Source organism: Ischnura elegans, chromosome X, assembly GCF_921293095.1.
Source record: "Ischnura elegans chromosome X, ioIscEleg1.1, whole genome shotgun sequence".
Classification (NCBI taxonomy): Eukaryota; Metazoa; Arthropoda; class Insecta; order Odonata; family Coenagrionidae; genus Ischnura; species Ischnura elegans.
Window position 1 is genome coordinate 66502152 of NC_060259.1, and position 113784 is coordinate 66615935.

The 113784-nt window shown below is 39.1% G+C and overlaps 2 protein-coding genes across 2 annotated transcripts; both read right to left on the minus strand.

The window, feature by feature from the left end:
• Positions 1-13782: 13782 nt before the first annotated feature.
• Positions 13783-54501, minus strand: LOC124170828 (ring canal kelch homolog). Its single transcript, XM_046549811.1, has 13 exons — positions 54128-54501; positions 53879-54025; positions 53551-53776; positions 46476-46651; positions 43266-43362; positions 41047-41203; positions 40823-40938; positions 39675-39787; positions 26386-26563; positions 24679-24819; positions 23779-23893; positions 18417-18557; positions 13783-14426 (listed from the first exon to the last, which is right to left on the minus strand). Exons 1-13 carry the CDS (start codon positions 54181-54183, stop codon positions 14254-14256), a joined length of 1836 nt encoding a protein of 611 aa, XP_046405767.1. The 5' UTR covers positions 54184-54501; the 3' UTR covers positions 13783-14253.
• Positions 54502-60944: 6443 nt separating this feature from the next.
• On the minus strand, positions 60945-82064 carry LOC124170955. The gene is made up of 2 exons (XM_046550041.1): positions 81918-82064; positions 60945-63832 (listed from the first exon to the last, which is right to left on the minus strand). The coding sequence occupies exons 1-2, from the start codon at positions 81933-81935 to the stop codon at positions 61868-61870; spliced, it is 1983 nt and encodes a 660-aa protein (XP_046405997.1). The 5' UTR covers positions 81936-82064; the 3' UTR covers positions 60945-61867.
• Positions 82065-113784: the final 31720 nt, after the last annotated feature.

A 113784-nucleotide genomic window follows, 5' to 3' on the forward strand; every position in this document is an offset into this window, starting at 1 on the left:
GATGGAGGATACATAATTTATCCAGGAGGCCTTCTTTGACTCCTTTATAATTAGTCGAGCCTTTGCTCTGAGTCGTCGAAATGAGGCAAGATTAGAGACAGTTGGAAACTTATTAAAAATACGGAGGGCACGTTTCCGTTTCTTAATAGCTTCGGCGCATTCCTCATTCCACCATGGTACCGCTGGTCGACGGATTGCGCCCTTAGATAAGGGGACACTACGTTTCGCTGCGTCCACTATGCTAGCGGTTAGCACCTCAACGTTCTTTGTTCCGCCCCGAAGAGCATCGTACGTGAAATTAAAAGAATTTTTAAAAATAGACCAGTCGGCTTTGTGGACAATCCAGTTGCCCTCGCGGATAAAATTCGTTCTGTTAATCTCGTCAGATTTGATTAAAATCGGGAAGTGGTCACTACCACAGAGATCCGTATGGACAGACAGTTTCAGTCTTGTAAAAATGCTGCTCGTGCATAAGCACAAATCAATGGAGGAATATTCTCCGTTAAAGGAGTTAAAGCGTGTCCTCTCGCCATTGTTCAATAAAAAGAGGTTAAAATCTCGGAAAAAGCTGCTTAAAATCCGTCCCCTTCTGTTGCGTTGGGCAGAATGGCCGCCCCACAGAGGATCATGAGCGTTAAAGTCGCCCAATAAAATATAGGGTCGCGGCAATTGACGTATGAGGGCTTGAAGGTTATTGTCATTTACCGGAGCATCTTCCGGGAGGTACACGTTGCACAGCGTTACCTCCATGGGTGCATGGACTGTGGTTAAAAAGGTCTAAGAGCAGTGGGTGAGAAATAATGTTAAAACAGGGGTGGTTCGGCGCGGATAAAATTTTTGTGGCATAATTGCACATCAACGTCTCTCTGCGATTGACTAGGGGAGGCTCTCCTGTATCGGCGTAAATGCTCAAGACAGGGGAGGTCCTGAAGGCACCGGTTGCTAAACGCAGTCCCGTATTATGAACCGTCGAGAGCGGTTTCATGTAGGTCTCACGGGCGGATGAGTACACAATCGATCCGTAGTCTAGCCTTGAACGTACTAATGCTCGATACAGCATAAGCATTGAGGTACGATCCGCGCCCCATGTCGAATGTGACAGAAACCGTAAAATGTTCAGAACTTTGAAGCATTTGTCTCTTAGAGTTCGGAAATTTTCGCGCCAATTCAGGCGCCGGTCCAATGTCATACCCAGAAATCGGGCGTTCTCAACGTAAGGAAGCTCATTACCATTGAGATATAGGGACGGTGGGGCTTGTACACCCCGTCCTCGGTAAAAGTGAACGCATTTCGTTTTCTCAGTAGAGAAACGGAATCCATTCCTCTGAGACCAAACGGAGAGCTTATTCAGAGTCAGCTGGATCAGCCTAGAGGCATTCGTTAATTTTGATGACCTGCAGAAAATAGCGAGGTCATCAACAAACAAGGAGCCCATAACTGGGGAGCGGATACACTCGGTCACATCGTTTATCGCAATGGCAAATAGGGTCACGCTCAGTACGGACCCCTGGGGTACTCCATTTTCTTGTGGATATAAGGTAGATAGATATTCACCTATTCTAACTTTAAAAACTCGGGCATACAGAAAAGTTTTAATGAAAATAGGTAATTTCCTTTAAACCCCCATTTATCAAGTGTCTTCAGAATTTTGTACCGCCAAACACGGTCATATGCTTTCTCTAAGTCGAAGAACACGCCAAATACGTTTTGCCGCAAGAGAAATGCTTCCTGAATGAAACTGTCAGTCCTGACGAGATGGTCGGAGGTTGACCTACCCCGTCGAAAGCCGCACTGGATATCCGAAAGAAGGTTCCGCCGCTCCAACCACCAAACGAGACGACGGTTGACCATTCTTTCCATCACCTTGCATACGCAGCTGGTGAGAGATATCGGTCTATAGTTGTTTGGGTCCGATCCATCTTTTCCTTGTTTAAGGATGGGTACGACTATGGACTCCCTCCAAGGGTCTGGAAAACTACCCTCTGACCAAATTTGGTTAAGGGATCGCAGCATATGGGGGAGTGCTTCTTTGGGAACATTTCTTAGAAAAGCGTTATGCACCTTATCTATTCCTGGTGAGCCGTCACGGGATTCGAGGATGGCGGAGGTCAATTCCCACAGAGAAAAGGGGTCGTTGTAAACCTCGCCAGAGTCTCTCGGGTTAAAGGTAAGAGGTATCGTCTCATTCTGCTCTTTCAGTGTTCTAAATGGTTCGTCGTAGCTGCCGTTACGACTCGTCTCCGCAAGTCGACGTCCAAAGCACTCGCTTATTTCGGGAGGTGTCGTCAGAACTCGGTCAGTCTCCTTCAGGGATGAAATTGCAGGGTTGTGGTTAGAGCCAGAGATGCTTTTAATCTTCCTCCAGATGTTGGATATGGGAGTCCTGTGGTTTATAGAACACACAAACTCCTCCCATGATGCTTTCTTGGCCTCCTTAACTACTTGCCGAGCTTTCGCTCTGAGGCGCCGGAAGGCGGTGAGATTTGTCGCCGTAGGATATTTGCTAAATATTCGGAGTGCCCTCTTTCGCACCTGTGTAGCTTTTGCGCACTCCTCGTTCCACCACGGAACTGTGAGCCTGTGAAATTTGCATTTAGAACGGGGTACGGTGGAATTTGCGGCTTCTAGAATGTTATCTGTGAATACTTTTATGTTCCCCACACCATTCACATTGTCGTCGTGTTTAAAATGAAATTTTCTTTTAAAAAGAGACCAATTGGCCTTGCGGACAACCCATTTGCTTGGTTGAGTCGGACGGTGGATAAAATCGCCACCTTTAGTAATTAAAATAGGGTAGTGGTCGCTACCGCATAAATCTTTATGTACGGACCACTCAAGCCTACGCATTAGGCCACCTGTCGAAATACTTAAGTCAATACACGAGAAGGTACTGTTGAAGCTGTTGAATCAAGTTTTTTCACCGGTGTTAATAAAAACAAGTTAAGGTCATTGATAAAATTTGTAACTATGTGTCCCCTTTGATTGCACTGAGTTCTTGTGCTACCCCATAGGGTGTCGTGTGCGTTGAAGTCACCCATTAAAACATAGGGCCGAGGTAACTGACGAACGAGGGATTCTAAGTTAACTCGACTCACAGGTGCACCTTACGGCAGATTTACGTTGCAGAGAGTAATTGCCTCGGGTGCGTGTACTGTCACTGCAATTGCTTGTAGCGGAGTGTTCAATTGCACTCGTGAGGTGTATAGTGCCTCCCGAAAAGCAATTGCCACTCCACCCTGGGCACGCTGACCACTGGTGTCGTCAAGTCTAAAAAATTTAAAACCTTTTAAAACGGCCTTGTCTGTCAGCTTAAAATGCGTCTCTTGAAGGCAGATGCGGACGGGATTATAGTCTCTAATTAAAACAACCAGCTCCTCCTTGTGCCTATAAAAACCATTCATATTCCATTGTAGTATAAAATACATGGTTTAAATAGTTAAAATAAATAAATAGGTTAAAATCTGGAAATGTACGTATGTACACAGTGTATGGAGGATCAACGTTTTAACCGCTGTTTCCTTTGCTTGATTCTGGCCTGGAACACTTCTGTGTCTGAGACACAGAGGTCTTCTTCCATGGCATCCGATTGTGCATCGTTGGAGGATGTGGGTGGGGGTGTTTTATCCCGCTTTTTGCCAACATCCTCGGAAGTAGATTTTGGGGTTTTCTTAGGGGAAACAGCCTTAGTATGACTTTTCTTGTCTGTGACTTTATTAATTTGCTTTTCCGTTTTTTTTTGTTCTGTTATGGGCATCTTCGTGCTCTCAATATGAAGATTATTATCAGTCTGCGTAGAGATGGTACATGTGGTTTTTTTTTAGCGGTTGCAACTATTTGCGAAAACGATTTTGAGAATGCTGGGGCCATCTGTGACCGGTATTTCATTCGTGCCTCGGAATAGGGGATTCTTTCCAGGATCTTGATTTCCATTATCTTCCTTTCATCTTTCATGACGGGGCAATCTCGGGAGTACGATGGATGCGTGCCCTCGCAGTTGACGCAGAAAGGATCCGATGAACATTTCTCACCGTCATGCTTGTCCTTGCCACAGCGCGGGCAGGTGTTCTTGCCCTCACATCGCGGTGCGATGTGGCCGAATTTTTGGCATTGAAAGCAACGCATCGGGTTGGGAAAGAAAGGTCTCACAGGTACCGATTCATAGCCTAGGTAGACTTTGCTTGGAATTTTATCCAAAGCGAACGTGAGGATAACCGAGGTGGTGTTAATCACTTCACCGTTACGCTTTGTTGTAAGTCTTCGACAATCTATGACACCCTGGGAAGCCATTTCTTTCTTCATTTCATCTGGTTCTACATATAAAAGGTCGTAGTGGCTGATCACACCCCTAGAAGTATTTAAAGTACGGTGGATCTCGACAGTGATAGGTATATCGTGCAACTTTTCTGTTTTTTTCAATTTTTCGGCTTGGACATTATTAGCTGTTTCAATTAATAAGGAACCATCTCTGAGTTTTTTAACTGGGTTTGGCCCTCCTGGAATAATGGCTTGTAGTGCTTTTTTAATAAAAAGGGAGATACCTTTTTCAAATTTTCACCGTCTTTGGCGCATTTCAATGACAGAAACCGTTTGGCTCTTTCAAATAGCTTTTCTCCCCCGCCCGTGTCCGGGCGGGATCTCTCTTTGGTGGAGGAAGAATTTCAGACTCCATACATTGATTTATTTCATCCCCTGGGCTCCCCACCCACCACGGAGCCACACATTCGGGACGCCACACCGAGAACCGGTGTGGTCGCCAGGGCTACCCAAGGGATATAGGAACCTTCGAAAGGGGGTCTCTTTCGGATTAGAACCTCCAGCATGGGGGCCCTCCGAACCCACACGCCTTCGGCCGCCCTACGGAGACCCCCATATCTCCAGCACTAACCCGTCCTGGCGTACGCTCGGAAGGAGCCACCAGGAGCCGATTGACCGAGCTGGGCTCTTCTCGGCCGCCCGTTTTTCGGGGAATCCATTGAAAACACCGCATGGGGCTAGAAATGAAAGGCCTTATGGAAACAGATTCGTATCCCACATAGACCTTGTCAGGAAGTTTGTCACGACAGAAAGTGAGGATGACGGACGTGCAGTTGATCAGCTCACCGTTCCTCTTTGTCTTAAGACGGCGGCAGCCTATTACACCCTGAGACGCCATCTCACTCTTTATCTCATCTTCAGAGACGTAGAGCAGGTTGTAATGCGTAATGACTCCCCGGCATGTATTGAGTGTTTGGTGCACCTTGAGTAGTAGTAGTAGTATTTGGATTTAGGGTGCGTCGACGGCAAGGTCATTTTGCACCACTACTGTGCTATTTAATTACAAAAGTTATGTATAAAGTTATCTACTGCATCTGATGTCTTCGTTGAAAGTGTACATAATTAGACTTTATTAAAAATGTTTATTTCTCTGAGAAACCGAAATGTACAGATTAAGTTGGTAGGGTGGTCTCCTAAAAGGGTTTTTAGGTCTCCCCCTAGATTATTTCGTCTTCGCGCTTCGCGGTACTTAACACAATCTAGCATGATGTGTCTAATACTTAATGGACATTTACAATCCCCACATTGGGGAGGTTCCTTCTCTTCAGTAAAGAGCTTCGAAGCTGTCGGTCGCCTCCTTCAAATACCATACCATACCCTTAAAATTTTCCCTCCCTCAGCATCCACTGGATCTCCCAAATTGTCGACCATTCCATCAGCACCATTCCTTTCCTGAAGGGCTTCTGCATCCCTATCAGGATGATCCTCAGCTAGGGGTTCCGCTAATCCATCTAAATCTGCTAAGTTATGTAAGACACAGCAGGCATGGATTGTCTTAACAATGTCTTCCATGTTCCTCGTTTTTAGGTGGTATAATTGACGGTACCTATGTTTCAACCAGCCAAAGGCATGTTCCACAGTAATGCGGCAACTACTGTGAACAAAGTTGAAATTCCTTTGGGCTCTAGTTAGATGTCCATTGTCCCTGAATGGAGTAAGTATAAACTGGGAGCAAGGATACGCGCTATCCCCCAATAAATATCCCTGACCTGGAAGTATGAGGAAGATCTCATTGGAGTTTGATTTGGAATTCTTGCAAAGAAATATGTATTATACAATGAAATATACCACGTAGTAAAACCCATGCTGAAGGCAAAATTAAGTGTTGAAGGAAAAATTAACAAGGAAACAAACCTTGGCATAAATTAGGAAGTTCTGCATAAATGGGGCTGTTCCTAAACACCCTTGCAGACCATGCACAGACCCAGGAAACCCAACGAATACATCAATAAATTTTCCCTTTTCATTTACAATTCCCTGGGCTTGTACAGAGAAGTATTTCTTACCGTTGATGTATGATTCCGGATCTTCTACTGGCTTATCGATGCGGACATGTGTCCCATCTATCAAACCTGGGAATTGAGTGGATGTGTAAATATTGTTTTAAACAATGAAAGGCAAATGAGTATTTTCAAATTAAAATCAAGTACCAATAACGTCTGGAAATCTTTTTCTCACTAAGAAGTGAGTTTTTGTGGCATTTTTATCATCATTATTTGGGTCCTTAATGATGGATGGAGCCATCCCCAAAATAAAATTTTTCATCCGTGTCACTATAGAATGGAGTGAACTCAGGCTGACAGTAAATCTGTCCGCAACATCTCCATAACTAGCAGCCTCGTGACCCAGAAACCACAAATAAGCCATAACATGTTTTTCGGGACTTATTGCTTCAAATCCTCCATGACCAGTTATGAAAACTCGGAACAATTTTACACTAATAACACACAGGTGGAATAAATGGAACAGGTAAGTTGTTTAAGTACCTTGCAAACGAATGAATTCCGGAGATTCTTGAAATTTTGCGATTAAATCGCGGACTGTGCCTCTTTTCAGGCGAAAATGCATTACAAATTCTCTTTCATTATAGAGAGGAATAATTTCCTCAACATACCCCGGTATGGCATTCCTCTCCAGACGCTCAACCGCATTTATCACGCCGTTTATTACCTGTAGATTGCCTAGGGTACAAACCATAGGATAATTATGATTTTCAGTCATGTACACCTTATGCTGCATTCAGAGTGGCAACAAAAGCAATGCGGCTTTCCCAATCATGTAGACTACAAAATAGATAATTAGGAACGTGAGGAATGCCAGACTCAAAAATATTGGTACAATGCCTTCCTAATGTCAAAACAGCCGTCAATCATCACCATCTTAAGAATTTTAGTGTTGCCAGAAAATGCCGAAGATATTAGCTAAATAGTTAGTGCCAATTGGTCAAAAATACTTTTAATAAACTTACTGAAAGTAAACTCGTAAAACTCTTGGCCTTACAAGTGGACGTTATCAAGTAGATAAATAAATGAATGCGTAAAAAAGAAAATAGCCTTTTAAAGGAACAACAAGCATAACTTAACAGCATAAACATGAAGTGAGAAGGAACGGAAGGGCTAAAGGCAATGTTTACATCGAAATGGAGAGAAAAAGCACGCTGACACAAATCTCACGCCAAATAATAAACTTAGGTCTAGGATATCGATATTCTTCTCATTAATTCGCCATAATTACAAAAGTTGTAAACTTTGTTTTTAATAAGGAAACTCAAAACAAAGATGTCAAGGCATTCGCAAAGTGATACACCCAAATACGGGTTCAGCACTACTTCAAACAGCATCTTTAACAACCCGAGTAAATCGCAACAATTACTGGAATAACGAATTATCTCATCACCTCTTTCCCGTGGCTGTATCACAGCCGGGAAAATATCATTATCATCATCGGAAGAGTCCTCTTCGAGAAGGTTTCCCAAAATTATATTCCGCGCCATATTCCTCGCACAGGCGTTCGCGTCGCACGACTTGAACCTTTCTGCCCCCGCCTGATTCTCCTTGCTCCTTCCGGTGCAGGAAAGTGCAGAAGTGGCAGCGACGCGAACAAAGCTTATGGAGTGTAAGCTTATATGGAGTGGGATATTCTTTTTTCAAAAACTGAGTTGCGTATATAATTTTTTTTTTGAAACCAAAAGCTTCGTAGCTGTAATAAATTTGCACAACATAGCCCGGTTCGATGCTCCTCGCATTTTATTATGTCTGTAGAAGTAGGACCTCCACAGCGATCTTTTGAAAAGTGTGTATGGGGTTACTGACTCATTGAAGCTCATTAGTCAGGGTAGTGGCAGAAAAATTGAAGAGCTTGCATCGGTATACCCTCAAGGAGAGAAATGGCAACGAATAAAGAGTGGAACCCATAATGCAATGTTTGATTGCCAATTACTTGGACTTATAACACATTTTGAGATAAGTAATGAAGCACTCCTTACTATTCTTTATCTTTACAAGAGCTGAATAACAGGAAATTGCAAGCTGTAATGAAGGCGCAGACGGTGGCAATATTACAAGCCCTAAAGAGTGTTATTTCAAGCTCAATGATTTCCAAAATGGCCACAGCTGATATTGATTTGTAAAAGCTGGAGGAAATTTTAACTCTTACGAGAGAGTATCATTGGAAAGCCACGAGTTACGACCCGAAGGAGAATGATTGAGGCTGTTTGTGAATACTTATAAAGCTCGAATAAAAAGAGTAAGACTGAAATTATCTTATGCCTAATGTGTAACATAGTTTAAATGTATATAGTAGAAATGGTTGTAATAATAAGTCTAATAGAGATTTAAAAAAACTTTTTTCCAAAAAGTCCGTGATGCCATCTAGTGGAACGTACCTACGCATATGTACTTGGCACCGGTAAAATATTGGATAATAGTCTAAAATGTGCCAACTGCCACAAAAAAGTTGTAAACGGCGTTAATTGCAAGTCATCATTCCACAATAATTTTGCCGAGGTTCCAAGTGTTAACGTCACAAGTTTTGAAAACACGTGGTCGTGCTTAGCATATTCGCTACGCTCCGTTCAAGACGAAAACTTCTCACTTCATCATAACCTTGCCTCTAAGGAAGCCCTGATCTCACAACTCCTGTAAGATATGAGTGTACTACGGGAGAAAAAATTAGAGATTTAGCTGCATATCTTGAATAAGAATCACCATGCAAGCAGGCCCGTCGTCATCGCCATGACCTTCCTGCTACCTCATGTATCAATTTAGAGACTAAAAAGGTAAATGAGGACCTAATGAAACTAAGTACCAACTTTGATCATATAAAAGTGCTCGATACAAATAGCTTGGACTGTACATTCTACACTCGTCATGGTCTTCATTAACGTAATAAAGGTAAATGACAATGTCCTATGTCGCATGTATGACCTACAGAACAATAAAGATATTATATTATTATTATATTATATTATTAAAAATCATTTGTGCTCAGAAATAATATCTATTGTTAGTAGCGATATAAGCAATTTAACTACAAGGAATTTTGATTCTTCTACCTATATTGCTGGCCAAAATTCAAGTGATGCGTCCTTACGACACAATGTATCTCATCATGTGCCCTGTACCAGTCCCAAAGTACCCCATATAAACATACAATGCTTAAGAAATAAGATTCCTCAGCTGGAGATTTCCCTCAGTGGCCAAGAGCCCACCTTCGGATAAGGGGATTCATATTTTCCAGTTCCATTTCTGTAGTAAAATGAGCCAACACAAATTTTCTGCAGAAAATACACTTTCACATCTAAATAGGTTAACAGTGGTCTCACAGAAAGTAGGATCCGATGAACCATACAATCCTAGCTTTATGAATAATGGCAGTTTCTAAAGCTCTTTACCACCCTTTTAGTCGCCTCATACGACAAGCAGGGATACTGCGGGAGTATTCTCATTCCCCCACCCGCAGGGGATGTAATTGCTGCATGCCTACGCCTCATCGTGAAATTTTCATGAAAAATAAATTCATGAGGTAAGAATTCCTTTTAGAGGTTAATAACATTTTTTTGACAACAGAAAAGGCAACCTCAGAACCTCGGCTATTAACACGACGACACTCATTTCCTCAATAGGCAGTACTGCTTCACCAGTTTTTGACAGACAATGAGACAAGAACTCAAATATGCTATCATAACTTATTTTTAAACCATAATTGATGGGTGCACAATGTTTAATTAAGAGTTTTGCATAAAGTCAGACCTAAGAGAGGAAGAGGAAAGAGACAGAGCAAAATTTACTAATGACCTGTTTCAACTTAAAAATTTACCATAACTCAGGGATATGGCATATCCAATCTGGCATACTAACATGGAAACTATCTGGTTTTTAATTGCAACATAACCACATCAAAATTCAGGTTCCAAGTTTATTTGTAAGAACCAAACCTTTGATACATACATACATATCAAAAATGACAAAATTTTTCTATATTTTCAGGGCACAATTTTTAACCATGAGCTAAATTCCCAGATCACTGACATTCAAGTTGAGCATTTTTAGGAAAGGAAATGGTGTTTCAGTAGAATTGCACTTACCTTCAAACCTCCTATTACAAATTCCAGCATTTAATTCTCTATTACTACTCAGGTTAGCACTTTCACAAGAATTACTTCACATCCCTGTCGATTTCTGTAACAATAAAGTCTGTTCATTGTCTGTCAGTTGGCTGTTCGTTCCCTGTTCCCTGACCAAGAGAGAACAGGCAGGCGACTGTTCGTAGAATGTAAATTGGAACGCCTTGTCTGTTCTTTGTCTGTGAGAAAAGGGTTACTTGTCTGTTCCCTCCCTGTTAAGAAAGCGGCATTCTCTGTTCCTTACCTGTTGGACTACAGACAATGAACAGGCAGGGGACTGTGCGCTGTCAGTTCATTGCCTGTTTTCTTAGGTTGTTTGTTCCCTGTTCCTTGACCAAGAGAGAACAGGCAGGCGACTGTTCGTAGAATGTAAATTGGAACGCCTTGTCTGTTCCTTGTCTGTGACAATGTGGGAAGATGGTTATTTGTCTGTTCTCTCCCTATGCGCATACTTTGTTCCTTAACTGTTCGCTGTTGCTAAGTTGGACATAATAGACAAGAGATAATTTATGTTAAAATAGAATTAAAAGTTGAAATTCATTTGAATGATTGTAAGAAAAACTTTTATTGTGCTTTTCCACATATTCCATTAGTTATAAAAATCTTGAATAGTTGCAGAAAAGCAAGCTTTGTCATCATTAACAGAACAACCACTACATCAACAAATATTTCACATGCCTTCATCAAAGAAATATGTACTTCCTTAAATTAATACAACTGGGATTCTGCACTATGTCAATATAATACGTGTGATTTTAAAAGAGAAACACGCCTTTAAAGAATATTTATGAACACGATGATTTCACTTCTCACAAACAAACCTACAAGAAAGACACTCTGACAATGTTTGTTGGTTCTTATTGGCGACGTAACGCACATACGCATAATACAAATACAATACAAATCTCAGTACTTGCTCAAAAACTTAAGAGACACAATAAATTATTAAATAAACACACTCAAGAACAAATATCACTTCACGACTTTCACTATCACTGAATGGATGCACGAATTACTTAATTCGTCACTGCGGGCATTTAGCACAGGTTAAATAATAATCAAATAAATAACTGTTTTCTCCGCAACCAACAACTTCACCATAACACAGTCGACCATGTGCTCGTAAACTGTCCGGATAACGGTATCGGTTATTGGCGTCATTGTTTGCGTTTGCTATCTTCTATAGGTAGGTAGCAGCACCACGCTATCTTTCCGTCCTTGTTGAGAACCTGTTCACTAGCTGTTCACTGTTTTCTGTTCGTACCCTGTACCGTGAAACGGACTATGAACCGGCCCTTGCCTGTTGACTGTCCGTTCACTGTTGTCTGTTCGTTCACTGTTGTCTGTTCGTTCCCAGTCCGCTGAAACCTGAGAGTACATACCCTTTGGCTGAAACATACGGCCCCTGCCTGTAATTGGCGAAGTAAAGTATTTAACGTGCGTAAGCCGAGCAGATAGCTAATATAATTTGCGTGCTCACTTCAATAACCGTCATCCGTGGTTGATGGTAATCGTGATAATGAATTCAACCGTATATAATTACTGTTTAAGTAGATGATATTTTCTTTGGATTCAATCAAACTTCCTTGTACTCAATTAAATTTGGATTAATCCAAATTGTTGTCCAAATTCCGAAACTTAAAACAATTGTTCGTACGTTGTTCATAATCTGTTCTCAAAATCTCCAAAAGGTTCCAAACTGACAGCGAACAGGCATCATTTTTACGTAAATCGATAGGGTGTTTAGTGTTTGTTCACTGTTGTCTGTTCATTCCCTGTTCGGTGAAACATACTACCAACCGGCCCCTGCCTGTTAAAAGCTTGTTCACTATTGTTCCCGAAATGCTTGTTGCCTGCCTGTTAAGGAACAAGCTGCAAACAGAGTACAAACTGTTGGTAGGCTGTTCGTAAGTTGTTCCTACTTGTGAGTGACCCGAGATTGTTCGTTGGCTGTTTATACTCTGTTCACTAATCTCCAACAGGCTATCAACAGACTTCAAACGGACAACGAACAGGCATTGTTGTTTCAGAAATCGACAGGGATTCCCTCAATTTACCTCATGCACTGCATCATATTCACAGCAAAACCATTATTTTCAATAAAGCATGGAAATTTACAGATGTACATAATCACAGCAATAAATTGTAAAAACATTTGGGCAAGGGAGCAAACAAAGTGGCAAGAATTTATTGAGTATGAGAGAGTATAAGAGTAAGAGAAGTACCTGGGATACACACATATTTAGTGGCTTTTTCTATACAAATCAGTCCCTTCTTGAGCAACAAGAAAGGTTTAAAGAGTTGTGGCAAAATCTTCAAAGCAAAATATCCCATATACCAATACATCACCTCCTTTCCTCAACATGTTTGTACCCATCAATGGCAGGTAGCAATTATTCATCTAAACAACATACATTTTGCAGTAAAACTCTCAAAATGAAAAAAAAAAACTGTTGACATAGTGACAAGAATTCACCAACAGGGGGTAACAACAACCATGTCAGCCACAAGAGGTAAATTTCAAGATGCAAAGGAAAATTCTATTCACACACGAATCCTTATTAACAAGGGGCTTCAAAGGCAATCTCATTATTTAACACTTTTTCTGCAGCATGACCTAGTGAGTCATACCTGACCACCAACATGCAAAAAAAATAATTGACAATTTTTTTAACAGGGCAGTTTTTTGTATTTAAGGAGTAGATAAGAGCCATAAAACTTGGTGTCTATTCTATACATGGTAACTAATGTGATGTGACTAGAAGTTTGGATTGACCCACTAGGGGACCATGCCACCCATCATTACGATAGTTTCACTCAAGGGCATAGTGTAACCCACCAGCGGGGTATATGTGCATGACACATTCCAGGGGCACCATGCTTGGAGGGCCTCTAGCATGCTCGCCCACTGTGGAGGACCTGAACAATGTTCCTACTATTCCTCTCCACTGTCTTTCCAAGGTGGAAGGTGAGAGTACAGTACCACCTCCAAGCAGTGACTAGAATATGAACTTAGACATGACCCACCCAAGGGTCAGACGGCAGTCTGAATCAAGGAAGGGAGATTCAATTTCACAGTGAGTGTGTAAAAATACACGATTTTAAGTCATTTTTGCATATGATTTGACTATAGCAAAATATTACTCACCATTCCTGAAAATGCCTTAAGGATGAAGCAGCCAGATGTAAATTTTCCATTGTACAAGTACAACATAATAGTCACTTGAAAGGAATTACCTCAGCAAAGCACTAGTGTGATCTCACATAAAAATATCACATGCAAAAGAGGGAACTAGGGAGTTCCTCCAATACCCATCACAGAGAATAATTCTTCCACTTACTATATTAGCAAAAATAGTTTTTAATGATCACTCATTTGGATGAGTATCTAATTCCAAGGTAAAAGCGTCACAGATCATCAGAACAAAAACACCTGATCAAGATGACACAAAAAACTGATACAATAAACAGCATACTCAAACAGATATGCTGAAGGAATGCCATCCAATTCGTCAAATTTTGAAGAAAGGCACACACTCACTGGCTATAAAGTAGAGGACTTCCACTGATCAACATGCACACTAAATTTTACAGTATCACGGCACAATCTGATCACATACTCATCAGTCTCTCTCCAAATGCACCACATCTTTCATGTTTTGACTGAATAAAACAATGGTGTTTATGCTTCCATTGTCAGTTCAGCTAATACACAGTACTGTAAAAACATGGCATTGGTATGCCATGCATCCTCAGGCTTCTTAACTGAACAACAACAACTGAATCACGATTTCACACCATAGCCCAGACGCCAATCACAATGGCTTATCAAGAACACATACACCAGCATAACTTCTGCCTATACTCATTTCAAAAGGCAGCAATGTCCATGCATTTGTCTCAGGATCATACACTTCCACTGAAGACAAGTTTGAAGATCCATTATCGCCTCCAACAGCGTACAGCCGCCCATTGAAGGCTACCACTCCTACAAATAAAACACAATAATAATTCAAAGAACAGCTAAGCACACATACATTACCAAGCTTGATTTTAAAGCTGCCCCAAAAAAATGAGCCTTAAAACAGCCTCCTCCTTGCACAGTTTAGCTTCCAAGATCATCGACAAAAGAGAATCTTAATTATAGCATGCAAAAAAAGTTGCTGGTGACTATGAAGAATGGCAACAGTAGAAAGCATTGCCTTATTCAGCAAGCTTATGCCATCTCTCTGTAGAATGGATGTAAATGACAATACAGTGGAACCTCGATCTATCGTTTTTCAGGGGGATGGACGAAAAAAACGATGAATGCTGGAAAACGATCAATGCGGGAGTGTTTGGATAGGTTGCCTATGTCCCTGGAAATGCATGATTTTGGGTCGTAATTATGATATTCATCAGAGGATTAAAACAAGAATTTAGCTAATTACAGGTATACTAGTACTTTATCGAAACACTTGGATCACATTGTTGATTTGACTAATACCACTGCGGCATTTTTAAGTGTACCCCCCAGAAATTCCTCCGAACTTATCTGCAGAACTTCTCCCGCAAAGGACTTTCTGCGCTAAGGTTTTTTGTGCAAAGGATTTTTGCCAAAGGCCCTTCAACTCAAAGGCTCAAGTCTTGGAACTCTCGTCTCCGAACTCTGTCCTTCGATGCTGCCCTTCGACGCCAGCTCGCCCCGCCGACCCAGCCCACCTGGAGATCAAGACTTATATAGCTAGTACGGTGGAGGAATACCTACTCCTGGCAATCTAGGGGAAATGGGTGCTAAGGCACAAGAATGCAGTTTGGAGTGCGACGTACTCCACTTTATCCTATCACAACTCTCTCTCCCTACTACGCCTCATGCTACTATGTCTTTCCCCTTCTTGCATTCCAATGGCTCGCCTCTACCAGCTATCACACCACTTGGCCATGTCTCCAACCCAGGAGATAGAGGAGAGGAAACCCGGCGGTACGCTGTTCTCCCCCAAACCCTGCTTGGGTGACGAGACGTTTTCCAGAGGTCCCAGTCAACACTGGTACCTACCGGGAGTTTTATGCCGATGCAGCTAATTTAGACATCGCTGTATTCCCCACTCCTTTGTAAAATTCCCCCCTCCTCTCTGCCACTGATTGGGGCTCGGCCAGCTCTCTCGCTCATCGGCGGTCTTGGATTGCACTTCGGTCGACTGTGTGAGTGATTTCTAAAAAATCATTTTTGGTGCTGGCAGGCAAACTCAGCTTTGTACTTCGTTTTTCAAAGTATTGGTAATGTTTCGTATGAGATTATTAGTTATCATTGTTGTTTTCTGTAATAATTTAGAATTTGAATTTTTCAACTTGGAATATATTTTGATTGAAAATGACTAGTAATTTTGTGAAAATTGTTTCTTGACTGCTGATTATTCTTGTTTGCGGAGTCTTTCCCTCATCCAGCTGGTGTAAGACGATCGGAGTTCCCTGTGTCTGGGGCTTACGTTATGAAATTGCAAGATATAAAGAAAGACGTACTGCCACACCACCCTGGAAGTACGGAACCACTTGTATGAGGTGAACTTCGGAACTGATGCCATCGTGTACGGTGTACCCAGAGCATACTGCTGAGGATGAAGCATGACCATACCCCACGGCACTGAGCTTCTCCCTATGGTAGTTTCATCTCCAGGGGAAGATTCAAACTATGTGCCTATAGTTATTCATCATAAATGACACATGGTATATATTTCATCTCATTTTTGTCAAACAATGGATGCAGGAAAATTATACTTCAGGACCGTGATCTTCAAAGGATCAATGCGGGAAAACGATACTTTGGGGAATGATAGATGCAGGAAAAAATAACATTGTCTGCATGGAACTTTATTTGGGACCAGGAACGGCGAACGATGAATGCGGGAAAATGATCTATGTGGGAACGATAGAGCAGGGTTCCACTGTAATTTTATTGAAAGCACATATTTGATTCATAAAATATATTTTCCTTCAAGAATGAAAACACATAAATGATGAAAACACTAGCTGTCCTTGGGAGTCCCAAAAAATTTATCTTATGGTTTAACAAATTAATTAAATGTATCAATTAATTGCTGATGCCTAAGGTATGCCAATTGCATACATATTAATAAAATTCTCCACTGTTCAAAACATCAAAAATATTTTCAGGGTGCATAAAGAAGAAAAAAATCAATTCCAGTTTATCAAATTTTGATGCAAATTACAGTCCTCTGGGAACAAACAGCAATTTTTTAAATTTCCCTATCGTGATAAGGTCATTTGCCGTGACATAATGGTAATTAAAAGATTACAATTGAAAATTTATAATTTTCAAAATAAATCAGTAAAATTGGAAATATAATACACTTTATCGAAGGAAGGTTTTTGGATAAAGAAGTGAAAAATAGGAGCTACTTCGTACTCATCAGGCCAAGACTTGAATACCCAAACATTATTTGGGATCCGGCAAAAAAAAGATGCAAGCTCTGAACTTTATGACACACAAAGAAAAGCTACATCATCAGTGAAATACAGTCACCAGGAGAGAGAGAGAGTTCCACAAATTTCCCTTGAATAAGGCTGAGAGCTGGTATGTATCGACAGGCTACATGGCAGGTTTGGATTATTTGAGCTATTATGAACATACATCTTTCAGAGTGACTACGGAAAACAATCTTAACCTTTTCCCTACTATACACGTATGTATATACATGTGTGGACGTTTCCTAAACTGGGAGACGACGGCCATATCTTTACGTGTGAGATTTTCCTAGCAAGGAGAACGAAAGCCGTATATATAAGTTTTATAGCTCTCCCCCTTTTAGGACGGTCGCGGGTTTATGTCGTCTTTGTCTCGGGACCCTACGCCACGGGGTTTAGGATTTACCCTCGGAATCTGGGAGCAGGTACCTGGACCCCTCGTCTTATATAACCCCTCTTAGCAGTAAGGGACAGCAGTCACACAATTGTTTATCCAGTCAGATTTCGAAATAAATATTTGTTCATTTCTCAAGAAAAATAAACTAAGAATTGAATTATTTGTCTTTTGAGCAGCGTTTACAATTTTTAAACGAAATTCTACAATAAATATTAACTTATATCTCGAGTTACATATAAATATCAACGTGGAAATAGTTGCTGCATTAGATGCGTTAATATTGGCCTTAGAACTTCGTCTAAAATTTGACAATGCTCAGAAAAAAATGAGGAATTCAATTCAAAGTCTGCAATTTATGTGCAAGCAACAATTATCCATTTGCTAAATACATATAAGCAATACATAAGTTGACCACGAACCAATGCCGCAGGTATGGTCATAAACCCAGAAATGGGAGCACAACTACTCTCGGAGTCCGAGATAATGCGAAGTCCCAGCGTGGAGGGGTCGAAAAAGGTTCAGCGAGACCCTTTTTAACGAATGCTCTCCAAAAATGCTCCGTACCACGAGAAAGAAGAGTCTCTTGGGGCTCAGTACAGCAGTCATGCTAAGACGAAAACTCCACCGTCTTGAAAGGGTTAAGAGCTTCACTTTGTTCCTACGTCCAACATAAACAATAAAATAAAAGAGGTATTTCTCTGAACAGAGAGGAATTTGTATTCTTCCTGAACATTAAAGGACTTCAATGAATGAATGCAAGGTGGAACTAAGAAGTCTAATTTCTCTTATGTGCATGTTCTTTTCTGCTTCTTTTTTGTAAAATACTGGTGTCCTAATTTTCCCCCCCACATACCCACAGAGGTAGCTAGCGCTGTAATATTTAAATGTATGTACTATTTGGGGGACATACCACGGCATCTAGCAAATCTGAAACCACTCTACACAGAACTAGGCCATCAGAAATCAATGGATCACACAATAAGCATCTGTTATGCGCAAACATTAAAAACTCTTTCTTCCAAAATAAAAGTTTCCAAATCCCACCAATTGGCCAATCCAGAATTTTTCTCTGACCTTAAAATTCAACAAAATGGAGAGCTCTAGATAAAAAAAAATTACCTGCATTTCTCCGACACATAGCCATATCGGCCACTGGAGTCCACAGCTCTGTTTCTGGGTTGTAGGCTTCTACGCTACTTCTCACATTAGGTCCTTCATGACCACCGACAGCATAAAGCAAGCCATTCAACACACCAACACCTGAAACAAATATAAATTGAAAGGTTGATACAGGAGCACATATGCAGGCTAAAACATTGCCAGCCTCGTATGTAACCAAATGTACAGACCAGGACAAAAAAATTAACCAGTCAGGCCTAGACTAATGGCACCTCTCTCAAAAGTTTAGCTAGTGGCCTCGATTTTGAAACACTTGCACCCCCACCCTGTGTCTAAGGAGGCTTTATTCATACAGGCCTCACCTCAAACTGCACACTCATAAGGAGCTTGCTGAAGGGTTTAAAATCAACCATTCTGATGGTAAATATGAGAGAATTTTTTTAGTGAAAAACACTGTGAAGAAAGCACAAGCGACACTTACGCAACACATTTTTAAGTCCTATTCACCTCAAATAACTAGCTACTGTTTTTGCATTAAACATTCTTGCAATGTAGAATCAATCAAATAAGTATATCAGTTACCGTAGAGCCTCAGTTATACGATGACCTAACTTATGCACCGATTTTTTTGGTCCGGTGAATAACCCCATATGAACCAATGTATTTCCAACCTCGGTTATGAAACTTTTCACTTATATGACGACCTCGGTTACGAAATGCATTTTTCTAGTCCAATGAGATTTAATACCTCACTTACACGACTTGTCAGATAACTGCTCTACGAGAAGATAGCAGTACGCGCACCGATTTTAGTCACAGGAGCAGGAGTAGTATGTGCTCATTACATAGATATGTCAATAAAGAAAAATAAGTTTTAATAATGAGCGATGCTGTTTATTAGATATTAATTTTAACTGCAGGAGATGATCGTTAATCCTGAATATCTATCTCTAACGGAAGATTGTCTAGAATTTTCCAAGGTAATTTTTCCGTTGCCCCAGCGAAATAATGCCTAAATGAGCCATTAAAAATCCTCGCATAGCAAAATTTTGGCTTCCAAGGTCATCCAAAAAAGATTATCCTATTAGCAGTATGGACGTAAGTCGATAGTGATTCAACACTATGGTAAAAACAGCATGCGTGGTCTCATTCTGCGGGCTAATCTCACATCCGCAGGACGAATTGAGCCAGGGGAAAGTTGCTTACGTGGCGCGCATATCAAAACTGACCCAACTTGTACCTCAGTAGGTTTAAATGAAACATTGGACCTTGGGTAGCTATTAGCTTGAGACTGCCTGGAGGCAATCGTTTCAAACCCTTACTAATTGTGTTTGAGTTAAGCAGTTCCATGAGAGGAGTGAAAGGCCACCCTGCATTACCCGTGGAGAACGCTAGTATTTTGGGAAAATCTATGTTGCATTCACTTCGCCCTTCAGCCTGGGGGGGCTTTGTGGCGTGGGTTGCCCACCTAACTAACACCGTGTGCGTAATGCAGGGTGGCCTTTCACTCCTCTCATGGAACTGCTTAACTCAAACACAATTAGTAAGGGTTTGAAATGTTTTGAGAAAGTCTACTTGTGAAAAGGGATTAACATTTTTGATATAAAAACAAGCTGCAAGCATGTTCTTGTAGCAATAAGTTCTGCCAGGCTCCTGTGCTCAAAGCAACTGGCTATTTCACTTGTGGATTAAAAAAAAAACCAACTTCCGATCGTAAAAGGAAAAATCTTTCCTTCGGGAAAACGGCATCTGAAGAAACTCAATGTAAACAAAATGTTGATTCTCACAGTAACAAAATGACTGTATGTAGATAAAAGATGTGGGTAGAATTCATCTTCATGATGGTTGGAGCTCATTTAATGAAAAAGTAGGGGATTGTATTTCAAGGAAGAAAAAAACAATCATCATTCATAAGCCACATATTTTTCATAAAACTGCAAATCTCTTTGGATAGATTTTAAGTTATTTTGGGCATGCAGGGTGCACAATGTAAACTTCGACCCATTTCCATTCCTCTCCTAACTAAGCCTAGAAAGTACGAGGAATAATCATCATACATTGTTTCTGTGAATTTTGTCACACAAAATCTCCAAATCTGGGTATCCTAAGTCATGCACTGATATATTTTGCATTATTTTACATCAGTCGACCAACACTCGCAAGATTATCATGAAGACAGCCAGGCTCGGATATGGCAATTAAACCACTTGCATAATCGTATTTTCGGTGATATAACATTAAAAAATAGAAATTTTGAAAAACTCTGTAAAACCTTCCATTATTTCGATTACCAGATTATCAATCTCTTACTCTAATTGTGCATGGTTCTGTTTAGATAATATAAATCATTAAATGCTATTAATAGTAGGGATGAGTCGATTCCCAATGTCGATTCTCGATTCCACCGATTCTCGGGCACGGAATCGGAATCGAGAATCGATCGCCTAAAGTCGATTCCGATTCCAGGAAGATAAATGTTTTGAGCATAGGCGATAAGCTTGGGGCATAAAGGCCGCCACACGCCTAAGCGGCCGCGGTGTCAGTATTGCCTGCGCGGAGGATACGCCCGGCACGCGGGTGCTGCGACGAACATACCTAATAGGCCTCGGAAACATGAAAATGTCCGCAAGAAAGACAAACCAACGAACCCTGAAATGGCGCGTGTTCATGAGCAACTCTCTGAGAAAAAAAATTGGAAACCACTGGATCGGGAGGCAATGCACGCGTTTTCCGTTCTTTTATTAACCGCTGGTCACGGCAAATCAAATTATTGCGATTATGAATCACATTCGGAGAATTCATCTGGACCACCAATTTTAAAGTATAATATATCGAAATATATTTTTTTTTGAATGATGTTTGAAGTCTGATGACAATAAAAACGTGCAGAGAGTGGGTTTTCCTGTGATAAAAAGTTTCTTAAAAATACGCGCGGGTTTTTTATATAACTTTTTTAGACTAACACGCGTCTGCGTCAATAATAAAAAATTTAGACACATTCGCATTTGCATAGCCCAGTTTCATCAATGCAACACTTGAGAAAGTTGATACTTGCTTGGCATAAGCCGCGGCCTCCAGGCGGACTCGACAGGTTGCGTTCGGCCACCACCGCGCACCCGCCAGGCTGCTCTGGTATGTATTGACGCAATGAACGCTACATTATTGTTTAGCCACCGTGGCCAAACGACAATGTAGCCACCGCGGCTGTTGTTATTTTTAGGGATGGTCGGATCGGATACCTCGGATCCAATCATCCGCGGATGTTGCCCTTCATCGGATAAATCGGATCCAAAGTCGCGGAAGACATCGGATCTCTTCAAATGCGCCGTCGCCGTCTTATCCTACTCATGAACTACGTCGCAGATTTCAGAAAACCACCCTCGGCCGTCCATCAGCCTGTCCATTATTGTCCTCTAAGGAAAATATCAAATCACACGAAAACAATTGAAGCATGTTTCATCCCTACCTTGTCTCACCAAATGACCTTTTTTGGCCTACCTGCTTCAATTCTCCATTTCTAGACGACCAATGCTAGGTGAATGACTTTCTGGGACCGAAGATATCTCGATGGCTTCGACAATTAGATGACACTTACAATATTTAAAAAAGAATAACACCAAACGAGACGCATTCCTGACGATATTTCTGTTTATTTTTCAGCTGTAATTGATTGCTACTCAGTTTTCTATCTACAATTAGACTTTACTGATATGCAACATTGTCCAAACAGCACAATTTTCAAAGAAACAAGCGCAGCCTTAACCCCTCAAACAATTAGAGACGGATTGGAAACGCCAACTACATATATCACGTAGCGCGCCCGTCTTCGCTTTGAAGGCCACGACGTCACTGAAGCAAGATCTGACTTGTTCGTCCTTGACTCCCTCATCTGTAGCCTCGTTGTTTGAAATACGGAGGGATCGCGTCCCTTCCCCTCCGCCTCTCCTTTGCGCGCTTCTGCTGCCCACCCCTTTCTCATGCTGAGCGGTCGAGCATCTCGTCGCACGTGTCATTAATGCCGTTTTAAATATTGTTAATTGTGTTGCTAATTGCGCAGTTGCAATTTAATTTAATGACACACCGATAAAAATGTCTTTCATTGTGTATAAACATTTCCATTGAGATAAAGAGAACCAATGTATGCCGTGTGCGTGCACTGTGGCGTAAACTATAGCGAGGAAGTGCTAAATCCACCTCACCATACTAAAGCATTTTCGGGTGACACACAAGTCGGTATGCGATGAGAAAGCATAATTCGGGGGAAACGTGCGTGAGGAAAATTTGAATTCAGTCGATGGCAGGGGGGTAGCCAGGAATTTCGTTAAGGGGGGGTCCAAAACCAAGGGGGAAAATTTTTAAACAACAGGGTACAAAGGAGAGGGTTTCAAACTAATTTTAACACCCTTCATAATAGAAAAAACTTCATTTTTCAAAGATTTTATTTTTATTTATTTATTTCCCACTTCCCCGTAAACAGCACATTGCGGCCTTTATAAAGGGTTTACAACATTAACAAAGCACAACACAAACATCCATGCCCTGGTTAGGGATCACCTACCCAGGCGGGATTCGAACCCACGACCTACGGATTGGCAGGCGAGTACCTTACCCCACCGCCACTGAGGCCGGCATTCATTCATTTTTTTTCATTTTTGTAAATTCATGATTTTTAAATATTTAGTTTCCTTTTATGAAGGAAAGTAATTGTGTTTTTATGGGGGGTCCGGATCCCCCGGATTTCCCCCTCTCGATATGCCACTGGTCAGTGGTTCATCCTAAGATTTTTCCTATTTTCATTTCCAAACCCAAGCGTAACAGTTTAGGTCCTGAGCATGAAAAGATGTTTAAAAAAAAACAACTTGAAAGCCCATGACATGATTTTTAATTTATAATAATATTAAAATGTGTATGAAAATCTAATAAGCATTCCTTTGATTGTATGTACCCAGAATAAACTTGAATAATGACTTTGTTTAATAGCAGGATTTTGAAAATGCATTTGGATTCGAAAATATCCGATCCGAAAGATCGGATCCAAAAATCAAGGATCTGCTCCGCATCCATATCCAAAAAAAATCCTGGATCCGTCCATCCCTAGTTATTTTATTCCATTCAATTCTTAAATTTTAATGACAGCAATGCTACAGATAAATCAATATCCTACCTGTTAGAAGGAATAAGAATCGATGGAATCGGAATCTTGAATCGGGAATCGATTTGAAGGAATCGGAATAGAAAAAAAGTGGAATCGACTCATCCCTAATTAATAGGGTACATAAAATATTGAAAAACTGAGAATGTCTAAAAAAAACTCAGATTTTACTTCGCTTGTCTTCAAAAATTTAACTGAAGGTGTACCTACCAGCACCACTGCGACGGACTGACATTGGTGTAATTGGAGTCCATGTGTCTGAATCTGGGTCGTATGCCTCAACAGAGCTTAAGCATTGGCGGGATGCTCCATCATAACCACCCACCTAAATGGAACATGAAGATATAAACAGTTATAGCCAATTAATGTTCTCAATAAAAAAGAAACTATGAACCAGTAAACATTGACACCCAGTACATTCCCAAAACATGTCATTGACGGAAGTTATTTTTCACAAAGTAAATAGAAAATCAGCAATCCACAGTTAAACCACTAAATATTTCATTCGGCATATTCAAAAATATTGATAACTTTAAGCCAAAAAACTATCCAAATAAACCGTATAAACTAAAAGAAACCATGAGAAGTTAACACACAGGATCCAAAACGCTGACTCCTCATAGATTAGGTAGAGATATAGATGTATCATAGATAGGTCATAGGTTAGACAGATGAGGTACAATATCATCCCTTTAAGCTCACTCCCCAGTGAGGATGATATTGTACCTCAAGCTAAAGAAGCTGACCCTTCTTGACATTTCACGAGCAGTACAAGCAGCAGTTTTCAAGATAGTACAGGGGAAGATAAGAAGTTTGTGTAAGAGGCGCACCCCCATTTTCGGCTGCAATTTCTGGGAAAGAGGGTGCACCTCTTACACGCGCTTATACAGCAACTTAAGTTGGGGTGCCATGCCTTTGCACAGACTTTTTTCTTGTACGTGCCATACTGAAATGAGGGTGCACCTTATATGCCAAAAAATATGGTAATTTGTGGAAAACTGGGTAAGTCAATAAATATCTATGGACCATAGAAAAGGGTAGCAGTGATTATGTTATCCCCCACACATATTCTTCCAATTCAGGGGCAATGAACTGAATGATCATACTTACAGCATACAGAATGTCCTTCATCACACCCACTCCGACACTGCTCCTCATTGTTCCCATTGATGCAATTGCATGCCATTCTTGAGTTCTGGGATCATACATTTCTGCTGAGCTCAAACCATTTGATCCATCAAATCCTCCAACCTATAAAATTTCGAAACAATCTCCATCATTAACACAATATTACCATTAATAATGGTGCTGTTCACTCACAACCAAAACTGCAATTCATTAAAGGAATTTTGGCAGTTGTAAGGATAAGATAAATTATGAATTAAAAGAAATCTTCCCCATTCAGCCATTTTCCCATAATTTTAAAATTAAAAGACACAAAAGTTGTCCACCAATTTTCATGAGTTGGTGACCGCACTGGAGCTTTGGCTGATTGATTACTTCAGAATGAACCACTCATTGAAGGAATGCAATGTTAAGAAGAGCGAGTAAAAAACCTAAGTAAGGCCATTGCACGAAGCCAAGGAATAGCTGAGACATGGATTTTTCCGGACAATTATTTGGGTCATAAATCACGCAACTTAAATGCACATGTCTATCTATGCAAGATCTGAACATCTGGAACTTAACTGGCTCCTTCCAATGCAATGAAGTACACAGTGCTCGGCAATTGCAAGTGACCAACTCCGAATGAGTTTAAGACCTTTTTTGCTGCAAATTAAGGGTGTGTCAGTTCCTAAATTTTATTGGTTCTCCATAATGGTCTGGTTCCCAGATCCTAAAATGGACTTTTATTTTCTGAATGTATGGAAATTTTCCACTAACAACCATAAGAATTGGATGAAAATAATGTCGCTTAAGAGGCAAATAAACCAGAAAGCTCACAAAATAAAATTTAAGATCTTCTTCATAACTTAATTAGTTATTTGTCAAGTTTTTCCTAGTAAAAATTAATATTTATACACTATACAGGTCCATCTATTCCTTTTTTGGGTGACACATATTCACTGCAGTACTAAACAGGAATTCAAAATAGAGATTAATCAATTGAACAAAAAGATATCTAGCCGCCAACTGCCAAAGCCTTTTGAAGGGGCTTGTAGACCAGTAGTAGTCTACATCTTCTGAACAGCTTGGATTTATTGTACCCTCACTAACTTAACTGTCCATCTTTTCCCCACAGCTTATTCCTACAAATTTCTACCAATTTCAATTTGCTATCCCATTTTCAGAAAAATTGGGGCTTTGCAAAGAGAATAAAATGAAATATTCCCTTAAACGGTGCAAGATTCTACAGACTTCCTACCCTATCATTACTACCTATTTCTACTGTAAATCACATCACTGATAAAAAGGACTGAAATACATTTAAGTACTTCATTATTTTGTTCCAAAGAGGTTGAAAATTGACTAAAAGGTTCTAAGACTTTTGATCTTTTTTCTTTTTGATCTTTTGAAATTCTTTTGATCAACAGACTTTTTTGCGAGAGAGCATATATTTCTTACATTCTTAAGGTTTCACCCTTAAGGTCACCTGGCATAGCTAGTGATTTTCTGGGGATTTTAAGAACTCATTAAACCAATCTTTTACTGTAATTAGGAGCCTCAGCACAGCCATGACTTTTAAATGTTATTACAAATACTACATGATAACTACTGCACTAATTTACAACAATGATAAATTCAAAAAATGGGTAAATTCCCCTTACAGGACTACAAAATTGAGATAAGGAATTCCTACGTAAAAATGCTTCTTACCGCATAAATACAGTCTCTTAGTACAGCAACACCAAGTGTTGACCTCCGTGCTTCCATACTTGGACAAGACGTCCATGAATCTGAAACAACGTCATACGCATCTACCGTGCGTACTCTCAATGACCCATTGAACCCGCCAACAGCAAACACCTTACCAGCCACTGCTGCCAGTCCAGCCCTGTTATTAAAAAAATTAAATTATATACAGTCAATTTTTCCACAGCGTAAATATCAATGATACAAGTACCCTTGTGAATAAAATAAAATATAGTAAAAGATCAATTATCAGGAGATCTAAATATAAGAACGACCAAAACAATGGAAGGCTTTTCCGAGGTTTTCAAAATTTCTATTTTTTTAAAGTCATGTAGTTGAAAATGCAGCAATCTAAGTGGTTTAATTGCAGTATCACAGCCCGGCTGTCTTCATACTAATCTCCCGAGAGCTAGTCGACTAATTTGCCATTTTCTTTGGTAAAATATTTCATTACGTAGCTTAGGATAACCAGATGTAATTTTGCACAACAGATTTCACGGCATCAACGTACTAGGTCATTTCCTCAAAATTTCTAGTCTTAATTAAGTGAGGAATGAAAATGAATTTAAGTTTACATAGAACATGCCACACTTGCAAAATCACTTAAAACCTAAATGATGAGATTTGCAGTTTTATGATAAATGTGTGGCACTCTTATCCGATTAGAAGTTTATCTTTGAAAACCCACAAGAGTAATATGTAGTTAGTCGCTTCTGTAGTAGTGTAACGTTACGTCGTAAAATCTGGTTGATTTTTCACGTAAGTCCAGACAAGGGAAATACTCCAACCGTCGGTCACATGCTGGATCAGCGAAAGACTCCACAAACAAGAAAAACAGCTCACAAGAAAAAGGTAGCCAAAAACAATTTACGAGTTATTACCGTACGATATCTATTCAAAAGTAGAGTATTCAAAAAATCAGAAGTATTACAGAAAACAATGATAGTAAATTCATGATCCCAAAGGAAACATTACCAGCTAAATACCAGCAGAAAATTGCTCTAAAAATCTCATGCCTCACAAGACATGTGACTCCCAGCAGGTCACGATCAGAAAGAGCTTGCCTATGCAAGGCGAGACAGCATTTGAGGGGAGGGCTTCTTCCAGGGAGTGGAGGGGTAGCCAGGCGAATTCAACAACCGCCCACTGATGCGTCACTGCCCCTGCAGAAACGGCCGCTCCGCAAAACACCATTCCCTGGTTTTGAGACAACAGCCAGCACCCAGAATTTTCCCCTCAACTTCTGGGTTGGAGACATCAGAGGAATCAGAGGGATAGTTCATTGGAACACATGGAGGGGAAGGAGATACTGGGGTGAGGTGTTGGAGGGAGAGAGAGTTGTGATAGGACAATGGTAAAACTTCTCACTCCAAGTGCAATACTAAGGCCTTAGCACCGATTTCCCCTTGCTTGCCAAGGAGAAGTATTTCTCCGCAGTAGTCCTATATAAGTCTTGCATTGCAGGTAGGCTGGTTCGGGGCTGGTTCGGAGGCTGTTTCGGAGGCTGTTTCAGAGGCTGTTTCCAGAGGCTGAGTTTCCAGAGGCAGGGTTTTCAGAGACAGGATTTTCCAGAGACAGGATTTTGCGAGACAGGATTTTGCGAGACAGGATTTTGCGCGAAAATCCTTTGCGCGAAAAACCTTAGCACGAAAAATCCTTAGCGGGAAAAGTTCTGCGGATAAGTTCGGAGGAAGTTCGAGGAATTTCTGGGGGGGGGGGGGGGGGGGGTACCAGAAATTTTTGGGGGGGGGGGGGGGGGGACACTAAAAAATGCCACATCCTCTGTGGGAAAATGACCACAAAAATTGCTTGAACTTGGGGACCAAGACACGTCCACCAAGAACTGATTAATGCCTAGAAAACTTATCGAGGCATCACAGGTCCACTGGTTTTCACTGGATGAACCCCCACTGTTTAACCCCCATAAATTTCACAAAAACCATTATTCAGTGGTTAGAATTGAACTGAATATAAAAAGTTTATTGATTGAGACAATAGTTTTCAAGAAATATCACTAAAAAATTGTTTTGACAAGAACATACATTTTTATCACTCTGTAAATAATAACCTCAGGAGTGATGTTTGGAATTCAACAGAATTCTTAAGTGAGTAACATGGCATAATTACAAGAGTGAGACAAGAAATATTGCTGAATTGATATAGAGTAGATTATTTAGTATTACATAGCAAGAAAATAAAATTAATAATCAATATGTCATAATGTGATGCTTGTTTCGGTGTACAGTGAATCAAAATTACAAATACCGTATATCTCCGAATATAGTCCCCCCCCGAATATAGTCCCCCCCCCCCCCAATTTTGAGACCTCAGTTTTGGGAAAAATTTTAAAATGTAAAGGAAGGCAATTTTTCTGTGGTTAGCAAGTTAAGATTCTAGATTCGATAAAAACTATTATTTTCTGTGAAGATTAAGAACAAATCTGTTCACATATTTTCCATCACAACAAAATAACTATACCTAAAACATGTTGTGATCCATTGCATGTATCAGTAATTTATAGTTCCTTAACCAGATGTAATGAAGAAATGAGAATTTTTTTTAAGTATCCAAGGCTATTGTATTTTTTAAACCTTCACAAATTATTAATATTTTTGATTTCCAAATGACTACAGACAATGTCAATATATAAGCTTTAACTTAAAGCCCATAAACAGTATTGCATTTGGCCCTGAAACTTCCTTAGATCCAGTGTAACACACCCATCAACTCATCACAAATCCAAGTGACCTGAAGAATTTAGGAAATCTAAATAAAATTGTGTTAAATAAATTATAAATATTATAAAAATATTGCTATCAAATGCCTGCTAAGCAAAACAATTAAACTACAGGACTTACAAATATCAAAGTAATAAAATTAAGAAATAAACTTTTTCCAACAAACATTAAAACTGAAAAAAAAATTATATCAATTTTCAATGCCTCGTCGCGAATCATTGCATAAGTTACACAAAGAGCTTCTGCTCTGCATTTGCGCACAAATTCGACGATATTTTCCTCTAATTCTTTGAATCTGCCGCGTCGAGACCCCCGAAATGACTTCCGCGATGTATTAGCGCTTTGCTAGCGCTGTAAATACTATGATTTACGGCGTATTCTGCAACGGCTATTTTTAAATTGGAATCGAAACTCCGTCTTTGAAGGCCTCTAATCTGCGGCAGGATTGATCCTCATCTTTCTACTTGATCCATCACCTCACTGTTGAACGTAAAATTATTTTTAATAAAGAAAATATCGCGGAAATAATTGCGAAACGTTATGCGACGTAATTTATCGATCCTATTTACCCTGACGAATTGAAGATATTCCTCAATAAATTGATTACACTTTCGATGCTGAGTCGCTGTATTTCGATCAAATGCAGTAATGCCGGCGCTTCTGGTTTAAAGTCGTCGATTATTGCGCCTTTTCAGAAACAAATGCATCACCTATTGCGCATTCTTGTTCTGTGAAGGCGGTAAAAGCAGTGGTTGTAAACACGAACCGCACGGACGTATAGTAGCTACGGACGCAATGAAATGCTAAATCGTCACGAAAGGTTCACTTTATCTGTTTATTTTTCGCAATTATTTAAATCGTGTAGTTATTAAATGAGCGACGGGTACATATACTATTGATTCAATTCTAGTGTTCGATTAATGTAAAGATAGTGTGTGTTTAGTTTTCATTTTAATTATTTACTGTTTTGCGTCATTAAGTGATCAGTGTCGATTGAATTATTCTAACAATACTTTTCCAAGAAAAATTAGCGGCTACCCGATGGATTCCGTGAAAACGCATATTCGATATGCTATTTGAATCGGAATAATCGTATCTGTACAACATTTGTGGTAAAAATTGTCTTAATTTCCGGTAAAACGTGGCAGTATTTACTAATATCTCCGATTATAATCCTCATAAATATACTCAAATAGAAAGACTACGAGAACATTAGCCATTATGCCGTTATTTATTACTTTATGGTCACCTTTAGTATGCTAAATTGGATTACACTCGATTATAGTCCCCCCCCCTTACTTTTCCGCGGCCATTTTTGGAAAAAAAGGGGGGACTATATTCGGAGATATACGGTAATTATCATCAGCGACTAGAAGGAACTGGGAAGATTATTTTTGGTATAACACCAGGATATCTTTACCAAACTCAAATGTTCCTTCTCTCATCAGAGATATTTTGTGGTTTTTAAAACCAAGTTAAGCAATACAATAACCAACCACTTAGTAAATGGGCAAGATTGGGTTGGTAAAGCAGTTGGGTTCATGAGAACCCTGGGTTGTCCCATTAGTTGGGTTCAACCACCTTATCAAAAATCAACGATTGACAAAAATGGGTTTTAACTTCTACCCAAAATTCATATTGCAACCCAAGAGAAAGTTAGGGTCGACCAACAAAATATATATCCCAATTTATATAAACAATAAATACAAGGTTATTCAAATATACGGTTATTCACTAAATAATTATTAGTTATCAAAATACCAGCAAAAATATTCAGCATAATATGTGTCTCACTTAATTGATATACTTTGGCATTATTAATTCTCCATTTAAACCCTCCATGTTTGTAAATATTATCAGTCCATAATTAATTATCAATAAAGAATCCTCCAAAATTCAACAAGATTTACATAAATGACAATAGATTGCACTAAATTCCTCGATTTTCCAATAATTATTAATATTTACAAGGCATATGGTATTCATGTCAGCTATTGAACAAGTACTGACTAAATTTAATCAAGATGTGTATATATATCTCTCAGTATTAATTAAACAAGTCAAAAAGAATCATAGGCGATGCTAACAAAATGAGAACTGCATATTGCATCAACAAAAGAAATCACTCTAAATTTCACTCTTCAATTAACAATAGAAATGAGAGCTACATGCTGGTTGCGACAAGATGAAAGTTCATACTTGTCGGGCGATGAAGGTCGCAACTCAACGCCATAGCCACACTAAAACACAGTAGGCAGTCTTAAGATCAGCTGATCAATTCAATCACTCAGCCATCGATAGAATATCGAACACTGCGAAATCACGACACTTATCACTGTCAAGAATTGTGAGAATGTCCATGAAGTCTTGGTGGAGCAAAGGTGACACAAAACACAATTGAATCTTAATAACTGGGGCCACCTCCACAGCTTATCTGGAAACGAGCCATCTCGGGGATTTCCCCCCAAGTTATTCTCCCGTCCTCTCCCTCCAAGCTACCATAATTCCTCCACCTTACCCCATCTCACAATCACAGTAGACCAACACTAAATTACATGAGTGAATTAAGCAGATGAGAATAAGCAAGTACAATACAATATTTCAGAACAATTTCAATTACAAGCATAGAAATAGACTTATTATTCATTATTCAAAACAATATTATTAGGAATCAAGAGAAATTCAACACCGAAATCAAGCATCAAATAGTAATTGAGAAAGCAAACATTAGCATTCATTGAGAAAAATAAAAAAAATATAAAAAAATCAATGATATTTCTCTCCTTTTAATTACTGGAATTAGCAATGCCACCATGATATGCCTTTAAATGAGAAACATGACAAATTTTCTCTTTCCCAGGAGAAACTTCCAGAATAACTGTTACAGGAGAGAGATACTTTTTAAGGACGAAAGGTCCGTTCCACAGAGGTTCCAGTTTTGCCATTTTCTGTTCACCTTTAGAACTGACAGGATGGTTTTTGCAGAGAACAAGATCTCCCACACAGAAAGTGATTTGGGAGTGAGATTTATTATAGGATTCTTTATGCCTATTTCTGGCCTTTTTTAAATTAGCAATAACATGATTCAGACATGCTTGTCTGTCATTATCGCTGAGATCATTCTCGAATAAAGATTTTGGAATGTCCCACTGATTAATTAAAGGATGCTTAAGTTCTCTGCCGAAAATTATTTTGGCAGGAGAATAACCACTGCTCTCATGAGAGGCAGTGTTCAAGGCAAAATTTAAGTCAGCAAGCATAGAGTCCCACATATGGTGAGCATTATTGCACAAAATAGCAAGTGCAGATTTTAGATTTCTATGCAATCTCTCTACCTGATTAGAACAGGGATAGTATGGAGAAACAAAAATTTGCTTAACCCCCAGTTGCAAACACATCTCCTTAACGGCATGAGATTTAAAAACTTGTGCATTATCAGACACCAAATATTTAGGAAAACCGAATTTTGGGAATACTCTTTGAGTGAGTATTGAAACAACCGAACCAGCAGTAGCCTTGCGAACTGGCTCAAGAAAACAGAATTTAGAAAAACCATCAATAAGAGAAAGTATATATTGGTGTCCACCTTTAGTCAAAGGTAAAGGTCCCACAAAATCAATATAAAGTCTTTCCCAAACTTCAGAAGGATTGTGCGACGATAGCATGCCAGGAGGTGGAGCATTTCTGGGTTTACAAGTTTGACACAGATGGCATTTTCTGACCATGTCATAAACCTCTTTTTTCATATCCTTCCACCAAAAGTGTCTGCTAATCTTATCATAAGTTTTAGCCATGCCCAAGTGAGCAGACATACTAGAGCAGTGAAAATATTGAAAAATCATAGGCCTCAAGACCGTAGGCAAAACAGCTCTTCCTCGCTTAATTTTAGAATTCCCATAACATAATAGCTGTCCCTTTAGAAAATAGTTTTTGTCGTTCAAGGAATTATTATTAATCTGATTGAAAATATCCTTTAGAACGAGATCAGTTTCTTGGTGTTTTCGAATGTCGACAAATGACAAAGGCAATTTATGTAACACACAAGAATAAGGAACAGCTGACTCCTTATGAGTGTTAGATTCCACATCTAAATGACTATTTGTAGATGAGGATGGCTCAATGCGAGAAAGACAATCTGCGACAGAATTAGATGATCCTCGAACATGATGCACAGTGAATTTATAAGAGGATAATTTAAGAACCATCCTGCCTAATTTGCCCAACTGCTTAGGATGAGAGAAAAGCCATGTCAAGGCACCATTATCAGTGTACAAGTGAAATGGTTTTACTTGTAAGTAAACACTGAATTTTTGAATTCCAAAATGAATTGCGTGACACTCCAATTCATAAGAAGAAAATTTACGTTCATGTTCCAAGAGTGCCTTACTAGCGAAAGCCACAGGGACAAAATCACCATTTACTTTGTGATTCAGAACGGCACCAACCGCCAAATTACTGGCATCGACAAATAAATGAAATTCCTCGTCAAATCGAGGGAAAGATAATACTGGTGGATTGGTGAGAGCTTTCTTCAACTGGCAGAAAGCCTCATTTTCAACGGCTGTCCATTGAAAAGGAACATTTTTACGTTTCAAGCGATTCAGTGGCATAGAAATTTCAGAATACCTTGGAATAAACTTGCAGTAAAACCCACAAAGTCCAATGAATCTGGCCACTTCCTTCACATTTCTGGGAACTGGGAATTGTTCAATTGGTCTCACTCTCTCAGGATCAACTTGCAAGGTTCCATTTGTGATGAGATGGCCCAGAAAAGTGAGTGATTCCACACCAAGCTTAACCTTGTCCTCGCACACCGTCAAACCGGCACTGCGTAGTTTGTTGAGGACAGCATTAACATGAGATACATGGTCTTCAGCAGACTTGGAATAGATACACAAGTCATCAATATATGGATAGACACATGAATATTTCAAATCGCCCAATACTTCATTAATGAGACGAGTGAATATTTGAGGAGAATTTACAAAACCAAATGGCAATCTATTATACTGGTACACTCCGAACGGCGTCACAAAAGCAGTTAATTTCTTAGAATTCTCAGATAATGGTATTTGATGAAAGGCAGAATTGAGATCAAGAACAGTGAAATATTTAGCATCAGCAAGATATTGGAATGCATGTTCAACAGAAGGTGTTGGATAACCGTCTGATTTAACAACTTTGTTCAACTTACGGTAATCAACCACTAATCTTTCAGATCCATCCTTTTTAGGCACTAGAAAAGCTGGCGAACACCAGTTTGAATTGGAAACCTCAATCACTTTCTTATCAAGTAAAGATTGGATGTGCTTCTTCATTAAATTAGCCTTTGGAGGTGACAACGAATAAGGATGGGATCGAATCGGAGTTGAATCTAGCAGTTCAATTTCGTATGTCATAACAGATGTGACCCCCAATTCTTGAGAAATCACATCAGGAAATTTTGACAATAAGCCCTTCAACTTATCACACAACGTGATTTCAGTGGACGACAGAACATGTGATTCGGACGAGTTACTAACTGGCGCCGATTTAAACGCTTCGCAATTGTCCGTAAAAGAAAAAAGAGAATTCGGGGCAATTTCAAAACTGACGTTCGCCGGACGAATAATCATCTTTGAATTACAAATGAAATCCACACCCAGTAACACGGGAAACGGGATTTTAGCTAGATAAAACACGTGGTTCCAAGAAAACTTGCCTATTTGAACCTTGAGTGAGACAGAGGAATTAATATGAAAAGGCTGCCCCGACACAGTGATTAAATCGACGTCAACATTCTTACGAATAACCTTTCTCCGGCAACATTTCAGAGAAGCAAAGAAATCTTCATCACACAGTGAAACTGAACACCCAGTGTCAATTAGAGCCTGGCATGGCATAGAATGAAGATTAATAGATAATATTGGCAATCGAGTCGAACACTTGTCACGGACACTCATCAAACTCACGGCAGGCTGAGTAAATCGTCGTCTTTTGCGACACTCGTTCACTTTGTGGCCAGGTTTATGACAGTAAGAACAATTAATAGGAAAAGAAACTTCCCTAGGCGCACTGGAAGAGGCAACAGAAGACGGATTCCTAGAGATACGATGGAAAGTGTTGGAATATTCAGCACAGTCCATTAAATGTTTAGAAGCCTGCGTGATAACAGAGTCCAATTCTACAAATGTGTTAGGCTGATTTGAGAACATAATTGCAGATTTTGTTAAAGGATTTAACCCTTGAATAATGAGTCGCACAATAGAAGACTCTGAATACTGCAAACCCAGCACCTGAGTGGCATTACGCACAGAACACACGAAATCGTGGGGCGTTTCGCGAGGGAACTGAAATCTCCTAACTTTCGTAGTGATCAAGCGATCAAACTCTCTGTCACTAACAATTCTAGCCCAAACTTTTTCTGTGATTTGAGACCATGCGAGATTCAAGTTTAACATAGACAACCAAAAATGACGAGAGCTGGCAGGTAGTTTAGATACTACAAGGTACAATAACGTTGACAGAGGAACCAAAGACAAAGAAACGATTTCATTAACTTCTAACATGAAATTAAACCAATTCTCACTGTTTGACACTTCAACTGGCGGAAAATCACTGAGTAATTGTTTGACAATTACTAACCCTTCAGAAACTGGCAATGTCTGAGAAGCAGACATTTCGTGAGAGACGTGAACATCACTACTTTCCTCGTGCGTTGGGCGAGGTGGAACCACTTCTAAAGAAGATTCCCGTTCATTATTAGAAACTTCACTTCCTACGGACACATTAGCCGTACCCCTAGCCTTACGATCCTCGCCCGTGGTTAAATAAGTTTTTTCGTACGGTTGTCAGTACCTCCAGGCATTTTGAAAAGTGAAGTGACGACAACAAGAAAAAGAGAGAGAAAAAGCGAGAAATAAAACTATCTCTCATTACTGGAAGAATCCAATAGGAAAAGAGGGGTGCGAGAATAACTAGCTGCTATCCAAATTATCAAGAACATTACGAGCATTACGAACATTAATGTCAAATGGCATAGGACCACGAGGAAAAGTCGGCAACACTAGTCACGTAATCCCACACGAACCAAAAAGCACTTAATGGAACATAAAATAACTCACTTTTAAGAGGAGAAACAACCAGAAACTGCAAAAAGTGGAGAAATAGTGGAGAATTGTCACCATTGTCCAGTACTCGGAGACCTCGACGAAAGGACAGGAAATCGAACCTCAACTCTGCTACCAATATGTAACGTTACGTCGTAAAATCTGGTTGATTTTTCACGTAAGTCCAGACAAGGGAAATACTCCAACCGTCGGTCACATGCTGGATCAGCGAAAGACTCCACAAACAAGAAAAACAGCTCACAAGAAAAAGGTAGCCAAAAACAATTTACGAGTTATTACCGTACGATATCTATTCAAAAGTAGAGTATTCAAAAAATCAGAAGTATTACAGAAAACAATGATAGTAAATTCATGATCCCAAAGGAAACATTACCAGCTAAATACCAGCAGAAAATTGCTCTAAAAATCTCATGCCTCACAAGACATGTGACTCCCAGCAGGTCACGATCAGAAAGAGCTTGCCTATGCAAGGCGAGACAGCATTTGAGGGGAGGGCTTCTTCCAGGGAGTGGAGGGGTAGCCAGGCGAATTCAACAACCGCCCACTGATGCGTCACTGCCCCTGCAGAAACGGCCGCTCCGCAAAACACCATTCCCTGGTTTTGAGACAACAGCCAGCACCCAGAATTTTCCCCTCAACTTCTGGGTTGGAGACATCAGAGGAATCAGAGGGATAGTTCATTGGAACACATGGAGGGGAAGGAGATACTGGGGTGAGGTGTTGGAGGGAGAGAGAGTTGTGATAGGACAATGGTAAAACTTCTCACTCCAAGTGCAATACTAAGGCCTTAGCACCGATTTCCCCTTGCTTGCCAAGGAGAAGTATTTCTCCGCAGTAGTCCTATATAAGTCTTGCATTGCAGGTAGGCTGGTTCGGGGCTGGTTCGGAGGCTGTTTCGGAGGCTGTTTCGGAGGCTGTTTCAGAGGCTGTTTCCAGAGGCTGAGTTTCCAGAGGCAGGGTTTTCAGAGGCAGGGTTTTCAGAGACAGGATTTTCCAGAGACAGGATTTTGCGAGACAGGATTTTTCGCGCTAAGTTCTGCGGATAAGTTCGGAGGAAGTTCGAGGAATTTCTGGGGGGGGGGGTACCAGAAATTTTTGGGGGGGGGGGGCACTAAAAAATGCCACAGTAGTGAGGGCACATGTTCTATGCAGATTCATTCTTAAGGTTTGACTGTAAGAGCACCTGGCATAGCAAGTGATTATCGGTAATTATCAAATCCTGGGATAGGAGGTCAATCCCACTTTGAATATGCTACGGTAAATTATAACCAATTGTGGATTGTAACTCTAACATATAGAATTATTATTAGCCGCAGCTAAACTTATAAGTGTGGAGAACACGAGTATTTTGGAAAACTTCTACATGTAGTGATCTACTACATCCGATATAAAATCTACTGCAAGGCTATTGAGCTTGCAGTAATTTTTATATTGGATATGTAGAGCCCTTTTCACAAGCAGACATTATCAAAACATTTTTAACCCTTCCTAATGCCCTGTGTTTGAAGCCTGGGATTGAGATGAGCAATTCTATGAGAGGAGTGACAGACCATCCTCCATTACACTCTCGAGTTGATCACAAAGCACGCAACTCTCAGTGCCCCCTCAACCAATCCTGCAGTCTGAAGGACCTCTCTCTGCATCAGTCATGCTGACTCGTCAAAGTGAATGCCAAGTATGGAGTGAATGCCAAGTACTTTTCCATAATAGATGCATTCTCTACACTTATTAGTTTAGCTGTGACTTATAATATTATTTGTAAGAGTTGATTCTTAATTTTTTACTATTCACAATTTATTATAATTTACGGTAGCGTATTCAAATAGGAATTAACCTCTACAGCAAGATATTATAATTAACGATAAGTTTATACCAGCAATCATAAAAATGAAGTGTAATTTGTAACAGATACATTTTGAAAAATATTGAGGGGCAAAATGTTGATGTTCTAGTCAGACTGCCAAAATTTTGTGACATTTTTCTTACTTTTACCTGTGGTTTCATCAACATTAATTACAAAACTTATCTATTTCTACAATTTATGGACGAAGAACTTTTTCAATGTTTTGAATCTATTTAATCACGTCTAATCATAAATTCCATGAGTTTGATTAGGTGTTCTGATCCATCACATGACCCATCATCTCAGCACTGATGCAGCCCAACCGCTCCTTGAGCAATTACAATGGGACATTTTCGATCTCCCATCGCACAATGTCAACATAGTGCTGTGTGATTTCCCTCTTTTCGCTGACTTGAAGAAGTGGCTAGGAGGGAAGGGTTTTCAAATCGGCAATGAGCATCAGGACAAAGGCAAAGTTTGTAGGAAGTCTTGCAACATCCTATGAAAAGGTATAGCAAAGCTTGTCCACAGGCACGACCAATTCCTCAATCGCCAAGGCTATTATGTCGAAAGGATATCACAAGTGCGCTCAAACTTTAGCTATGAAATAATTCTTAATGAATCACTTCATATTCTATTCATGACCCAACAGAGGTTAAAAAAAAGGCCCTTGTACAATACATGCAAAAGTCGTCATAATTACAACAACTTTTGGAAATTCTTATAGGATCACCTTCCCAAACTCTTTTCACACTTAAAATCAAGGAAATGAGCACTAAACTGCCATAACAATACCATGTGAATGAAAATCACAACGTTTCATACAAATTTCCTGGGATAATTATGTAAATAAAAACAGCGTCATTCTCCACTGATTTGTCATATATGCATCAAGAGAACAAGTTAGGCTAAGTCATTTCTTCTTTCTCACAGATTACTCAGAGAATACAAAGATAACCCTGTCAATTGGTCATTAAAAAAATCCTAAAAATTGGGAAACATTTTATTTACCATAAATCCTGGCGACAGCCGCACAGGTTGTACTGTATGAATATTCTAAGCCAACTAAATGAGTTAGGATATAATAATCACACTTCCTTAAGCTGATTGATTCATTTCTTACAACCAGGGTTTTGATGCGTAGTTTTCCGTGGCGTTGTCTAGATGATGTCTCCATGTTTCTGGGCTTCACCGCGTGGATTTTTCTTTATGACGACAGTTTCTCCGGTATTCCAACCGGCGTCTTCAGGTCTATGGCCAGGTCTTCAGGTCAGGACGTCTTCAGATCGACCTGAAGACGCCGGTTGGAATACCGGAGAAACTGTCATCATAAAGAAAAATCCACGCGGTGAAGCCCAGAAACATGGAGACATCAACCAGGGTTTAATTACAAAGAGAGATTTTCATGCATAACGTACTAAGAACCTCGCGCCGTGGGGACCATTACCAAATGCTTAAATTTTTAAACAGAGGTTCCAAATAGTTCCCGAGGTTATTGCTGACAAAAAAAACTTATAATAAAACCAAAGTAATCAATTTCTTGCACTTTATTTAGTTACAAACCTGCATCTCCGGTTAGGCATCTCAGAAACTTGGTACCACCGCTGTTCCTTAAAGTCAAAGCACTCCACCCCTCGAATAGCCTTAGGTGCTTGACCACCAGCAACCAACAACACCTAGAGAAATAAATGGGGTTAAAGCACAAGAATAAAAGACAAATTCAATTGTGTCAGGCGAAACATGATGAAACTCCTTCATGATGAAACAAAAAAGGAAAGACAATGGCAGGTTCCACAATTTAATAATCACTGCGACCGGTTTCGAATACATAGTATCATCATCAGGCACTTTTGATAGAGTTGTTTCCACTTATATAGTAGTCAAGAGGGAGGAGGGGAAGTTAGGGGAATGGTTGACAGCGTCATGCATTGGGTGTTAGGGTGGGGGGGTTAAGGGGGATTGTGTGGCAGCGTCAAGTCAGGGGCCAGTAGGAAAGGGAGGGGAGGTGGAGTATGTAGGCGGGGGAGGAAGGGTGGAGTGGCCAGGGTTGTGAGGGAGACTTAGAGGGGGAGGGGGGTAGGTTGAGAAAACACATTGAGAATGGGGGAATTCCAAGAATACAAAATGTTTCATCAACAATAACCTTTCCTCGAACTTTGCTAGACATCTCATAGAATGTGGTCATGATAGTAATTTTGAACCAAAAATTCTCCACAAAGTCAGCAACGGCGCCAGACTCGACGCCCTGGAGCAGCTAGAAATTCTTTGAGGCCAAAATTCCCTGTCATTAATGTTAGTAAATGAACAATTGTATTCTTGGAATTCCCCCATTCTCAATGTGTTTTCTCAACCTACCCCTCTAAGTCTCCCTCACAGCCCTGACCACTCCACCCTTCCTCCCCCGCCTACATACTCCACTTCCCCTCCCATTCCTACTGGCCCCTGACTTGACGCTGCTACTCACTCCCCCTTTACCTCCCCACCCTACCACCCAATCCATGATGCTGTCAACCATTCCCCTAACTTCCCCTCTTCCCTCTTGACAACTATATAAGTGGAAACAACTCTATCAAAAGTGCCTGATGATGATACTATGTACTCGAAATCGGTCGCAGTAATTATTAAATTGTGGAACCTGCCATTGTCTTTCCGTTTTTGTTTCAACAATAAAAGATAACTTGGAAAAAAAACATTCACAAGAAAAAACTTACCTTTGGTAATCCCACAGGTTGCCTAGGTGTAGCCTTCTGAATTTCATAAGTAATATCTTTATCACCCTTGGCTTCCAGCAATTGAAAAATTAATGCTTGGACCAGAAAATCCTTACCTAAAGAAGAATTCAATGATAAATGAGTCGAACTCCCTAAGATTCACACAGAGAGGATGATATATAAGTTACATGAATGAGACTAACCGCTACTGTGAACATACTTACATTGAATATTTGATTCCATCAATGGCTCAACTCTTACCCGCTGCACAAGAAATTCATGAGATAAGAGAGGGAACCGCACATGTTCCATTAAGGTTGATAGATATTGCTTGCGTTCATCTAGGTCATGCTTAACCCATGAGACAACACACTCGAAAACCTTCAAAATAAATTGTATAAACTAAAAATAATATTCTCAGTATAAATAATGTTCTTAAAAAAAGATACATTCCAGGAAAAATCAAGAAAAAAAGTGGTAAAACTGTGATTACAACTACATATTGGTTAAATCAGGGTCTGTATCTAACAGAGTGAAAATGTAATTTCCAACCCCATGGCTCAATCACACTCTCCCAATAGAGGATTTTCCCACACTTCAATGGCAAACATCAGCATATGGCTTCCCTTCCGATTAGAGATGCTGCTTATAGCATATTGGCCATAGTAACTAGAATATGGCATTAACTGCTATTTAAGTGCCTTCATTTTAAGTACTATTTGGCTATAGTATAAGTGAATAAGTTTGCATGATATGAATAGTTCCAATACATATTAAAGAAAACAGAAGAATGCTTTCAAAATGCATGCAATTTGAGTACAACAACATGGCCTTTCTAATATTGACATTTTGTATGTAAGCTTCAAAGCTTCATAAAATTTAAAACTTTGATATAAGATTTAAATAAATTACATGATCTTCCGTAGATTTTGGTGGCAAGCTCCTTAAATATAGATAGTTGTTCTGGGTTTAATCTGATGGAATAATAATGCTATAAATTAGATGTTAGAACTATCCACAAATAATTTACTTTCACTTCATGACCAGTTAAAGTACATTTCACAATATCTTCAAGTGAAAATTAGTTGCACTAGATCCTTAAACTATTTGTGAAAAAATTGCCAGTAACTTATAATTTATAATTATGCATGGATGACTGTACAAAGGGATTGATCCATAATTAAAAAGTAGGAGATTAGACCCCACTGAGACAATTGACATGAAATATGTATAACAGGAAATGGAAGTAACCAACAGGATTAAGTAACAGTGCATGTGTTATGAAGAGGAATAGGAATTATTACTACATACAAGCGAACACTTACATATTACCTACAATTAAATTACTCTAAACAATTGCACATCGAAATCTTTAAAGTATGATGAAATATTAAATTTTCCATCCAAAATATCTAACATAGATAAATTCCCACCTATAACATGCAAAACAACTGCTGGCTGTTCCCTGCACATCTCCTAAATTTCAAGTACATATATGTAAGCAATATCATTATTTCACTGAATTAATACTTGAATGCCAAAAGATATAGTTTACAAAGTATCTGCCTCCTAATTCTTACATGTAAAGTGCACTCATTCACTCTGTGTGTAATAGGCATCAAATAACTCCCAAAATTTAGAAAAAACATGCATAAAGCACATGTTATGAACTTGAGAATTTAAGGTGCTATGCCAAATGATGAGGCATTAAAGAATTTCTTGTATGGACAAGAAAATTTCCCATATCAAAATGAATGCCTCATTCATGCTTGCTTCATGTTATCTCATAATTCACATTTACATTTGCTCAGTCAATTGCAACATTGATTACACTTTTGGCATGAAACAATAGTTTTTACTTCAAAATGAAATCCGTGAAATTTTGCAGGCCGTTGAATGAAATTTTGCAGGCCGTTTGCAGGCGTCTCCTACAGTTGCAACATCTGTTGACATTACATGAGAATATGAGCGATGGGACACCTGCTGACCTTCTTTTTCAATATATGTATCATTGGCTTACTTATGTACACACAGAAATACACATATTGACACTAGGCCAAATATCGCATTCATTGCAAACTTTCGAAGTCAATTCAAAGAAATGCACATTGGAATAGATTTGAATACGCAAATAAGAATTCTTTGATATCTTGAGCACACAAAAATTTAGTATTAGTCTCAAAATAAACTGGGATTAAAATTCAACGTCAGAAATATACAGATTATGTAAATGTCACATAAGGTGATGAAGTATTCTTATGCTGAGAAACAGAGCAAATTCTTTGAAGTGATGCCTAGAATGGTTAAATATGCTTGTCTCTAATTCTTAAGTTACACCAATATTTCCGACAACTAGATCACACAGATCTTTGACATGGAATCAAGATTCTTTACGGGAATTGAGATGCTCCTCTTTTTCAGATTATTAATAAAAGAAGATTACCTTTTCTTCTGATGACACAGTGAGTCTATCACTGCTGACAAGTTTTAACACTTGCTGGGAAGACAAGGTCAGGAATTCTTCACACTCAACCACCTCCCTTCAAAAGAAAAAGATGACAACCATATTACAAGGCATACCACAAATATTTCACTCACAGACAAACATTAGAAATCAATTACAATGAAAACTTCCAGCAAGGAATTATTTGGGACCAGAAAAATGAAGACTTTGCCATAAGAAGGTCAGTAAAACAGAACTGATATGAGAGGAGAATTATTGTATTTTTAATCCAAAAATTTTCCTTTGCAAAACAATGAAAAAGGTATGAATTCAAGAAAGAATTTCAAAAGGATAAAACCGACCCCTCCGGCATTAGTAACTGAGATGGGAATGTGATTTCTGATTACTAAAGATGGAACTCTCACTACTTATGGGAGGAAGTTTCAGTGCATATTAATAGAATAGGGTGGTTTCCTATTACCGTATAAGCTTGTGTAAGAGGCGCACACGTGTAAGAGGCGCACCCCTATTTTGAGGATCGAAGCTATAAAGAAAAAAAATTTTGCGACTTTTTTTGTTCTACCGTGCGGTGTTGCAGACTTATGCCTGGAATTTCGACAGTTATCGAAATGTCCTCTTTCAGTACTATTTGAAAGAGGAAATTTTGATAACTGCGGCGGCATAAGAGGGAGTAGAAAGAGTTCCGATCCTCTCTTTGCATACGCCATCGCTCTACATTGCTTGTTCTACTCACGAACAATTTTGTTTAAAAGCTCTCGCAGGAGTATTGCAATAGAATTGCAGCGGTGGAAAATTTTAATGCAAAACACGACAGGCAAATGGCATGAGCTTTCCCAAGAGATTGAACAACAATCGGGGCAATCTCAGCGCCGTAGGATAATAACCACGTCGTAGATTTAAGGCCCCTTGCACACACACCGATTTTGGACGGCCGGTAAAATATCATATATTGTGCAAGCATCGCTTTGCCGGTAAAATATCGGCCAATATTTTACCGGCCGTCCAAAATCGGTGTGTGTGCAAGGGGCCTAACGGAACTACACTCGGCTCTCCATCAGCTAATGCCTCTGCCGTTTTTTTCCTTTCCGAGACTCCACAGGAAAATATCAAGTTACAGGGGAACAATGGAAACGTGTTTCATCCCTACCCCATTCCACCAACTGACCTTTTTCGGTCTACCAGGTTCAATTCCCCGAGTTTCTGGAGGTCAAATGCTACGTGAGTCACCTTCTGAGCTCGAAGATATCTCGATATCTTTCAGCAATTGTATGACACGCACGAGGTTCTAAAAAGAATTAGACCTAACGCGACGTATATCTTACAGCATTTAAGTTTTTTGAGCTCTAATTGATTGACACAAAGATTTATAGCTAATATAAGGCTACTAATATTCAACATAGTCCAAACAGCACAATTTCGGAAGAAACAAGCGTAGCATTAGCGCATTCAAACAAGACGAGACGGACTGGAAACTCAGGCAACGCAAACTGCGTATATCACATTGCTGCGCCTTCGCCCCTTCGCTTTAAAGGTAACGACGTCACATGCAAGATCGGACGTTTTCTTCCCTTTCTCCTTCGCTCGTAGCTTTAAATACGGAGGGGAGGGAGCCCTCTTCCCCTCAACCTCTCCTTCAGCGCTCTTCACTTATAACCATTTCCGATTTCTTCTATCCACTATTAAGTCCAACAATGAGCACACTCGTTCGAATTTTTTCAACCGCAGGTTTTGACACCAATATTACTATATGCAGTATAAATGCCGCGGGATGCCCACTCGCGGCAATAAATTTAGCGCGCGCTCCGGAGCGAATCACCCCGCGCGATCTTTTCAATGTTCACCTCTGAGGTACCGACGTGACGGCGCGATGCTTGCAAAAAATTCAAACAGGAGCATTTTAAAAATACGTCACTAAGGGAGAAACTCCCCTGCCTGCCACTTGATTTTGACCCAGGGTTTCAGATGACTGACTCACGCTGAAAACCAAGGCCACTCAGTTCCCCTTGAACTTGCAACCGGTGAAGGGGAGAGGGGGAAGATAAGAAGTTTGTGTAAGAGGCGCACCCCCATTTTCGGCTGCAATATCTGGGAAAAAAGGTGCGTCTCTTACACGAGCTTATACGGTATTTTTTTATTGCCTAAATTGAAAGATTAATACTCCTGGAGTACGTATTTCATGCTTTTAGATTTTTAAATGATATCTATTTTTCACGGTTAAAAGAAAAGTGAAAATTTTCAAGTGCGCGAAAATGCAACGGGTAAGTATGAATGCTGGGAAAACTCTGTGACATCGTTCTGGTTCCCGCTGCCGCAAGTGAGGTGACCTTGGGGCAAGACTTTGAGCGCTGATACGACGCAGGATGCTAGCAGGTAGCAGAGTACCCTGCTAGCTGGTAGCGCTTGGCTTAATTAAGGATTATTAATACCTTATCAAACGAAGAAAACTTTCCGACCTTAGCCAGTGTTAATAGGTGATTATAAAGACATGTTTCCCTGAACTCTGTGCCTCATGCATGCATTGGTAATCTCAGACAATGTAAAACTCCTATCTACTCGTATAGAAACTAGGTCCCTGTGATATCACGCGGAGTGGCATCGCATGGGCGCCAATCAGGCCTTTTTCAAATGAGGATAAAATTGACTATTGCCATTCGTCTAAACCGGTATTTCTAAAACCAAATAATTTGTATGGTGGGTAACAAATCGCAATCAATGCCTTTCGTTTTCTTTGATGAAGGAAACCACCCTATTGTTAACATATTGGACAAACTGAAAATGAGGCAGGGTGATTCTTTGTTACAAAATTTTTAGTGGGTGCTTGTCTTTGGGATGTGTCTGCAACTATGTGTTAACAAGATTTTTATAGAATTTATGGGTTACTATTTTATTTAGTTGATGATTAATACAAACTAGCAGGACCTTATCACCCTCAAAGCTAGAGAACCAGAAATTTCAATTTAACCTATTCTAAAGTTCTTGAGAGACTTTGTGGAGGAAGGAGCATTACTTAAGGTTTGTCTTTACCTCTCTTACTTGCAAAAAAGGGAGGACATAACACAAATGCTTATGGTAGCCTCAAAATAGTCCAAAGGCCAGTGAATTTCTAGAATAAAATTAACAGTACATAGTTGAAAATAAAATTTAGCACTTGAACTTGTATCATTAACAAATTATTCTAATGATACGTACATAAAGTGTTGCTCAGCATACGTTTCTGCCCACTGTAATAACTCGGTGCATCCATGGAGATCTGCAAAAGCTCTAATTCCAAGGCAATTTGTGGGATGAAGTTGAGCTTGCAAAAACTCACAACAAGCATCAGTGACATCTTTCAGCTGCAGCAACTTGGCTGCTGGAAGAAGTATCTGAAATAAATTGCACGTGCCAAGTATGACAAGTTTTCTGCAATAACTTCAATAATATACACAAAAACGTCACCTTTACATCATTTCCTAATTTAAATTACACAGACCACAAGCACTAATCATTTAATATTTATGAATTATTAGAAGTGAAACATGGGAGGAAGTGAGCAGTCTGGTGGAAAAGAGGGAAATAGTATGTTGGAGAAAAGTCTTCAGCAAAAATTATGGATGGTCGGCTCGGATACATCGGATCCAAATATCCCCAGATATTGCCCTCCACCGGATATATCGGATCCAATGTCACGGAAGACATCAAATCTGGATCCGAAATTTTAAATTAAAGCTTCAGTGAATACATGGCCCCATTAGAGTGGAAAATAATGCAGATTCTCTCTTCGCATGCACCAATACACTGCGATGCTTGCCCCCACTCATGAACAATTTTGTTTAAAATCTCTTGCAGAACTCTAGGTAACAGAATTTCAACCACGGAAAATTTTAAAGCAAATTACAAAAGGCACATAGTGTGAATCTTCCTAAGTGGTTGAACCATAGGATAATAACCTCGTCAAAAGTAACAATGTTTCAGATTTCATAAAACAACTAACCGACCCTCGGCCCTCCATCAGCCTTCAGTCTGTGTCTCTGACATTTATTTTTTCCTCTCCGAGAGCAAACAGATCATAAATCATTAGCTTTAACCCTTTCAAGACGGTGAAGTTCTCGCCTTAGTGTGACTGCCGTACTGAGCCCCGAGAGATTCTTCTGTCCCCTCCGTACGGACCATTTATGCAGGACATTCTCGAAGAAGGGTGTCGCAGAAAATCACATACTCTCAGCACCAACCTTTTACAACCCTTCCTAGTGGGGACTCCACATTATTTCAGACCCCAAGGGTAGTTGGGCTCCCTCCTTTTCAGGTTTATAACCCTACCAGCGGCATCAGTTTGCAGTCAATCATGCTTTGTTTATATGAATTAGCTATGTGGATAATTGTTGATTGAACGCAAATTGCAGACTTTCAATTGAATTCCTCTTTTTATTCTGAGAATTGTCAAATTTTAAACCAAGCTCTACTGTCAATATTAATGCATTTAATGCAGCAACAATTTCCATATTGATGTTTTATACTGAAATCAAGATATAAGTTAATATTCATCATAGAATTTCGTTTAAAAATTGTAAACACTGCTCAAAAGACAAAGAATTAATTCTTAGTTTATTTTTTTTGAGAAAGGAACAAATATTTATTTTGCAAAATGACTGGATAAACAACTGTATGACCCTCTTTTATTTCAAATTATATTTGTGTCTTTAGCAGGGAAAAGGTGAAAAGGAAAATATCAAGTTAGATGAAAACAATGGAAGCTTTCCTCGAACTTTCCAGATTTCACCAAATGACCTTTTTTGGTTTATCAGCTTCAAATTCAACCCATTTCTGGAGCCAACTGGTATGTAAGTCACCTGTTGGACCCAAAGGTGTCAAACGATAACATTAGGCCATTGGATGACATGCTCGAAATTAAAACAAGAATGAGACCAAATACGATGCATTTCTGAAGGTATTTAGGATTCTTATGCTCTAATTGATTGACAAAAAGCTTTCTAGTCACAGCAAAGCTATATCAACATGCATTACTGTCCAAACAGTACATCTTCCAACGAAAGAAGCATTGCATGAGCATATTAACACAAGACGAGACAGACTGAAAACTCAAACTGCATATATCACATAGCTCCCCTGACTTCGCCTTGAAGCCTACAAAGTCACTAGGTTGCAAGATCGGACTTGTTGGTCCCCTGGCCGCGGCTCCCTCGTCTGTAGCCTCATTGCTTGAAAAATGGAGAGAATGCATTCCTACCTCTCCACTTCTCCTTTTAAGTGCTGCCCAAACCTCCTCGCTGAGCAGTCGTCTAATTCTGAAGTTTGCCACAGTTGACGTCTACGTCACTCATAATTGTTTTGCAGGTTGCAGTGTTGCAATTTAATTTAATGATCAACTATAATTATAAAAATGCCTTCCATAGTGTGAAAACATTTTTGTTGGGATAAGGACTGTAGTTATTTTCAGGGCTGGTCACATTGTATTTTATCCTTGTAAGCTAGGATTTTTTGTTATGTGCTTCAATACAACTTGTGGGATCATCTAAATCTGTTAAAAACATGACGTAACTAGCATGTGATTTGGCAACTTGAGTTGCCATCCCAGATGAGTTCTGTTGAAAGTAGAATTTTCCAAATTATGTTAATTGGATGCTCATAATTTTGCTGCAATTGTGTAGTTAGGGCTGGATGGGGGCAGCCGCCTCCCAAAATTTCTGGGAGGATTGAAAAAATGCAATGTACATATAAGGAGGCTCTCTGATGAAGTCTTTATTACACTAGCTTAAAAAACAAAGGTTAATAATGACTAATGAGTAACTAGATGGCCCATGTCTATGCATATCAGACTTCAGATGAATTACTGCTGAGAAGAATAGGGTGGTTTCCTATTATTTTTTTATTGCCTAAATCAAAAGATTATTACTCCTGGAGTACGTATTTCACGCTTTTAGATTTTTAAATGACGATATCTATTTTTCGCGATTAAATGAAAAGTGAAAATTTTCAAGCATGCGAAAATGCAACGGGTAAGTATGAATGCCGGGAAAACTCCCGTGTGATGTCGTTCTGGTTCCCACTGCCGCAAGGGAGGTGACCTTGGGGCGAGGCTCTGATTGTGAGCGATGATACGACGCAGAATGCTAGCCGGTAGCTGAATACCATGCTAGCTGGTAGTGCTTGGCTTAAATAAGGATTGTTAATACCTTATTAAAACTTTCCAACCTTGGCAAGTTTTAATAGGTGATTATTAAGACAGGTTTCCCTGAGCTCTGTGCCTCATGCATGCATTGGTAACCTCAGGCGATGAAAAACTCCTATCCTCTCATGTAGAAACTAGGTCCCTGTGACATCACGCGGAGTGGAATCGCATGGGCGCCTATCTTGCCTTTTTCAAATGAGGTTAAAATTGACCATTACCATTCGTCTAAACCGGTATTTCGAAAACCAAATAATTTGTATATAATGAATACATTAATGGTGGGTAACGAATCACAATCAATGCCTTTCGTTTTCTTTGATGAAGGAAACTACTCTATTGCAATTGGCTACAAGAAAAGAAGTGACCCTTAATGATGACTCCCTAAACTCCACAAAAACATATACGCTAATCCACCCCTGCTCGTAATCGGGTAGCAAAGATAGGTATTTGTGGGGTAGAAGCTATGTTAAACTCTTATCACAAAAATACTAAAGTGAAATTATCTAAATCGTTTAAGTATATATAGAGTCATTTTCGTATGAATTGGCAGTTCATTTGTGTTTTTATAATGTGATTTATCCACTAAGAGCTTATTGCAGTTAAAAAATTAATCTGGTATGTGAGAAAATAAAACCAAGAAAAAGTGGTGATACTCAGCCGCATCACCATGAAATTTTTTTTATAATTAAAAACTCTTGTTAGAGTTATGTAACCCTGACCAATGTATTTTTGCGAGTAAGGACAAGACAGCCAATGATTTTATTGTGAGAAATAGCTTGTAATCACGTGAAACGTTTGCGTGAGAAATATGGTACGTGAACCTCTCAATTAATGTAGCTCGCATGTGCTGCTATGCTCAATTAATGAAACAGCCAGTTATCATTTAAAAAGTCGATATTTCCCTCGGTCAAAACTCAATAAATGACTATGAAAAAAGACGAACTTGAGGTTGATGGTTTCAGGCGTCACTTTATGGAATTTACTCATGATGAATGAAATTGAACATTGTTTTTCCACACATATTTATTTTATCACGACCACTGTCGACGCACTTTCGGCCTGAGGATGACGCAGTGCGTCGAAACTGCGGTTGTGATTAAATAAATATATATGTGGAAAAAAAAAGTTCAATTTCATTCATCACGATCTTAAGGATTGAAATCCTGCAATGGTGGGTTTGATTTTTAGAGCACACTTCTGCTATTATGTTCTCTTCTTATTTCTTGAAATAATCTCTTGAAATCTTGAAATCCTTAGCCACAAATGCTATTTTACAGGCTCGAAATATTAACTATTTCATTCTCTATACAAATGAAAACTGAAATTGAGGATTTTTATCCATACAAGGAAATATTTGGCAAAAAAAAACAAACTGCATTACACAACAAAGAAATGCACAAGTGACCGAAACATGGTTTCTATGAACTTGAAACAAAGCTGAATTCTTTGCGAGAATGCTTGAAAGTATGTTTAAAGATTGACAGAATTTCAACATAGAAATATTTATTAGTAATAAATATTTCCATTACTCGACCACCCCTGATGAATGTCCCACAGGATCTATCTAATAAGAACTCATATTTTTGGCCTAAGGTATTCTGGGAACAATGGTCATGTAAGTCTCCTTACATTGATCTCTTTTGCCACAATGGTCTTCACCAACTCCTTCAATGTAGGGCAGTGCAGCTCTACCTTGCCAAGTCATAACAATAATAGGTAGAGATGAACCATAAGCATATTGGAAACACTGCATAGCCCACTACCCACTTTTTCATAATAGACCCCCAGAAAACTTTGTCCCAACAAATTAAAAAATGAAAGAATACTCAAATGTGCAAAATAAGATATGATACATAGGCAGTGGTGCTGACTCCATGGGGCCCGAGCCCCCTCAAAAATTCGTCATGGATTTGAGTAGTTTCTAGTCAGAGTTTAGTAAACATGTCAGGCTTATTGATTTTCCCCTGAGTGTCCAGCTATCGAGATTCGAGTTATCAGGGTTCTAATGTTGATCATGTGACACTTCTAAAATGCTTAAAAAACTTAAAACTCACTACTTATAAAATTTTGCGGGGCAAGATCCCCGTTTTGGGCCCCCCCCAATATTTTTTGTAAATCAGCATCCCTGAACATAGGAAATATTTTAAAGTTACTCCTGAAGTTGTAGAGCATACCAATTTTCATACAGAGAGCATTAAATTTTGGTCACAAGAATAAAAGCAACATAAGGCAAACAACTGATTTTGGTGTTCTCCCTCTAGTCAGAGTTTAGTATTTGCAGTCATTGGCCTTCTATACTGCATTAACTTATGGGTACTGTGGAAATAAATGAACTAACATCCTAGATATCAAGCAAATAAAACAGTGGAATATAAATAAAGATATCTCTTTTTGTCAGACAAACTTGTATTTTATTATTATCAAACATATGCTAAAAATAAGTACGTATCTTAATCTGGAGGAAGTAATTACAATCAGAGAAGCATCCATTCTGTCAACAAAAAGAAATATGCCAGAAAATACTTTAGATGGCAAATATAAAAAATTTAGGATTGAAATAGGCTAGCTTTAGATCTTAACTCTTTGAAGTACACCTTTTGTGCTGGCTAAATTCTTGAATGGAAGTTTCCCTATAAGTACTAAATATTGGGAATAAAAATTTTCATCCAAAAACTTTTAGTAAAAATGAGTATTTTAGGGCTGGTCAATTGGACATGAGAGCATGAGACGCGAGCCGTAAGATGTAGGCTGTAAGGGAGCCAAAATTATGTTCTACAGTGAACGTAAGCTGTACAAAAGATGGACAATGTCCATCCTTATGCCTTATGTATAGCCAATCAGAGTGCATTTTGAGCATGACTTCTGTCAGGGGAGCATCTCGTCAATCCGAAAATGGGTGGTAGGCTATTCAGTTGACCACAGCCATTATGTCCAAGAAATTAAAACTATGGGAAAGGTATGGCATATATAACATGAATGAATATCCAAGTGAATATTTTGGTAATGCTTCACTGAGTGAAATATTGCATACTACATTTATGAGCTAAGAAGTTCGATGGTAAGTAACACCTAACACCATAGAAAAAATACTGACATTCTGGGTAGGTCTTACGGACAATACTTGGATCAAGTCTTTCAATTACGTACAAAACATTGAAAAATCAGGTTCGTAGTTATATGAAGCATAAGCAGATTGAGGAAAAATACAATTTGAATCAAGTACCTCTGCAAACTTCAGTATCATGCAAAAAGCACAATAAAAACACAAATATGAAATACCAGACACAATATAGGAACTCAACTGTTTCTGCCTCTACCTTGATTTCGAATTTTTCTCTTACAGTTTACATCTCCCATTGGAGAAGAGCAATTTGTAACTGATTAATCCTTATGTCTTAGGGCTTATGTCCCAATGTACACCAGCATTTAACGTGGAGGAGATGATATAGCTAGAGAAGCATTCATTGGATTAAAGAAAATAAAATTGCCACAAAAAATACTTTAGACGGCAAATACTTTAAATTGAAGTTATTCGATGTGCGATTTATTTACTGGATGACCCAACACTAGTGTTAAATCATCCACTTTCCCACACCTGAGCTCAATTTATACAGCCAAATAATGAGATTAATAAATATTTACTGAAAATACACCACCGACATTAATTGCTACACAGACCATCAATGAATTTCAATTGATCACCAGAATTACAACCATGCATTGAATTACAACCATCAACCTTTATTATACATAGCCAGCTTCAAAAAGAGGCTGATGAATAATTTCCTACGCAAGAATATCATCGCCATATACGGTGAAAACATGAGTAAAAAGGACAGGAGGGGCAGATCGAATTTTAAGCAATGGACTCCAACTACTCAGTTTGTCAACCTTAACTGGTGTATTTTGCGATGTTAATGGCCTACATTAAGTATTTGTGGTATTTGGTCACATCAATTTCAGCGGAGATGCCACATGCTGCGATAGCAAAGCAAACAATCGCAAGAACGTAAATTCAAGTGGTGTTTACCGCGACAGAGGCAATTTACTTCTGCACACATTCATCAAACACAGCTATAGCCTTTGAATACTCACCTGAACGTTATCCTCCGTGACTTGAACTTCTGACGAATATATGTAATCTACCAGTAACTTAAGGGCTTGGGGTTCCACATCGCAAACATCTAGACGCCCAACTCCTTGGTCATCTCCATTGGTAAATCGCTCGTAGAAATATACACTGCAAGCGGCTAACAAAGTCTTATGAGCAGGTATTTCCACTGAATTACTCACAAGAACAATGTCACACATTTGGCTTTGCCTAACAAATTCAAAACAAACGATAAACAATCGGTTAACTAAGCAAGCACATGGTTTAGCAACAAATAAAAACCACTTTAAATGATTCACAACGAGAACTTACTTTCGCATTACATTCAGAGCATCAAAAGCTCTGTGTGTGTGTCTATGGTTGCGATAAGGCGGCTTTTCTCTTCCAGCAACTTGATTGTCATGTTTTTGAGAGCTTTCATCTAAAGAGTTCTGACTAGCACAGCGTAACAGCAAGTAGCTAACGATAAAAAGAGATCAATACAACCACAACTCTTAAATCAATATCAAATACAAATTCAAACCCATAGATAAGTGAAACTCCAACGAAAAATATACAAACCTTCCTTTTTTCTCCAACGTGCACTCCGGGGGAATTACATGACCGGAGTCTTCCATACTTAAGTCTATGCCACGTTGCAGTGAAATATATGGACAATTTCTTCCTATTTAATCACAAGGTTAGACAGATTTGTTGAGGCCAGTGAAAAACTTCATCAATACAACATTAACGCAGCCCGCGAACAGGCATGATTAGATTAATCTACGATTGCAAACAGTTGGAGACTTCTAACTCAAAACTAGAGAACGCATCCAGAAGCTAATTTAAAAAAGAAATCCCACTGTGACTTCCTTCATTCCTGCCAACGCGTGAAAAACTCTTTCAACGCATAGTCCTCCGCCGAAAGTTGAAAGAAAAATCAAAAACCACTTTGTTCAATCGATCAATCGAAGGTTGTCGCGTTGTCGAGTCCTAGTCGTTCGATTTTTCAACTATCGATATATGTTCAATGACCCGCCAAATATGATCTGTAAACCTCGGCATATATCGGCTTAATTGCTAGATGTTATTATTATTACGGTATTCAACCGGTTGAGGAAGGTTTGCGAATTTTTCCAACCATTTTCCTCATCATCATAGACCTCCCTCTTCAGTTCACTATAGGACACGTTCCCATTCATTTCTCTCACTCCCCTTTCCCACCTACCAACCCATTACCAACCATTCTTCCCTCTAGAACGGTTTTCAACATCCCCTCCTCGCTCAGCACTTGATCCATCAGAACTCTCTGTATCTCATCCAGAAGATTTCTGTCCCCACCTGCTATCATTGGTGTCGATGTTTGGCTGATCCATTAAATCCTAGATTAGGACTCGCAGGAGCAATGGCCAGTTACATTTGTTTGGGCCAATAGGTCAAAAGATGGGTACTTGTCAAAATGTATGCGGTAAATGTAAAAAATTTCCTTAAGAAACTATGATGAATTGGAAAATCCAACCAATTCAAATGCTTCGACCTGAATAAGCATGTAATCAAATGGCATGAGCCGGTACAATATAATTGTGAATCACTGGAAAAAAGCACAATGCTCTCATTTTATTAAAAATGAATGCATATGAAGTCATAGTTTTGCAGTTGGCAAAATCTCATGACAATGCATGAATACACATTGGTATATGCATACACATACAGGATTCATTAATTTGTGGGTTAAAACAAGAGGGCTGAGTTGTAACTCTTTATAGTCAGAAGTCAGTCTAGAGTGAGTGATGTCTACAGTAGCTCTTGAGCTTAGGGCACCTGGCCCCACAGTACCATCCACAGCTAACCTCAGAGTCCAGCCCCTGAAATATGCTTACAAGATTTACACCTCCATGCTGGACCACAGTTCATGGCCCCCTCAATAAGTTTCTGGCTAGATACCTAACAGGAAACGAGAACAAAGATATGTAAGGTGAGGCATAATTAGAGGGGTAATAGGGTAGTTTCCTTCACCAAAGAAAACGAAAGGCATTGATTGCGATTCGTTACCCACCATTAGTGTATTCATAATATACAAACTATTTGGTTTTAGAAATACCGGTTTAGACGAATGGCAAGGGTCAATTTTAAACCTCATATGAAAAAGGCCAGATTGGCACCCATGCGATACCACTCCACGTGACGTCAGAGGGACCTAGTTTCTATACGAGAAGATAGGAGTTTTACATCGTCTAAGATTATCAATGCATGCATGAGGCACAGAGCTCAGGGAAACATGTCTTAATAATCACCTATAAAAACTGGCTAAGGTCGGAAAGTTTTCTTTGTTTGATAAGGTATTAATAAAAGGCTACCTGCTAGCATCCTGCATCGTATCAGCACTCAAAGCCTGGCCCCAAGGTCACCTCACTTGCGGCAGCGGGAACCAGAACGACATCACATGGTTTCCCGGCATTCATACTTACCCGTCGCATTTTCGTGCGCTTGAAAATTTTCACTTTTCATTTAAACGCGAAAAATAAATATCATCATTTAAAAATCTAAAAGGGTGAAATATGTACTCCAGGAGTAATAATCTTTCGATTTAGGCCATAAAAAAATAATAGGAAACCACCCTATTAAATCTATAGTTTTGGGTGTCTGTAATTACCTTATAAGATGATATTTTATGGTGTTAACAGGATTCAATAAGGATTAGGTTCAGTATGGAATAGAAGACCTGTGAATAGAGTTTTAGGTCAGGTAGGCAATAAAATTGTGGAGGAGGAAATAGGTGCAACTCTCACAAACCTTTTGGTGGCCTAGTGGTGCATACTAAGTGGCAATCTTGAAGGAGGGGATGTATATATGTAGAGAGAAATAACCACCATATGAAATAAATAATCTTTTGCTTGCACAGAAATTTCTGTTTTCACTCCTAGAAAGCTCAAGCCTGAGTCAAGAACCCATCAAGCATTCTTGAATTTAGTTTTCTATTTAAACAAATTCTTTTTTTTAAATAGAAAACTGAACCCTCAGAGCTCTAGAAGGGTAAAAATCTCAACATAAATGCAAGTTTGAAGTATGACCACTTCAATCTTGCATTGATGCAGAGTTATCATTAATCACAAGAAGACTATAAGGTTATAAAATTTTTCTAAGCTTTAAGAGCAAGGAATGTGAGGCTAAACATATAAGTAGCCAATCACAAACTTGGCTGAACAATTTAACTATGTAAGCAACATACATATTAGAGGAAAGCAGATGGAGTCCACCAGGTGGGAACCACCATCTCTCATCAATAAGTCTAATGCTGTTGGTGGGTATTGTTCTGCTTAGCTCACCTTTTATGGCTCCAATCATAGATGCCATCACCAGAGGGAGAGGAGGGACAGGTCCAACCCAATAATTGTATTTCAAGTCATGTTCATACACTGATTTACTTAAATTTAGAATAATTTATTTTGATGTAATTGCACCTTCGAAATCCATAAAAACTTAGTTTTGAGATGTAATTTTTATTAATTATCCTCCAGACTTCCGAGAAAATGTCCTCCCAATAAGTAATAGCAGATGGTTCTAATACCAATCAATTTTCTGCAGACCGCAGACAGTGGTGAATTACAGGGAGGGAATCATATAGGAGCCCGACTCCAATAATAGGGTAGTTTCCTTCATCAAAGAAAACGAAATGCATTGATTGCTATTCATTATCCACCATTAGGGTTCTCATAATATACAAATTATTTGGTTTTCGAAATACCGGTTCAGACGAATGGCAATGGTCAATTTTATCCTCATTTGAAAAAAGCCAGATTGGCACCCATGCGATTCCACTCCACGTGACGTCACAGGGACCTAGTTTCTATACGAGTAGATAGGAGTTTTACATCGTCTGAGATTACCAATGCATGCATGAGGCACAGAGCTCAGGGAAACATCTCTTAATAATCACTTATTAAAATTGTCTAAGGTCGGAAAGTTTCCTTCGTTTGATAAGGTAGTAATAATCCTTATTTAAGCCAAGCGCTACCTGCTAGCAGGGTACTCTGCTACCTGCTAGCAGCCTGTGTTGTATCAGCACTCAAGCCTCGCCTCAAGGTCACCTCATAGGGAGGCAGCTGGAACCAGAAATACGTCAAACGGACTTTTCCCATCATTCCTACTTAGCCGTGGCATTTTCGGGCACTTGAAAATTTTCACTTTTCGTTTAGTCGTGAAACATAGATATCGTCATTCAAAAATCTAAGAGCATGAAATGCATACTCCAGGAGTAATAATCTTTCGATTTAGGCAATAAAAAAATAATAGGAAACCACCCTACTTGTAGTAAAAGTTGATAAGCTGATTATCTTTAAGGTGGCCACAAAAGAGAAAAAGGAACCCATAAATTGTGTTGCTAGATCAAAAAATAATTTGATTAAAGAGAATAATGAAATAAGAATTTTTAATGATTATACTATAAATAAGGAGAAAAATAAAACTTAGTTGAGATAGATATTGCATCTACTGATGAGTTTAGTTTCCAATCTGCCTCTAATAAATTAAAAAGTATACAGCCCACGCATAAAGTATATAGTGTGATTCAACACTTAGAAGCCTATGGTTATGGACCATGGTATAAACCATGTGCAGGTTAAGTGAAACCCAGGGTTTTTGATATTTTTTTATAAAATCTAGTACATTTAGGAAGAAGTGTGTTTAGAAGCTGCTAGACGGCAGCTCTTTCAATACAAATAGACTAAACAGCTAAGGAAACAGACTACATACTTGAAGCCCAAGAAAAATAGGCAGAATATTTTTCATCAGAATGAAATAAGACTGCCTGACCTCTACTCAGGCTCAGGTCCGTGGATACGAATATAAACACAGAGGTATGCTCGGGCTTGGGCTTCAAAGTGTTAAAACCAACTATCACAGCTCATTTAAAAATTAGGAGCTGAATTTCAAATATGTTAATGATAACTTACAAACAAGAGTAATTAGGAAGCAGATAAGTACTGGGTTGGCTTTAAAATATATCACCCACAACTTATCTTTGCATTTAGACTTATATATATTTTGCATCCATTTACTCTTTCTATCTAGTAATGACACCAAAAATAGGCAAAGTAGCAGTTAATTAGTAAACCAGTCATGCCTTGCCATAGGAAAAATTATTAAAAAAATAAGAAAATAAGTATATATAGTGGCCAACCCTTAAGCTGCAAGTACAAATAATGCTGAGGTTCCGGATGTGCGATTTTCTAAAAGATTGAACTCTGGTTATCTTTAACCTGGGAAAGGGCGCACAGGATATGTATCACCCTATATGGTTCTTCTTTATTTAATCAGAATAACTATTAGTATCAATTTGATTTGTTAGACCTAAATATTTAAATGAGAGCACAGCATAATCTGTATCATTCTAAGGAGAAATAAAAAAAATATTTCCTTTGGGGTGTCAATGATACTCCACGTGCCTTCAAATGTTACATTTCGCCGCGCGCCCTCTCCCAGGTTAAGGTTGCTTTCCAATAAAGGTTTTTTATTTCATTAGCTTCACTAACAATATTTAAAAATAACTGATGAATATCTAAAAGTCTCAGGTCTTCACATATAAAAACTTGTTGTAGACTAGTATTTCCTGAAAGGAACTGCATACCACCAAAGAGCCCCAGAAATGACCTTAACACTATCCAACTTTAACAATTAAAAAATTGTTTGTTCAAAAAGTATGTTAGTATCATGAGGGGACATTTGTACCATGTTTGTTTATTTAAACGATGATAGTTATAACTTCATGCGTATAATATGTAAGTTAAGTAATGCATGGGGATGCAACTAAATTTAGGTAGACAGATTGACATTCAATGACAGATCAAAAAATAAAAATGGAGAAATAGATCTCAGTAATGATATTAATATTGATTTTTTTCATTTACTAATTTTAAATCCACTTTTTGCAATAAAAAGTAGAAAAAATTAGGGCAGAGAAATGTATGTACTTACTGCAACTAAAGAGGTTAAAGTCAATTTCCTCGATTAATTAAATAAGACAGAGAAGGACATTTGCTAGACTATCATTAATTTACCTGCTGTCAGTGCTGTACATTCAATTAAATACCCAATTTCCTTGGGACATGCTGAATTTTGAGAGGATAGTCTCAGTACTCACTTTAAAATAACACTTTCTCTTCAGTTAAGGAAATGAGTAGAATGACAGGCCATGCTGTAACCATCACCATGTGATGTCAGCTTCCTTTCTTCAGCTCCTCCTTGGTCAAGCTGTAATGATAGTACCATGGGCCATCGTTTCTTTCAGTGGTTCTTCAGGATTCCTTTAAAGCTGGAGGACTTCATTGGTGAATAGAAGGTTGTAGCCAGTAGGGGTAGATGGGATTCTGGGCTCAATCAACCCGCAAAAGTTTTGTGTGGTACTATCTTAAGTGAGTCCATCCCATATCAACTCCATGAAATATTCTACCCCAAAAAAACACCCTACCCAATTAAAGATATTCTTTGACCTTGTCTCAATGTAATTTCAAGTCCTATCAAGATGCCACCATTAATATAAATATATGCTCTTTCAAAGTGGCTCCAAGGACTTTCTCATTTGGAGTGACTCTAAGGCCATTTTACATGGGGCACACCATTGCACTGGTTTGTGCTGAAAACATTTGTTTAAATTTAGAGCAGGGGCTATTTTGCCTTCTTGAATCCATGCATTCTCGCTTGTGTTCCAGCACTTCACCCCTTTACATAATGCAATTTTGATTATATCTTCGTACATTCATCAAATTATGCAATGACGAGCCCGGTGTTGTAAAATGGACTCTTCAAAACTAATCATTAAGACCCCCGCTTATAAGGAGCTAATATCACCAAATTTCTCTTAAGTGAAATGGCAAAAGGAAAAGCTGGAGTCATTTAGATTCAAATACACTCATAATAAGAGCTGATTGTGAAGTTATTCATACAATTGGCCTCATCTATGGCACTCTCAAACTATTAAGTACATAATAATTATACTACTAACTCAGTTTTGCAATCAAGACTTGATTGTGATGCTGAACCAAAACTCACTCACATCCTGTTTCCAACTTGGAACTATCCTTGTTAATTCACTGGACCAAAAGGGGGCATAATAATCACTCACTTTGTGCTTAAATGTGAAAACTAGTTGGAATAGGTGAGGGTACAGGTCACCATGGACTATGACACTGGCAAATAAATTTCACACTCTAAGGGTAGGGAGGCCAAGTATTTTCCTTTAGCGATCACTCGATTCAAATGTTCTTATTGGAAGGTGTCCAAGGGCTTCACCGTAATTAAGCCCCTGGATCCTTCAATTGGTAACCAAACACTCGTTGTGAAAGGTCACTTTGCTCTGAAAGTCACCCTTTAAAATTTTAAAGAGAACATATTTGCTGCAGCATTCATATTTTTTATTTCTCTTATTCATGTCCCATTAAGGGCATTGGGTTAAATTCTATAGCAAGAGTACTAAGTACATTGCTGTGGAACAATCATTAACAAGAATGCGCTAGATACAGCTGAATTCTTCATTTCAAAAGAATGTGAAATCAGATAATGCTCTTCCATTACATGTTCATGAGTGAAAGGTATGTACCTGAATCCATCCAAAATAAATAAAAATATTACCCGAGTTAAAAAATTTTCCTCCTACAAATTGAAATTAGATGCAGAGGATCTACTAATGGCATTAACACTTCTAGGTGTAAAATTAACAATGCAAAAAAATCATTTTACTTGAATGACATTAAATTTGCAAAAAATTACCGGATTACCCATGTTTACCAGCCATTCCATAAAGCAAACCAACTTATATCAAATTGAATTTTCATAGGCCAAATTTTGATTACTAATCTAAGTAGGTACATATAAGGTTTCTCTAAGAGAATTTCATCCCTGTTGGCATACATATTTCTCAATCCCTGTGGACATGAGTAAAAACAAAGTCATAGGTTCAATGTAATGCTTCAATTACTCTCTAATATTTGAAAAATGTGTCTGTGCTTTGAACTATGAAATTTTAGCTTAGCTTGAAATTACCGTAGTAAGTATGAATCACATAACTAGAAAAAAAGCGTTTTATGTAAGTGATTCAAATATCCTCCAGTAACACTATTTTTCATTGACAAAAAATAATGTTGCATCTAAGTTTTGGAAATAACCATGATTCCCTGCCATAAATAAAAATGAGCTATTTTCCCATGAAATGCTTGTTTTGATTGATAACTCATTCGTTGATTACAGCCTAATCTAATTCTCTTCAAAGATTTTACCACAGAAAAACTTTGAGAGCATATATACAGGTCAATAATTAAAAGGGGATTGTCACATTTCATCAGTTTTCTGATTTTTTGGTGTGTTGGCTTCTGTATCTGGTGCTATAACTTCAACTGATCGAAATTTTTTGGTAAATCCAAATGGTAAGTCTTGGCTTTCCGAACTTGATGGAGTCTCTACAGCACTTCTAGGAGAAACAGTTGTCACACTAACTGGAGCACCTTGTCTTGCAGATTGAACTGGATAACTTAATGGGAGTGGAGCAGGATGACTTCTGGCTGTGTCCACATACAATGGCTGAAGTTGTAGGGGTGCCGCCTGTAGGGGAACACCTTGTCGAAAATTCACATTTTGAGGATCAATTAAATAATTGACAGGAAAAACATTCCCCCTTCTTCTAACATAAGGATTTATGCCATTGTTATAAGGAATAGGTCTTTGGACTCTATTTTGGGTGTTTATGGGCTGCCTTATCAGTGTTGGATTTAGTCTTTGGTCAAAAATCCTACCATATTCATAATTATTTGGGACAGGGGCTACATTATTGACTGGTATTTGAAATCGATCAGCTGGAGCAGGATAAGGGATAAATATTGCTGGTGGAGTGAATCCAGAGTTTTCTGGTACATACTGTGGTTGTGGAATTATATTTCTTGGATCAGCTGGAAACTGGTTTGCATAATCTCCAGGTGGTGGAGCAGGAGTTTGCTGTTGTTGTAAATATGCCAGTAGCAATTCAATTAAGCCCCTGGGTCCATAAATAGGATAACCTTGGATTGTGGGGGGATAAGGATTGGGTCTTGGTTGGTAAGAATTGTATCGATTTGCATCTACATTATAGGTGGGTGGTTTTTGATGGTAAAGAAGTTGGGGATGAGGCAGGTATTGCGGGACTTGTTGGGCTTTAGGGGCATAGTTACCATCATTACTAAACACTCTTCCTGATCCATTAGATGGTTCACTTACTTGGTAAGCCTGGGAATACGTCCTCGGTATAGAGCTTGGTTGAATTGGAGGAAAGACTGGTATTGGACGAGATTGAAATGTATTAGGTCTAGGAGTACTCGGAAGGAATGCTACAATATTCTTTTGAGGGGGATAGTACTGCTGCTCTTGATAGTTGGAGGGAATTTCACTTTTTTGTGCAAATATTTGCAGCGGAGTCTGAGGTGAAGCCAGCTGCTCTCTCGGTAGCTGTCTCAGTCGATAATGGATGCTGTCTTTCGGAACCGGAACGCTTGTCAAACGTTGTCGTAGCAATGCCTCTGGTTGTACTTCCTCCTCTCCAAAGTCAGCCTTGTTCTCACGGTCCCCTGGTCGCCACCGCAGCAGCCTCGAGGGTACGACCACAAAGTGGGGCCTCTCTGTCACCACCCTCACCACGGGCCTCCTCTGCACCGGTTCCACCTTCTCTTCCTCCCGCTTTTCCGTCGTGGACTCAGTCACTTCCTCCGGCTTCCGCGTCGTACTCTCTACCCTCCTCGCCTCGGGCCTCACGATCCGCTGCACAACGCTTGGCCTCCGCGTCGTCGTAGACTCTCGCCCGGCCGCGCCGCCGCTCCCCGTTGTCTCCCGCACGCTCGCCGCCGTGGTTGGTGGTTCTGATGGGTGCAAGAACCGGTGGGAGCCCGACTGTTTGGCGCCCAGGATGCCAAGATGGCGGATCAGCTTGGCGACCGAATCGCGGTGGCCTCCGTGGGCCGCCGGAAGGGGTCGGACAGGTCTCGGGGTGGGCGTTGGGGCTTCGCTAGGAGGTTCTCCGGTCGTCTGGAAGCCGGTGGTGTTGCCCGCCGTGTAGGAGACGCGCCTCTGCCGGCCCCGCTCGTCCACGAAACCGAACATGCCGCGAACCGTACCCTCGGCGTCCCTCGTCTCGATCTTGAAGCTCCCGTCGGCCGCCTCGTAGCCGTACGTGTACGAGCCGTCGTCGTTCACGTGGTTGATTTGCCGCAAGATGGCAACCTGCGGGGCGAGCTGTTGCGCCCAAGCCACCGCCGCCGCCATCAGCAGGACCTGGGAATGGAGGGAGGCGAAGAAATTTGCAAGTGAAAGGTTAAATTTAGATTTCATTTGCCATTGAATCGATTGGCATAGAGTGGGGCAAGGGTGACATTAGCACAATTTGCCATGGGCGGCTTAAGGTCGCTGTTTTTTTGCGGGGGGAGGAGGTTCATTACTCTCTGAGGAGCCTTGGTAGTATGCAGTACATCCTAGCGATAATTTATGCCTTTTAATAATGCGCAGACATGTTTATTTAAGATAGTCATGGATTATTTTGAAGTTGTACTTAATAAGCTGGTGAAAACAATGTTTCATTCAATGGCCACCTTAGAGATTACCATCGTTTCAATGTTTCCAGAAATTACGGGGGCCCGCCTTTAACTCGCCACTGACAATTTCACATAAAACAAATATTCCAAATTCTCTTTGTATTTTTTATGAATTTTAATTGCATCTACACTTTTTGGTAAAAAAAGAACAAATTGATTACCAGTCTAGGAAATCATTTTTTCTTTTCTTTGCACCATTATCTTTTTTATTACATAAATCGGTAGTTGAAAAAGCTTTACTGCTGGCTTCGGCAGAAAAAACTTAATACTAGGCAATGAAAGAATAATATATAGAAGGGTAAGGATAAAAATACTGAGCACACAGTGCATAAAAATATCCCGCACCGGCAATCCCTTTCTTTAGTATTTATGAGATTATGAGATACTGTACTGGCGGTCTAATTGTAAGATCATGGCGCCTCCCGTCCGTCTCAGTTTATTTCTCATGGCCATAAATATTGTATACTATACGCTCTTATATAAATACATATATACATGCATATAATAATGTAAACTCTATGCCCATGACCGTGTTCACGCCAGTTCGTGCTATGTAACGCGTATGATTGACCGCGACCGCCCACCCTGGTCGTCCGTTTCCAGCTGGGCAATCGCTTACCCCGCCGTAGAAGCGGATTAAGGGGGACGGAGGGGCGGCCACCTCCTCGTAATTCCTGTATAAACAGAAAAGATGGTAATCATTAAGGCGGCTCTCCGATGCTAGTTTTTAGATCACCAGCTAATAAAAAAGATGACTTTAGAAGACTTAAATAAGGACCATGGGTAAAGCATTCGAAGTCATTGGTTGTCCAGAGCATCTGGCAAACAAGGCAAAATCGCGGTCAATAGAAGGACTTGGCTGAAAGTTTCTGTAGCTTAAAAAAATGTGCGTTTTCGACTTAAACATCATCATTACTTTTGGTTCCTACTGGCATAAGCACCCAACCCAACGATTCGATCGATGGGGTTTTCTTATTTATAGGAACATCCTCCAAAATCGTTGGCACATTAATGACCGATGCTAGGTTTCGCTAGTAGTGGGCCCTGGTCGCTTCTATAGCGGCGAGGGTTTTACCGTCCCGCCCTTCCTTCCATATCCCTATCCTAGAGGAGTCGTCGGGCTCCTATCGCGGCGCCTCTTTCCTTTTTCCTTCCTTTCCACCCCTCCTCGGGAGTGCGGGCGTATCAGTTAAGTCAATGGGTCCCGGCCCCGGTGTGTTGTAACCCTCAGAGGACCCCCCTTGGGTCCTGATATCTGGAATAAGCACCCGTACTTACATTAGGATGCGATGTATGGGGAGTCAAAGCCAACCACTCAAGAATCGCCAGAAAACTAAACGAAGCTCATCGGACGTACCTCCTTTCGATCTCCGGCGCCTATTCTGTTTCCACTGATCATGGGCGCAGCTAGGAATTAGGCTTGGGGTGGTTTAGGTGCAACTAATACCGGGGTGTGTGGGGGTATGGAATACCCACCAGGATAAGCGGCAGGTGCGAGATTAATAAATTGGGGAATTTTAAGAAAAATGGCTAAAAATGGTGAGTTTTACGGCTTTCAGAGGGATATTTTATTAATCCTTACACTATTCTATCAATAATGTCAATCCAATCAAGAAAATGGATTAAACTGAAAAATTTCACTGAGTTTTGGGAGGGGAGGTTATCCCCCAAAACCCCCCTCGCTGCGCCACTGCCACTGTTGCCCTACAAATTATCGCTAACACCCCACCTATGAAATATAGTGTTTTAGAGAGAATGGCACAAATCAAATGGTGGACAGGAGAAGATTGGGAATATTTTGGCATAAACTCAGGGAATATAATTGTGGAAAACGTCAAAAAATTTAAAAGAATTCTAAGGAAAGAGGCCATGAAGAAATGGGAAGGAGGTTGGCATGATTCATCAAAAGGAAGATGCACCCACCTAATCTTCCCTACCGTTGCCATTAGACAAAGTTTCCAGATTTCAAGCAAACTCAAAAATTACTCAAATCCTTTGTGGACATGGAAATTTCAGAGCATACGAGAATAGAATAGGGTTGTTTCCTATTATTTTTTTACTGCCTAAATCGAAAGATTATTACTCCTGGAGTACGCATTTCACGCTATTAGATTTTTAAATGACGATATCTATTTATCGCGATTAAATGGAAAGTGAAAAATTTCAAGCGCGCGAAAACGCGACGGGTAAGTATGAATGCCGGGAAATCTCCCGTGTGACGTCGTTCTGGTCCCCGCTGCCGCAAGGAAGGTGACCTTGGGGCGAGGCTCTGAGCGATGATACGACGCAGAATGCTAGTAGGTAGCTGAGTACCATGCTAGCTGGTAGCGCTTGGCTTAAATAAGGATTATTAATACCTTATCCAATGAAGGAAACTTTTTGACCATAGGCAGTTTTAATAGGTGGTTATTAAGACATGTTTCCCTGCGCTCTGTGCCTCATGCATGCGTTGGTAGTCTCAGACGATGTAAAACTCCTATCTACTCATATAGAAACTAGGTCCCTGTGACGTCACGTAGAGTGGCATCGCATGGGCGCCAATCTGGCCTTTTTCAAATGAGGATAAAATTGACCCTAGCCATTCGTCTAAACCGGTTTTTCTAAAACCAAACAATTTGTATATTATGAATACACTAGTGGTGGGTAATGAATCGCAATCAATGCCTTTCGTTTTCTTTGATGAAGGAAACTACCCTATTGAGAAGAGGGGAGATCGAAACTTCCCAGAATGCGGGGAAGAGGTCTAGGTTGTACATAGAATTGAAGATTGTATTAAGTTTGAAACAATAAGATACACTATTTTGAACCACATGTGGGAATTAGATAGAAATTTTGAGTCCATTATTATATAGACGCTAGCAGTCTCACCACAAATATTACACTCATTCTCAACACAGACTCCTGAATAAATATTATTAAAAAAAATACTAGAGTGAGAAGATAAAAGAGAGAAGATATTCAGAAGAAGAAGGAAGAAGATACTCCAAAGAAAGAAAGAAGAGAGAAAAGAAAAAGAATTTTGTGATTTTCCTTGCAGCTTCGTGATGGAAAGGTTGACTGGAAACCCGATGAGAAAGGAGGAAAACAAGAGTCCGCAGGCCGCGACGTGGCATACCTTGCGGAAGAAATTTATTATATTATTTTGTTTTTGAAAATCCGATGATAACTTAATTGATTTAAATCAGAAATGTTGAAAGAAAGAAGTTTTGAAAGAAAGGGGGACTAAGTTTAGACAATATTAGCCCCCAAATATGTATTACTACGATTGGGGTAGTTCATCAAAGAAAATGAAAGGCATTGATTGCGATTCGTTACCCACCATTAGTGAACCGTAATGGTCAATATTAACTTCTTTTGAAAAAGGCCAGATTAGCGGCCATGTGATGCCACTCCACGTGACGTCACAGATGCTATACGAGTAGTTAGTTTTAGATCGTCTGAGATTACCAATGCATGCATAAGGCACAGAGCTCAGGGAAACATCTCTAATGCTTATTTAAGCCAAGCGCTACCTGCTAGCAGCCTGCATCGTAGCTGCACTCATAGCCTCGCACCAAGGTGGCCCTCACACAACGGGAGCCGAAACCAGAATGACGTCACACGGGCTTTTCCCAGCACATGAATGCCGTCACATACTTGGCCGTCGCGTCTTCGCGCTCTTGAAATATTTCACTTTTCATTTCATCGCGAAAAATATCGTCATTTAAAAATCTGAAAGCGTGAAATACGTAATCCAGGAGTAATAATATTTCCATTTAGGCAATAAAAAAATAGGAAACCACCCTATTAAAAATTATACTCTGCCTACTCTCGAGTGGATGGGAGCAGTTAGAGTAGATGGAATAGACTGGGATACAGACATGACATCTGATAATATTCCATTTCTCCTTTTTTATTGGCATAAGGTATCCAGGGTTACAATTTCGTACACAATTTTTCTCCACCTTGAATATATAAGCAACTTGTTCAAGCAGCCACATTATCACTGGGATTTATTTCATACCAAAAAGGCGCCGTGGAAAGTAACGCCACTAACTGCGGCCTTAATCCACCCCCGGCGCCCCGGCATTGTTGAGGAAGGATAAAAAAGAAGCCGCCTTATTTCTGGGAATGCCTGCAGGAAGCAGGAGCGTGCGACCGCCTCCGAAGGGGCTTCGCACCCTTTTGGCCCTCGCTTCAAAGAAGTGAAGGTAGACGGAATCTCCCTCTAAATCGGGCACCAAGGTAGCTGATCGGACTGTGACAATATTTCGCGTCCCGATCCAGGGCTTTGGTATATCTACAGCGGCTAATTTATACATGTTTCGATGATAAAAATTACCATAAAATAAAAAAAAACAAATAATAATAAAATGAAACTTGCAATGAAAACAAGAAAGAAATACTGCAAACTGAGAAGGATAAAAATATAATCTAATAAAAAATATAAAAAATCATTTTAAGTGAAAAACTGAGGAAATATTGATTTCTAGGATGCAGAGATAAGCTGTGAGGAAAGAAAAAATTACATTAACAGCTACGTTACCGTTCAGAGAATATAAAATATATTATTTGGGAGGAATCGCAGAGAGATGAGAGGTAAGGAAAAGATCAATTGAAGAGGGATGATTGTATCAAGAAGCCAACTGGCGTCAGGGATAATGAAAAGGCACAACGCAGCCTGCATTCGGCACATGAATTACACGTAAACCGTTCTCCAGCTCTCCACTCCCTCACCGTCGCGCTGCTTACATTTTTTGCCGGTAGTTGGCGTCTTCTGGGATGGAATCGCGAATAGCAAAACTCCCACATCATTTCACAGAAAGACAGCTTTAAAATATCCGCGCCATGTGAATTTCACGTTAGATTTCAAGTCTATTCTATCTTCTTTCCAACTGAGCGTTGATTTATCCTTCTCCTGAGCACCCTGTGTGCAATATTGTCTGCGCCACTCTCACAGATAGAATTGTCTAACAGCATACTATGGGGTCTGCGCAGTTACTTGATATTCACACGTTATTCTCTTGAAAGATATAATCGGTTGCGGATAATGTATTCTGCTTACGAAACAATGACTTTAGGGACTCCGAAAACTCTCAGGAATGGTTGCGCAAGCCCTTGTTACGTCATTACTCCGACTTTCCTCACTTTTTTCCATGCATCACAATCATAAAGCACATCTCGTGATTTATGAGTTGATTATAAGATATGTAAATTATCCGTTACAACACGGAGTGCCTTGCTCCGAGTTTAAATTTCAAGGGGCTATTTTCGCAGTGTATCGCTTAATCAATCCACACTTTTATATTAATAATGTATTGTGAATCTATCAGGGATATTAGCATTTTTCCTTGATCGCATATGATTACAACTGGGGAAAAACTGAATCCGACTGAATTTTGGGGACTGGTTTACATACTAAAAAATGACAATGGGTTATTAATATAAAATGGTGGATTGAAGAAGCGAAACACTTCGAGAAAATCCCGTGAAATCTCGGAGCAGCGCGTTCTGTGACGAAACAGATAATTTACATATATAGTTATAATCTTATAATTAAGGAGGTGTGGCTTTATTATATATTAATAATGCATCGCTAGTCAATGAATGATATTGGCATTGTCTGTTTCTTACGCATGATATCAACCAGTGTAAAACGGGACCCTACTGATGTTTGTTGACTGGCCTACCGTGTTCGCATTCTGTGAATGACTATCGATAACGACAATATTTCAAAGGAAAATTAATACCTTCTTTTTCCTTATAATTGCAGCAAAGTTCAACATTTCATGAGTCGGTTTGGTCTACGACTTCACATAGGGGACGTATAGGCCTCTTACTTTTCTTAAAATAATCTCTACAACGGGAAAATATCCATTGCCCATTTTTCACGATATAAAGGCCTGTATAAACGGTACATTAGCTCGTATAAAAGAATGTCTAAATTCATGAAAACGAGAATGAACGCCAAAATGCACCTTGTAACCACTCAACTTGTGTGAATGCATGAGTAGAAAATAGAACCTGTTCTAATTTTATTCTTGCATTTGTACAGGTTCCGTTTCCGTCCACTAAAATCGTTCATGCATTCACACGTTAATTCGTACGTGTTGATAAGCCGTGTTAACAGGCCTTAATACCTTCATTTTCCCACATTTCTGAGAGCTTTCTTAATTGCCAAGCACAAAAAGATTGAATTAATACTATTCATTGTTTTCGTAAGGAAAAATATAATATATATTCTACAATGTAGGTTCATTGATCTCATACTTTAATAAGAGCGTATGAGAGAGAGGGGAAAGGCAGGGGGGAATCCCCCCCTAAATGAGGATTTTCTTGTTTTTTAACTGTTCAACGCCAGCCACTTAGAGATATCGTATTATTTGTTATCCATTCATTGGAGCTGCCGCATTTCCTTATTTTTTATATTTCAAATGTATTTTAAGTACATAAAATCGTAGTGTCCTTATTTTAAATTATTTTGCCTAAACTTACATAGATCTTGCTAACCGCGGATTTATAACCTATATGTATACACCACCACAGGAAGACGTAATTAGAGATAAAATTTTCATGAAGGGTACAACTTTTCATAACAGGTATTTATTTATTGATTTTATAGTTTAACGAGCAAAAAACAAATTTATTAAATGATTTTAACCGCTTTTTAGATTTACGATTACTTATTGACGCTCGAGGAGAATTATGTGGCCCCTCCATTTCCGATTTTACGAACTATGGTAGCCTGAATTTGGATGGAAAGAGATGAGAACTGACCCCGGTACCTTGCAACGAGAAGAGGAACTCTATCATCCATTGAATCATCGCATACCGCATTTCAAACTCTAAAGCGTGTACATGCATCTCACAAGAGATGGGTAGACTTCCGCTTTGCAAAAATGTTTTCATCGAGACTTAAGGAAATTTCTATTTCCTCCAACAATCCTATGTGATAATTAAGCTAGTCAGAATTCCCTTCTCTTTTTAAACCCCCTGAACGTCTATTAGGCACTGTTTAGTAATGTGACGGAGATTTTAAGCTTAAAATGGTGTTGGAAATGTGCTTTGGTCAATGGGATTTTAATGTCGCAACTTGTTTGTTCTTAGATGTTGCTAAAATGCATGAAGAGTGGAGAATTCAGACTAACATAACAATTACACAGAAATTTTTAGATACAATGCAAATTTCCTTGTGAGTCTTGATAAAATATATTTTTCAAAGCGGAAGACTACCTTGCATGTGTGGTAATTTATCTTAAATGTGAATTAACCCCTCAAGCGCGGCGGGCATTTAATTAAATCCCATCTCAGCGGCCGGATGAGATTTAAATGACTTCGCCTTTTTGGCATACTGTCATTCAATAATTTATATCTTTCATAATATACGATCAGTATCATCGATATTTTTAGTAAACTTGCGTAATATAATGGGCTACTATATAATAATTTTTCAAGCGATTTGAAAATAATATTTATTGTTTTATGTATCTCCTTTTATGAACTAATGAATAAATTTTCAATTTCGAAAGATTTTAATTTGGTTTCGAATAAGCTAGCGAGATCTCTAACATTCCATGCATTTAAAAAAAATACAATTACATGATGTAATTTAGTTATTTGGGGTTGAAAATGTCATAACAGATTGGATACTTTCGAAAGGATTACCCGTTTCGCCTACTTGAAAATTTACCACTCCGCCCACTTCTCTGACTTTGTTCCATTATTACCGTATCATTTCATTTAGGTAATCACGTGCTAATGTTTCAAACGTCAATATGTGAATATTCAAATGATTTACCTTAGAAAATCTGCTTTGTGTGACATGATTTGAAGCAATCCAAACATTATCCCACTGCACATTTTTCACACCAGTAGACGCAGTCTCTTCATTTCCCATATTAGGCACAAACTGCACACCTCCTTTGAGACTTTGATTTCTTCCCAGCTGCAGGAATTGTCTTTAGGAAATGTATTTCAGTGAGTCTTGGTACTAAATTGTGTAATGTGTGACGGCCATGTCCAAACAGTTTGTATGACGTTGGATATTTCAAAAATATTACCTCGACCAATGGCACGCGAAATGATAAGTCAAATTTTTATACGTGTTTTTCCTATGATCAACATATGAATTTAGGACTGCCGCATTCAATAGTCTCCTAAATAACTTCATACACCACTTGTAATGGCGTTTTCTTTCCATTAGTTACGAATGCAATAACAGGTCCTTGAAATTCACCCCACCAATGAATTTACTATAACCTAACACACAAACAGACTTCCGAGTCTCTATTTTGCCTTTCAATACTATTCCCATTTCGTAGGATCCCCAATTATAAAAAATACTACTCACAGGAAGTACACCCGATGAGAATTTCAACACACTGCCTGAAAGAACACCACACAGTATGAATGACTCTAGTGGACTGAAGCTCGTGGTTTAGAAGCTCCCTCAAGAGACGAGAAAATATCTCGAAGGGGCCCTGCTATATGCTGACTGTTTAGATGGAATCTTATCTTCGTTGATTACTGTCCAGAAGAAAAAATAAAAAATAATAAATGCAGAGCAAAGCACATGGCCCCTTCGCCTAGGACGCTAAGGACTAACGAGGCGGGCCAAACACACTTGGGGCTCGAGGTGACGACAAACAAGGAGAAGACGGAGAGAAGGCATTCAGCTTAGAAGATACCATATCTCAAGCTAAAGTAGCTGACCCATCTTGACGTCTCTCAAGCAGAATAGGCGGATTTTTTCATGATAGAACAGTGGAAGGAAGGCGTTGAGTTTTTGGACCGAAGTCGTCAACGCGCTGGTTTAAAACGGAATTTTATCGAAGCATTTAAAAAACATCTTGAAGGCATAAAGCCGTTATGAATATTTTATTGGAGAGGAAAAACATTTCTTCAAATGATAGAGTAATTAGTTTTAATTTAACATGCAATATTTGGCGGAGAAAAAATATTATATACACTAGGTCAGGAAGCGTACTGGGTACGCATGACGGCGTTGAGGGGTTAAACTCAATTATCGCCGGGAGTATTGGGTGCAATTAAATTCTCTGTGGTGCCACGGACTCAGTTAACCGACCACAGTAATTGTCTTTAGCTTTCTTAAGATGCACTAATCTGGTAGTCATATTAATTTTTGCTCTCAGCAGGACTTTCCCCCTTGTTCACGAGGAATGATTGTGACGTATTCATTCTAGGCGCGAATGCTGCTGCCTTTCCTCCTCAATATTAAGTAGATACTCAAGCGAAAAACACTTATTAGCGCATTCGTTCGGATTTTTCTTTTTGGACACGTTCGCGATGTATTTATCCTTCATAGCAATCTTGGGACATCACTATGATCGATAGGATTGAATATATGCCAATCGGTTTATCAGTGGTTGAATTCCCTTAAGATTACATACAGACTGAGACCTAGAGTCAAGAAAGGCTCAATTTCGACTTCAAGGATATGCTGCTGACCCAAAGATGTCACTATAAATGAAACGAGAACGATTCTTTTCAGCCCGGAGAGAAAATTAATGTAAAGTGTAGATATAATTCCGTTCCTTCATGAAATTTTATAGTTAACTTCATTTTGGAGTTTTTAAAATTTTAATGCATAAATCTCAGACATAGCTGTTGTAAAAGACAAAAAATAACCATCATGCGTAATGCACAACTTTTTTCTTAACTACATTTTATTTTAGTGAGGATCTTGTGACCCATTTGGTGAAATCAATATCAGGTTAACTTAAAAGAAAAAATTCAATCTTCGAGGGAAAATGTAATTAGATTGAACGTTAAAAAGGTCAAAAGGCTACGCGAAAAAGGGAATTTTGTTCGGTGATCTAACGTCGGGTATTTGTGCAACCAAGTATTTTTTAAACTTTCTTGGAATTTAATATCGATAAGCGCAGATATATCCAGCAATAAAATCACTTTGAAAATTTCAGAGTACCATGGTTAAAGAGAGGGAGTTCAGACAAACATCAGGGGTTCATCCCGCTTACTAGCACATGGCGGCAGTAAATCACTCACTTTGCAAAATATTCTTAGTGAAAGCTTTATAATGCCTGTTCAAATGGTTTAATTTATGTTGTCATACACTGCTTGTAAACTTGCCGGCACGAAATCTCCGACTGGGCTTTTGGGGGGGGGGCTCCCAGAGCTCAGAGAAAGTTTTAAGTTTAATTCATTTTACTTAATTGGATTGGTATTACTAAAAGGATAGTGTAAGGATTAATAAAATATCCCTCGGAAAGCCGTAAAACTCACCATTTTGAACAATTTATCTTAAAATTCCGCAGGTTATTAATCTCGCACCTATCGCTTATCCTGGTGGGTACTCCATACCCCCACAAACCCCAGTATTAGTTGCACCTAAACCCCCCCCCCAGCCGTAATTCCTAGCTGCGCCCCTGAGTTAGATGACCATCAATGCACAAATGGCCAAAAAATCATAGTATTGAGGCAAAAAATGTGGAAATATTTTGTATTGATCAGTGCCCTGATTGACCTCAGTCATGTACCGTCGAGACCATGAATAAAAAGTATTCATGAGGTCAAAGTGGCAAACATTCTGCAAAAAAAGGTCTCCATCATATTGCCTGTCATATACCACTCTAACACGAGCTCTCCATACACAATTCTGCGCCGCGCATTCATCAGACGTAACATAAAGTGGTGCGAGTATATAATAAAGAATATGCTCATTTAATAATCGGACACCCTTCATTTAGAATTTATATAGAGAAATACGTAGTTTTGCGCTAAGGCATAATCACTTTTGAGGGTTTCAGCGATTTGAAACGTAGAAACGATGCAATAGCATTTTGATCCTGCCACTTATGCAGTTGTGCATACACAAACTCGGAGACTTCAACGTCCGGCGTCAACAATAATTAATTCAAGGAACCGCGTGCACACACGAGGGATATATATTTGCACCACTAATGTCTCCAGATGATATGCGAAAGATTTGAAAATCAGTGTCTCCGTACGAACAGACCTTAAATTACTAAAATGGACTCATTGAACTACAAATTAGTCTAGTTTTTTCGTACTAATTTCATAAAAAATACACCCTCCTTAGAGAGAAAAACTGAAGAATGGAAAGTGTGTGCAATTATAGAACTAGATCAATTAAGATCTTTTATGAAAAAAACTTGAAATCATAAATTTGTAAAGAAAATGTACATATTCACGAAAATAGATTTTAAATTATCGTCAGTTACAGAATTTAGGCATCAATTCGTATTGAATGTTTTTTATCAGTTAGAATGCCTAACAGGTGACTTGTAGCGGTTAAAAAAAGTCTGACTGACCATGATAAGGCATGCGTAATCAATGATGACTGCAGGATCAAGTATGACAGCTTCAAATGGAGAAAGGGTCTCAGAAGGAAGAAGATTAAGAAATGCAAAGTTAGCGATACGAAGCCTTACCTTTAAAATATTTCTAGAAATAGTACATTTTTAATATGATCCTAGTAAATGATTTTAAAAGAGAAATAGTTGGCCAGATTCTATGTCACCCAACGACGTAGGCATTTTGTGATGTAATGTCGGAAGAAGGCCATTTAATCAAGAAATTGATTCTCATAGGCCCTGAAACAGAAAATTCAGCTTTTCGAAAAAATATTATACTGCTGGAAATAACTGCTGCATAATTGGATGATAAGCATTAATTGGTTCCTACCACTTAAGGTGAATGAGCAATTGTTATCTAACATGCATTAGGCATACCGAGATAGGCAGTAAGGGGGGAAATTCCGAAGAAGGGAGTCCTAGGATTGTCTGATTAACACTTTGAGTGCCGCCCGCTAATTTTAAACCTACGGAAAAATTCGGCCATTTTTTACTAAATTCGCAAATTTTTTTTTAAACATTAGCATAAAAAATATATTTATATCGATGTGTATTTCAATAAAAATGGACTTTGCTCTTCTTTATGAATGACTTGAATAACATTTATTGCTAAATTTTAAATACATGTTTTAACAATGAAAACCTACTGTTTTTTTAAATAAAAAAGTTGCAACAAATGATGTGCCGCCATAAAATGCATAGTATTTTTATTACGCTCAATTTGAACTATTTAAACTATGGAAATCATAAATAAGCATTGTTCCAAGCATAGAATTCAAAATCCTGGATGACAAAAAGGGTCACTGCACCCTCAACGAACGGTTCTTTCCTCCAAAGAATTTTCACACAAAGTGGGCTGAGATAAGAGTTTCGGTAGCTATAGAGGACTTTTCGTCCTCAAGACATTAAAGGAACTCTTTTTCCATCAAGCCGTTGATTTTTGAAATAACAAAACCACTAAGCAGTAAACTGGAAAAGTACCACGAGCGAAATATTACGCCTTCACGCAAACAAAGTCAATGGAATAGAAAGACGTAATATTACGTGCATGGAAATCTTCAGAAAGATTAACAGGACGTAATATTACGTCCATAGCACGCAAAGTGTTAAGATTGTCTAGGCACTTGAGGACTGCCGTGGAGTGTTGGGTGTGCAAAGGGTATGTATAATAGGAGTGTTCCCTGAGATCCGCCTCGGCTCTCAGGGAGCCTGGTGTGAACTATGGAAATTTCTTGATGCTTGAACACACAAGGACTTCGCTGGAACACGTTATTCTTCTTGGAGAAAATAAATTCGTGGAGGATTCTGGTTCTGGAATTGATTCCAGGAAAGTATTTGCTCGTCAAATGAGGCTATGAGTCGGAATCCGTCAGGCCTTAGAAAAAAATTAAATAAAAAATTGAACTTCAGTCTTTAGAGTCTCTAAAACGAGAGTTTATAATTAGCTTTATATTTCGTTGTAAGCTGGTTACTAAAGAAGACTAGGGCTCACCATGAAAACCAGTAGTCACCACACCATGAGGCTCTTATAAAAAGTTGCAAGTAAAATAAACTTGTATTGGGAGATAAAAATAATGAGGTTCAATGAGAAGAAAAAAGCCATTGCACTGTTTCGTGGCTCTTTAAGGAAGAATTTCAAATAAAAACTTAAGGAAAATATTAACTTTTCTATGCATGCAGAGATAGGATATTTGAACGATTAGAAATGATATAGTATGAGGTAATGGATAAACGCTAAAGGCTGAATCACAGATGGATTCCCCGCACGTATTCGTCAGAATGTAAAGCAGACCATAAAGTGCGTAATAGATTGACGCAGGGCCGGAACTTGGAGTTTGGTTAGGGGGGCAAAGATAAGTTTGGCACGCTCGCCCTTTTCCTTCCTCCTCCCACCACCACTAAAATATAATACCCCAGCAAGCTATTCCTGGCATGGTATTTGCAGGAGGCGACCGACAGCTGAGGTCATTAGCGCCATGAGGGTATGAAAGGAAGGGTGACGAGAAACCCGGCGTCGGAATTAGCCTGCTCTTCACGAAAGGCGCCAAGGGGACCACGGCTTGACGTCCCTTCCGACGGACGGAGTGTTGCCTTTGAAATGTCCTCCACGCAAAATTCAAGCAGGGATCGGGCAGTCTCTGAAAATTCTCTGCTACGGCCGGGATTTGAACCCGAGCACGCTGGGTGGGAAGTCAAAACACTAGCAACCACACCAACCCGATCCCCAAAGCTATTCCTATAGATGCGGTGTTGTTGAAATTACACACCGTTTGTATGCTATTAAGAAGTTATATGAATTATGAAAAACACTTGCTAATAACACTACAGGACAATTTACATGACTGATAAAAATAATTTCTTTGCATTGTAATTGAAAATAATTTGGTGTATAGTGGCAGTGCAATAAAGTTGATAAAATGTGCAACGAAATAAAATTGGCATTATCATTTGTTGATTGACATTGTATTGAATGCGGCATTATAAAAATTAAGTATTTTTAAAAATTAACCTTTCAAATTTTGCCGCCCACTGAAATCTGCCACCCAGAACGCGTGCGTCCTCGGCTCCGCACTAGTTTTGTGCCCGGGTTGACACAATATCAGTTCATTCATGAATTTAAGGCTAGCTACAAATACTTCTAAACTAATCTGGGAGCATTAATTACTATGTTAGTGTGAATTGTGATCTCCAAAGAGAGAAACGTATACAGTGAATCCAATTCTTTGAATGATTAAAATTGAGCCCAATTTTTTTCAGAGTGAAGAGACATATACCACTGAAATAGGGTGGTTTCCTATTATTTTTTAATCGCCTAAATCGAAAGATTATTACTACTGAAGTACATATTTCACGCTTTTAGACTTTTAAATGACGATATCTATTTTTCGCGATTAAATGAAAAGTGAAAATTTTCAAGCGCGCGAAAACGAGACGGGTAAGTATGAATGCCGGGAAAAACTCCCGTGTGACGTCGTTCTGCTTGCCGCTACCGCAAGTGAGGTGACCTTGGGGTGAGGCTCTGAGCGCTGATACGACGCAGGAGGCTAGAAGGTAGCAGAGTACCCTGCTAGCTGGTAGCGCTTGGCTTAAATAAGGATTATTAATACCTTATCAAACGAGGAAAACTTTCCGACCTTAGCCAGTTTTAATAAGTGATTATTAAGACATGCTTCCCTGAGATCTGTGCCTCGTGCATGCATTGGTAACCTCAGACGATGTTAAACTCCTGTCTAATCGTATAGAAACTAGGGCGTCACGTGGAGTGGAATCGCATGGGTGCCAATCTGGCCTATTTCAAATGAGGATAAAATTGACCCTAGCCATTCGTCTAAACTGCTATTTCTAAAACCAAATAATTTGTATATTATGAATACACTAGTGGTGGGTAACGAATCGCAGTCAATGCCTTTCGTTTTCTTTGATGAAGGAAACTACCCTATTCCTCTAGCGGCGAGTTTACTTGATAGTGACCAGAAAGAGAAACCTTCGTCCCTAATAAATAAATAAAATATGCACGGTAAGTAGTAAGCATCATTTGAGTCATTACAGAACCAAGGATTGGAGAGAAAAAGACTTCGTAATATGACAAACGATTTTATTCTTCTCTACCGCCATCAACGCTAATGCGTCATTTTCTAGGGGTCAAAACTATATACGCAACATTACATTTCTTTCACTCAGAAACATAGAAAAATTCAAACAAGTAAGCCCGTCGACGACTAGTTTTACTAAACTAATTAGAATTCAGCATAATTTTCGAATAAGCATTGATCCAATTAAGGTTTTCTAAATCCTCAGAACAATGGAAACTACATGACAAATAAAATTAACATTATATGCTATAAGATTAGATATTTTAAATCAAATAAAGAAAGCCGGATATACGAAAAGAGTAGCTGTTAGGAGAGTTTGGCTTAGAGCCCGTCCATTCAATCTTAGGACTGTTGACCAATGATGATGAAAATCGGCACACACGCTTAAATATCACGCCATTAACACGTAAGTACTACGGAATGCGAGTATAAAAGAACCTGGATAGAATATAGAACCAAGAACCTCTATCTTTACAATAAAATACAAAATATACCACGGAACCTAGATTGTTTCCATTCAGATGTCTACTGTCCAATTTTTATTTTACAGAGAAGATGTAGTGCAGTCGTATACTGACGATCGTAATGTGTTAATCATGATACCTACCACGACAATGAGGTTAATTCTGCCATGGAAACATGCAGAGTGTGACACTGTGACAGTTATTATGATGCAATTATAGTGTATATGTCAGAAAGAATCACCGGAAAATACTTTGTCTCACAATTTCTATTCAAATAATCCTAATATTTGTAATACTTGAGGCTTTTCGCGATACTTTAACAGCGCGCGGCAAAATTTCTGTTCTAACCTCGTAACCTTTTACAGAAACCCTTGTAATTTTCAAAAATTTTCTCAAATAATTTTGGCGTAATCAGAGACTTACCAGGATCTCTTAAGGATCCCTGAGTAAGCATGCTCTACGCTACGAGAACCTTAGGTGCCCCTTACGTATCAAGTACAGAGTAATATAACGTTAGTTTAAGTGTCACCTTTCACCGTAGAGCACTATCAATAGCGTTTAGATTGCGAAGCTTTTCGTCCTGTAGAATTAGAATGCTTAATAGGCTTCCGAAGGTACATCCGAATATTGAAGCTGAAATTGACCGATAACGGCGGCGGAATACAGGGGAGCAGGGGCGCAGCCAGGAATTAAAGCTGGGGGGTTTAGGTGCAACTAATACCGGGGTGTGTGATGGTATGGAATACTCACCAGGATAAGCGGTAGGTGCGAGATTACGAAATTGCGGAATTTTAAGATAAACTGTTCAAAATGGTAAGTTTTACGGCTTTCTGAGGGATATTTTATTAATCCTTACACTATTCTATTAGTAATATCAATCCAATCAAGTCAAAAAATGGATTAAACTGAAACGTTTCTCTGAGCTCTGGGGGGGGGGGGGTTTAACCCCCAAACCCCCCCCCCTCGTTGCGCCACTGCAGGGGAGAGGCGAGGGCATAACCTCCCGTGATTTCAGGAATAATAAAAAAATAGTAATCTTTTAGGTCATTTTTATCCTAATAGGAGAACAAACAATGTTTAAAAATAATTGATGAATATCCAAATCCTCTTTTCTACGTACATCAGACTTCAGACACATTATTGCTGAAAGCTATTGCATCCCATCAAGACGGAAAGCAATGAACCCCTTCCCAATACAACGACCTCAATCCACCCCTGTCCGATATGTCACCAACGCGGCTCTTATTCATTGAAAGGCTGATCCTAGAAAATTCTGCCCTCACGTTGGTGATTTTATCCAGCGAGGAAATTCCACAAAGGGGAAATTATTTGCCTTCACCAGGATTTGATCCTGGATATCCAAAATGCGCGCCTGTTGTCTTACCACTTAAGCTACTAAGGCACCACACTGGGAGTGGTAAAGATGCTGGTGCGGTTTTGGAAGATCCAGGATCTAATCCCGAAAAATGATTTTCCGCAGAGAAATTATCGTTCTTAAGACGGACTTGCGAGTGATTCCATAAAGATATGGCTAGTCCGCGGTTATTTCCTTGATTAAAGAGATTTTGTTTAAATTCGACGTTCTTTCCACCCCGTGAACTTACGCTTTAGCATTCGAGATTTTAAATCCTCCACTTCAAGACGAGCTTGAACGTTGGGATTGAATTAAGGGAACGGTGGCCTCGAATTGATGAACAAAACGATCACCCCCCAGGAATAGGGGAGATTCCAAGGGGAAGGGAAAGGAATACCGCGCAGGCTGCCATCAGTGAAAACTCGGAGTGACTTGAACGACTTCTTCTCGGGTTTTCAGTAAGGTTATCGTCTGCATGTTGTTGGCTGAAATTTCGTTGGAAGACTTTCTTAACATCTTCAGGGCTGATGATTCCGATGTCAGTAGTGTTCCAGTACAGAACCATTGAAGGAGGAGAGTATATATTGGAATCATCAGCTCTGAAGATGTTGGGAAAGCCTCCCAACGAAATATTGGCCGAAAATATGCACACCCCAACCCAGTTAGAAAACCGAGAATAATTAATTCAAGTCATTCACCGGGAAAAACTCAGATTCTTTGCGGAGTTACTATTTCGAGAGAAATGTAGCTCATTTCTCTAGAAGAAATGAGCATCGATTTTTCACTCGATGGGGAGTAAACGTTCACTTTTACGCACTTGTTCTTCTTCTTATGTACTCCAGTTACTTGCGGCAAAAATCGAACCACGATGACAATCGCCGTTGAGAGGTTGTATCCGAATGGGATCACTAATGTAAATCTGGCCAATTAATTTGCTAGTACGAGACCTCGAGGAAATTCACCAGCGGCCTGCACGTGGTTTAGGACAAGAAGAATCTTCACTATGGGGTTCACTTCTACTCACCAAATTCTGGCCGTGCATCGTGACAAGCCTTCCGTGCAGGGGGAAAACCAAGCGGTCGAAATGGACGAAGCACTACACGGTGAGACACACGCTTTGGTCAAACTTAAAATGAGGCAAAAATTAGGACTGAAGTGCCTTTATAGAAGTGTTTTCCTTCTTTATCTGGCCGAGCGGTCTAAGGGAACGGGGTCGCCGGCGTGGGAAGACAAGATGGCGGACGGCGCAGGCGACGATCACCATGCGAGCGGCCTTCCTCGCGTGCCATATCCCTCACCATCAGCTTTGTCTCGACGCACCTGTTGCGTCGCTGTCCTCGCCGCCGGAAGCTCGTCCGGAGAGAATGGGTATATTACGGCGAGGCAGTAATTAGGGCATTATGGGCTCGCACGCGGGGAGGCCGTCGTTATGCAAAAGTCGTTGCTAAAACAATTCCGTGCAGTGAGGCAGGTTGCCTCAAAATGGGCAGGACTGTGCCTGCCTCTCGCAGGGTAAAGGGTTTCGTAACGCATTGACTTCCGAGACATCAACAATGCAGAATACTCTTTTTATCTCGTGCGAAAATCACTTCCAGTTTCTAGTTCCCACGAGCCACTGCCTTTTCTGAAGTTTTGTAAGTCTTGTTTTGCTTTCACTCATGGTAAAAAAATATTTGAGCGGACGATTTTCAGAGCCAAGGTATAGTCGTTGAATGCCTTTTTTTTCAACGCCGCGTGACAATGTGACACCTCCCACGTACCGTATCTTTTAGTCTCTGCACTGCACGGAGATGGAAGAAAACGATAGGGGAAGCTCGTTGAGGGTGCTGTTAATTGTCTTGCCTCCACGAATTTTTAGAGCCGAGCAGGCAATTCAAGTATTCACTGAACGCGTAGACCTAAACCGATGACCGAAACTTAGGACAGACTTACCAATGGGAAGGAGGAAAAAATGCTATACAATATCTGTGAGCTAAGTAGGTATTTATATCAAAGCTTATTAAATATCTTCCACGTCATATCCATGGTGTTCTTTTAATCCCGTGCAACACAAATCATCGGCTGCATTTGTTATTGAATATCTCCTTCTCATTTCTCTTTCCTAATTTTTAACATTTTTTTCAGGAATAACGTACTTATTGCATTAATTAAATATACTATATATATAAAATTCTCTTTATAAGTAATTACCTCATGTTCAAATAAAGTTTCTACCTTATTTTAGTCATTTATACGAAATTTTAACCATCTAAATTAATTAAAAGTTTACCTTTTTATCCGGGATAAGATAGGTATTCAGGTGAGCTAAAATGCTTCCACGGGAAAGAAAAATAGCTTGCTGAATGCGAAATCCACTTTAAATTTATTGTTATTAATGTCCTTAGTACCAATTTTTCCTTTTTTACATACTCCCTATGTAAGCCAAGTAGAGGCTGGCTTCTCCAGTATGATGAATCTAGTTAACTACTACATTAACTACTTTTATCTACTCTCTTCCAGTCTAGGCTAATACAATATAGATATGAATCAATTAAAACTTATCCAGATAAATTAAACCTGTTTGAAGCCTATTTGAATGAGAGTATTCATCAGGTTCATGACAAGTCCTCATAAAGTCACTAAAAATATTCAGGCATTTCAAACATTATTAATTGCTACGTGGGTTTTCTCAACACCAGCTCTGCCCTACTCATCTATCCATTGTATATGCCTCTTGTTTTTCGTTTTAAATCTTCGAACAATTGCATCTATGTTATAATTCATTATCACAATTTGAAAAGTCATTTTACGTGGGATAATGTATCTTGTTGAGGCTAAAAATATTTATGAATCAAGGGGAAATTATTTAGAATCAGTTGTTCCGTTTTCGCAATAAGTTTCATTTTGTAATTTTAAGGTTAATATATCTTTTAACTATTTTATAGGGTCTGCGATACGATATATTTACAATCACTCATGTTACCGCCCATTAATCATAATAATTTTTCAAAAAATATAAAAAGTTAAAAATCTCATTTTGAAAGTGGAAACAAATTCAGCATATTCCATTTTCATTTCAGTCTAGGCGACTTTAAACTTTGTAACAACTTAAAATTCAGATAGAATATGAATAACCTCGCTCAAATAAAGGTCCTTGTTTATCTATTCCCCGGCTCACATTGTTATGTCGCGAGTTGCATATTTCATAGGATGACATAATCACTACTTTTAATTTAAAATAGTAACTCAGCAATTGGTGATTCTAATGACTGAGCCATGTAATAAAATGAAGATTAAATAAGTGTATCGAATATTAGCTCCATTGGGAGTTAATAAGTTAGTTACAATTGTAAAAATTTATACCGCCCATATGGACAAGAAGTTGAGATAGAAAACATTTAGCCAAAATTAATCTATCCGAGTAAAATCAATGGGGTACGAGCACCATGTCAGTTAATTTGATAAAAGCACGTAATACGCGTCATATTCATGGAGTAAAAAACTCTACATGAATGAGGGAAATCAGCCATTAATTTTAATAATAATGATTGAAAACAATTGCTTAAATTGCGGGTATAATTAGTTTACGATGGATAAGGTAAAAAATTTGGAGGCTACATTGTCCATTAAGATTGGATGAAAACCTGAGACAAGGAGAGTTCTGTAGTCGTACCATTCTTAGTTTGCACTAGGGAATTTACATCCTCAACCTATAGAACACTGGCTTGCATGAGGTCACCGGTCGCGGCAGACATATCGTAGTCTCATCCCCAGCGTGGAGTGGGAAGTATTTGAAGTGATTTTAATTAAATATTTTAATTTTTTCTCGATTGTCGTGAAAATATGCATCTAGTTACGAAAGTAGGATTGTAGCTAAGAGGTATAGATTAAATAATTTTTCTCATCTGCTTTGTAGTGGAAACATAAGAGAAATACGAATAATGAAAAGGTGGATGCCGATTAAAATTTTCCCTGGTAAATATGTGAGGTCTAATTTTTATCTGATCCACCATATAATCCACCAAAAATCGTAGAAACTTCCCTCCTCATAAGGAATTTTTTCTTATCTGTAGAAACAGCAAGCAATGGTTTCGCTAGTAGTAGAACCCACCCGCCTTAAAGACGATGCGGTATTCCTCATCCCTTTCCTTCCACTCCTATCCACTCCTTGGATGCGTCGTCGGGCTCCAATCGCGGCGGCGCCTCCATCCTTTTTCCTTCAATGTTCTCCCCCTTCCGTGGTGCAGGAGTAAAAAGCGGAAGCTTAAAACCCGACCCGGGATTGTAACCCTGCAAGCCCCTCGTGGTGTCTCGATCCACTTGACCAAACATATAATTTAAGATACAACATTATATTTATAGCGAAATAGTGCACGCATCTCAAGGCATCTCTTTGTTAAAATTCATCGGCCATTAAGTTTGATCGTTCTTCACGGCCATAGTCACCTGTATTGGAGTGTTAAATTTTTCACATGAATTTGTTAGCAGATGAAATAAACAAGTACATGGCATGAGTGCTATGGTTTATGGCCAGGCGAGACTCTCGGCGCGGCCTGGGTCGAGAGTCTTGACGAGAGTCGAGAAGTCTCGCCCCTTAGAGATTTCTCGACACCCGTCGAGACTCTCGGGCAAGGCGAGAATTTCCGATAAATAGCGCAAACAGTCGATGATAGAGTTTACTAAGGTATCCTTTACGACTTTTATGGATTTATTCACATTATAAAAATATTTTATGTAATGATTTACCCTCTGCATTAAATCGAGGTGTCGAGAAATCTCGAAGGGGCGAGAATTCTCGACTCTCGTCAAGACTCTCGACCCAGGCGAGACTCTCACCGCGCCGAGAGTCTCGTCCCGGCAATGCCGAGAAATGAAATTCTCGTCTCGACCGTCGAGACTCTCGGGTGGTCGAGAGTTTCGCACAGCCCTGGAGCAGTTGCCCTCTAGGCAGTCCCCTAGGATTTATAGGAGGTGGTCCCATATAAAGATAATGTTGTAGCCGCAGTCTGCAGTGTTGTCATACTGCCATTGCTCGCCGAGAAAATACCAGAAATTATATAGAGTATTGGTTAGTCAAATGGTGAAAGGCTTGGAGATACTGCCGATTGATCGTTGATTCGGGGATCAGATGTGCTTCGGTAAGAGAATTCAGCTCACTAACTGTCTCAACCAGAAGGTTGACTTGGATAATCGAGGGTAGAGCTCACCTCAGACTTAATCAGTCGTGGGAATATCACAGGTTCAGGGAATGGACGCCAATTCCTTTCCCTGAGACAACTCGCATGTCGAGGATTTTGGCCTGAGGCAATGCAATCTACTCTCCACAAGGTTGAACTCAAGTCCTTTCGATCAAGAGCCCAGCCCTCTACCCACTAGGCTTCCACGCTTAAGTGCATCTAATTTCGGCCAAAAGGTTTGCTCTCAGTCAGATCATAACGAAAAGCTTCAACGTGATCACGGCTTAACGTCCCATCTGACGAGTGAAGCGCTGAATTTGAACTTTTGAAATGCAATGACATCAGGGATAAGGCAATCTCGGAAAAATATCCACGGCCACCGAGATTTGAAGGCGGACCCACGGGAAACAATCATTAGCCAGCATAAAAATTTTTTCCCCAGAGATAGGAGAAAGATTCAAGAAGGTATGATGGAGAAGAAATTGGTTTCTGCCCATGCACATTGGATTGAAATCTTAGGCACCACAAAATTTAGTTTTATCTCGTGACAAAGTATACCAATGACTACCTTTTAGCAGTGAGTCCTTTACTTTAAAGCGAAAAATTTAATTCCAATTAAATCTCGATTATATTTATATCCCGATTAGATATTAGAGCTTACGTTATATAAGTGCGATGCTTTTAACAGAATCCATTATTTTACTCTACTTGATTTTATTATTTTTTTACATTTTCTGCGGTAACATTGGAATTTTTCCAAAGCCACAATTATTCATGAATGGCCTCAGCTACTTGGCGATTTTGGGCGAAACGATAATACGAAAGGCCGGCTGAAATGTAATTAAGAATTTATTTGTCTATCGGTGCTTCACACAGAAAAAAAATCATTTCAAACAGCAACTGCCTTATAAAAAAGCAGATTTGTGTAGAATAGCGGAAAAATACCGTGGCGTTTGGCCAATTTCAATTGAACGTGAAAATTCAGATTTATCAGTGATGCAGTCGTGTGTTTTTCGCATTTATGTTTCTCTTCGTCATTTTAAAATTTTCTTGTGTTCGTTGTGAATCACAGGAAGATAAAAGCTTGGGATAAAAAAATTTTTTCGGAAAATAAAACAAGAAGACGAAGGGACAAACCGATTTTAAATTAGTATATATTCATAAATTTTTCTTCTACTTAAAACTTTCACTTTTGGATACCAAGAATTCATTACGGGGATCAGTTTCCTTGTTGGTATTAATTCGCTATATTGACCAGTGCTAAATATTTTGTACGTTTGAAGAAAGTATTAAAGTATTGGATATGAGAGATATGGATGATCACTTTGAAAAGTAGAACATTCCCTTAGGCAAAGTGGTAAGGAGATGACTGAAAATCATCTAAATTTTTTCCGGTTAATTATTTTCGCACTGCGATGCTTAATTTTCGTGCTGCTGAATCTTCCTTCACCATTATTTATTGGACAGTAAGATATTAAATAATACCGATATAATATTATAGGAACCAACCGTTAAATGCATTCTTCATTCCACCTAAGAGCCTAGTTTTCTTCTCCCCTTATCTTCGATTAAGTACTAATAATCCTTCCCCTTAGACCAGATTTCAACATCTCCGTCCTCACAGTGGAAGCTGCCGCCACATCTAATCCCTCCTTTATTCTTTTTTTCCCCTCGTCAATTTCATCAAGTGCTACACTCCATATCAGTCTCCTCGCCAGCTATTTCTTCCTGCGTTCACACGACACTCCTAACATCAACGATTTCGTATCATTGAATACCGTTTTAAATCATTTGCTAATGCTATTCCCTTCTTATTATACTTTTATCTAACGAGCTGCCAAAATAGTTGAATTCAGATAATGATATTTGCGAAAATAATTTGCGTCTACGCTGCGTCGTTAATATTCCGAAATCGCCCCTGGTTCTTAAAGTTGAAAAACTCATGTCATAAACACATCATTAAATGACTAATTTGGTAATGCAATTCACTTCTTGAGATCCACTCCCAATTCAACTCATTCTTGAGATCTTCAATTCACTTATGACTCCGTTTCCTCCATTGCGCTACCAAATAGTTAATTTATATCACGATGGAAAATAAAGGAATCAACTTTTTGAGTAAAAAACTTATTTAAAAATTACGACCCCGGTTTCATTACATAGTTAAGTATTCAGGTAACGTGAAGATGTAACTATTTTATGCAAACGGGGTCGTGCTTTTTAAAATATATTATTGGACCTTACAATTTTTTTTCTTTCATTTTCCATAATAGAAAGATTTATCGCAATTACGCATTAACCCCTTCCAACCCAGAGCTGCATCTGGGATATATTAAATTTCAGGATTTTTAAACTTGAAAACATGAAAATGTTTCTCTCAATCACAATTATCGTTGGAGCTAAACATTTCGTTATTACAATTAACACCACAAAGTAATGTGTAATTTAGATATTTCGTAAATAGAGCAGAAAATTTATAGATTTTTAATGTTGCTTAAAAGCAAAATTGGGTTATAATGGGTTAAGTTAGTTTTATTATCATATCGAGATATTTTCCAAAAATTATTGGCACCCAGTTGGTGTCATTTTTTTCTGTAAAAGACCAAAAGTTCTGGGATTGATTACACTTTAAGTATTTAACTTAATTTTTCTTTTATTTTTTCCATTACTTGGCCTTACATTCAGAGATGCCGAATTACAAAAAATATTAAGGGTGGGGGGGGGGTGAAGGCCCAAACCGGGGATCTTGTCCGGGGAAATTTTATAATTAGTGAGTTTTAAGTTTTTTCAGCATTTTAGAAGAGTCATGTGATCAACATTAGAACCCTGATAACTCGAATCTCGATATCTGGACACTCCGGGGAAAATCGACAAGCCTGACACATATTTTCCTCACACCCATAACGAATTTTTGAGAGGGCTCGGGCCCTCAGAGGCCGGGAGGTGCCCACGCCGTGGCTGTGAGCGTGCCCACGGGAGATTGGCATGCGGTGGGTGCGACCCCTTTCGCGCGTGTTAGTTCCGAGCACTTGCCAGCACGGATGAGAGTTAGTGGACCGCGACGTTCTTTGAGAAGAATTATCAGATTTCGAAAGTGAGTTGCTGAAAGGGAACGCTTATGTGGTGATAATCACGCACGCGAATGCGTATAAAGAAGATTGTTATTCGCGTTGACTGTTATTCGCAACTGTCTACAAAATTTCAAGTATAACTTGCACTCAATTAATATTACGGGCAGAAAACTAGCAGAATGTCGACTACTGACATGAATTCCCTCGGAACCATTTAAATTCGCAGGCAATATAAACATTTCACTGATTTGATATCTGAACGCCTGAAAGGTGTTACTTATAAAGTATCAACCTATTTTTCTATGCATAACGCGTACTCGTTCACAGTATGTACAACGCGCATCAAAATCATCACGCAACTCCGGAGATTTTGCAAATAACTAAGTACAGTACTCACGTTTTTCTTGAGAACTTAGGGTACCTATTTCATTTATCATGTTTCCCGGTGTTCATTGCTATATGACTGTAACTGAATATTTGACCTGTGAGAACGAATTTCTAAGAATAAGGTATATTGATGGAAAAAAAAAAAAACAATGAGGTACAATAAAATAAATATATTGCTTTTTTCCCACGGAAACTTTTCCGCACCCTAATAAAAACGGTGAAGTTTCTCTTTTACGTCTGTGAAAAGCTTTAAGTAGTGAAAACGTAAAGAGGGCTGAGTATCTGAAAAAAATGGCCCATATAGGATAAATTGCATTTTGTATTAAATAATATTATTATACAAATATTTCGGAAATTATTAAATGAAAGAATCGAAAATAAATGGTTGACCACACCGCGATTAGAATCCATCGCATTTAAGACTAAATTGTGATTAAATTCATTTCCTAGCCATATGCAGCGGAAATACTGGCAAATCTCGATGCTGTTGAATGCGCTAAACGAATTTATTATTAAAGTTCCGAGCATTTGTTTCAACGCAATAATGATCCAATTTTTGGAGACATAATACAGAGAATAAAAGTTACTTTGAATAACCAAATTGACATTCAAACGTGAAAAATGAACTGTAATATTTTTGGTGATAGTAAAAACAGTGTTACATAAAAAAAATTAGGAAAATATGTTTAATCCCTAAGAAGATATGCTTTAGAAGCCGGATTAATGATTATGCAGGCACTTAATTGGTTGTTGAATAAGCGTTTCAAAAAATAGCCGATAGGAAACGCAACCTTTCCAAAATTAACAATATTAAAGCTTGCTATTGAATCTTGATATCGACAATTGCTGTTGATACTTCGATTTTTTTCCATTTCTGACCCGGTGTAGCAAAAATGAAAACTGAGGTGTAGGGGAGTGTTCCTATTCTTCGGAATAACGACTAACCGAGCTGAATAACCATCTGGTTTGCTCAAAAGGATGATCTAACGGACGTACTTTTAGTGATTTTCAGTCAATGTCTATCCGAGAAGTTCCTCCTTTGGCAGAGTGAACTACAACGGGTGACAAGACACTATTTTCTAAGTCACGTAGCGGAGGCAATAAAATTTGTATCGACTGCTTGCATGACCTTGCCAGGCGAGCTATTACGATCGGGGAAGGTGGCATAAAAGAAGGAAACCAGAGATTAAAAAAATATTAGCGATTGCGGCTCAAACGCTAGAAAGACTTTCACCGCACTTCTATTAGGCGTGTCCCAAGTCGTGAATCCAAGCCAGATCATTGCAAAATGCTCGCGAATTGAAAGGAAGATTGTGGCAACGGTCTTCGACTGGCGACTGCCACCTAGCGGACGACCGCGCCCCACTCCTGGCATGAAATGACGGTGACCGAATCCCGTACCGTCACAGCTTGCATCTATCTATAGTTATGTTCACGAATAATACAAAAGAGGATCCTCATGTCGACTTCTAAATTAGTTGTCTGAGATTACCAATGCATGCATGAGGCACAGAGCTCAGGGAAACATCTCTTAATGATCACTTTTTAAAACTGACTATGGTCGGAAAGTTTTCTTCATTTGATGAGGTATTAATAATCCATATTTAAGGCAAGCACTACCTGCTAGCAAGATACTCCGCTTCTTGCTAGCAGCCTGCATTGCAGCGGTGCACATATCTTCGCCCAAAGTTCACCTCACTTTGCGGCAGCGGGAACCAGAATGATGTCCCACGGGCTTTTCCCAGCATTCATACTTAGCCATAGCATTTTCACGCGTTTGAAAATTTTCACTTTTCATTTAATGGCGAAAAATAGATATCGTCATTTAAAAATCTAAAAGCGTGAATAACGTACTCCAGGCGTAATAATATTTCGATTTACGCAATAAAAAAAGGTAACCACCCTATTAGCTGTTTTAACCGTTATTTATATACTTGATGATGTGGTCCATGAAATACTAACTTTTCAATGCTTTTCCTTGCAAATACAAATATTATACTGAAAAGTATTGGAAAAAATTGGATCGCATTGCGCTCATCATCGTGCCGCGGAGATTTTTGAAAACCGATTAAAATACGACCGAAGTGGCTACAAAAATCAGCCTTCTATGGATTGGCATTAGGCCTCCTCTAAGCAGTCCCCTTGGTTCTGTCCCTGCTTTACCAGCATCTCGGATAACTGTGGATTTCGTCGCTTTACACACGAATGAAGACCGTAGTAAGCGGGTGTTTTCGCGAGCATGTGTCGGGAGTCATAGTTTTAAGACTTCATCAACATCTACCAGAGGCGGATACGGAAAAACTCGAGGGAGGGGCGCAAAAGATATCTTGAGATACCTTTCATTTTATCGTAATAAAAAAATTATTAAGTCACGTGCAAAGTTTACGAAAGTTATATTTAAACTGGTAATACAGTTTCAAGACAAAGCCATCTTGTGATAAGAAAAAAGTTAGAATTGTGGTACTGCAATGTTCGGCAATACGGGCAATAGGAAAGGTAATCTTTCTAAAAGTAACTATAGTGATGCCGTGATTTTGAATCTGGTAGCGACAATTGCGGTTGAAACTTTGAATTAAATCCAATTTTTGCGCGACCTTACCATACCTATGTAATTGCCACTGGCATCCACATACACCCCGCAAGTCGCCTTAATTAGCGTGTGGCAGGGGGTGTTAGAACATCATTTACTCGTAAAATGAAATGCAATAACGAAATTACAGCTAGCAAGTCATAGTTTTAAGAATTAATCTACATCTACGTACTACCCAGCAAGCCGCCTAAATAGGCGTTTGGCGAAGGGTGTTAGGACTACAGCCGTTTACTCGTAAAAAGTAAATGACTTAACGGAATTATACCAAGCATTTTCTGGAGGCAAAAAATTTATATGAGTGTATGGCGGCACAAAAATTAAGTCCTTTATCTTGCTAGGGGAAAATGAATCACCATAACTTTCCGTTCGGCAAATTATCTCTCTTAATTTATCGTTTCTGTCGGACCTAGAGATGTGGTGGGGTTTTCATATGATGTTCTCTGTGCCGCTCTTTATGATTTCCATTCTCAATTGCTGAAGCAATCTCACTGTCAGCCTAGAGCGCAGCCTCCGAGTCTCTTGCGCTTTTCTAGCCTAACACGTTTAGCATCTGTGATGACTTGATAGTGGCAATCGTAACTTTGTGAAGTTGATTCTTTTCATGAAGAAAAGCTTATGACAATGAAAGTACTCAGTTTGAAATTTTTAATGACGCCGACCCAGATTTCGACGTTGTGCAGTCATTATCAAGGCCTTGATCTTGACGGTAGGGGGTGTACGTTGTCCAAACGATCCTGGAGGCGTAGTTTTGAGAGGCATTCTCAAAAGCTTTGATGGCGGCGGGCATAATCTTGCACAACTCCATTCATTAAAATGAAAAAGTGGTGGCGTTTCGCAGAGGTTATTGAAACCAACTTGGGTGTCAATTGCGCTACATTCATTACATAGACCTTGACAGTGTCAAGACCTTCATAGGTGTCAGTAAAAATCTGTGAAACGTCGCTAAGCTGATTATTTTAATTTTCATAGTGCTTAGAGGAAGCATAACTTCCACTCCAACAGTGTATTTTCTGGATGTATTTCTCGTTTGGAAAGTGTGCTATCCTTTAAAATTTTCATAGTGAATAGAAAAGGCCACAGTAAATATCGGCCTACCTTTTACTTATGAAAACTTTTATCGTCAATGAAATGAAAACTTTGTTGTATTCCATCAATTTATTCTTAGGTACGGCTATTTTCGACGTAGCGGTGTCATCCTCAGGTACGGAAAGTCTGAGATGATGGAGACATTGAAAAGTTTTCTATAACTGCCTTCCCAGCGGTAAATTTTCACATTTTATCTGCAGGTAAATGTTGGCAAGAGTTGTATTATGTCCCTGGAAATTTTTAGATGATAGCGTAAGTTGGCACAAGATTTTGGCGCAAGTTTTATGCAAGCAATGCGCCAGGAAACAAGGTATGGATGGTGTATTCCTTAGCTATACCCTCAAATGAACCTCAAACTCAACCTTTGTTTTCTGGCTATGGCCTTGTCTATGAGCGTTTCATCTCCTTTACAGCGAACTCTACCTGAGCGGAGAACGTCACTGGAGGCTGTCTCAGTATCCCATTTCGTAGCTTAAGTGTTCCTATATCTTTTAATACGGATATAATTTTGCAGCCGTGATAGAGCTGATGGCGAGGAAAATTAGACTGGAAGGTAAAACGGTATTTTTTTTTCAATTCAGCATACTTTGATGCAGTTTTTTTCTTTTTTTTTTAACTTCAACTAGAAAGATAGTGCGTTGTAAATGAAGAGTGTTTTTTTATCTTCAATTGAAACAGCTTTCATTGCTAAATGTATGAACAGAACGTTAAAGCATGGGGTGTACAAACGCGTATCACGACTATTTCCACTTACATTCCCACGTTGGGGAAAAAAACTCTAAATATGGCTTGCATTTGATGAAAAGAATAGTTAGTTTATAGACGCTGCATTCCAGAATAGATTTTTATCACAATATACTGTACATTTACCATAAGAGTAGGATAAAATTTTACTTTTCAAGCCATGCCATTTCCCTTACCCCCTTTTCAATGCAATGAGTTGAGGAAAATATTCATGGAAAAATCAAACCTTCAAAGGAAGTGACTACCTCTGGTCCGAAAATCCATCTACTGGAGGAGACGCTTGAGTGTAACCCCGTGGTGCCGATAGACGGGGTGGAGCTTATGAGGCCCAGCGATCTTTTATCCATTCTACTCCATCACTTCAATAGGGAGGTTTCCTACTATTTTTTATTACCTAAATCGAAATATTATTACTTCTGGAATACGTATTTCACGCTTTTACATTATTCAATGACGATATCTATTTTTCGCGATTAAATGAAAAGTGAAAAATTTCAAGCGCGAAAACGCGACGGGTAAGTATGAATGCCGGGAAAACTCCGAGTGACGTCGTTCTGGTTCCCGCTGCCGCCCTGTGAGGTGACCTTGAGGCGAGGCTTGAGCGATGATACGACGCAGGCTGCTAGCAGGTAGCAGAGTACCATGCTAGCTGATAGCGCTTGGCTTAAATAAGGATTATTAATACCTTATCAAATGAAGGAAACTTTCCGACCATAGGCAGTTTTAATAGGTGATTATTAAGACATGTTTCCCCCCGCTCTGTGTCTCATGCATGCGTTGATAGTCTCAGACGATGTAAAACTCCTATCTACTCGTATATAAATTAGTCCCTGTGACGTAACGTAGAGTGGCATCGCATGGGCGCCAATCTGGCCTTTTTCAAATGAGGATAAAATTGACCCTAGCCATTCGTCTAAACCGGTATTTCTAAAACCAAATAATTTTTATATTATGAATACACTAATGGTGGGTAACGAATCGCAATCAATGCCTTTCGTTTTCTTTGATGAAGGAAACTACCCTATTTCCACGTCAACCTGTTCGTTATGGCCAGATGCGTAGGTCGTCTGCCCCAGCAGTCAGCCAAACATAGAGAAGCATTATTCCCATTAGAAGCTTGCTGGTCGCGTGTCTCACGCTGCCTTCATCATGAGTCATCTGATATTTGAAATTCAGCCGGATGTGTGTGTTTGAAATTATATCCAATTTTGCATTGAAATTTCTGATAATTTGTTGGTAGCATAATAGGTATTTGGATCAAAGTGGCCTATATTGCTGTGAGGCTTAAATATACTTGGAAAAAATATGAGCACGTTTCACTCTAGAGGGTGTGAATATAATGAGCTTTCTACAAAAAAGTTTCCTTATTATTTTTTTCAATTGCTGTTATAGATCTTTTTCACTTCAAGCACCTAAAATCTCAAATTATGCTGTGATATACGAGCTCGTACATGATTGACTTTTCCCTCATGGATTGGATGAAACAAAAATCATGTAAAAAGAAATAATTCGGATGAGAAGAATTTATCTGTCTCGTCAATCCATTAGAAGAATTATAGTATTGATCTCAAATTCACATGTTGAGGTCCTAAATTACCCTCTGCACCAAGGGAAGGTACTTAATTCACATTTAAGAAGGTGCATCACTTCCCCGCTAAACTGATCTTTTTGTGTGAAAATTATTTGTCAAAACTTATGAAATCCTCTAAATATTTTCAGAAAAATGAAATTCGACCCTTCCCAGCATTTTTATTTACCTAAAATTCTAGTAACCTAATTTTTACCCCAGTATTTTAAAACATAAAAATTTTTCATATCTGACATACGAGGAAACGAAGAATATGGTGTATTCAATATACAGAGGCGGATAACGCAGTAGGGGTGGCTGCTCCCCTTCATACATAGAAAATTGATAACATGTTAATTTTTAAGGGGACAATGCAATAAAAGTTTACCTTCCATCAGATTAACATAAAATGTTACAATAATTGATGAATAACAAAATGGCTCTTACCTATCCATATCAGACCTCAGAAGCATCATCGCTGAGAAGTATTGTGTACCACTATAGGCTCCGCAGGAAGTAATGAACCGTTCCCCACCATAGAATGATATTTATTCACACCTCTGCTTCATTGAACTCTTTTTTTATTATAAGTTTAACTTTTTTTACCTCAAGACCTTTTTAACCTCTTTTAACCTCAATAATTTGTTCTCGCAGATTAAAGATTTATTTATTGACCTATACCATCTACATTTACATAATACTCCACCTGCCACCTCAGTAGGCATGTGGCGGTGTTAGGATACCAGTCGTTTACAAATAATTACACAATTATTTGTAAACAGCTGGTGTCCCAACAACCCCCGCCCGCACACAAAAATTATAATTAATATAATATTTATACAGTCGTTTACCAGCGTTCTCCTTATATCCTTCTAAATCTGTGAACACCGGGATGTAGAAGAAATGGAACAGTGCCTCTAACCCCACTTTACTCATGAACATTCACGGGTGCAGCGAGGGGGGGGGAATACAACCCCCCCCCCCACAGAGCTAAAAGAAATTTTAAGTTTAATCCATTTTGCTTAATTGGATTTATATTACTAATAGAATAGTATAAGGATTAATAAAATATCCCTCGGAAAGCCGTAAAACTCACCATTTTGAACCATTTATCTTAAAATTCCGCAGTTTATTAATCTCGTACCTACAGCTCATCCTGGTGGGTATTGCATAGCCCCACACACCCCGGTATTAGTTGCACCTAAACCTCCCCAGCCTTAATTCCTAGCTGCGCCCCTGTGAATATTTTCCCCAGTATATATAAGAAAATGAGGAACCGACCACTCAAGACAACGACCTCAATCCGTTCCTGCCAATATGCCCAAAAATTTTAAGATGATAACGTAAGCGCAGTTTCTGATTTTTCCTCCTCGGTGATTCATCTTCGTGACGACAGTTTCACTGGCGTCACGGCATGCGTTTTCGGGTTTGAACCTTTCTATTTCAAGCTTTTTTTCGTCAAACCTGTAGCCGTCTGCTGTAAAACCGGCGAAACTGTCGTCTTGAAGGGGAATCGACGTGGAGGACAACCCGGTAACCTAGTGGCGTCTATTGCCCCACTCCGTGAAGCCTCAATGAACATGATAACGCAGGTTAAAAGCTAGCTCTTAGTTGCGAATAAAGGAAAAATGTGACCGGCCGAGACGTAGAGCTGCGTACTCTTAATTAGGCTATGATCAATGCTCCACTGTCATTGTGGCACCGAGCACTTTCACATGCCGTGAAGCTCGACTTACTGCGGCACCGTCTCCCTTCAAGACGTCGAATAGCTTCACTCACTTGCTCTACCGACACTTTTCATGCCTAACAAGTGCAACAGCTTGCTTCGCGCTCATTAGCACAAGTGGTTTTTTTTATAAAATGCTTCAAGAATGGTGCAAGTTCTAGCACAGTCTGAATACGTCCAATGGCTTCACTCACCTCATCCTGCTAACATATTTGAACGTTGAAAAATGCAACCACTTGCTTGGCGCTCATTGTTACTAGCGGTTTTTTTTAATTAAAAGCTTGGAGAAGAACAAAAATTATAGTATAATCTGAATACGCTATTCAAAATGGTTGTGGCCTGGCGAAAACATATGACCGAGAAACTTTCCACCCATTAAAGAATATTAGGCTGAAATTGGTGGGAATTATTCACATCCATGTCAAAATTAAAACAATGGGAATCTGACCTTAATCGTGGAACTTTAGCTCTCGCCAGACTTGTAAACGTAGGTCTCAACGTCACCATGTGCTTGTCGATAAATATGATCGACGATTCGTTAATTCACCCATTCGTGTCCAAGTTATAAATACATAATTTCTTTAAGAAAAATTTGAAGAAAAGTAAGACTCATGGAATAATGTCAGTACTATGATCACTGCATACATGAAGAAAAATGGAGGAAAAGTTTTATTTTGTGTGGTCCAAAACTGGAATTTGTACACTTTTTTCTAAGATGAAGGTTCAGCGGGACAACAGCCAAGGGCGTACCCAGGATCAAAACTAGGGGGGGGAGCCATGGTTGTTAAAGTTGTAGGTAAGATTTATTACATGGAAAAGGTGAATGAAATCAACATTTTAAGGAAACTGTAATAGCTCTTTATTAGTTTTGAAAATTATTTGCTTAAAAAAATATTATTTTCCTTAAAGACCTTTCCGATTTTTGCTTCTAGGGGGGGCAGCTGCCCCCTCTTGCCCCTCGCTGGTTGAGCCTATGACAACAGCTTAGACGCTAGCTTAGTCAACAAAAACCAATGAAGAAAAGATCTCGAAGTGTTGCATTAACGACCAATAAGAGATTCAAGTTATCGGAGGGGAGCAACTCCCTCAGACAAATGACATGGGAGATTTTGAAGTCACGCAGACGTCACACCTACAATACCGCCTTAACATTTTGATTTCGAAACGCCTATTCGTGAAATACATGAATCACAAATGAAAGCGGCGTGCCGCGGTACGGCCCGCTGAGACTTTATAAGGGAGATCAATTATTGACCACACGCCTTTTACATCGCCTTTGAAAATTCCGCTGCATAATGAAGGATACAAAGTCAAATCCCGGTGGCAAGAGCAATTATATCATGACTATTGAGACGAAAGGAACGTTAGCTACGAAATTAACGTGGCAAAAGAAAAAATGTTATTTGCAGGAAAAGGAATTTAGATAATAACGTAATATTTATCTTTCCTAAAAATTAGCTTTATATGCAATGAGATAAAGTAAAAATGAAAGCATTAAATTTTGTGACAAATATTTTTATATCGATGATACATTCTTCAAAAAAGTAGTGTATTTACGTCTATGAAAGAGGTTTGTTTCTTCTCCCTGTGAAAGCCTCACGCAGAATGCCAACAAAATTTTTGACCAAACGAAAATCCTTTGACCATTGGCTGGCAGGGGCGAGGTTTCATGGACCGCTGCCACACCACGACTCATACGAAATCGTTAAAATGGGTGATGACTGGTTTAGAGCATTCCAGAATTGCTGTGTTAAACCATTCCGCTTCAAAGACTCGATAGTGTTACAGCGATAGTTGTCATGACCAACTAATATAACATGCTAATTGCTTTGAGATTCATTATTACATACAATCATTCCATCAACACTCAAAATCAACATTTGAGATGCGGAAAAAATCCTAAAAATATCCTTAGAAAACTTACATGAATTATTAATAATGAAAATTTACAAATTGACGCACATTAAAGTTTTGGATCGCCGCTTGGAGCCATTTGGCTTCGCTAAATTTATTTAAAAGATTTGATTGCGATGCTTTCTTTATGTGCTTTCCAATTTTGCCGGCCTTAAAGAGAAGTCTTTCACATGGGATGGATAACGTTTCCATGGGCGGGATGCGACGCTTCTGAAATCAAACGAAAAGTTCAAGATCGAAGTCGAAAAATCGAATTTTATCGAAACTGAAAGATCAATACTTTGTCTCAATTTACTCGGTTTTTGGTATTTAAAGCTGAATTTACTATTTCAATCGAATTCGATTTTTCCATCACTAGTCAGGGTAGAGGGGCCTGGTCACAGTGGTATTGCGAGAATTTTCGTTGGGAATGTTCCAATGCCCAACCTGGGATTTGGATCTGGGACCACTCCGTAAGTATCCAAATATTCTACCCACAATCTACCATTCTCCGAATTTTCAGCAAAAAGCCGAAGAAGATCAAGACGAGAGCATCTTATTCTGCTAATAGAAGTGATGGATGTTGTAATCGCGGAAAAATTTCTCATAAAATTATCAATAATAAGTTCTTTTAGCTTAATATACATTTTTAAAACTGGTTCTCGCAAGACAGCGCCTGTCATCGACGCTTATGGTTGATTTCACACATCGGTGATTTTTATGCATCAGGAAAAATGTGCATTTATGGAGGTAAGATGGTTTAAATAACCTTTGCATCATAGAGGGAAATGAGATCAAGTGAATGAATAATTCTCGGAAAGGGATTTCGATGGAGTCTAATTTTTTTCACCGCACCTCATACAGCCAAGACACGAATGCAATAGGCAATTATAAAAGTACCGTGGGATTCTGCGGCTGAAATCGCTTTTCTGCCCAGGCATAAAATAGAGCAAACTGCAATTTTTGTCATGCTATTCTCCTACGGTGGGGCTGGAGTAATATTCGCATATTTCGTATTTCCAGATACGCCTGTGAAATTAAACTGGTGAGAAGAATATATGTTTCTCATGGGCTTAAAAGTGCTTCGCCACCTAGAAATTTTTTTAACGTCAGGTACCTGCTTTCAGCCATAAACACCTGGATGCCGGCTTATTAGTCATCTATTTAAATTCATAGGTAATAATGAAGTTAAAAATGTACAAAATTACAATTAATCTGAATAAAGAAATACATATCAAAGGAAAAAACTAAAAGTAGATTTCGCGTAACAATAAGGAGTTGGGTGACCTATATGATCAAAATGGATAAGTGTGCACCATAAATAATGAGAACATTAGTAATTTCCTCAGCAAATTTGAAGTAACCATTTTTTGGTGACAAGGTTTTGGTATGAGTCATTATCATGGTCTACGGTGGAGCTGAATTAATGTTAAGGTATTACATTCTACCAGATACGGCCGCGTATTGTAATTACTATTACTTAATAGTCCAGGAATTATTTGCTACCAAGGACCTTGATAATGACACATGTTGCATGGAAATCTGAGTCTGTTATATAAAATTCTGGGAGGAATTTACCACTTATTTCTCATTCTTAATGATGCATAAAAATAATGTCACAGAGCTACGACTTCTGTCTTCAGTGTTAAGTCTCTATTTAATGTCAAACAGGTACATGATAAGAGGAAGAGTTCTAGGGTTTCCAGCCGGGTCCAAGGATTTTTCTGCACCGAAGTTTCGAAGGCTAAGTCTGCCATCGTCTTCAGGGTGAATCAGATGGGAGACTTAGCCTTCGAAACGTCGGTGCAGAAAAACCCTTGGACCCGGCTGGAAACCCGAGAACTCTTCCTCCAGTCTATTCGTCGGGAAAACCTTAGATCCTTCAGATACATGATAAGCATTATGAAATATAGGCAAACAACGTGTCCGATGAATTTAAACGCATTTATTTACAAATGATCTTGGGTTGATGATAGCTGGACAGTTTGTCAATTTGATATTCATTAAGATCTTGAAACGCCACTCTTGTGGAAAGTGGAGAAGAGTGGAGAGAGGTATTACTGGTTATGCAAGCGGTTACGCAATCAATATGAGTCCGTGACGTCATCAATTTCTCTAAGGTACATGTATACATACTGATATTTTGATCAAAATTGGTAACTCTAACGGTCAATAGTGCTTTGAATTGAGGTGGAATGACAAATTTCAGATTCAAAATTCCATTCAGAAGCCGTTTAAAAACTCCAGAGCATTTCAACGATCCATTTCCATAGATTGAAGAAAAAAATATTAGCAGAAAACTTTTCGGGTAGTCAACGAGTGAATGTGATCCATCGACCAACCGAGTGAATGTGACCGAGTGAATGATCCATCCTCATCGTTTTGGCAGCTCACTTCACTAACCTCTTCATAGGTGAAGAGATCTTTGATATTTTCTCTTCACCCCCGAAAACGGTAGCAGAGTGCAGAGCCACTGAAGTGTCGAGGATGAAACCATTCCCTCGGTGGACAACTGCAAGGGAATTTCTCCATTTTATCCTCTGGGGAAACCTCAAATCTTAAGAAAAATAATGTCATTCCACCTAAACAGAACCGATGAACGGCCTATATCACTTAAGGAATGATGCCTGTTTCTTAAATATTCTAAGTCTTGGAGGAAATTTCGGGAGGAATAACTGAGTTTGTTCCATAAAGTTCATAAAGCATGTTCACTAAAGAGCACTTTGAAGGTCTGATTGCAGATATTATTTGCGGGTGAAGGCAGGTAGTCTCATTTGACCGGTTTCACTGTTCTGGGAATAGAATGATAGAGAACTGTATCAATTATGCATCTATGAGGAAAATATCGAAAAACGATTTATACTTTGCGCGGAATACCTTGTAAGTCGTCAAGAAGACATGTGGTTGGATCAATTAAAGATACCTACCATACGAAGGACGCATACGGTAAAATAGAAATGGATAGAGGTTAGGAATCAATGGGATCGGAATTTAAAGTTTAAGTTTTTATCGCGGTCAAAGTTTCGCCATATTGCTTTGACTAATTCTGGACTTAGTCAACTGCATGCAGCCTGCAGAACGTTCGATTTCTTTTGGCTGTTATCTAGTCAAGGGTGGGAAGATAACTCTCATAAAATTAGAATCATACAATTCCTATTGTGGAGCTTGAATTCTATTTCTCTCGACTACTTCTGCAAAGCAATCGTGGAGCTCGATTATTATTTACGGTAGGGAAAGATACCTGGGAAATTATTTCTTGAAGCCTAGCAATAAAAATAGATGTTTTTCTGAGTGCGTTACACATTGTATAATATTCAGTTGGCGGGGCCAATCCCACACAGGCACCCCTATTCATGTACACTTTGCTCCATTCTGGGAACATGTGGTTCCCCCAGCAATACATTCCAACCTCATTATTAGGAGTAAAGACTCATGGTTTTGTCCCTTCATTATCATCAATCGCCATCAATCCTAAGATTGGTTTGATGCTGCTCTCCACTCTTTTCTCCTATCGGAAAATGTTTTAATATTTTCATAATAGGGTGGTTTCCTGTTATTTTTTTTATTGCGTAAAGCGAAATATTGTTACTCCTGGAGTACGTATTTCACGTTTTTAGATTTCTATATGACATTACCTATTATTCGCGATTAAATAAAAAGGGAAAATTTTCAAGTGCGCGAAAACGCGATGGCTAAGTATGAATGCTGGGAAAAGACCGTGTGGTCATTCTAGTTCCAGCTGTCGCCGTGTGAGGCCACCTTGGTGCGAGGCTACGAGTGCCGCTACGATGCAGGCTGCTAGCAGGTAACGGAGTACCATGCTAGCAGGTAGCGCTTGGCTATAAGAATAATTATTCCCCTATCAAACGAATGAAACTTTCCGACCTTAGACATTTTTAATAGGTGATTATTAATAGATGTTTCCCTGAGCTCTGTGCCTCATGCATGCATTGGTAATCTCAGACGATGAAAACTCCTATCTACTCGTGTAGAATCTAGGTCCCTGTGACGTCACGTGGAGTGGCATCGCATGGGCGCCAATCTGATCTTTTTCAATTGAGGTTAAAATTGAGCATTAACATTCGTCTAAACTGGGATATCTAAAACCAAATAATTTGTATATTATGAATAAACTAATGGTGGGTAACGAATCGCAACCAATGCCTTTCGTTTTCTTTGATGATCTATCCTATTGACTTTTCCCGGATTCAAACCTGCAATCTTCTGGTCTATGGGCAAATGCGTTAACTATTATGCCAGATGACACCTGTTGAGGTGATAAAGAATGAAACTATTAAATCATACCCTGATGCTGAGCGATCAATACAAATACAAACGGTTAAAAAAAGTTAGCTCATACTCCTATGAAGACCTAGGAATGGTGGAAGAATTCATAGTCATCTTGTTCTGGTCTGTACTGAAAATTTCAAGCCGATCCGACAATCGGAAGTGGGTGGGAAGCTTGTAACAAAAACTCTCGGAAGTAGTTTCGTAGCGACGGGTGAGGTCCGGGGGACCGGACCCATTTCCCCCTGAAATATAAAAGGAAAATCACTTTGCTTCATTACGGAAAAGAAAATAATGAATTTACAAAAGATTTCTCTGAAAAATGAAGTTTTCTTCGATTATGAAAATTGTTTAAATTAGTTTAAAGCCCTCTAAGTTTTCCTGGATATACACAGTTACTTATACCACTTAGTTTTATAGCAGAGCGCGACCCGGATTTCAAAGAATTATCATCATCTTCAGGCGCAAGTTATGATTAAATCATAATTAGGGCCTGAAGAAGATGATAATTCATTGAAACCCGGGTCGCGCTCGGATATAAAAATAAGTGGTATAAGTAAATGTGTATATCCAGGAAAACTTATTATGGAATACCACAAAGTAAAGCAAGAGTTAATGAATTTTATGGCCCTCTACTTGGTAACAAATTTTTTTTTATTTTAACCCCCCGGTTTTGGACCCCCCCCGAACAATATTCGTGTCTTCGCCACTGCTCGGAAGGTTTACGTAAGTTTTGCACCGTTGAGTAGAAGCGAGCGAACACAATCGGTGCACAACTCCTGCGAACGGGGAGACTGGGCAGTCGCGGATGCGGAACGGAGGCCAAAGTAGGACTGACGAAATATAGTGCCCAATGCTGAGAGAGAAGAATGGGAAACTTCGTTGGTGGGGACCTCGACGAACTTAACGCTCACTCAACCTTTTAGCAACGTTGGGAACTAAAATGAAGTGTTTCGAATCCATTCGTCTCGGCAGGACCTCTAGCACATATCTGCTTACCGCTAGAACTTCAACGGAACTTCGCGCCCTTTTTAAATACCGGCCTCCCGACGAAGCTACATGAATATCAAATTGAAAATTTTCCGCGCATCAATCCCGAAGCAGTTATTATGCATAATGAATATAATTTCAAGTAAACATTTAAAAACATTTTATCTCCCAAAATCAGATTGTATGGAGCCAAAAAAGTATAAATTGAATTGGACAGACGTCGTGAAATTTTAGAATCATTATTAAGCATGCATAAATGCTTTTAAGACCCTTTTTTTTGGGTTTACCCGTGTCACAAATTAAAATTCCAACAGTTTCGTTGCTGGAGACTGATGAAGTCTCCAGCAGCGGGGACGAAACTGTTGGAATTTTAATTTGTGACACGGGTAAACCCAAAAATAAGGATCTTAATACCATGACCGTGAAAGTTTTAACCAATGCATAAATGCAAAGATATATTTGTGTCCAATGCTTGATACTAAAAAGAGTAAGAGGAAAAGATTTTTCCTCATTCCAGGGCGGTTTCCTGGCTGGTTCCAGGATCCATGTTTTAACTCTTACACTGGATTTTTATAATTATTTCACTTTGTATATCTTACTTCATTACGGGGTCGTAAACCGTCAGCGGTGTCTTTCACGGTGTAAATAACTGGAGAGTTCCCATGTTTAGTAGTAAATGTTACTAGCATGCTTTATAATCTAGTTTTATTAAGTTAGAATTGTGCCTAAAACCGAGTTTGCCGAGGTATCTTAGTTTCATGATGAGTGAAATATAATATATAACAGAAATTTCGTCACCATTTTAATCAATTTTCTTCCAAAAAGTAAACGGGAAAGGTTGAGCACAATGCGTAAACCTGATTGTTAAAAACCCTTGTATTCATATCAGTGGGCGTTACTACATTTCAAAACTATAAAGAACATTGCCTGAAAATTAAAAAGTACAATACAATAAACATTTAAGCAAAGGTTTGCTTTAGTTTATTTAACACAAATTTCGAAACCTGCGCGACCGCTTATATCACAGTGCAATGTACAATAGGGTGGCTTCCTTCATCAAAGAAAACGAAAGGCATTGATTGCGATTCGTTACCCACCATTAGTGTATTCATAATATACAAATTGTTTGGTTTTAGAAATACCGGTTAGACGAATAGCAATGGTCAATTTTATCCTCATTTGAAAAAGGCCAGATTGGCGCCCATGCGATTCCACTCCACGTGACGTCACAGGGACCTATTTTCTATACGAGTAGATAGGAGTTTTACATCGGCTGAGACTATAAACGCATGCATGAGACACAGAGCGGAGGGAAACATGTCTTAATAATCACCTATTAAAACTGCCTATGGTCGGAAAGTTTCCTTCATTTGATAAGGTATTAATAATCCTTATTTAAGCCAAGCGCTACCAGCTAGCATGGTACTCTGTTACCTGCTAGCAACCTGCGTCGTATCATCGCTCAATCCTCGCCTCAAGGTCACCTCACAGGGCGGCAGCGGGAACCAGAACGACGTCACACGGAGTTTTCCCGGCATTCATACTTAGCCGTCGCGTTTTCGCGCGCTTGAAATTTTTTACTTTTCATTTAATCGCGAAAAATAGATATCGTCATTCGAAAATCTAAGAGCGTGAAATGCATACTCCAGGAGTAATAATCTTTCGATCTAGGCAATAAAAAAATAATAGGAAACCACCCTATTTCTACAGCTCATGCAGTATGCAGTAGAATAGAGAAAAATTGGGATTTGATCTCCCATAGGATGGCCGTTGGCGGGTGTAAGTGGTAGGTATTGGCGGTATTGAACCCCCAAGACACCAGAAATCTTGGAAGAATGAAAGTTGGGCGCGGTTTAAACAAAGGAGAGAAATTTTTTGATCCAATTAAGATCGAGGAAAAAACAATGAAGTTATTTTAATTGCATATGAGAAAATAATGCAAGAAAAATGAATTCACTGTATGGACGACGAGGAAATGTTAAGAAAAGTGGATGGGAAGAGAATCCTAATGAAAACCTCAGCAAGAGGATGGCGCCACTTGATTGATCGACCACCGTGAGGATCTGCTGAAGTAAATTTTCGCGTAACGTGGGCATGGCAAGTTCGACTCAGGATGACTTTGGATGAACATATTTGGATGCAGAATGTAAAGGAGAAGTATCCTTCAGTCTCTTCCGTTTTCCACTTTAGTCACTGATATTCCATAACATTCTGAATAAGATATGGCCAAGATCTGGATGAGATTTCATTTTTAAAAAACTTTGTGTACCGGATGACGGATTAAGATAAAATGGATCAACCGTGTGAGTAATTTGAATTTCTCAAGAAAAGTAGGAGATAGAAAGGTCTTCTGTAAACCTTGAGAGGGAGAAGGGACGGCTTAATATTCACATCACGAGAAATGATGATGTAATGAGGAAAATAATCGACAGGAATGTGGAATGGTGGAACGGCAAAGGAAAGCCTTAAATGAGATAAATTGAGCGCAGGGTAAAGGAAGTGACAGAGGAGATTAATACGAGTTTTATTAGATAACCTAAGAAGGGAACGGAATGGAACAGTAATCGTCACAATAACTTCCATAGGGAAATTCCCATGGACCGGGAATTGAACCCCGGACATTTGGATTTCCAGGACACTATGCAGACCTCTAAGACCTCACTACGCTATCCAAGTTCGTTGATTCCTAAGGAAAGTTACCGAGTCTCATGGTGCTAGTTGTAAGGCCTATGCGGCCAATTAATCATGGCAACACAAGAGAATATGGGCCCCAAAAAGCCACAATCAGGGGCGAACCCAAATCTGCTTGAAAGCCACACGTGGTAGTAGGGTAGGTGTGATGCATTTATAACCTACCGCCTTACCTTTAGCTCTTAACCCTCTGTTAGATAAGTTGATGACGTCATGAACTCAAGTAGAGATTTCTACTGCTACCTCGCTGCTCTTTGGCCTTTTTCGTAAGTCTCTGGTGGCTCGCTATTGTTTGCATTCTTGCCATGGAGGAAGAGGGAATCAATACAAGAGGAAACCAAGGAGATGATCATATTTCGGGTGTAATATTTCAATTCTGCCACATTAATGTGCTGAAGTTCACTTTAATTGCCATGGGATAAAATTACCCTGAGCAGGGTAATTTTACCCCAGGGAATCGAACCTTGTACTGTTGATTGGTATCGAAGACCGCTACGCTGTCCAAGTTCCCTGATTTCTACGGCAATTAACCGAGGCTAATCACAATTTTCTGTGAAAAATGAAAGAATAAACTCTGTGAGGTTCACGAATATATTTGAAAAAGCACGGCCCGGGCTTCATAACAGTGCTACATCGCCAGGGACATCGATCATTCATACATCTCCTTTTATATCAACTCCGGTGCGACAGTAAAGACATCTTTTTGTCGGAAAAGACTGAGGTATTTATTCTTTCATTTTCCACTATGGAAAGTTTTCATAAAGTTAAGCCAGAAATCATCAGTAACACAATCTTCTGATTGTTAAGGGGTGATGAAATTGAGAAAAATAACTCTTCCCAACACCTGTTTGGTCGCGTCGGGTCATACTGACCCGACTGGACTTTCTGAGATGATATTTTAAATAAAATAAAGTCGTTATAAATCAAAATTTTTTCTAGTCTATTATTTCTTGTAATTCTACCGCTGAGTAAAGTTGGATTATCAAAGTTTTTTTCACCGTAACCGATATTTTGACCCGACGCAAACGTGAGCGTATCGGATTTTTTTCGCCTTCGACCCGAAGCTTTGTTCTGTTTTAGTCTGTTTTTTATAGCAGGCTGATTTTTTTAAATGTTGTACAGCTCATTACATTTCCTCCTTTTTATAAAATTCATGTTTCTAAATATGTTCTCTGCATGAATATTGATACCGTTTTATATGCATCGGCCATTGTTTATGCAATGTTTATTGTGTATCTAACTGCAAATTTAACGATGAAAATGTATAGACCTAATTCGGACAACTTACTTAGTGAGTAGCAGTAAAATAACATAAATAAATTGATTAAATTTTTTTATAGATCGTAATAAACTCAGCTCGGGTCTCAATTACCCGACGAGACAAGTTACATAAGTTTTGGGTAGCAGCCAATTATGAGCTAAAATACACGCTGAGGGATAATGTTCACCAGTGGCTCGTTCAGATTACGATTGTTCCAACAATCGTTGGAACTATCGTGCATTCACACGACGATGGTTAAAACCTGTGCTGCCCTCTAGTGCTGACATCTAAAGTGAACGAGAAATGGACGGTTAGCAAAGCTGTTGAAGTATGCAGGGTATTATTACCGTGTTCCATGTGTATTTACCGAATAATTTTTGTTCCGCCCATATTCTTCCTTCCTAGAACAAATCCGTGAAAAATAGAGCGAAGAGAGCTTCACGAACTTTTCGTCTTTCTCTTGTCGCTTCCGTTTCGGGTCTCCCAGCGCCTAACAATCGTAAAGTGGCAACGTTCGGAACTACGTGAACTATTGTCAGCAGTGGTGCAGCGAGGGGGGGGGGGGGGGTTTGTGGGGTTAAACCCCCCCCCCCCCCTCAGAGCTCAGAGAAATTTTAAAGTTTAATTAATTTTACTTAATTGGATTGATATTACCAATGGGATAGTATAAGGATTAATAAAATATCCCTCGGAAAGCCGTTAAACTCACCATTTTGAACCGTTTCTCTTAAAATTCCGCAATTTAATAATCTCGCACCTATCGCTTATCCTGGTGAGTATTCCATACCCCCACACACCAGGGTATTACTTGCACCTAAACCCCCCCCCCCCCCCAGCCTTAATTCCTGGCTGCGCCCCTGATTGTCAGGACATGCATTCACACGGCTAGTTCGGCCAACTATCGTTAGGACAATCGCTCGGACAATCGTAATGTGATCGAGATATAGGAGAGGGAACAGAATATAAGAGATGGTGATGCTTCTCCTCAAGGGAGAAGTCTTCTGTTCGCTCTTGGGATTGACCAGATTGCGCATGAGAAAGAACCACCTTGGACCACATTTCGAGCTGCAACCCTTGGCCGATCATCGTGGGAAGGTAGGAAAGGACAAACTTGACCCCTCCACCGATGGCTACGAGATTCAAGAGCATGCATCGAGGCAATGCCAGGGCTATTGGTTGCTGAATACAGGGGCGCAGCAAGGAATTAAGGCGGGGGGGGGGGGTTTAGGTGCAACTAATACCGGTGTGTGTGGGGTTATGGAATAGGATAAGCGGTAGGTGCGAGATTAATAAATTGCGGAATTTTACGATAAATGGTTCAAAATAGTGTGTTTCACGGCTTTCTGATGGATATTTTATTAATCCTTACGCTATTCTATTAGTAATATCAATTCAATTAAGTAAAAAGGATTAAACTTAAAATTTCTCTGAGCTATCCCCCAAAACCCCCCCTCGCTGCGCCACTGGCTGAGTAAGCATTTTGTAATCAGCATTTAATTAGGATTTTTCCGGAGTTTTCTCTGAGAAACTGATGCTTTCATCTAATTTTAAATCTGCCTAATATACTTGAAAAGGAATGGTGTTAACAACGTCATCAAAAATAGTCCATTCCTCCTCTGTCAATCTCCGTTGCTGACCCAGGATAACAGCATATAGATAATTATGTTCTTATTAATTAACCGAATTCTCTCTTAAGTTGCTCCAATTTCACTAGATTGCTTGAAAAACATGTTCCTATTCAGTTATCTAATAAAAGGATAAAATTATAACGATGAAAAATATTATTGACAATAATATCGAGCTTAAAGCTGAAATTTTTATGATCAAAGCTACGACCAAAAAGATGTAAATATGAAAGCCTCAATTAGTTTCGGTGGCAACACTTGAAAAGTGTTACTTTAATTTTTAAATTTAACATGGGACGCTTAGGCGATGAAATTGGCAGGAGTTATGAATACATCACAAAAAGTTATTATGAAAAATCCCCATTTTCCAGGCTGCCAAAAATCTATGGTTGGTCTGAATAGGTGAGGGTAGAGTTCGCATCTGTAAACCTCAGGCATGTGAAGTTCGCGTTTTCAGGGCAGGGCGATTACTGTCCGTACCAAAAGTATAGAGACTCGAGTTTGAACGCTTATAAAAACCATGCCCTTGTAGCTATTTTCATGATATCATTACCATTACTTTTCGTGTTATATCGCGCGTTGATCAATAAGGCTGAATTTTATTACGCTTTTAGTTAAATATAGCTGTTGGTACTAAAACTAAATATAGTACCGGTTTTTAAGTCTTTCTAAGTAAATCTCAACTTTAAACATTGGCCAACGTTAAGCGCGCATTATTATCTTTACCAATTTTACACATTTAATTGAGTAAAGCTTTTTTAGAATTGATCATAAGTTTCATAAGTCTCCAGCAATAAGAAAACCAAAAGCATTGGTTATTGTATTGTATAGTACCTGTTATTAAATTTTTTTATGAAACAACATTTTCTAAGCAACGGTTGCCCGTACAAGGTGAATTTTGACACTTTTCTCATTGGCCGGTATTACGTACTTTTTTACATACGCTATCAATTGTTTACAATTAAATATGCGTTGATGTTGTAAAGATTATTATTTTTTAATTAGTAGTTCCTTTCCCTCGGCCACCTGGAACTTCGAGGGATTTCATTTGGGGATGCCCGAAAGCTATCTCCCGGGATTCGAACAAGGGACTGTGCGACCAGGCATTCAACTCCTCCAACCATTGGGCCACCATCCTCTCCAATATTTCCGTAAAGTAAGAATTTATAAGACCGTATCTGATGGTTTATGACTGATCTTTGAAACTTCTGTGGAAATAGAATTAGTTCTTGGACTCCTATGTTTTCTTATTTTCTTACTTCTGACCGCAAGTACCCGTTTTACTTCATCATTACGAAATGAAGCACACATTTCTTCCCGATTGATTCTCTTCGCACTAAAAACGCCTCATACCTAATAAGGAAGGAATTTCAATAGGGTAATTTTCGAGAGCTTTAAGGTCATTATGAATATCTGCGTTATTTATTGCTCTTCCATTTTATCATCAACACCATCGTAACGTATTTTAATATCACAATCGGGGACCTGACTCACAGCAATCTTCCAATTCTCAAAGCACGCATCTCGCGGAATTTGAACGCACGACCTCTGACGGGGACCGACATTTACGAGACCTAACGAGCGGACAAGAACATATTGAATATGGCCTCGCTCGGCAATACTGACGGATCAGAAGCATGCAATCCGGATCTAACTAACTCATCATATGAGAATGATTTTGAAAGGTGAGGAAAAGGGACAAGATTACTCGCTTTCATTATTCATCATTTTTTCAATTAATTTTTGTAATTTTTGAAAGTTGTCTCCAAATAAATCTTCAGTCAACATTGTCGTGGTCTATGAATATATGACCACTCCTGATGATGACTCCTCCTTGTAAGATGCATACTTAACCCAGTTTTATTGTCTACAGGGGTTTATACTGTCATTCAAGACTTGTTTTGTCGTATTAAAAGAAGAAAACATTAAACTGTATCAATGAAAACAGTAAAATAATTTCCAAATATTTACCACTCGCCGGATGTAAATTTATTGATTTGGCAACTCCACCGTTTCCCTCGAGTCTTATTTTTTAGCTGATTTGAAACGTGATCAATGTGAAAACTTAATATCTTACCAAAGAATCACTTCACAAAAAAGAAAACATAACAAGGGGTAATTTAAGAACACAATGTTTTATTCAGAAGCACTACTATTTCAGGAATATTTCAATTTCAATAGATTTCCTATTAAGGAGGGAATGCTTTGCAGCTTTGAATCCCTTTTATGGCTCAGATAAGAATGTATCTATTTCAAATAATATCCTTTCTCCCATGATTGATCCAAACACCCGAGGGCATTTGAGAATCCGCTAAGTTCCAAGTTTGCGTCATCGCATACCAAGGCCTCACTTCTTACGTCTGACTTTATTAATTTGCCTGGAGCAAGGTCACCTGTTCGTAAATTTTGAACCATATGCCTCGAAGCGTGTTTGAAAATTATAATTTTCTCCAGAGAAAGTTACTAACGACCCCTTTTCCAGCACCGCGATGGAATTCATGGCAAAGGCGTTTCGAAAGAAGGAAGGAAGGAAAGAAGTATTTCTCCTGAAGGGACGAAAGCAAAAAAATTTGCGAAGCCCGTTGCTAATTCTACTGCCAGTACACGAGTTGGATAAAAATTTGGGACAGGTCGTGGAGGCATTTTGATTTTATTTTTTTTTGTTCTCACGCAATTATAAGGTAAACTTATCTCTCCATTATCCCCAGGGCACTGATGGCTCAAATAAAAATAAAATAAAAAATATTTAAAGAACGCATTTATTCCAAAAACAGTATAAAATGCACTAAAAAGTAAAAAAAGCTTTTCGCCCATCGAAGAATAAGGCAATAAAGTGTGGGGGATAATTAGATTTATTAGAAATGAAGGTAGAAAAGCCTATTTGGTGAGTAAAACTCGCATGCAATGTTCAATTCAATTCAATATTAATTCAATTCAATATGCAATACAAATCAATTGGATATTAATATCGAAACCAAATCAACTTCGCTTTATTCTCCGAGTGATGAAAAGTTTATATTTTTCTTTTTAGTGCATTCTTTATGGTTTTTTTGGAAAAGCGTCTTCTTTAAAAAACTACTTTTTAGTGGTGAAACATGTAACCAATTAAATTAGAGCTATAAAAGAAACTTATGCCCAAAATTTACTGGTGTCGCCATCTATTGATAAAATTCAAAACTATTTTTCCATATGGAAATTTATAGCACAATTGAAAAAAGTTTGACATACCTGATTATTTCATATTGTGAACAGAATCAAGCAAGTGTGGAAAATTTCAAGCCGATCCAACAATGGGAAGTGGGTTACAATTCATTACAAGATTCCATAAATGGAACGTACGGAATGAGCAAGTTAAGAAAAAGCGTGTAAAAACACATGCATAGACGCTATAAAAGTAGAGGGAGCACAAAAGTATCTGGAATTCCTAGCGATTTTGCTCTATGTGAAAGATAAAGCGTATCACATTTAAAAGTTGCTTTGATAGATTTACGGCATTATGGGAGAATAGCAGCTGTGATGCCGTAACGCTAGGCATGATGGAAGAAAAACGATTGAATGTAAAATTATGATAATTCACTACTAAAGAGCACTTAATACATTCAATGTATGCTATTTTTTAATACTTTTGTAACATTTGAATTAATCTGTCTGAGATCAATTATTATGAGAATATTTCGTCAATTGTTAAGGAATTCAAGTTTTTCAGCAAACGAAGAATGTAAGTGGCTATTTTAAGAACTGAATTCCATAGTTTTCCTGGAAAATTTTCCAGAAATCTCCAGAAATTTTTTTATTAACCTTCCAAAATAAAAAACAC

Excerpts from the sequence above, each read along its gene's own strand:
- LOC124170828 (XM_046549811.1), bottom strand. The coding sequence starts at position 54,183 with ATGGAAGACTCCGGTCATGTAATTCCCCCGGAGTGCACGTTGGAGAAA. Across the intron at positions 54,026-54,127 it reads ACGTTGGAGAAAAAAGGAAG|CTACTTGCTGTTACGCTGTG; the intron begins GTTTGTATATTT and ends TTTTATCGTTAG. Across the intron at positions 14,427-18,416 it reads TATGTGTCGGAGAAATGCAG|GAGTGGTAGCCTTCAATGGG; the intron begins GTAATTTTTTTT and ends TTTTATTTGTAG.